At 43.0% G+C, this 144,179-nt stretch overlaps 1 protein-coding gene across 1 annotated transcript; it reads right to left on the bottom strand.

Annotated features, from left to right (window-relative positions):
- Positions 1-38,816: 38,816 nt before the first annotated feature.
- LOC126249669 (uncharacterized) lies at positions 38,817-106,112 on the bottom strand. The gene is made up of 3 exons (XM_049951351.1): positions 105,742-106,112; positions 105,575-105,660; positions 38,817-39,519 (listed from the first exon to the last, which is right to left on the bottom strand). Exons 1-3 carry the CDS (start codon positions 105,983-105,985, stop codon positions 39,073-39,075), a joined length of 777 nt encoding a protein of 258 aa, XP_049807308.1. The 5' UTR covers positions 105,986-106,112; the 3' UTR covers positions 38,817-39,072.
- Between the last annotated feature and the right edge of the window lie 38,067 nt (positions 106,113-144,179).

Raw genomic sequence — 144,179 nt, 5'->3', positions numbered from 1 at the left:
GGAATACATCAACATCAAGCAGAAGTTCGTAGATACATACAGGCCATGTGTGGGCGAGCATAGTCCTGCTGAATCATGGCACCTCCATAGTGACACATAACAGTATCACAAGAGGACGCAGTATGTCCTTGAAGTACAGTTGTGCCATCAGACTTTCCTCAGTCACAGCCAGCCGTGACCTAAAGTCGTACACGATGACTCCCTATACCATGACACCAGTAGTAGCACTGCTGTGTGTCCTTAAAACATTGGGAGAATGAGACGTCTCCCCAAGTCACTCCCATGCTTACCGACTACATAATTCAGGTTAGTGCAGAACCGAGATTCATCGCTAAACACGTAGTGACGCCATTCATCAGCAGCCCATGTTTTCCGATCATGGTACCACTCCAAAAGCAGCCTTGGCATGGGGCGCTAATTCCATAGTGAGGCTTCTGATCGTCTCCGGCCAATGGTGACGGAAGACACAGAAAGCTACCGGAGGTCCATTACTTGTTCTCGGTTGGGAGGCGCTGATGTGAAGGGGTTACGATCTGCTTGGTGCATATACGCCGATCCTGCTATGTAGTGGCCGCATGTGGTCGACTGGAACTTGAACGAGAAGTATGACTGACCTCACGTTTCCATGCAGTCCAACATTGACTACTATCACATCCGAATGCCCCACAAATCTGGATATTCCATGATTCCACCAGGTGACCAAATGGAGACACACAATGAAGTCCCTTTCAGACTCTGTCAGGTACTGATTACGATGTGTAAAATCTCCGTGTCCTTTAAATTGATAACATCTGACGCTGTTCACACCCTTACATACTCTACCGAGCTCGGTAACCACACTAAATACGATTAACACTGATGCACTGTGGAAGCAGTTGCACATGTCACATAGAATTGCCGGCCGCGGTGGTCTCGCGGTTCTAGGCGCGCAGTCCGGAACCGTGCGACTGCTACGGTCGCAGGTTCGAATCCTGCCTCGGGCATGGATGTGTGTGATGTCCTTCGGTTAGTTAGGTTTAAGTAGTTCTAAGTTCTAGGGGACTGATGACCACAGCAGTTGAGTCCCATAGTGCTCAGAGCCATTTGAACCATTTTTGAACATAGAATTGTAAATACAATCATACCTGCCGAGGGCATGTACATGTCTCAATTTTACATTGATATGCGTCCAAGTGTCCAGGGTGCTTAACATTTTGGCAGTCAGTGTACTCGGATATCTTACGCTACCGTTACTTACACTAAAATGGCAAGGCCACGAATTGTTCATGAATAGGAAGAAACGGACGTCAGTGGACCAAGATAAATGATACACAATACCTCATCAGTGTTATCCAGCACTATTGTCATGCATATATGCCAGCTTGCGAGTATTTCGGAAAAAGGCTGGGGCGTGTACCCAGGACGAAGTGCTTTCGCAAGCAGTATCATCTGCTGACTAGTTTGTCTAACAGACGTCTCGGCTAACCATTCAGTGACCGGTAGCGCTCTCCATGATAGTTCAGATTTTAATGTAATTTTTATAGTAACTGCACCTTAAAAAAGTAATTAACCTTTCCAGATAAATTGGTGGGAGACCGGCTCCATTTGCCTGGATGGTTTCAATTTAGGAAGCAGTTTTCGAGGGACAGTTCATAAACAGTGCGCAGGCAGGTACTACTGTGGGTTGCTTGACGCAACAACAATGAAAATTACGTCGGATGTAGTTGGGGGCTTGAGGAAGAAGCACGTGTTTCTCAAGAGGCTGAAATGGACCCTGCAGGGCTATTGTGACTGTTGAAGACCAGAGGTCATACATCAAGATCGAAACTTATGCGGCAAAAACTCGACATAAATCCACGGTGCGTTAAGTGAAGATTGTGGTGAATTTACAGCGGACCATAGGACAATTTCACTTTGCGTTAGTCGTTTTCATGGTGGTCATATAAGCATAGACGTAATCCAGGACTCGGAAGGCCAAAAACGTCAACAGATGTACCAAGTGTGAAAATTGTGATAGATGCTCTTGAAGAAGATTGCAGTGCGACTTTTGAGAAACTCTCTGAAGCCACAGGAATTCCCCCGACATCGGTATTCCGTATTCTGAAAAATTATTTGAAGAAGAGAAAAATTTTTGCGAGATGAGACCCACTCTGTTTGACTGCTGAACAGAAGCAGAAACCTCTGGACGTTGCAACCTTGCTTAAACGATTCCACCGTGTAGGTCAAGGATTCTTGTATCGAATTGTCGCTATTGATGAAATGTGGATTGGACACTTTGAACCGGAACTGAAATGAAGATCCAGTGAGTGGAGAGCTGCAGATTCCCTGCTTCGAAAAAATTTCGACCGTTCAATCACAGCTCAAGCAAATGATCATTTTTTCTGATGGTCAGCAAGGAATTATCATGACAGATAGAGTACCATGTGGAACAAGTATCACAGCAGTGTATTATCGTAACTTCATGCAAAACCTGCGCAGAAAAATGCACAAAACCCGTCCTCAGTTACTCAAGGCTGGGCCACTCATTTTCCACGACAACGCTCACCCGAATGTCGGCGATGTTGTAACCCAAAGACTGCCCGAATACGGATGGAAAGCGTTGCCGCAACCTCCCTATAGCAAGGACATGAGTCCACCAGACTTCGACTTGCTCTCGAAGTAGACAAAACCTCTGCATGGACGTCGTTATATTTTTCTGGAAGAACTTTCCACCACCGCTACCCGAGCCATTCGACAAGTGAAGAAAAGTGGAGTCCTGAATGACTTCCGAGACGTTGCGATTCAGTCATATAAAAGCAGGGACACTATGTTGAAGGACTGTAAAGAGATATTGAAAAGACTTTTTATGCGTTATTTATGAAACGTGCTTCGTAATATTTAATAGGACATGCATAATTTACATGTAGGGCTCTGACTCACTGATCCAGTTTCTGGTGGACTCTGATATTTTCTTAGGCGGAAAGGACTGTTGAGTTCCCACAATCATGCAATCAAAAGCTGAGTCTGGCGCCGCCTTGCCGGTAATTCCCCTCAGACCACGTTCCACCTGTCCCTTGAAAAAGAGCTGTTGCGACTCCGGAAAGCCTCGACCAGCCTGCCTGGCTAATACTATAGATTAGAATAGATGTACTTACCGTTCCATGGATCCACAGTGAAGAGATTCTTACTGATGTAGAACATAACATGAAACAAAAATACACAATACATATTTGAGAAGAAAACAAAGATGTGCTAATGTACTCTCCACAGATCCTCGCGAATGCAAATAACTTTAAACATATTCACGCCGACCTGCAGACGGAGAAACGATCATCATAATAAGGGAAATCAGAGCTCGCTCGGAAAGATATAGATTTTCCTCTTTTTCCGTGCGCTGTTCGAGAGCGGAGTAATAGAGAATTATTGTGAACGTTGTTCGATGAACCTTCCGCCAGGCACTTAAGTGTGATTTGCAGAGTATCTATGTAGATGTAAATGTAAATGTAGATGTTTGCATCATTTGCAAACCAAATAAACTCGACATCTGGTAATACAACTGGTCAAACTGATTTTCCACATTCACGACAAAGCTGTGAGATGAAGTTCTATATCCGTTCGTTCTATTACCCGTTGCCACTTTCCACCTCTCTTTGCTTTCCTCCCACCTTAAACTATCCATATCTTTCCTAGCCTTATCCAATCCAGCCTGAAGGGCAGTAATTTTTGCCTCCTTCTTGACTACTTTCCTGTCTCTTCTGCATATTCCACGAAACCACTGAAGAGCTTCATTTACTTCTCCAATTCTCTTCCCCTTTCAGTCACCTCAATGGAGAGAACTACAACATCCATTATACATTATCCACCATACATCATCCACCATCTATCAGTCGTCATACATGAGCATACATCACGTCATACAACTAATAACTCTACGGAAAGTCAGGCACTTTTCACTCGTGGTAAAATAATAATGTAGTAAAGAATAAGTCAGTTAAATTACTGATAAACTACTAAAAAGGTTTTTATAAAAGACAGGCCTATATGCAAGTGTATGTAAATAAACTACTTGTCCAAAGCTTTTGCAATTAATAATTTAAAATTTACAATATTTTCCGGAAATTTGAAATAAATAATAAAGGGACGCACTCTGCTTAAACTGATGAAAACAAAAAAATTCAACAAGATTCTCCAACTTCATTGCGCTAAAGCGTAAACAAAAATACGATTACAATCCACTTTACGATCTTTTCTCGTTACATGCAGTAATATGTAGATGAAAGTGAAACCTTTAATAGTAAGCTTAAAACACACACTAATGGACACAGTTATTGAGTAATCTGTACTGAACTAACCGTTATCACAATCTAAATAACTTATTTTTACAAGAGCACAAAACTCCTTACCCACTTTTGCATCCGTCTTTAACGTCATCCATGAGCCTAACCACACCACCAGGCAGAATTCTTGCTTCTTCCGTATTTGGAAGATAACTCGATGATCAACAAGGATCACAGACAACCGTCATCAGAGATACCCTTGGAAACACCACTTCCACTTCAGAGGGCGCAAGACAGGCCACGTGCAGCCAGCGAGGGCTGCCAGAAGAAAAAAATGGTTCAAATGGCTCTGAGCACTGTGGGACTTAACATCTGAGGTCATCAGTCCCCTAGAACTTAGAATTACTTAAACCTAACTAACCTAAGGACATCACACACATCCATGCCCGAGGCAGGATTCGAACCTGCGACCGTAGCAGTCTCGCGGTTCCGGACTGAAGCGCCTAGAACCGCAAGTCCACCGCGGCCGGCCGCTGCCAGAAGACGTTCGATTTCACGAGCTGCAAACTACTCTACGACATTATATGATAACCTGCCTTGAATCCAGTTAGACTTAGGACCAGAATGTCAGCAATGCCAATGGCCATTTCCCACTCACAATAACAACATTCCTCAGCAAGGAGCCGCTATCTGCCATGGCTTTACAAAGTTTATTTCCAACGGGGGCTGGAAACACCTGGGAACATCATTCTGCCTTGAGTCAGTATAGCAGACCCTGACCACAAACCATTTAGGAGGATTACCAAAATACCGCCCATCGTCTCTAGACAGAACAAAGCCTCTTTTACCTTGCTACCTAAAACGACTAGGTCCACAATAGGCGAAGAATGAACCCAAGTTGATAGCAGGAAATGCGATGATACTACCTTCATGATTGTTTAATATAAGAGATGTTAACAATTTCAGTAAATTTTGTCTGAAAGAAAGTATAATGTTAGTTAAGTCCACAGAACTTTAAAGCGGTTTCTGAAGACCACAAACATTCTTCAGACTAATGATGTTCAGAGTTGACTTTTAGACTAGGAGAAATACTGAGTCTTTTAAAATGTTAAATCCTCACATGTAACGTAATCCCCCTGGTACAAAAGAAGAGAAGATCTAGTAATTTCTGTTATCATCAGTTACAATTAAGGAACCGCAATTTTTTGCACCGAACTAGATACGTATATAACAGCGTTTATAGCATTATGAGCAGTGTCTGAACATGATTGCACCCTGATATTCTGGCTACAGCTTGTGCGACATAGTCAACAGAACTGACAAAGATAGTTTATCTATTACAGAACTGGGTTCTGTCTGCCTTTTTGCAAAATACAGAACGTAATTTTCACCTGCCTCCTTGAAACATCAATGTTGCTGCTAATGGCAAGCTACCAAATCAGTCCAGACGAAGGAAATATGAATCAAACAAACTATCAGGTACGGTTAGAAATGACAGGTTGCTACACCAGAAATAAAATACGTAATAATACAGAAAATATTCTGTCTTTCGAGACTATACATCTGACTTGGACAGACGCGTTTCGCTTTGTTTAAAGCATCTTCAATTATCCCTGTACAAATGCAAACTTTGTTTACGAAACGGTTTAACGATATAAACAGCTCTCAGGTATTAAATTACTTCTGATTGCTCATGTTTTTTGGCTCCGAAATTACTTCCACAAAAATTCAACGTACCTTCTTGTGTATATGACACGTAAAACATATTTGAATAGAGGAGTTAATGTCCGTCCGTCCCATGCATTTCCTCATTGCCTCTCATGACAGCGCTGCAGGGAGCCGGAGGACACGCACTAGTTGGGAGCTATGATTTAATCGCCGTTTACTCGAGTCCGCCAACTACATTATATGACCAAAGCATCCGGACACTTGTTAGTGGACGTTAATATTGGGCGTGTGTGCTCTTTGCCTTTATGTTGGCTTGAATCCTGCTGAAGACACTTTTACGAGAAGTCTGAATGTCTGTGCAGGAATGACAGGTCATTCCTCCTCAAGAGGTTAAGACGCACACATTAGTGACGGTGGGTGCTGGGATCTGGAACGAAGCTGACATTCTAAGTCATTCTCCATTGGGTTCAGGTCGGGTCGCTGGAGATGTTAGTCCATATCGTGGGTTTTATTGTCCACAAACCATTGCCTTTGTGATTCCAGTTTACGACAGGGTGCATTATCATGCTGATTAAGCTACCATCGTCTCCAAACTATACGCAATAAGAGACCACACATTCTAGCCACGAAAAACAGCCCCATACTGTAACACTATCAGCTCCGTACTTCACTGTTAGCACTACATACGCTGACAAGTAAAGTTCTCTAGGCATTCGGCAAACCCATATCCTTCCAGCGGATTTCCGCAGGGCATGATTCATAACTCCAAAACACTCGTTTCTAGTCATCCACTGTCCAGTAGAGTCACTCTTTGTACCACTTCAAGTGCCGCTCAGAACTGACTATAGAAATGTATGGCTTATGAGGAGCTACTCCACCACTGTACCCAGTATTTGCGCGCAGTCATTGTCTATTTGGACTGCTGGTAACACTTTGGAAATCACGAGTGATTCCTTCCCCAGATATCCTGAGATTTTGCACTACCATCCTCCGCATTACTCGACGTTCCTTGTTCGTCAGTACACGAGATTTGTCTGGTCTTGGTGAAGTTCGTTTCCACTCCAAAATCACTTCACCAACTACCCAACTGGACAGCTAAAAATGGAGTGAAATTTACCTGATGGATTTGTTACTCGGCTGACAAAAAGTGAGTACCTCACGTTCAAAGTCACTCAGCTCTCATGAACGACTCTTTCTGCTGTTACTACTACTGTACTGACAACACAATACTCTCGCATCTTTTTATATAGGCAGGTCCGCCTCTCGTGACATGTTGTTGTCAGTTCAGCATTACATAAGTGGGTACAGATACGTTATAGTGTTCATCAGGCTTGAAACATGATCGTATCTTGCTTGAACCTTCTTGTTCGTACCCCTCATTCTTATACATATTTGAGCTCTTATTTTTCGAAACTCGCTTTTTGCCATATCTGTGGATTTTTGGGAACAACTGTGATTTTAGTAACGGTAGCAAAACGTTTTTATACTCCAGTTCCACCGTGTGCATTGTCATATGAAGTCTCTACGAAATTTTACTTATACCTGACCCTATGAATCATTTGAATAGCGCAACAGAAATTAATACTGAGACTTCGGCGCTGCGATCCAGGGAAAGGGTTTTATTAAACATTTGTTATTGATTCCTCACGCACTGCTCTTTCCGTAAGTGATTTCACAGTGGATATAGGAAAATGGCGGAATGGACGGGGGAGGGGATGAAGATTGAGTTATATTCAGTGAAATAAACATTTATTAGCTAGACAGATCTTTCCTCTCGACTCACACATTCTATACCATTCTACACATTACACATTCTACACGTTAACGTTGTTCCTTAAGAGTGGGAGGTTTTCCCTTAAACTTTCTTTTCATTCAATACCAGCAAGTGATCGTTGCTCGATGATGATAGGATATGGATACTCTTGGGACTAATTAAGCTTTGAATATCGAGACAGTTAACACTCACACAAACCTGAAAAAACTACGCGTAGAGGTTGCACAGAATTTGCATACCAAGATGCATTTAATCATTAGAGATGTATCTCAAAGGAAACATGTAGCTAAATCCAGTATGCGAACTACAAATCTGTTATATGAATGCGTGCTGTCTGTTGTTTCAGACATGGCCGACAGAATAGACACCACGCATTCATATAACTGATTTTCCTCGATGGGCAATGAATCCACCTTCTTCAGTGTGGATACATAACTACGTCCTACCTCCTGCAGGAATCTCTGAGTAGCAAGCATGGTGGATACGGACAGGGACTGCAAATAGGGGGCGCTTAGTGGGAGTGTAGGTCCGCTGAGAGGCATGCTGTGCAGTCGCAATATACGCTGTGTTTGGGTGGGTAGCGTGGTTAATGCAACTACCTAGTAAGCAGTAGATACCGAGTTCCAATCCCAGTCTGATGGCGCTGATGGGAGTGTGGGTCGGCTGAGATAATTGCTGAGGTAGTCCTCGCAGTCGCGATATACAGTGTGTTCAGATGGCGCATTGATTAGCACAACTGCCTAATAATCAGGAAATCCTGGGTTCGAATCCCTATCTGCACGCATTTTCATTCATCGCCCCTGATTCTGTATAAAGTCTCAATGCCGTTAACATCGATAGTCCCTTCCCTTTCGTCCCCCTCCAGCTTCAATTTACAAAACGTCTATTAATATCAATAAATCTCAACATCTCAAAATATTCCATGGGGCATAAGTATTCTTTCTGATCAGGAAACTGAGTAGGATACGATCGTTTGATCCTACTGAGGGTGGGAGCTAACTTCAAAGTAAATTGTCAAAAATATAGTAAGACTGCTAAAATTCGCCACACGCAAGTTCGGATATACAGGGTGTTTGTTTTAACATAGAACAACTTAATTTCTCGAAAAATACGAAAAGTTTTAATAAAATGTTCCAAATGAGAAGTTAATATTTTCAAGGGGTACCAACCGAGCGAGGTGGCGCAGTGGTTAGCACACTGGACTCGCATTCGGGAGGACGACGGTTCAATCCCGTCTCCGGCCATCCTGATTTAGATTTTCCGTGATTTCCCTAAATCGTTTCAGGCAAATGCCGGGATGGTTCCTTTGAAAGGGCACGGCCGATTTCCTTCCCAATCCTTCCCTAACCCGAGCTTGCGCTCCGTCTCTTATGAACTCGTTGTCGACGGGACGTTAAACACTAACCACCACCACCACCACCATCAAGGGGTACATGCGTTTGTGTTAAAACTGACCATCCCCTAAACCTCACCCCATCACACGCTACCCCCACCATCAAGGAGAAGTAAATTTTTTTCCTATGGGAACCCCGCGCCCCCATTTATATTGCGGATTTTTATTCCAGGCCAAAAAATGATTGAGAGGATTTACAAAAAACATTTTTTTCCATTCATGGTAGATGGCGCTGTAACCGCCAAAATTCAATTTTCCCGGTTTTTTCTATTAAGCAACGGATCACATGATTCTACGTTACATTGTCGACAAAAATGTAAACTTATTTGTTCCAAACAGTTGATTTTAGTGTTAAAAATTTAATTTAGTTTTGTAGATTTGATTGTACAGTAAAACTTTTACGTTTAGACATTTAGAAGTCTGACAAATACGATACTTTTAATGTAACGTAATTTTCTGTTCCCTTCAGGACTGATTTCGGTGAGGTCCCACACCATCAGGATGCTTGATTTAGGAGAATCCCCTCGAATCTCACCATCAGATTGACTGATTTCTGTGTGTTATACCATCCAACCCCAGTACCTCTCCCGCAGATTACTGTGCCACCTACTTCGTATCGAGAAAAAACTGTTCCAGGCTAAAACCAGGTATTTTTTGGCGTAGAAACTTCATTCCACAATAAAAAGGGGGTTCCCATTTGTAAAAAAGTCAACCCCACATGGAGGGCAGGGGAAAATAAGCTTAGGCATATTCAGGAATGTGAGGAACTTAGTGGCTAAAAAAAGTAAGGAAAAAAGCTGTAAGTACGAAAAAAATTCGAGCCCTGATCAATTTTAGAGAGGGTTGTATGTTCCACGATTATTTCCTTGAAGAGTAAAATACACAAACATGAAAAAATTTAATTTGTAATGTTTATTTTTTAATTTAAACTGTCTTTATTAACAATGTTGTAGAAATGATCGCTAATTAAGAATTTATATTTGCAATCAGAACTGGTTTCTTGTGCATGATTTGCAATTAGAAGTAAAACACATACATTTTTCATGAAAATTACCGTTAGATATGTGTTAATTGGCATATGTTTAATGAATTTTATATTTAAATGATGTAAGTATTAGAAATGACCGGAAATAACGAAAAAATAATGACCGAAACAGGACTCGAATGTGCGAACCAATTGTTACCAGTCTCGAGGGCTCGCGATTTGTTTCTGTCTCTATGTATTTTACGTTTCACAGCAATGCTGATTGAATATGCACCTTCATTTAAAAATTGGGACCACCTGGGAATCGAACTTAAGTACTTTAGCTGCGAGGCTAGCACTCTACCACACAGCCAAGCTATACACGGTTGGTATATGTGTTATGAATTTCATGTGCCATAAATTCAAAAAATTACCAAAATCTGATTGCTGTGTAGTCTCACTGTCAGTGAGCAAAGCAGTTACTGTTTATTAGACTTATAATTTGCTGCAGAGGTCGTACTCATAATTTGTAAAAAGGAAACAAGTAAATATTCCCTTCAGACGATACTAAAGGGCGTTAATTCTCTCGGTTGTTAGTTTAAGTAAAAGGGTACTTGTTCATATCGAAGACTGAAATGTTTAATGGATCCCGACCATAATTGAAACTTACACTAGGCGTACTCTGAAGGACACGTTGCACTCATCACGCTGTCACCATGAGCAGAGTCTTTTTTTAAGATCTGCTTACTTCCCTCGTTAGTTGCCGCTGCCAGGCGATCTGTAAGGAGTGGGAGATGTCGAACAAATCGCATAAACGCTCTATTTGAGCCTGATTAACTACGTTTTCACGTGCAACGATGAAGTTCAGTATTTATCCGAAGAGAAGCCTTGATTGTTCCGAAATCGATAGCAAATAATGTAAAACAGTAAACGCGACTGAGTGGAAGTATAGCAGTAAGAGAGCTGGTTCTATTGTCCATAGCAAAACAAAGTGCAACAAGGGAACCCACAATTTCCCATAATTTCTTACTGTAGCCCACTAGCTCCCAACCTTTCTGAGACCATTACCCCTGAGTGCAGTGAGATATTAGCTAGTACCCCGACCCCTCTCTCCACCATCATCAGCACCTAACTAAACTTTACAACGCTAAAAGAGCTTTTTTGAACCATTTCTTTTTTAAGACGATGAAAGGTAGATAACATTTAGTTTTTGTTGGTGTTTTCTTAAAACACGAGCTAATGACTCAGTGAGGCAACTGATAGGGCTTATTAATAGACAAAATTATTTTGTAGAAGGATGAAGCAAATCTCAGGCCACTACACTACTTCTCAGAAAAGAAAACTAACTGTCCGTGTTGAGGGTAGACATCCGTTACAAAACATGCTTCCTTTGCATCCTAGTGACATTTGGTTCACTCACACCCTGATCATAATTCAGAATCAACCTAATTAAAATGTGTGCACTATACGGGATGTTTCAAGATGAATATACGGATTGTAAAGTTTTGTAGCATTTATTACATTCAATTTACAATCGTAAGTAATACTGCAAATGAAAGAGCAACTCGAACAGTTTTTTTTGTTTACTTGTGAGCAAGAGTGACTGAAGAACGTGTTGAACGAGTGAGTGTTTCACGTGTAGAACCAAGAAATAAGTTCGGAAGGCTAGTCGTGAACTAACAGTTCCAAGCTGTAAAGCCTGCAGACTACGGCTGGCGTGATAACTGTGCAAACGTAATGTTGCAAAATGAGGGCGAAGATTTTATGGGTCTTGTCGTCTTCCGTGATGAATCGACATTTCACCTAAGTAAAAACGTGACCAAAAAATAATGTGTGGATGTGGGGGTCAGCAAATTCCTATGAGATGGTACAGTTGCAAAGAGACTCCCGAAAGTTAAATGTTTTTTGTGCCATACTCTGATGGAAATTTTATGGGTCTTCATTTATTTTTCAGTTAAGCAACTGTAACTGGTTTTTCTTATCTTGAAGTGCAAAAACTATGGCTCTTTCCTCAGTTGGAAGAAGCTGAAACACAGAACTTTATTTGGCACAAAGATGGTGCGCTAGCTCATTGGCATAACTCAGTTACGTGATTGTACCTGACCGCTGGAGCCACAATAAGTCTGAGACGAAGCTCATTTTCTGTGTCCTCCATTTTCACACACGATCTGACGCCACGTGATTTTTACCTTTGTTGGTTCATAAAAGATTAAGTGTATGTGCCTCCACTATAAGCTGATCTTCCAGACTTTTTAAACAGAATTGGTGCAACAATTACTCGAGACACACTGATCAAGATTTCAGAAGAACTCGCCTATCGACTCGATGGGTGACGAATGGTACTGAGATCGAACAATTGTAAAAAAAAAATCATTTGAGCTGTTCTTTCGTTTGATTATGAGCTGAATGTAATAAATGATACAAAGCCTTAAAACCCATATGTTCATTTTGAAACACCCTGTACTTGGCATATTGGATCGCTTAATTGCTGGACTTCTTATTTTTGAACTGGCAGAAGCTGGAAGACTTCAGACTACCAACGGTTTGTGTCTGACCACTGTTACTACTACTAACTAATAATAACAATAATAATAATGATAATAATAATAATAATAATACAGTGTCGGCCTACAGCAGTGTAGTAGCCATTACACAGTAACTGTTGTGCTGTGAATCAGTTTGTTTATTATAGCGAATTAATTAATGAGGCAATTTCTATTCTGTAGTGCGAACTATCTACAATTCAGAGAACGCATTTTCACAGTACATTTAAGCATGTGTGATGTATGTGCTCAAACTTACTGTTGTAGATGCTTGTCAGCAACTATGTGTGTAGTTGGCGGACTATGTGAAGAAGATCTTCATACACCCATTTAAAAAGTTGCAAGCCACAATACTGTCATGAGTTGATGCTAGTATCAGACAAAAGGTAATTATTGGTAACATGTAATCAGCGGTGCAATCTTACGGAATAGTGATAATATACTAATGTTTTAAAAATAGTTTAGTTTCGTGACCAGAACACAATTGCACTCTTTTGTTTTTATCCCTCAGAATCATTACATTTTACTCTTGAGGGGGCAATTACTCCCAAGTTGGGAACCACTACGGTAGACACTAAAATAATGTCTTTTTTCTGGTTTTAACACCTGCAGGTAGGGCTTAATTTCGGTCGGAACAGCGTTCCGGCCCCTACCAGGGACTTTTTTTTAACTCACGGGATCACGTCGGCACCGGAGATTTAAAGCAGTACATGTGTGTTGAATCGCAACTTAACTACACTCCTGGAAATTGAAATAAGAACACCGTGAATTCATTGTCCCAGGAAGGGGAAACTTTATTGACACATTCCTGGGGTCAGATACATCACATGGTCACACTGACAGAACCACAGGCACATAGACACAGGCAACAGAGCATGCACAATGTCGGCACTAGTACAGTGTATATCCACCTTTCGCAGCAATGCAGGCTGCTATTCTCCCATGGAGACGATCGTAGAGATGCTGGATGTAGTCCTGTGGAACGGCTTGCCATGCCATTACCACCTGGCGCCTCAGTTGGACCAGCGTTCGTGCCGGACGTGCAGACCGCGTGAGACGACGCTTCATCCAGTCCCAAACATGCTCAATGGGGGACAGATCCGGAGATCTTGCTGGCCAGGGTAGTTGACTTACACCTTCTAGAGCACGTTGGGTGGCACGGGATACATGCGGACGTGCATTGTCCTGTTGGAACAGCAAGTTCCCTTGCCGGTCTAGGAATGGTAGAACGATGGGTTCGATGACGGTTTGGATGTACCGTGCACTATTCAGTGTCCCCTCGACGATCACCAGTGGTGTACGGCCAGTGTAGGAGATCGCTCCCCACACCATGATGCCGGGTGTTGGCCCTGTGTGCCTCGGTCGTATGCAGTCCTGATTGTGGCGCTCACCTGCACGGCGCCAAACACGCATACGACCATCATTGGCACCAAGGCAGAAGCGACTCTCATCACTGAAGACGACACGTCTCCATTCGTCCCTCCATTCACGCCTGTCGCGACACCACTGGAGGCGGGCTGCACGATGTTGGGGCGTGAGCGGAAGACGGCCTAACGGTGTGCGGGACCGTAGCCCAGCTTCATGGAGACGGTTGCGAATGGTCCTCGCCGATACCCCAGGAGCAACAGTGTCCCTAATTTGCTGGGAAGTGGCGGTGCGGTCCCCTACGGCACTGCGTAGGATCCTACGGTCTTGGCGTGCATCCGTGCGTCGTTGCGGTCCGGTCCCAGGTCGACGGGCACGTGCACCTTCCGCCGACCACTGGCGACAACATCGATGTACTGTGGAGACCTCACGCCCCACGTGTTGAGCAATTCGGCGGTACGTCCACCCGGCCTCCCGCATGCCCACTATACGCCCTCGCTCAAAGTCCGTCAACTGCACATACGGTTCACGTCCACGCTGTCGCGGCATGCTACCAGTGTTAAAGACTGCGATGGAGCTCCGTATGCCACGGCAAACTGGCTGACACTGACGGCGGCGGTGCACAAATGCTGCGCAGCTAGCGCCATTCGACGGCCAACACCGCGGTTCCTGGTGTGTCCGCTGTGCCGTGCGTGTGATCATTGCTTGTACAACCCTCTCGCAGTGTCCGGAGCAAGTATGGTGGGTCTGACACACCGGTGTCAATGTGTTCTTTGTTCCATTTCCAGGAGTGTATAATTTGCCGCTGCGCCGGCACCGTGATGGGCAGGGGCTTGGGGCAAAGCACTGTGAGTGTGTGTGTGTGTGTGTGTGTGTGTGTGTGTGAGTGTGTGTGTGTGAGTGTGGGAATTAGGAATTATACCTGACCCTGACAGGCCACAAATATCTTGATCGTCATTATAAGGCAACTGTTTGAACTTGCAGCTAGCAGCAGTTGAAAACACGACGTCATACCCACGAAGACTAACGATTTGTGCCGATATGTACCGAGTAGAACTAGGGAGCAAAGAGCAGGCTGTAGCTTCTGTTGTTTATATTAAATCCTGTTATTTTATTTTTTTATTATAACAAATTATGCTTACAAAACCTGAAATTATGAACAGTGTTTTGTAAAAAAGTGATTTATCATTGTAGTGTTATCACAAGTTTTCAAAACTCGAAACTTGTGATTTAGTGACTAGGGGCGGGGCGGTGGGTGAGGGTTGCATGGTTGAAGAGGTGCTTTTTCCGGCACCTAAAATTCTAGAAATTAAGCACTGCTTGTTTGAGTTCCCTGTATGGGACCTAACGTTGTAACCACGTCTTTGTCATATTCTTCAGCCCAGTGGGATCATTCGGCTCACATACCTACACATGGCAACTGAGAAGAATGCCTGCGAGGGGTGAGGCAGGAGCGGGCAATCAATCCATCCACTCGCTCTCTTCCGCCACGCGCCGCCACGTGAACTCTGCTACAGGACGTGCGAAAAATATTGCCGTAGACTTTATTAGCAGCACTGATGTGTATTATTGTTTGCCGGTAATGACCTCAGAGTTTAATTTTTTTATTAACAGCTCGACTGACAAAGGCGAAAATTCTAGCGAGAAGTGAATGCAGACGTCATATGCACAATGAAAGATAAAAAATGACGAGAAAATCAAACCACTGGCGCGGTTTTAGTTTTATAGTTGCATACACAGTTCCAGTATTAGTAAATTATTGATACAGCATTTACTGATACCGTGTCAACAAATGGAGAATCTGACCATTATTGTTTTCGGAAACATCAGTCCACTGAAGGCATGAGACGATTTAACACATTTAGGTAGCTCACATCTCTTCACATTAATCACAGTTATAATTCTCACGTAGCTGTACGCATGAAAATGTTTTTAGAAGAATGCAGATTATTCTGTCCAGATCACTTCATCCTTCACAGCTCCAGTACTGCCGCGCGCATTCTCTTCAGCTGCGGGCAGCAATGTATTCGTATTGTTATGGACAAGAAGTCGCTGCGTCTGTGGAGTGAATAAGTGGCGTTGGTAACAAAGCAGAGGTCACGGCAGTCGAGGTTCTTATTCATGCAGCACGTGCCGCCCTAATCTCCTCCTCTGCTGTGACCTAGAACAGCGTCGCACACTAGTAACGACCAACTCAGCACGTCGGTACAGCCATATTTGAACGGAATTTGTGGTTTCTTTCACTATCAATTCCACCTACGGTAGCTATTAGTACAACTAGGAACATCATGCATAAAGCTCTTACCGCGGTAAGAATCACACTAATTCTAAGATTTCTGGTGAAGAACACAAGGATTACATAAAGGTTTATAAATCAAGAAACTTACAAAAGAATAACGATAACTCGTTGAGTTATGAGCTGAATATTACGAAACATAGCCAAGGTGTAGAACACAAGATATGGCACAGATAAAACACAAAAATACAGTTACAGAAAAGGAATTTCTGTTTGACCTGTTAGATATGTACAAAACCAAGAACTACACTGCACCGCCTGACAAAAGAAAATGAAGCACTCAGAAGACACGGTCGGATTCCAGTGTAACTTCACACATGCACAAAACATTCGTGGGTTTGTAAATGATTAAAGTTGCAACTCTCTGTGTCAAATACACTACTGGCCATTAAAATTGCTACACCACGAAGATGAAGTGCTACAGACGTGAAATTTAACCGACAGGAAGAAGATACTGTGATATGCAAATGATTAGCTTTTCAGACCATTCACACAAGGTTGGCGCCGGTGGCGACACTTACAACGTGCTGATATGAGGAATGTTTCCAACCGATTTCTCATACACAAATAGCAGTTGACCGGCGTTACCTGGTGAAACGTTGTTGTGGTGCCTCGTGTAAAGAGGAGAAATGCGTACCATTACGTTTCCGACTTTGATAAAGGTCGGATTGTAGCCTATCGCGATTGCGGTTTATCGTATTGCGACATTGCTGCTCGCGTTGGTTGAGATCCAATGACTGTTAGCAGAATACGGAATCGGTGGGTTCAGGAGGGTAATACGGATACCAACGGCCTCGTATCACTAGCAGTCGAGATGACAGGCATTTTATCCGCATGGCTTTAACGGATCGTGCAGCCACGTCTCGATCCCTGAGCCAACAGATGGGGACGTTTGCAAGACAACAACCATCTGCACGAACAGTTCGACGACGTTTGCAGCAGCATGAACTATCAGCTCGGAGACCATGGCTACGGTTACCCTTGACGCTGCATCACAGACAGGAACGCCTGCGATGGTGTCCTCAACGACGAACCTGGGTGCACGAATGGCAAAACGTCATTTTCTCGGATAAATCCAGGTTCTGTGTACAGCATCTTGATGGTCACATCCGTGTTTGGCGACATCGCGGTGAACGCACATTGGAATCGTATATTCCTCATCTTCATACTGGCGTATCATCCGGCGTGATGGTATGGGGTGCCATCGGTTACACGTCTCGGTCACCTCTTGTTCGCACTGACGGCACTTTTAACAGTGGAAGTTACATTTCAGATGTGTTACGACCCGTGGCTCTACCCTTCATTCGATCCCTGTGAAACCATACATTTCAGCAGGATAATACACGGCCGCGTGTTGCAGGTCCCGTACGGTCCTTTCTGGATACAGAAAATGTTCGACTGCTGCTCTGGCCAGCACATTCTCCAGATCTCTCACCAACTGAAAACGTCTGGTCAATGGTGGCCGAGCAACTGGCTCGTCACAATACGCCAGTCACTACTCTTGATGAACTGTGGTGTCGTGTTGAAACTGCATGGGTAGCTGTACCTGTACACACCATCCAAGCTCTGTTTGACTCAATGTCCAGGCGTATCAATGCCGTTATTACGGCCAGAGGTGGTTGTTCTGGGTACTGATTTCTCAGGATGTATGCACCCAAATTGCGTGAAAATGTAATCACATGTCAGTTGTAGTATAATATATTTGTCCTACGAATACCCGTTTATCAACTGCATTTCTACTTGGTGTAGCAATTTTAATGGCCAGTAGGTTAGAAAGGGCACCATAGTGCGTTACTGTTGATCGTGTTGTTGCCAGACCGGATAGGGTATGTAAGTGGCACAGGCAGCGTCAGATCGTGAGTGATCATTTGTAAAGGATATGGAGTCGCTGCGAACACGTATGGGACATCATTATCAGCACCTGGCAGATTTTCAAAGGGGCATCATTGTGAATTTCCATTTGGCCAGGTGATCGAATGGTGTAGTATTCAGATTTTTGGGGCATTCATGTGTCACTGGCGTGAAGTAAGACTGCATGGGACCGTAATGGCAGACATGGCTTCGGTGGACAACTTCTGACTACCACAAGGGAGGATCGCCATATTGTGCACCAGGAACATCGTAAACCTCTCACATCTAAGCTTGGGATCGAAGAACGTGTGTTGGACTCCCTGCAACATCGTGCGTCGTCCCACACCAGTACCCTGAGAGTAGCAGGGTCAGGAATAGAGAATTAGCATCCCATGTGTAGGCTGCCATTAACACCACAAAACAAACAACTCCGTTTGGAATGGTGCCGTGATGGGGAGGCATGGACTGCTGATGAATGGGTTCGCATTGTGCTCAGCAATGAATCGTGATTCTGCACTACACCAGATGATCATCGTCGGCGAGTATAGAGACGAATTGGGAAAAGGTTCCATTCTTCCAGCGTTTTGGAGAGGTACAGTAGAGTTACTCCAAGCGTCATGGTATAGGGAGCCACTGCTGGTAATGATTAAGGGAACTCTGACTGCACAATGATACGTCACGGATGTGCATCATCCCCACGTCTTAGCTCTCATGCGACAGTATCTTAGGGCCATTTTTCAACAGGACGATGCTCGTCGACATGTGTCTCGCGTCTCTTCGAACTGTCTACTTGATGCTGATACACTCCTGTGACCAGCAAGATCCCCAGGTATGTCCCTGATAGAACATGTATGGGACCAGCTCAAAACTCAACTACGTACCAGTGCTAACATCGAGGATATTAAGGACCAGTTAAAACAGTTGTGGGCCAACTTGCCTCAGCAGTGAACACAACGGCTTTATGACTCTCTTCCCAACCAAATCAGTGAATGCATATTGGCCATAGCTAATGCAACGCCATACTGATAAGTGGGCTCAACTAGGATAGTAAGGAGAGTTCAAGCCAAGATAACGATCTTCTCACATCAGGTGTCAGTCTACAAACTGGGTCTCAGGCCACCCACTGGGGCTCCTTATATTCAAGGTCACCCCCCACCCCCATCTGCCCACTCCTCTCCCACCGGAGAACCACCAAGAATTGACTAAATTTCCTGAGTAGTTTTCCAATGAATCTCAATCTAGGATCAGTCTTCCCTGCAGTTAGTTTTACGTGTTTTTTCCACACTGAACGCTCCATATGTATACTTCTAAATGTTTTATGGAAGTAACAGCTTCCAACGATTGGTCTCCAATCGTGTCTATTTATACGCAATGCATTTAATCTATTTAAGTTGACGGTCAATCGCCACTCCCTGCACCAAGTGTTTATACAGACGAACTCACTTTTACGTCAGAAGTCTTCTTTCCATTTTACTTATTTAATCGTATGGCTAGGGCGCCCCGTCGGGCAGACCGTTCGCCGGGTGCCGGTCTTTCAATTTGACGCTACTTCGGCGACCTGCAGTCGATGAGGACGATAGGATGATGATGAGGACAACACAACACCCAGTCCCTGGGCGGAGAAAATTCCCCGACCCAGTCGGGAATCGAACCCGGGCCCAGAGGATTGACAATCCGTCACGCTGACCATTTAGCTACCGGGGGCGGATTTCTACTCTTTCCATTGTGAATGACATACTGTGTTCTGTCTGCTAGAAACTCTTCAGTTCAGTCACACAGTTCGTTTGATATTCCGTATTCTCGTATTTTGTTCACTAGACGGCAGTGCGGAACTGTACCGAATGCCTTACGGTAGTCAAAGGATCGTCTTTTGGGTCTCGTGGACGAACAGAGCGAGCTGGGTTTCGCACGATCGTTGTTTTCAGAACCCATATTGGTTGCCACACAGTAGATTACCGGTCTCCAGAAATGTCATAATACGCCAACATAATACATTGATCGACATCAGAGATACATGCCTATAGTTTTGTGCGTCTATTCGACGTCCCTTCTTGAAAACGGGAATATCTCTGCTTTTTGTAATCATCAGGAACACTTCGCTCCTTCAAAGACCTACGGAACACTGGTGCTAGAACAGGGGAAGTTCTTTCGCACTCTCTATGTAGGCCCAGTGGCCTTCTCTCTGTTGAGCGATTTCAGTTGCATTTCTATCCCATGGTCACTTATTTCGATATCAGCCATTTTGTCATTCGTGCGACGATTTAAAGAAAGCACTGCAGTGCTATTTTTCCTCCATGAGACAGTTTCGGAAAACGCCGTTTGGTATTTCGACTTTTTCTGTGTCGTCCTCCGTTTCGATGTCATTATGGTCATAGAGTGTCTGGACAGATGATTTCGATGCGTTTACTGATTTAACATTAGACTTAAACTTATTAGGATATTCTGTCAAGTCGGTAGACAGAATTTTACTTTCGAATTTGATGAACACTGCAAACATAGCTCTCCTTACGCCAATTTCCGCTTCGTTTAATTTTTGTTTGCCTGTGAGGCTTCGCTACGTTTGAATATGCAGTGAAGCTCTCATTGCCTTCTAACACAGCTGTCTAACCGCGGTGTTTTTTTTTTTCTTGAATTTAATTCTGTTACTTTCTGAAAATGTTGGTTATAATTCAGATAGTTAGTATATTACTGCTTTGTTTCTGAACTTGTATTATAAATAAAACGTACTGCATCTTGAAACAAAAACTTTGTTATTGGCATTTAGGATCAGTCAGTTTCCTGGTATAGATAGTAGAACGTTCTTGGTATATTATTTGTTTTGTGATTAGGGCCATTATTTAGCAGTGTTCAGGTGGGAAGCATAATTCTGTGGTATCATAAAACCTTCTGAGTTTTTTGATAGGAATATGTTATGTAAAAAAATAAATACATTGTTTTTTTACTATCCTGATGAATTTCAGATTAGGCACTTTGAACTTTTTGTATCTGCGCTCTTCTTTTGATAGCCGTCGTATGTACAGTACTGCTTCGCTTACACTTCAAACTTTGTTACAGCTGCTGTAGTGACTCATACTACTGTTATTACAATTATACTGAAAGACAGAGAAATCGTCTTGAATATACAGAACAGCGTCGACATGGCAAACTAAAGAAAGTGGAAATGCGGAAATGTATTCCAGAAAATAACGTGAAGAAATTACTTGTGGATGTGCAACAGGAATTCAGCCGGTTATATGATTCGAAGATTATTCAACACGTTGAAAATGGTGAGCCTGATTTTGCTTGATGACATTTCTAGCTCGAAACTGCCAACTGCTGCTGAGATTGGATGTCGTCGACAACTTGCTGCATTACTTAAACTATGTGAGTATGTTACTACGGAAATTCGGAAGAGAAATATGTAACAGCATCAAAAATGATTCCGATTGTGAACTGCTTGATGGCATATTTAAACAACTTCACATCGAACTTCTTTATTTTATTATTTGTTAAAATTAGATAAAGCTTACGAAAGCATAGTAAATATAGAATATTGTATAAGAACTGTTTGGTTGCTGAACTGTCTAATCGGTCTGCTTTGTAGAAAATCTTTCAGAATTCTCAATCCACGAATCAAGAAAATACCCAGTAGCTTGTGCCAGAACAGTTATCACATGGAGAAGTTTTTCGTTTGCAGAGAGCTCTTCTGATGATTAAAAAAAAATTGTTTGTTCAGAGACTCAGAAAGGACCTGCCTATGGTCATAAAATTGGTAGACACGCTAATTCATCAGAGGTATATTTTAACTTATCCAAATCAGTGAGCCCTTTGCAGTAAATGCGGGAGGATATGAAAGTTATTATCCTTCGATTGCACAGTGACCTTTCTCGAAACCTGGAGCCATAGTCAGCTGAGAGAGAAATCAGGTTTCTGACAAACAACTACGAGGGCGTGCTGAAAAGTAATGCCACCGAATTTATTATGGGAATTCTCTTAAATCAGTTTAAACAAAACAAATATTATTAATATTCTACATTTTTGTTCTGCATGTCTACATTTTTGTTTCTCAAAATAATCAACTTGGTGACGAATACATTTCTCCCAACAAGAGACCAATTTGTTGATACCGTCACTGTAGAATGTTTGACTTTGTTGATGGAGTCACAACCTCACCTTTGCTTGCACCACTTTACCTCTATCAAAATGACGTCCTCGAAGAGGTGTTCTTAAGGTTTTAAAAACCGATGAAAATCAGGTGGGGCCAAGTCTGGACTGTATGGAGGATGATCGAAAACAGTGAACTCAAGGCGTCGGATTGTTGCAGATGTCGCAGCACTCGTGCGTGATCTAGCATTGTCATGCTGAAGCAGAGTGTGCTCCATGTGCGCAAAAACTCTTCTGCGGTTAGAATCTCGAGTACAGCATGCAATTTGTCGCGCCCCGACGTAGTTGCATTACGCACCGCCATGCTACATGCTACAGTTCGGAGCTCTCTAGCGGCAGAGAGTTGCAACTTGTGTCATTGAAGCGGGAAAGTCCACAGAGTAATATGCATGACCCGTCATAACTCAACCTATATTGAGAACAAAATAAGAAATTCGGAGGCACTACGTTTCAGCACACCCTCCTAAAGATATTAATAAGCTGTCGGCCATTACAACTTCAACAGCGTGAAGATCTAATCCAACATACATCAAACTGGCATGACGAGCACTACTTGCTTTGATAGGCAAAACATCGAATTTCAACGCAACAGCAAAAAGGAGGTATGAGCAATGCAATTTAGGTCCTTCTAGGAGACTCGCTGGACAGAACTACACAGATTTCTTGCATACTGCATTGTCTTCGTACACAAGAGACATGTCACTCACATCCCGTGGACAACTGAATTTCATGCACGATGGTGCTCCCGCACATTTCAGTGTGTCTGCCAGGAGGCACCTGAATGCGCATTTTACTTAGCGCTGGATAGGTAGAGGTGGGCCGGTTGCTTGGTCAGTCCATTCGCCTGACATAAACCTCCTGTGGGTACACGTAATGTCTCTCGTCTATTCAGCTGCTGTTGTGGATGAACCTACTCTCCATACACGCATTGTGGCAGCCTTTCACACAGCACAAACAAGGCCTGGTATTTTTGATCGTGTGCGAAGTGAGGTGACAAACGGAGGCTTGTGTTAAGGCAAGAGTTGATCACCTCGAAAATTTCCTCTGATACGTAACCAAAGTGTACATGTTGTCGTTACAGACGTACAGTGCAGCTGGTAGGAACTGAAGGTCGAATAAACATGTAATTATGCATTTCCATGCCAATGTTGACATAGCCTTTTATTTTTCTTGATAGGGACGCTCTGTATAGATCAAGAAGCAACGAATGACGCACTTGTATCTCTCATCGAAGCTTCGTTCAGTTCGATGCCCAGCCGCGTGAGAGCCATTGTTGTTTCCAGAACTGACAACTCTGGGTACTATATTTCACCTCCAGTACATCCCTGCTATAATCTGTAAGCACAATAGTGATATTCTAGTATTTCCTAAATCGTTCCTAGAGTTTCAGGTTTCAAGACGAGCAGTATTCTTTCACACAGGGTATTAGAAAAGGAATTGCTAAATTAGACACGATTCTCTACGAAAACAGTTTTGCTTGAAATAATGGCACGCGTGTGTTGTATGTAATTCACGTTAGAATATATATTTTTGTTTCTGTCTGGAATATTTGTCTTTTACAGATTAGGTTTGTTTTTTCTTTAATAGACAAGCTGGTTCAGGGAAACGTAGAGACTTGACTTATATTCCAAATAAGTCCTTTAGCGTAAAAGAAATGCTTAAAAATACATTTAAAAAGTATTCATTACCTTGTGATTCTGTCGGTATCGATACTTTTCTTCAGATGTTGTAGCAGTAGCGACGGAATTTTAGGTACAAGTATCCATATCAAGAATCGTATCGAATCTGGAATCGAAACGTAGAGAGAAACTAGATACATTCCGATAGTAGCGAATTGTGTGCATCACTGACTACAGGGATGAGAAACAGTGATGCTACACAGGACAGTATGCTACTTAACAGTTCTCTGAGGGTCAGTATTCCTAACATTATAATAAGTAATTGTAGCAAAAGTTTTAGTATTAGTGCTATCGTTAGTAACATATGTTTCAGTAGCAGTAAATCCTGGAGAAAACAAGGCGGTAACAGTAGTAATAGAACCTTTTATACTGCTAATATTTGTATTGTTTCTTACTGTCGTAACAGTCCATCCCGCTGTAACAGCACTATCAGCAGGTGATAAAGATAATCGTAAAGTTAATCAAAATAGACAAATTGCGAAAATCTCGGTGGTGGTGTTAGTAGTGGTAATAGGCATTTTTACACCTGTAATAAATGTACTTTTTTTTTTTTTTTGAAGCAATAGTCTATGCTATTGTAGCCGTAGTAAGAGCAGTAGGTGATAAAGATAACTCTAAAACTAGTCAAAATAAGCGGAAATAACAAAAACCTTTGGATCTTTTTCTGCAATAATGAAGGAGAACCTGGCTGAGAGTGAATAAAGATGCCATAGGAAAACTACATGTGAATTAGCGGATAGATAGCCATCTAAATGTCAGAGCGATAGTAGAAGAAACAAACAAAGGTAAGTAAAATAGTGTGATAAATATTGTAAACTTAGTTCAGTGTACAGAATAGAAAAAGAAAATAAGTTGTCATAAAAAATCACATAAATGTAATTTTATATGTAAAGGTCCATTGTTATCAACAAGAGAGCGGATTATAAATAAATCTAGGAACGTCCCTATGCCCGGGAGCGGCCTGTTTACTAGCAGCGGAGATACACTGCAGTTGTGAAACAGGCCGCTGGAACAAACACACTGGCGTCGTGCCAGGAATTCTGACTAAAATAATTTGTTGACGAACTGCGATATAAATTTAGATATCTCGAAAGTCTTCTGAAGGCGCTGATCGCCATCCACTGTTACGCTGCAAATGATCCGACGACTACTTACATTTCGTTTTCCTTTAATAACTCTGGAATATGATGACACGGCGAGGGACAACACGCGCAGAAAGTGCTGTTAGCAGTCGACATTGTGTGCAGAGTGCACTCAGCGGCAGTAGTAACGACGTACAGGTTTTCTCGGCGAACTTTATGGTTTGCAAGTTCCTAGATGTACATCCACGTTCATGTCGTCATTTTCCTTCCACAGTATATAGACAGCTTCCGTAGCAAGTTCCATGTCCAACTTAGTCGCTCGACGCTTGGACTTCTACCAAACTGTACCCACGACACGCTGCGCGATTGTGTCCCGACACCGCCAAATTATGCAACAGTTCCACAGTTCCAGCTGTAAGCTTATGCCAAACAGTAAGAATGCTATAAGAAAGAAACTGTTGTAAAACGATACCCTGCACCAAACAAACATGAATATATAATTTTGTAGTTCTTCTTGCAGATCGTTTTCTTTACGTTATGTTACGTGTTATTTAAACTGCTTTTGGACTCCAAATGTAGAAATTAAAAAGCTGAATTGCAACAACTGCTAAGGTTTAAGTTTTTTCCTAAAATAAGTATTTCACGTGTATTGCAAGAAATTAACAAGCGACTTGGGTGGTATAGCGCTATGCACACACGCAGATGGCGGCAGTATCGCGTACACAAGGTATAAAAGGGCAGTACATTCGCGGAGCTATCATTTATACTCAGGTGACTCGTATGAAAAAGTTTCCGAATTGATTATGGCCACTCGACGGGAATTAACAGACTTTTAAAGCAGAATGATAGCTGGAGCTAGACGCATGGAACACTCTACTTCGGAAACCGTTAGGGAATTCATTTTTCCGAGTTACACAGTGTCAACAGTGTGCCGAGAATACCAAATTGCAGGTATTACCACACAGCATGCAGTGGCTAGAGTTATCAGCGTTAACATACACTAACCATATCTTGGGATGTTCAACATATGTATAAGTACACTACTGGCCATTAAAATTGCTACACCAAGAAAAAATGCAGATGATAAACGGGTATTCATTGGACAAATATATTATACTAGAACTGACATGTGATTACATTTTCACGCAATTTGGGTGCATACATCCTCAGAAATCGGTAACCAGAACAACCACCTCTGGCCGTAATAACGGCCTTGATACGCCTGGGCATTGAGTCAAACAGAGCTTGGATGGGGTGTACAAGTACAGCTACCCGTGCAGCTTCAACACGATACCACAGTTCATCAAGAGTAGTGACTGGCGTATTGTGACGAGCCACTTGCTCGGCCACCATTGATCAGACGTTTTCAATTCGTGAGAGATCTGGAGAACGTGCTGGCCGGGGCAGCTGTCGAACATTTTCTGTGTCCAGAAAGGCCGGTACAGGACCTGCAACATACGGTCGTGCATTATCCTGTTGAAATGTAGGGTTTCGCAGGGGTCGAATTAAGGGTAGAGCGACGGCTCGTAACACATCTGAAATGTAGCGTCCACTGTTCAAAGTGCCGTCAATGCGAACAAGAGATGACCGAGCCGTGTAACCAATGGCACCCCATACCATCACGCCGGGTGATACACCAGTATGCCGATGACGAATACACGCTTCCAATGTGCGTTCACCACGATGTCGCCAAACACCGATGCGACCATCATGTTGCTGTAAAAATAACCTGGATTCATCCGAAAAAATGACGTTTTGCCATTTGTGCACCCAGGTTCGTCGTTGAGCACACCATCGTAGACACTCCTGTCTGTGATGCAGCGTCAGGTGTAACCGCAGCCATGGTCTCTGAGCTGATAGTCCATCTTGCTGCAAACGTCGTCGAATTGTTCGTGTAGATGGTTGTTGTCTTGCAAACGTCCCCATCTGTTGACTCAGGGATCGAGACGTGGCTGCACGATCCGTCACAGCCATGCGGATAAGATGCCTGTCATCTAGGCTGCTAGTGATACGAGGCCCTTGGGATCCAGTACGGCGTTCCGTATTACCATCCTGAACCCACCGATTCCATATTCTGCTAACAGTCATTGGATCTCGACCAACGCGAGCAACAATCTCACGATACGATAAACCGCAATCACGATAGGCTACAATCCGACCTTTATCAAAGTCGGAAACGTGATGGTACGCATTTATCCTCCTTACACGAGGCATCACAACTACGTTTCACCAGGCAACGCCGGTCAACTGCTGTTTGTGTATGGTAAATCGGTTGGAAACTTTCCTCATGTCAGCACGTTGTAGGTGTCGCCACCGGCGCCAACCTTGTGTGAATGCTCTGAAAAGTTAATCATTTGCATATCGCAGCATCTTTTTACTGTCGGTCAAATTTCACGTCTGTAGCACGTCATCTTCGTGGTGTAGCAGAAATCATTGTGGAACGTACGACGAACGTATCCGTTAGGACAGTGCCGCGAAATCTGGCGTTCATGGGTTACATCAGCAGACGACCGACGGGATGCCTTGCTAACAGCACGACATCGCCTGCAGCGCCTGTACTGGGTTCGTGACCATATAGATTGGACCCTAGACGACTAGACAAACCGCGGTTTTGTCAGATGAGTCCCGATTTCAGTTGGCGAGAATTGATGGTAGAGTTCGAGTGTAGCGCAGATGCCAAGAAGCCATGGACCCAAGTTGTCAACACTGTGCAAGCTGGTGGTGGCTCCATAACGGCGTGGACTGTGTTTTCATGGAATGGAAAAGGTCTCTGGTTCTAGCAGCTGCATAGCAAAACTTATAAAGCACAAAGCAGAAAAACTCTGGCTGAAAACCGAAATAAGGCAGTTACACAAGAAGAAGGACTTACTAAACAGAAAGCTACTCAACATGCGGATAGAAGCAGGAAACAAAATGGAACCGAAAGATCCAAAAATACACAAAGATGGATATCCGATATGTCCCATGGTCAGCTCTCTAAATATCCCGGCAAACAAACTGTCACAAAATCTGAATAACATACTGATGAAAAATTATACATATAAAACAAGATATCCCATAAGAAACAGCTTGATACTAGCTAAAGAACTAAGAACCAGAAAGCTCCCCCAAGATGTGTAGTTCATATCACCTGACATGACCAACCTTCACTCAAACACACTCATACAAAAAGCTGTAACTGTAATACAAAAGAACCTTATGCAACACAAGAAACTTTCATACACAGAGATTGTCGAATTTATGAAACTCCTTCAGCTAACCCTAAGTTACAACTACTTTACCGTTAATGGCAACATTTAACGCAACCAAATGACCTAGCAACTGGATCATGTATATCTGATACCATAGCTGACATATACATAAGCACTTAGAACAAAAATTATTTAAGAGCCAAGAATCTTTTTTAAAGAAAATAGAATTTTATAGAAGATATGTAGATGACACACTACTGTTAGTGTAATGGGATACCAAAGACATCACAGGCATTCTAAATTATTTCAATAAGCTACATGAGAAAATCAAATTTACTGTGGAACATGAGCAAAATAAAAGCATCAACTTTCTGGACATAAATATTACAACGCACAACAACACATGCTCATTCAAAGTTTATAGGTAAAACACAATGACTGACACCAAAATCCTTGCAACCTAATGTCACCCAAATATCCATAAACAGGCATCATACAGGTCAATGCTTCATAGGGCAACAAAAATACCATTGAACCAAGAAAACATGCAACAAGAAATAAACTCAATGAAAAAGAATGCAGTTGCCAATGGTTACAATGTTTCCGTGGTTGACACAATCCTAGGCAAAGTGAAGAAAGACCCAGGTGCAAACTGCACCACAGAATAGAAAGACAAAAAAAATGTATATTTAGTATCCCATACATAGGCAATGTATCACAGAAGATTGCAAATATTTTCAAAAATAACAAAATTAAAAATTGGGTTTTCTACATCTAATAAACTACAACAAAAACTAATACATCACATAAAGTGTAATCATTATCCATATTCAGACTCTGGAATATACAGAGTAACATGCCAGAAATGCTCCATGCTCTATCTGTGACAAACAGGCCGAATTTGCAACACCAGGTACACAGAGCACATTAAAGCCTACACACACAATAAACACACTACGCCAGCAATATCAACACACATACATAATACAGGACACTCTTTGGATAAATAGAGCAAACTGTCAATTTACTCCACCGACTAAATAAAGGACATAAAATGGATTTGCTAGAAAAACTGGAGATATATTCACATTACAGAAAATGTGAAGATAGAGGATTAAACGAAAAACTTGAAAGTGAATCAGTGAATTTCTTCAGATGTTTCAATAGTATACTTAAATAAAAGTTGTAAAACATAGAAACAAGCACAATTTAATATCGATATAAGTAATTTATGATCCAAATTGTTAAGATAAATAACCTCTGTACAAAAGCATATCATATTGTGTAGAAGACCTATGATGTTATCTCTGTGGACTACTTGTAAGAAGATCTTTGTAACTGTTTTGTTTATATAAAATATTTTCGATGTTTAAAGTTTTCAGAAGTTGAGTGTGATGTTTAGTGTGTGTGAGACTCTGCACCAATGGACCATTAGAAAACTGTAAGTACAAATTCTTCTACATTTTACCACTAACTTCACCAAAAGAATCGATAACCAACTAAAAAATCGCGTTTCTTATATATTGCAGTAAAAGTCAACGAAATGAAGCAGACTCTTACACGTTGACAACATCAGTAGAAATGGCTTAATACACACTAAAAACGCTCTTGAAAATGGGTATCAATTCCCGAAACGCTTCGTGCGAAAAGTAAATAAAGAAAAATCGTGACTGGTAGCAGAAGATTTATCTATAAATAAACCTATCCAGGAAGACAGCACCGAAGTACACCCGAAGTTCCATGCCTTGTATAGAGTATTCTACCAGCCGTGGAAGCAGGTGGCAGTGGTGTGGCCACGACAGAAACCGAGCTGGTTATCTGGGAAGAGACCTTCCTTGTCAATGAGCCTCTGAAAACCTATCAGATGTAACCTCTAAAACAGTTCTGACAGCGCGGGAGGATGATTATTGGTTGATAATTCGCACATCCTTGCCAGGCTTAGGAATTGCGACGATCTCGGGGTGCTTCCAGGCTGTCGGGACTTTTACGATTAAAGGTTTACTTCCAGATGGTCCGCTGCTGCGAGTGGTAAGTGTCTTAGCAGGACATTAGTAAGTCTGGCCTCCAGCTTCTTGAGGTCAAAGAAACTTAACTGTGTCTTTATTTCTTGCGATGTTATTGGTTCTCTGATGCCGTCTTTGCTCGTTCCGCTAGAAATACTGATGATAGCTCAGCGGTAAGGTCGACGTATTGCAGATCCATTGCGTCAGCGATCGGTGTAAAATTACTGGTGAAGGCAACAGACACGGCGTTCTCTTTCACATCATATTCGCAGCTGGTGTTGTAGTCTACTAGAAATGGTGGGTTTTTGCGTGACTTTTTAGTGAACAGTCGCACCGTTTTCCATGGTGCCCCATCTTCAGACTACAGGTTGGCTTTGTCTGTCCATGAGTGAATTCTATGTTTTTCCACAGCAGCTTTAATTTCCCTCCTCATCCTACTGCACAGTCGCTTGTTGTCCTGATTCCGGATGAGATGCCATTCTCTGAAAACAGCACCCTATTCCTTGACAGCGTTCAGCAGGTGATGGGACGTTGGAGATGCCTTCTCTTTTTTCAGTCTACTGATCCTGAAGTGGTGTCTTTAACTGCTTGGAGCGTTTCTCGGGTTACGTGTCGAAGAGCTGCATATGCTCCTACTTCTTAAGGATCAGAAGCGTGTTGCAGACTGTCGTTCATTCATTATCGAATAGTTTCCCACGATATATCGTGGATACCAGGTCCTATACGTCTTGCTGACATGGCGTTCATCTGTAGGTCGAATATGGCTTTTGCATCGTCCGAAATTAATATGTACACTCCTGGAAATGGAAAAAAGAACACATTGACACCGGTGTGTCAGACCCACCATACTTGCTCCGCACACTGCGAGAGGGCTGCACAAGCAATGATCACACGCACGGCACAGCGAACACACCAGGACCCGCGGTGTTGGCCGTCGAATGGCGCTAGCTGCGCAGCATTTGTGCACCGCCGCCGTCAGTGTCAGCCAGTTTGCCGTGGCATACGGAGCTCCATCGCAGTCTTTAACACTGGTAGCATGCCGCGACAGCGTGGACGTGAACCGTATGTGCAGTTGACGGACTTTGAGCGAGGGCGTATAGTGGGCATGCGGGAGGCCGGGTGGACGTACCGCCGAATTGCTCAACACGTGGGGCGTGAGGTCTCCACAGTACATCGATGTTGTCGCCAGTGGTCGGCGGAAGGTGCACGTGCCCGTCGACCTGGGACCGGACCGCAGCGACGCACGGATGCACGCCAAGACCGTAGGATCCTACGCAGTGCCGTAGGGGACCGCACCGCCACTTCCCAGCAAATTAGGGACACTGTTGCTCCTGGGGTATCGGCGAGGACCATTCGCAACCGTCTCCATGAAGCTGGGCTACGGTCCCGCACACCGTTAGGCCGTCTTCCGCTCACGCCCCAACATCGTGCAGCCCGCCTCCAGTGGTGTCGCGACAGGCGTGAATGGAGGGACGAATGGAGACGTGTCGTCTTCAGCGATGAGAGTCGCTTCTGCCTTGGTGCCAATGATGGTCGTATGCGTGTTTGGCGCCGTGCAGGTGAGCGCCACAATCAGGACTGCATACGACCGAGGCACACAGGGCCAACACCCGGCATCATGGTGTGGGGAGCGATCTCCTACACTGGCCGTACACCACTGGTGATCGTCGAGGGGACACTGAATAGTGCACGGTACATCCAAACCGTCATCGAACCCATCGTTCTACCATTCCTAGACCGGCAAGGGAACTTGCTGTTCCAACAGGACAATGCACGTCCGCATGTATCCCGTGCCACCCAACGTGCTCTAGAAGGTGTAAGTCAACTACCCTGGCCAGCAAGATATCCGGTTCTGTCCCCCATTGAGCATGTTTGGGACTGGATGAAGCGTCGTCTCACGCGGTCTGCACGTCCAGCACGAACGCTGGTCCAACTGAGGCGCCAGGTGGAAATGGCATGGCAAGCCGTTCCACAGGACTACATCCAGCATCTCTACGATCGTCTCCATGGGAGAATAGCAGCCTGCATTGCTGCGAAAGGTGGATATACACTGTACTAGTGCCGACATTGTGCATGCTCTGTTGCCTGTGTCTATGTGCCTGTGGTTCTGTCAGTGTGATCATGTGATGTATCTGACCCCAGGAATGTGTCAATAAAGTTTCCCCTTCCTGGGACAATGAATTCACGGTGTTCTTATTTCAATTTCCAGGAGTGTATTTCACTCGCTGTGATGTCATATGGTAGTAGCATTATAATGACTATAAATAAGACATCTGGCCTTCCTCCTGTTATGGGATAGCACGTGGGATCGAGTGGGCCAATAGCGGTAGCGTTGTTTGCTTTCACGACACGTAGATGCCGGCGGCCGCTTGTGTTAGTCATTGTAGAATTCCAAGTGTTGTTTTTTGGATTAGAATCTCCACCGAGAAATGTTCTGCCGCGCACTGTTACTAAGGTCGTGATGTTGGTGGGATAAAGAATTCCTCTTGTGGGCCTGTAGGTAACTATAAGGGTAACTCTCCCTTCCACTGCGTTGACTTCTATTCCAGTTCCTTCTGTTTTTGCCAGTGTTGGTAGTTGCAGGAGATGGTGACCAAGCGATATATTTATGTAGGTAGCCGTTCCGCCACCTTTAATCGGAAGATCGTTTCTGTAACAGCACAATTTGCTACTGTAACGTTGATACCGACCTCTAAATGCGTCTCTGTGACGAAACACATGTCGACTGCGTCTTTTAAAAGAAATCGTCTGAATTCTCCTGCTTGATCCTAAATGTCATTTGTACTGCAGAAGACGACAGTTAACGTCCTTCGTTGGTGTTAATTTGTTGGTGTTGGAGGTTGAGCCCTCTCCCACAACAGTATGAACAGTGGTTGCTATGTGACGTGGAATGTCGCACACCACATCCTCTAAAAACTTCAACATGTCGGTTAGAGTGGTTAAGGTCTGCTGAAGTCCGGAGTTTTGCTTCGAAGATCTGTTCTCTTTAGGAGTGTTGCTTTCGTTGTATAAAGCCCCGGAGGCTTTGGTGACTGAAATGAGGATCGCGATGTTTGCTTTCTCTGTTGTTCGTTGTCCTTCAGTTCGGTAGTTTGTCGGCATTTTGTATCATTTGAGATAGCAGCTGCCTAGCTGACTCCTGTTTCTTCCAACGCTGATTTCTTTTTCTGAGATTGCTGCCTGACGAGTGCTCGCTTGTACGACTTGCAATCCTTCCAACTGACAAAATTATATCCCTCACAGTTGAACATTCCGGTTTTCCCTTGGAAACGTCTTGTGTGCATTTATTGCTGTTGTGGTTGCGCCCATTTCACACATTTTTCGGGAATTTATAACGCTGTGCTAGTCCTCTTGTAGATTTATGTTTCTCAATGGTGAAATTGTTACGAATACCCTCTTGACGTTGGAGAGACTTCTGTTCTTAACGGTGTCCAGGACAACGACGAAGTTCAGGGGTATGATCTTTTTCGTCTTTGGATATATCATTTGCACAACGGTGTGGATACTAAGACCGTGTAGGTCGAGAGTCCGTTTCAGATAATTAGAATCGACGTTTATCGGGAGCTTCCTCATCGTCAGCTTCTTGGAGCTCTCGTCGCGGTGAGAGTAGGTGTAATATCCAAGCTGCAGTTCTTTAACTAAGTTTAATGTTATGTTGTAGTCTTTGAGAGTGCACGCCATGATGTAGCTTCCAGTAAGGGGAACTTCCAGGTGTGTTCCCTCACCGATGATGGCACCAGGTGTTCGAATACGTCGGTGTATTTTCCCTTCATATTGTACAGCGATCACTATAGGTTTAGGCTCTCACTGTAGTTGAATCCTACCCAGACGCATGGATAACATCACAGCCCGGATCCTGTGACTCACGGTTTGAAAACTAACATGGTATACGGAGGTGACAGTAGAACTTTTGGTTTGGTCACCACGTTGGTGTGGGAGTGGAGGGCTTTTTTATTAGAGGTAGTTGAATCACTGTTTCTGAATGATGCCGTTCTTCTTCGTTTTGATGGTGCTTTTTTTTTTGGTTTGGCTTTAGGGCGCAAAACTGCTTGATGGTGCTGTGGATGTAGCATGCTTTGATTGTTTTTTGCTGATAGTCCAGGGGCGGCGTTGTCAACATAATTTCAGAGGTTCAGAAACATTTTTCCATATAAAAAACCAAACATACACATTAAGCAAATGAAAATTTAAATTCAATTATAAGTGAGAGTGATGTTAAATTATTTATAGATATTAAAGAAGATAGTATTGGAAATTTGTTAGGATTTAATAATCGAATTATTGAAGCAAAAAATATAGCTAATGACATTCCAATATTGTGCCATTTAAATTAATTAGTGTTAATTTAAACTTAGCTCATGGAATGTTTGCAAAAAATGATTAACTGCATTCTGAAACTAATGTTGTACCTTCTTTTAAACCCAATGTTGAATTTATGTAACGATAATTTATGAATCGAATTGTCCATTATTTGTTCGAAATCATGACAAATTCGGGATTTAGGTATAAATGTTACTGATGTAAAAGATAATATGAACAAGATTGAGAGCTATCAGTTTTATTGCATTTTGGTGAAGGAGAAAAGTAAAAATAATGAAGTATTTCTAATATAGATGTAGAAATTAACATAAATATAGGATTTGGTTGGCTACATCAAAATCATACTCAATTTTACATAAATTTTAGAACTGTTGCATCTGATGGAATGAGTTATCTAACATGTGACATAAAATCAAATAAAAACTTGATACCTATGTCGAAAACATATTTGATTATGCAAATATAAAGAAAGGAAATAACATTGTTTTATTTCAGCATCAGTTTTATTCCACTTAACTTAGTCTCTTAGTGATAAAATTTTTATGGAATGACATATAATTAATAATGGTGAAATAGTGACTAAGAAAACTGGTGTACTATTTTCACTTTAGGTTTTTGGTGGATTTTTGAAGATTATAAAGAAGTAATGTGGGAAGGAGATTTCACTGTAATATTTACTTATAGCTTGAGTTCGAATGATGTTATTTTCAGATGACCTGAATTCTGGAGTTGAAATTAAAGATACTTGTCCAAAAGAAGGAAGAATTATAGTTGAAGATGAAAATAATTATGAACTTGAAAAACGAAAACCTATGTTGAAAAATCCGAAGATACCGATCTTTTTACAAATTAATGATCACATAAATTGCAGGATTAAGCAGTATTAACAATTTGGAGGTAGATGTGACATGTTACTATAGTTCAATGTAGTTTGATATGACTTCTTTTATTTCTGTTGTGTTTCAAACTAATAGTGAAAATAATCAGTTGATTGATTCATTACTATATGATCATGTTAAATTATATATATTAAATTTAAATGTACAATTTAGAACCACCAGATAGTTTTTTGAAAGCTTATTATTCATTTCGTGATTTTTTTTTGCAATGAGATAGTGATATATATCTATATATTTTATTACAAATTATCCTATTCATATCATAAACATTTATCTAGAAAAAGGTATTTTAGTGACACAAAAAACGACAGTAAATGTATATCCAACTTTTAATAATAAAATACCAGCTGATACAATTTTTACATAATTATCTATAGAAAAAAGAATTTAACATATAATACTCAACATAGAATATTATCTGAGAAGTTTAATTTTTCTTAATATATTACTTTTTTTAAGTTATGACCTTCTTTTAATATTTTTCTATTGCAGTCTTCAACTTCATAAAAAAAAGATGGATTTTTTACATTCAGTTTTTTATCAATAGCCAAAGTATTAAACAGATCTATGATCTCTTCAACTGTAAAAATTTTTAGTTTTTGTTTTTCGTTGATCCAACAGCTAAAACACTCTTCAGACTGCATCTTGATTTTTTAGTCCATTTATTAAAAAATTTTATTAAGAAAAAATATTTTTATATACATTTTTACATTAAACATTTATTGCTTATTGAGTAAGAAACTTTTAAGAATAATGTATAAAGAAATAAATCTTTCAGCATTTTTGGTAACTTATTTTGTTGGTAAATTATGATGATAGTCTGATATTTGTTACTGTCATAAAAGAGAGAATTTCACTTTCTAATTTCTTCCCTAAATATATATGAAACTTTCATTACATCTAAAAGAATTTCAAAATCATATACATCATCTCCATAAGTATATTTAATATAGTCAGTGGCACTCATATCTTTTACACTTGTCAAATGTTCTGTAATTTAAGGAGGTTTAAAATAATATTTGCAATTATTACACTGAATTTGTTTCTCTATTTGTTTCTTACTTATCTCAACAAAAATATTTTTCGCAAATTTAAATTCCTCCTAAATATTAGTCATATTCAATGTCTTAGAAAGTTTCTCAATTTCCTGTCTTGATTTTTTTGAAGAAACTTTAATAAGATAAAATATTTTTTTATTTTTCCACTATGAAAAAACTTACATTTTTATATTAAACATTTTTCTATATTTCTATAATAAATATATTTCAATTCTCAAATTAAGTTTTTTGATATAAAAATAGAGTCTGTATCTAAAAACTAAATAATGTAAACAGTAATAAATTATTTAAGAATGTTAATGCGCTAGATAATGTTTTGTGTCACATTTCTGGATGCAATAATTTGTACATAAGCTATGGAGAAAAAATTTATATAGAACTAAATAATTAGTACGAAATTGTTTTACCAAAGAAATACTTGAGACTAATAGGTGAATGGGGTTTACAATTGTTTTAAGATAAAAATATTGAACTGATATACAAAGAAGGAAATAACAAGGACACTATCATGAATTTAATACTATAGAGTTTTTAGTTTGAAGTATTTTTAGTGTTTTATATTTCATCTCTTGTTAAGATATTAAAACAATGTTTTAATTTTTATTAAAATTTTGGAAATATAATCAACATATTCTAGGAAAAAGACATGAGAATGAGAAAATGATTTGAAACTTGTGTATCTATTTTTATTTGAAATTTTTAGAATATATTTGAAAAATCTTTGGAACATATTTGGACCAATGATGCGAATGTCTGAAGTACCTTCGAAGATAATTCTAAATTATTGGTAAATATTTTAAAATATGGTAAAAATGCTTCAAAAAATCATGGAAATGTTTGAAAAAACGTTAAAATGTTTGTAAAAGTTAAGATTATTTTTCGTACATTTCTATTAGACTTTCTTATTACTAAAATCAACTTTTTGACAAAATAGTGTTTTTTGCTTGATATTTCGCGATTTTTTTGTGGTTTCTCTTTGATTTTCAAAAAATTTATACGTTGGACTAAATAGCACTAAAAATGGTCTTTTATGTCTACTTATTGTCAGTCTATCTGAAGGCAAAGCTATTTGTTAAACACCTTATACTTTGGACACATGTGATTTCACTACTTGTAATAACTTGAAGCAAGTAACTACAGCTCCTAATGTAGGAATTTTTTTATATGAAGACAATGAGGACTAACAATTTACCTTTACACTGTGTTTCAATACATTTCTGAGAGCTGCACATTGAGTTATCATTAAAACTGAATAAGTCAACGTTAAGTAAATGAATATCATCACTTTCATACAAGTTACTGCAATGTGCCAGCAACATGAGCTAGACATTGAAGGCTTACATATGCTGCAGAGAGGCAGTAGCTTATCTCCCATCTTTGCCATAAGATGTCAGTCCAAATGACATTTAAATATCGAACAGGTAGTATTCATGCCTTATGAGAACTTGCCGACAGTGCCAGTCCAGTGCAAGTGTCAACACACTGCAGTAGTTGCTGAGAGCAGCCTTCACATACAGGCAGAAAGAGGGAGCAGGTGATGTTAATTCATAAGATGTATTGAAGGTGAATATACACTATGTATAATAAATGTATAGCTTGTGTTAATAATCATTTTATCTGGTTGAATAGCCTGGTGCAAGTCTTTCAAGTGGATGTCACTTTGGTGTCCTGTATGTCCCTACCCAGTTATCCACCCATTTTAATGTGGAATGCAAACAACGTTTTGTTTCTGACGAATCTCCACATCATTGAGAGGTGAATTCAATGTTAAAGAGCTGAGATAAACATCAGTGGTCAGCCCACAATTTGCTGCCATGACCTTTCACTTTCAAGGTACATACTATACCATGACATCACCAGGCCCAAAAGAGATTTTGGTCAGGCTACCCCGCTCTCTGGAATTGCAATACCTGTACCATTAGGTGGCAATAGCATCGTTTTAACAGCGGTGTGGAACAGTTATTTATAAATTATATACACAAACCCTCATTGTGAAACAGTCTATTAGTCAAAACCGGATCAAAATTCCTAAAGTAGTTTCTGAGCTTAGCTTTGACATACGGACAGTGTGGCGCGCGACAGTTTATATATGTATCGACAGAAGATAATAGAAAACAGAAGAAGAAGACAGCTGGTAGATAGCCCATGAATGTGTTTGCCTTACCAATTCGATTCACTTCCTCTCGAATATTTACAAACGTATTTCGTAGGTTTGATTCTGTTACATGTTACACAAATTTTCATAATAAGAATACCTCAGATTACACTCATACTAACACAAAAAACTTACATTCGTCACCTTTACTAAAAATACTGGGTAGTTACTGAAATATTCAACAATCAATGGGGAGTTTTAACACATTAGTGCAGACAAAATACACTTAAGGTACAAAATTATTTAAACAGCACGTAATAATTATGGATTCAGTTGTATCTAGTGGTTGCAATTGCTGAAGTGAATGAACAGATTTGGTTGTGATTGTTTGGCGACTTACAAATGATGTGATTTGGCATGACATTACTGACTATGAAAAACAGTAGATGAATGAGCTTGAGGATGAATAGGGTGAAGAGGTTGAATACTTAACTATGAATGACATGAAATCTGTTAGAACTGTGGTGGATCAGGACTACAATGAGGAGAGACAGTGAGAGAAAAAGATGCAGCATCTGATGTATGTTGCTGTGAGTACAGGCACATCTCTTCCTCGAAGATCAAATTATTTATCTTATGCATTAAAATTGTTCTTCGTCTCTCGTCAAATTTTCGAAGCTTTGTTGTAATATGTTCGCCAAAAGTAGAGCATTCATCGTGATGAACATTTCCCACGCTATCCAAAGTACTGTACGCTTGCATGGGCCTTGGTTCTTCTTTTTTCTTGCTTTTCATATTCTGTTGTTTAGCAGACTGGGAAACTTTTCGTTTGCGCGACCTTCCTTCTTCATTAGTGGCAGCACATGTGGCAAATTCCTCACGAGAAGTGTGATCTATACTTGATGCTTCTCCAAAAACATTTTGTGAAGAATCTTGGAGGTCTTCTTCATCATCAGAAATCTGAAATGGAAAATTAGGCTATTTTAATTATGGAAATTCATACACACAAGTATCTCACTTCACCATGATGTCTACTGTGTTATGCTGTATTTTGCTCACTTCGGCCTTTTACCATTTGGTCAAGATCTTAATGGATATACATGTGCCTCTCATGTGCCCCATCGCCCTGGTTATCAGCGACAGAACCACTCTTATTCAACACGGTATCACACTTATCAATGACATCATCATCACATGACATGTCATGCCTCTTTTCAATAACATCATCACGCTGCCACTCTCCTCCTATTCCTTTTCCGCTCCCTCCCTCCAGCCAATCTTAGCATAGCAAAATGGCTCTGAGCACTATGGGACTCAACTTCTGAGGTCATAAGTCCCCTAGAACTCAGAACTACTTAAACCTAACTAACCTAAGGACAACACACACATCCATGCCCGAGGCAGGATTCGAACCTGCGACCGTAGCGGTCGCGCGGTTCCAGACTGTAGCGCCAGAACCGCTCGGCCACCAGCGGCCGGCTTAGCATAGCAATTTAAAGGCATTAAAATGAAGCAGTCAATGAGAATGTAGTATTTTAGTGAGCATTAAAAACAGACAGTCAGCCACCTGAATTGCTTAAAAGTAGTGACATGTTGAAACATATTTTACTCTGAATTGCATAAAATGGCATCATGTTCAAAGATATATAGTATTTCCATATCGAAAAAAATATGTAAGCTTCACTAAAAGTGGCACCTTGTTCAAAGAAGTTTTGCCTCTGAATTGCTCACACATACATATGCACACACAAACACACACAGACACAGACACACACACACACATGCCTCAATATTTCGTCAATATTCCGGAAAAATGTATAAATACGCTAGCTTCGTCATTGGTAACACACACCGACTCACACCCACATACAGCTCAGAAACGTGTTATGCACTTCAGTGCAGGCACTTGCTGTATCGTAGAGAGAGAGAGAGAGGGGGGGAGGGGGGGGGGAGGGAGAGAGAATGAGGGAAGAGAGAGAGACCTTGAGCGCCAGTGTGGCGCAGAGAAAGTTCCTCATGTCTGTGGTGGACATGTCTCATTACAAGCCCAGTCAGCCACTAAGAGACGACACATGTCAACTGCAATATTGTTGAATTAAATCTATCTCTCCCGCATAAAGCACAAACAGTATTATATGTTACAGAGGGTATGGGTAGGAAAAAATCCAAAGAGAAATACTTTGATATCAAATTCATTTTAAAAAAGATTACATTCAGAAAGAAAAGCTAGATACACACTTGCTTGACAGTGCACATTTACATACACCATTCAGCATAGCCTATTACAACAAGCAATATTCAGAGATGAAATTGTTTAATGTTTTTACATTACATGTTTTTATATTTTTTCACATACTCACTGTCTGAGGAAGTATGATTGACAGTACTTGAGCACAACCATGAGTGGACAAACTAAATTATGTAAATTTCTGGTTCACAGAAAAGTATACATCATACTTGAATTCAGATAACGCAGGACAATGAGAACATACTTTTTTGTCGATTACAAATTTAATGTACTCAATCAGAAAGGAATGTTTTCGTATGAGTACATGGATTCACATACATTACAAGGCTGGTAGTGTGTTCAAGCTACAATTTACAATTACAGACACAATTTACAATTACTATTACAGTTAACATTGACAACTACAATCTACAGTTTAAATTTTTCACACACACACACACACACACATATTTAATTTTTTATATTTTCCACGTATTTACATTGTTTATCATAAAACCGTTCATCACCTTTTTCTTCTTCTTATCAGTGGAGTAGGGACCCCAAGCCAATATATTCACCTTATCTAGAAGAATAAAACATCTATCATCCTTGCTTGCTTTGCAGTTGTTTCAACTTTCAAATGAGGCATCCAGACTCAGTCTCAAATACATACATTTCTGCTCATAAATCGACAAATTCTGTAATAGGCCCAACAGTCAAATCGTTTTTCATTAATTAAACCTCTTTTTTTGTTTAATGTATAACCATAATAACATTCAATAAGAAGAATAGTCTAAATATCGAAAATAGCCATTCCCACTGCAATAGTTTTATCAAATACTACATGAAGCCTGTTCAGTTAAATGTCCAAAGGATTTTCTTCAAAAAATAACACTCCTTAGAAAATTTTATGTCTACCAGTGGCATATTATATCTGTTTTTTATGGGGAAACATGAAGTATCAACCCCAGTATGGACTTAATTCCTGATATCTGCATGTATATATTTGGAGTTTTAATGCAACAAATTAATCTATCAGTATATGTGTAGCACAGTTTTCCATGATTTTCCAGAAATTTGTTTAATGTATGACCATAATGACAGTGAATAAGAATAGTCAACATATCCAAAATAGCCATTCCTACTGCAATAGGTTTATCTAATACTACAAGAAGACTATTCAGTTAAATGTCCAACAAATTTTCTTCAAAAAATAATACCCCTTAGAAAATTAGGTTTGGTAATTAATGCAGGTCCTCCATATCAAACTTCCCAGGATGTCGCTAGTCTTATGTTCCACAGCTTTTGAACGTATTGCATGGGTTTTCCAAAGAAACTGTCATTTATCAGTTGGAAAAAATTCTCTCAAAACCATTGCTTGATCTCATATGTTTTTGTGCACTAATCTCAGTGTATGGCTCCATTCAAGAAGCTTGCCTGAATCATAAAATTTGATGAATCTCTTTTAAAACTAATTTATGATGTAAACATTATTTCAGATTCCTATAGTGAATAACAAAATTTTTCTTATTATACAAGATACAAAATAATTTCTTAGGTTACTTACTATCAAATAGTGATGACATTTTTTTCTGGACATAAGAGCAAATACGAATCGAGGGTAAGATACTGTAACATCGATCATATGTAAAGGCTATTCACATCCCGATGTACAATGTAAGATATGTTACTTTTGCTATCACAAATGGTCATGAATCTGTTGTAGGCTATGTATGTGTCAGGAAAAATAGACAGTATTGCCCCTAATGCTTCTTTCAACAAACTGGAATTGTTCAGTATTGGTAATAAGCTGCAATTGTGCTTAAGTAATTTTCAGCATCCCATGCCAAGCCATGTGAAGTAATGTAATGCACATAACACAGTTCATACATTTTAAGATATAGATTGTGAAATTTTTCGATAACATCAGCAACAAGTAGATCCGAAATTTTCAAATATAAATCGTAACAGTTTCCAAGTGTTTTACACTGAAATACATTACACATGTTTGTAAACTCTTTAGCAGTCGCCTTCCATTATTGTTTTCTCTTTCAATAAACTTTTAAACTTTTCTATTGATGGCAGGCGATCTTGCAGCAGAAATGATTCTTTGCTTGTATATTCTTATAGAAAAATACCTTTCTATTTAATGGAAATAAACTCATGTTCATTGGGAAAATATCTCCTTATTATCTTGAGTTCACAGTATTTCAGGTAAGATGCACACTTTTCATGGGGGTACTTTAAAAAATTTAGCGAATCAATAAATCTGAAATTTATATTGCATACCTTCTCTTGGTGCACTACTGAAATACAGTTCATAAATTATTAACTTTTTTCACATTAGATAGCAGAAGAGAAACACAATCTGGATTTAGTTTAACTTCTTCGTTTTCATCTTCTGTTATTTGTACCCACTAGGTATCCGGCGCTGTATCATGCATCATGTCTGTTGTAACTACTCAGATTACGGAATTTGAGGAGCACTGTATATTGAGACCTGCAGTGCACATCGCAACTGGGTGTACTGCACTTTGGTATGCACTGCTGAAATGACAGTGGTCCCTATATTTGACATCACCTTTCTCAAACAATTCCCTCCACATATGGCAAACTTCTATCAAGGCGAAATGCTAATTCTTTTCTCTGCTTATTATCATTTCTTTTATTCTGAAATTAAAGGTAATTTATGCTCTTACAACTGGGTACAGCTGTCCAATGAACCATTTCGTGCAGTCGCTGCCTTTGTACAATTTAAACTCGGAATATCCTTCGTCATAGGTTCAGCCAGGCTGAACAATGTGTACAGATGTATCTCTTCGGAATACCAGCCTGAGTCACTGCTAGAACCACAAGTAACAAGTGCTTCTAACATGCATTCCGTATTAGCATAAACTGCAAATGGCAGCTTCAGTTTTTTGCTAAACTTGATAAATTTTATAAATTCGTTCTTGTCACAAGGCATGACACTATTGGCTCGTTTACACTGTATACAGTCAACTAAATGAGCATCTAACTTATCACTGGAATGAAACTACCACAGACAGCGTTTACACACTACAACTGAATGCTAATGACCAGTAATGCTACTACTTGCTAGCCTGAAAAGGTTTTGTATGCAATATAATTTGTATGTATCTGTATTACTTATCTGCAACATTAATACATTTACAGGTTTCTCGGACTGTAATTTGTAATATGTAGCAAAATTCTTTCTCATCTCGCTTGTATTCTACAGTCATCCATTCATAATCTGAATATTGGATACCACAGATCTTTAGAGGGATGTTTTCATTCTGTTTATCGTATATCGGCACATGGCTGAGCTCTGTAGGAGACGGTATGTTGGCAAAGTTTAATTTGGTTACATATGGAATCTATTTATACGCATGTGTGTATGGTTGTTCAGAGGATATAAGCCTGTTAGAATTGACCACTTGAAGCAGGAAGTGTCGTTTATTACTGCCTGTTTATCTGCTACTTTTGGTAGTTTCGTGTGTAGTCCTGCATAAAATACTTTATTTTCATTGACATTAAGACAAAGTTTTACTGTTTCTTTCAGTACTCAGCTGGAATCTCAAGTTTTCTTAAACAGTTTATCAGTGACATTAGTCGACACCAATCATAACTCTTTTTGGATGGCAGTAAACTTGCACTCCTTGTATTGAGATTCATTTGTTTTTCTTCACCTGATTTGCGCAAGAGAAACTTACAGACTACCCAAAATTGATTATAAGAGGTTGGTTAACTATACGAGCTCCGTAATCAATACGAAAATACGCTCCTTAAACCCAACCCGATTAGCTACCAGACCTATTCATATTCGACACCTAACTGCAGAAAAACTTGAAACCATTCAAGATCATTGATTACATTTAATTTAATGTGTTTAGATGCCAGTTCACGCATTATTATGACGTAAATACTAATGCAATAATATCACTAGGTCAGTATCAACGTCAGCAGCAACAAGGTCCAAGATGTTCAGTCTGCTCTGAGACTTGTCAGACTGGGTGCTAGCCACTGCACTCCTTCAACTGCAGCTCAATCGGGGCACTAGATGGTGGCTGCTTGCAGTTCCTGCATGACTGAATGATAAGCATCCCTGAGTTATAGCAAGTATGTAAATTTGATTGAATTCTGAGATATGACGAAGAATGCAACGCAGAAACAGGTATAACAAATGCCTGAATGATAGAGTGAGCAAATGGCTCTGAGCACTATGGGACTCAACTGAAATGATAGAGTGTTTTAGGAAGAAGAAGCAAAAGAAGAACCAGTAGGTGAAAGATCCAATATCGATGTTGTCTTAGTCGAATACACATGGCGTGTCGAACGCCACTCAGCTCTGTGCAAAAGAGGCTTTAAAACTGGCCGCCGTGAGCTGCCACCATAGCCGGGCTCACCGTATGCCGCTGGTTGGCGCTACATATGCCATCAGAGGACACCTAATTCAAATCACCTCAATACTTGCGGTTGTCACTGGATCGCACATCTTATTAAACCGTCACACTCAGACCTCTACCTCAGATTATCCACAGACCACTCTCAGACAAAGCCGATCTTATGGAGCACAGTGCAGTGGGATCCTACGAACGTACCATACCGCTGTTGCTACTCTGAATGCTAGTTAATATTGTGATCCAGTAATACTGAAACGAGAGAGAGAGAGACTACAGAAAGACTCAAGGATACAGAGTTATACAGTATAATTAAAAAAAAATTTACAAACTTACATGGCATACCACAAGGATCAGTAATCACGTAGGAACCAGAATTCATAAAGGCCATCCGGGACTACTAAAAGGCGTTGTAGTTATTTAGCCACATACTACAAATGGATGCCCACTACAGGAGATGCTCAAAGTTCTGTCCAGGTGTATCAAGACCTGCCTGACACCGATGCTCCATTCAACGGCGCTCCCTATCAAATATATCTGGTGTATCTCGAAGATACCCTGCTGCCGCAACAATCCTGCCCACTAGGTATCCAGCGATGTATCATGTGTTTCATACACAAGGCCCTTCACATACCCTCTCAGGAAAGAATCGAATGGGGACAGATCGGGTGATCCTGGTGGGCATAGGACTCACCCACCGCGACCAATCCAATGGCTGGGAAAGCTTGCCTGCAGATGTGCCATCACCAGTCTGCTGATATGCACAGGGGCTCCGTTGTACTGAAATCGAATGTGGCGACAACTAGGATTTAGAACATCATTCAGCAGGTCCAGTAGAACATCTTGCAGGAATGCAAGATACGTGCGAAAATCGTGTCAGTCCAGGAGGATATTGTTGTTGTGGTCTACAGTCCAGAGACTGGTTTGATGCAGCTCTCCGTGCTACTCTATCACGTGCAAGCTTCATCATCTCCAAGTAAATATTGCGCCCTACATACTATTGAATCTGTTTAGTGCATCCACCTCTTGGTCTCACTCTGCCCTCCAGTACTAAATTGGTGATCGCTTGATGCCTCAGAACATGTCCTACCAATCGATCCCTTCTTCTGGTCAAGTTGTGCCACAAATTCCTCTACCCTCCGATTCTGTTCACTACCTCCTCATTAGTTACGTGATCTATCCATCTAATCTCCAGCATTCTTCTGTAGCACCACATTTCGAAAGCTTCTATTCTCTTCTTGTCTACACTGTTTATTGTCTGTTTTACATCCATAAATAGCTACACTCCATACAAATACTTTTAGAAAAGACTTCCTGACATTTAAATCTATACTCAATGTTAACAAATTTATCTTCTTCAGAAACGCTTTCCTTGCCATTTCCAGTCTACATTTTATATCCTCTCTACTTCGACCATCATCAGTTATTTGGCTCCCCAAATACGAAAACTCATCTACTACTTTAAGTGTCTCATTTCCTAATCTAATTCCCTCAGCATCACCTGATTTAATTCGACTACATTCCATTATACTCGTTTTGCTTTTGTTGATATTCATCTTATATCCTCCTTTCAAGACACTGTCCATTCTGTTCAACTGCTCTTCCAGATCCTTTGGTGTCTCTGACAGAATTACAATGTCATCGGCAAACCGCAAAGTTTTTATTTCTTCTCAATGGATTTTAATTCCTACTCTAAACTTCTCTTTTGTTTCCTTTACTGCTTGCTCAATATACAGATTGAATAACATCAGGGATAGGCTACAACCCCGTCTCACTCCCTACCCAACCACTGCCTCCATTTCATGCCCCTCGACTCGTATATTTGCCATCTGGTTTCTGTACAAATTGTAAATAGCCTTTCGCTCCCTGTATTTTACACCTGCTACCTTCAGAATGTGAAAGAGAGTATTCCAGTAAACATTGTCAAAGCCTTTCTCTAAGTCTACAAATGTTAGAAACGTAGGTTTACCTTTCGTTAATGTACCTTCTAAGATAAATCGTAGGGTTAGTATTGCCTCAAGTGTTCCCACATTTCTACGAAATCCGCACTAATCTTCCCCAAGGTAAGCTTCTACCAGCTTTTCCATTCGTCTGTAAAGAATTCGTGTCAGTATTTTGCAGCCGTGACTTATTAAGCTGATAGTTCGGTAATTTTCACACCTGTCAACACCTGCTTTCTTTGGGATTGGAATTATTTTATTCTTGTTGAAGTCTCAGGGTATTTTGCCTGTATCGTACATCTTGCTCATCAGATGGTAGAGTTTTGTCAGGCCTGGCTCTCCCAAGACTATCAGTAGTTGTAATGGAATGTTGTCTACTCCCGGGGCCTTGTTTCGACTTAGGTCTTTCAGTGCTCTGTCAAATACTTCACGCAGTATCATACCTCCCATTTCAGAACCTTCAACATCGCAGCGCCTCAGCAATCGTTGGTTAATATATTAAAAAACTAAAAACCCGCCTCGATTGCGAAATTGAGTTTATGGCGGGTCATGGCCCATCGAGCATAGGCCGGTGTGAGGTGGAGCGTACACCATTAAGTTAAGTAGTGGTTTTGACTTTGTACATATGTACTGTTTGAGTTTTCCTTTTTTTTTCGTTTATAAATGTGTAGCTATGGTGTTCTTTTAACCATTGACAAAGGTCTTCTTAGGCACTTGTGGGTTTAATTGTTGTTCTGAAAAAGGCGTAGTTATCTACGCCGAAACCTAGGTTAACACTAGGTGCTTTTTTCGCAATCGAGGCGGGTTTTTAGTTTTTTAATATCTCCCATTTCATCTTCACCTACGTCCTCTTCCATTTCCATAGTATTGCCCTCAAGTACATCGCCCTTGTATTGACCCTCTATATACCCCTTCCACCTTTCTGCTTTCCCTCCTTTGCTTAGAACAGGTTTTCCATCTGAGCTCTTGATATTCATACAAGTGAGTCTCTTTTCTCCATAGGTCTCTTTAATTTTCCTAACTATCTTACCCCTTGTGATATATGCCTCTACAGTCTTATATTTGTCCTCTAGCCATTCCTGCTTAGCCATTTTGCACTTCCTTCTATTGTTTAGACGTTTGTATTCCTTTTAGCCTGCTTCATTTACTGCATTCTTATATTTTCTCCGTTCATCAATTAAATTCAGTATTTCTTCTGTTACACAAGGATTTCTACTAAGTCTCGTCTTTTTACCTACTTGATCCTCTGCTGCCTTCCCTATTTCATCTCTCAAAGGTACTCATTGTTCTTCTACTATATTTCTTTCCCATGTTCCTGTCACGTTCCCTAATGCTCTCTCTGAAATTCTCTACAACCTCTGATTCTTTCAATTTATCCAGGTCCCATCTCCTTAAATTTTTACCTTTTCACAGTTTCGTCAGTTTTAATCTACAGTTCATAACCAGTAGGCTGTGGTCAGAGTCCACATTTGCACCTGGAAATGTCTTACACATTAAAACCTGGTTCCTAAATCTCTGTCTTACCATTATACCGGGTGATCAAAAAGTCAGCATAAATTTGAAAACTTAATAAACCACGGAATAATGTAGATAGAGAGGTAAAAATTTACACACATGCTTGGAATGACATGGGGTTGTATTAGAACCAAAATGCAGGATGGCGGTCCACCCCATTTTGCCAGACGCGTGAAAGATCTCTTGCGCGCGTCGTTTGGTGATGATCATGTGCTCAGCAGCTACTTTCGTCACGCTAGGCCTCCCAGGCCCCCAGACCTCAGTCCGTGCGATTATTGGCTTTGGGGCTACCTGAACTCGCAAGTGTATCGTGATCGACCGATATCTCTAGGGATGCTCAAAGACAACATCCGACGCCAATACCTCACCATAACTCCGGACATGCTTTACAGTGCTGTTCACAACATTATTCCTCGACTACAGTTATTTTTGAGCAATGATGGTGAACATATTGAGCATTTCCTGTAAAGAACATCATCTTTGCTTTGTCTTACTTTGTTAAGCTAATTAGTGCTATTCTGATCAGATGAAGCGCCATCTGTAGGACATTTTTTGAACTTTTGTATTTTTTGGTTCTAATAAAACCCCAGGTCATTCCAAGGATGTGTGTCAATTTGTACCTCTCTATCTACATTATTCCGTAATTTATTCAGTTTTCAAATTTATACTGACTTTTTGATCACCCAGTACAATCCATCTGAAACCTTCCAGCGTCTCCAGGCCTCTTCCACATATACAACGTACTTTTATGATTCTTAAACCAAGTGTTAGCTATGGTTAAGTTATGCTCTCTGCAAAATTCTACCAGGCGGCTTCCACTTTCATTCCTTAGCCCCATTCCATATTCACCTACTACTTTTCCTTCTCTTCCTTTTCCTACTATCGAATTCCAGTCCCCCACGACCATTAAATTTTCGTCGCCCTTCACTCTCTGAATGGCAACGGCCTTGCCGCAGTGGATACACCGGTATCCGTGAGATCACCGAAGTTAAGCGCTGTTGGGCGTGGTCGGCGCTTGGATGGGTGACCATCCAGGCCGAAATGCTCTGTTGCCATTTTTCGGGGTGCACTCAGCCTCGTGATGCCAATTGAGGAGCTACTCGACCGATTAGTAGCGGCTTCGGTCAAGAATACCATCATAACGACCGGGAGAGCGGTGTGCTGACCCCACGCCCCTCCTATCCTCATCCTCCCCTGAGGATGACACGGAGGTCGGATGGTCCCGGTAAGCCACTCGTGGCCTCAAGACGGAGTGCTTTTTTTTTCACTATCTGAATAATTTCTTTTATCTCATCATACATTTCTTCAACTTCTTCGTCATCTGTGGAGCTAGTTGGCATATAAACTTGTACTATTGTGGTAGGCATCTGCTTTGTGACTATCTTGACTACAATAATGCGTTCACTATGCTGTTCGTAGTAGCTGACCCGCGCTCCTATTTTGTTATTCATTATTAAACCTACTCTTGCTTTACCCTTATTTGATTTTGTATTTATAACCCTGTATTCAGCTGACCAGAAGTCTTGTTCCTCCTGCCACCAAACTTCACTAATTCCCACTATATCTAACTTTAACTCATCCATTTCCCTTTTTAAATTTTCTAACCTACCTGCCCGATTAAGCTATCTGACATTTCACGCTCCGATCCGTAGAACGCCAGTTTTCTTTCTCCTGATAACTACGTCCTCCTGAGTAGTCCCTGCCCGGAGATCCGAATGGGGGACTATTTTACCTCTGAAATATTTTACCCAAGAGGACGCCATCATCATTTAACCATACAGTAAAGCTGCATGCCCTCGCGTAAAGATGCGGCTGTAGTTTCCCCTTGCTTTCACAGCTGTTCGCAGTACCAGCACAGTAAGGCCGTTTTGGTTAATGTTACAAGGCCAGATCTGTCAATCATCCAGACTGTTGTTCCTGCAACTACTGAAAAGGCTGCTGCCCCTCTTCAGGAACCACAGGTTTGTCTGGCCTCTCAACAGATACCCCTCCGTTGCACCTACGGTACGGCTATCTGTATTCTGTATCGCTGAGGCACGCAAACGGCAAGGTCCATGGTTCATACGGCGGGGCTGGGGGGGTGGGGGGTGGGGGGGGGGGGGAGGAGGACGTTCGGCTCAATTAAACAATCTACCATGATACCACGATGCCAGCCCACTCTTTAAGGGTAAACTAGTGTTGCGAGGCATCTTTACTTGTAGAGTGTGGGTTTAAGTAAACCCACCTATGCAGGCTTTGAACGGTCATCACACCCTAGATTGAGAATGCAACCTCAGCGGTGAAGACACTTCCTGTGAAGCTTTGGTCTCATGAACGTAGCGCTTCTCGTGGCGTTTGCAACCCTCGGTTCCCTTGTAATTACTGATGCTTGCTGAATGTCTCATGTGCCATGTCAGTTTGTCAACGTTTTTTTGAATCACCCTGCATGTGCTTCCAAGGTTCTCAGGTGTGCTGCCAGGTCCAACTGACGAAGGGTTATGAATTACAGCGAATAACCGTTCCAGCATCATCAGGTGGCGCTGATGGAATTATATATCTGCTGCCTGCTGGAGGTTCTTATGCCTGCCAGTTCAGAGTTCGGGTCACTCCGACCCCGCACCGTGCTTCGTGATGGTGGGGGGAGTGGGGGGGGAGGGGAAGGGTAGGTTGATTTGTAGAAGGGGGCCAAACAGCGAGGTCATCAGTCCCATTGGATTAGGGAAGAATGGGGAAGGAAGTCGGCCGTGCCTTTTCAAAGGAACTGTCACAGCATTAGCCTGAAGCAATTAGGGAAATCATGGGAAACGTAAATCAGGATGGCTGGGCACAGGTTTGAACCATCGTCCCCCTGAATGTGAGTCCAGTGGGCTAACCACCACCACCACGCCACCTCACTCGGAATTGGTTGCCGAGGGGGGGGGGGGGGGGGAGGGATTGCGGCTGCAGTAGTGGGGGTAGATTCTCATTTGCCTTCCACCCACCGTCCCTGTCGCATCTCGCGTCCGGATGTCGCGTTCTGCTTTGATGGACATCAGTATTGGCTCCCATATCTTGCTCAGCTGGAAGCCCATGCACCTGTTGATTAAATTATCAGTCACACAGATTTCACTCACTTCAAAATTTATCGGTAGAATCCAGGACTTTCGTCTGCTGGTAATTTATTTTATGTCCATTTACAGTTCAGTGTTCTGTTATTGCAGACTTTTTGTGATGAAATAAGCGGGTGTGGCACTCATATTCTGAACATCGATTTCCGTGTAGTTCGTTCAGTATAAGTTTTCCTGCATTCACACGGAACTTGGTACAACCCCCCGCCCCCCTTTTTGAGACCTAGGTCGACTTTTACAGTCCCTAATAAAGCTCATACTTTGACTGTCGGGTGGCAAACTGGCGTTACGTTGTGTTTTCGCTGTAGTCTAACGATGAATTGCCAGCAAACTGTATGAAAGCGGCCATCTTGTCGTCTTACGCCATCATTTCGGCCTTCGGGGCTATTACGTCGCAGGGCCGTCCGAATTTGTCGGTTGCTGTATCCATTCTCGTGCAAGACGAATTCCACGCACCGCAGCTCTAGCGTCAGACTTCGTTCGTCTGAAGTGCGGTACGTCCTGTGTACAAGAGTGCTGAGCATGCTGTTCCTCTCCGACGGATGGTGGCTGCTGGAGGCAACGAAGATATAAATGCGTATGTGTTGACTTACACTATACACTATGGGCAAGTAATCCGTGAGATCTGTGCTGAATTAAGACATCGAGAAAAGGAAGTTTGACATCATTTTTTATTTCCATGGTAAAGTGGATGTTTGAATGGCTGGAACTCAGATGCTTTAAGAATTTCTGTAGTCATTCTGGGCCATATAGCCATAAGACAAAAGTGTCGTCGACATACCGAAAGAAACAAACAGGTTTTAGTTCGACGGTTTCCAGTATTCTGTCCTCAAAGTACTCCATGACTAGTTTTGCTGAAACTGGTGTGAGGGGGCTGTCTGCGGCTACGCCATCAGTCTGCTCATAGACGTCGGAACGTGTCTATAAAGCTGTGTCAGCTCAGGGGTGAAATTCTCGTTGATTATCCTCTATACTCTCTGCAGATTCGTGGGAATGGATCGACGGAATCACCTGGACCTAGTCGGATTGAACGTACAAGAAATCAAATGAGAGACAAATCGCCAAGTCTTCTCGATTTCCAGTTACGCTGTCGCAATAAGCTACAGCCAGCAGACGCGCCGTGATCAGTCTCACGGGAAAACAACTGCATGACGCTGATCTTTGCGCCGGCACCCCCATCTCTTCCAACAACTGCGATTGTAAGCCTGTGGAACAGGCTATCTGAGGAGTACCAAGCGATGCCACAGACGAAATTCTCTTCAACTCGGTTCCACCACAAAACAACATATTCAAAGCAGAAAGGACAGCTCTTCGCATTCTCAGCGAACACAAAGATTCGTTGCCCTTCCAGCCCAGGTACATCTACATCTGCATCTACAAAGATACTACGCAAGCCACCTTACGGTGCGTCGCGGGTGGTACCTTGTACCACTAATAATCATTTCCCACGCGCAATGAATGTTGACGCCAGTAGAATCGTTCGGCAGTCAGCTTCAGATGCCGCTTCTCTAAATTTTATCAATAAAGTTTCTGGAAAAGAACGTTGCCTTCTCTCCAGGGATTCCCATTTCAGTTCCACAAATATATCTATAACACTTACGTGTTGTTCGAACCTACCGGTAATGAATCAAGTACCCCACCTCTGGATTGCTTCGACGTCTTCCCCATCAATCAGACCTGGTACGGATCCCAAACACTCGAGCAGTACACAAGGATATGCCGCACCAACGTCCTATATGCGATCTTCTTTACAGGTGAACCACTGTTTCCTAAAATTCTCTCAGTAAACCGAAGTCGATCATTTGCCTTCCCTATCACAGTTCTCACATGCTCATTCCATCTCGTATCGCTTTGCAACGTTACGCCCAGGTATTTAAACGACTGTGTCAAGCAGGTTTGATCTTCCTACCTATCTGTATTAACTTATATTTTTCCACGTTTAGTTCAAATGGTTCAAATGACTCTGAGCATTATGGGACTCAACTGCTGTGGTTATGTCCCCTAGAACTTAGAACGACTTAAACCTAACTAACCTAAGGACATCACACACATCCATGCCCGAGGCAGGATTCGAACCTGCGACCGTAGTAGTCGCACGGTTCCGGACTGCGCGCCTAGAACCGCGAGACCACCGCGGCCGGCTCCACGTTTAGTGGTAGCTGCCATTCATCATACCAACTGGAGGAGGAGGAGGATATTGGTGTTTAACGTCCCGTCGACAACGAGGTCATTAGAGACGGAGCACAAGCTCGGATTAGGGAAGGATGGGGAAGGACGTCGGCCGTGCCCTTTCAAAGGAACCATCCCGACATTTGCCTGGAGTGATCTAGAAAAATCACGGAAAACCTAAATCAGGATGGCCGGACCCGGGATTGAATCGTCGTCCTCCCGAATGCGAGTCCAGTGTCCTACCACTGCGCCACCTCGCTCGGTATACCAACTGGAAATTTTGTCTAAGTCGGCTTCTATCTTCCCACAGTCGCTCAACTTTGACACTTTACCGTACACCACGGCATCATCAGCAAACAACCGCGGATTACTCCCCACCCTGTCCGTCAAATCATTTATGTATACAGAGAACAACAGCTGTCCTATCACACTTCCCTGGGGCACTCCTGACGATACCCTCGTCTCTGATGAACACTCGCCATCGAAGTATTCGAGCCATTCACATGTCTGTGAACTTATTCCATATGGTAGTACCTTCGTTAACAGCCTGCAGTGGGGAACCGTGTCAGATGCTTTCCAGAAATCTAGAAGTATGGAATCTGCCTGTTGCCCTTCGTCCATAGTTCTCAGTACATTATGTGAGAAAAGGGCAAGCTGAGTTTCGCAAGAGTGATGCTTTCTAAAACCATGCTGATTCATGAACATAAGCTTCTCACTCTCAAGGAAGTTTATTATATTCGAACTGAACATTCGTTCAAGGATGCTGCAGCAAACATAAGTTAGGAACATCGGTCAGTAATTTTACGTGTCCGTTCTTTTGCTCTTCTTATATACTGGAGTCACCTTCACTCTTTTTCGGTCACTTGGGACTTTGTGCTGGGCGAGAGATTCACGATAAATGCAAGCCAGGTAAGGGGCTAATGCCGTAGAGTACTCTTTCCATCTGGACCTGAAGAATTAGTTGCTTTCAAATCTTTCAGTTGCTTTTCTGCGCCATGGATGCTTATTACTATATCGTCTATGTGAGAGTCTGTCCGATAGCCAAATGACGGTATGTTCGTACGATTCTCCTGTATGAACGTGAAATTTAAAACTTCGGCTTTCGTTCTGCTGTCTTCAACTGCCACACCAGACTGCTCAACAAGGGACTGAATGGAAGCCGTAGACCCGTTTAGCGATTTTACGTACGACCAGAATTTTCTCTGGTTCTCTGCCAGATCTTTTGCTGAGGTGTGACGGTGGTAGTTACTGCATGGTTCGCGCATAGATCTTTGCACAGACGTACGGACCTCTATTAACCATCGCCTGTCGTCATTGTCCGTTCTCTTCTGAACCGAGAGTGCAACAGCATCTGCTTCGTCAGCATCCGCCGAATTTCGCTATTAAACCATGGTGGGTCTTTTCCATCCCTTATCCACTTACTAGGCACATAACTCTCCACTCCACGATTTACAATCTCCTTAAACTTTTCCCATAATTCCCCCAGATCCATCTTACTGAACTAAGTGATGCCAAATCACTGTCTAAGTAAGATGCCAATAACTACTTATCTGCTCTATCTAGCGGAAAGAATCTCCTTGCCTTCTTAACTGATTTATTAACTTTCGTAATCACAGTTGCTATAACGACATCATGATCGCTATTCCCCGTTTCTATACTGACATTGTCCATAAGGTCCGGCCCATTTTGTACCTACAAGGTCTAAGATATTTCCATTGTGTGCTGGCGGCTGAAGACAATTTTCAGAAAACGTGTTCAAAAGTATTTCGCATGACTGTCTGTCGGTACCTCCGGCAATGAATCTATAAACATTCCAGTCTATACTCGGCAGGTTAAAGTCGCCTCCAACTAGTATTTATGCGCTATTCACGGTAGACTTTCTTTGAATGACTCTGGAACTGTCACAGCAGAATCGGGTGTCCGGTAAAAACATTCAACAATTAAATTGGTTTCACCTACACCTGCTATACGTGACCAGATGACTTCACTGTCGCACTCAACTTCTATCTCAATAGAGACAATATTTTTGTCAACTTCAATGAACGCTCCCCCACCTATGGCCTCTGATTTGTCTTTCGCATATACGTTCCACGACTTGCTAAATGTCTCAGAGCTTTCAACTTCGGGTTTCAGCCAGCTCTTGGCCCAAAGAATAATCTGAGAGCGAGAACTTCGCTGGAGGGCAGAAAATTCGGAAACTTTATTACGAATACTTCGACGGTTTAGTGATACAATTTTGACAGTCGCATTGTCTTTATTCTGAACGCCGATAAGGCCAACGACATGGTTCTTCCTGAACACAATGCCTATAAGCGGAAAATGGTAAAGCTTCTGGACGATCCAGCATACCGGAAAACAGCAGCAGATCCAACCAAGTAAGTGCAGCGAAGCTCTTCTCCTCTGTGAAAAACGGGACACTCTATGACGACGTCGCCAAATCATTTCGCCAGTGTATTGCTGTGCTACCAAGATTGTTTGGCCTGCCAAAGACTCACAAAAAAGGCATTCGGCCAATAGCGAGCAACACTGGGGCACCAACACATTCCCCGCTGAAGCATCTGCCTTACCTGTGGGGCCGTCACGTCGGCAAGTGTACACATCATATACGAAACTCGGGTGATTTCATCGGTCACACAAGGAGCAAAGGCTGCAGGACTCTGACATTATGGTCGGCTTTGATGTCGTCTCACTTTCGCTCGAGTCAACTTGGAAGACTCCATAAAACTAATCAACGAGAAGTTCAGCCTTAAGCTGACACTGTTTTATAGACACATTCTGACATCATCCTATTTATTTCCAGTCGACAATACTATAAGAAAACTATGGCGTAGTCATGGGCAGTCGCCTCTCGCTAGCTGTAACAAATTTGTTCATGAAGTACTTAGAGAAATGAGTACTGGAAACCGCCAACTAAAAGCTGTTTGTTTCTTGTGATATGTCGACGACGCTTTTTTCTTCTGCGCCGGCCGAAGTGGCCGTGCGGTTAAAGGCGCTGCAGTCTGGAACCGCAAGACCGCTACGGTCGCAGGTTCGAATCCTGCCTCGGGCATGGATGTTTGTGATGTCCTTAGGTTTAACTAGTTCTAAGTTCTAGGGGACTAATAACCTCAGCAGTTGAGTCTCATAGTGCTCAGAGCCATTTGAACCATTTTTTTTCTTCTGCCTCATGGACCAGAAAAACTACAGCAATTCTTAGAACATCTGAATTCCATCCATACAAACATCCAATTTACCATGGAAATAAAGAAAGATGGCAAATTTCCTTTCCTCGACGTAATAGTTCGGCGTAGGCCCGATGGTTCGCTTGCCCACAGTGTATATCGTAAGACAACGCGTACAGATTTATATCTCCATGCTTTCAGCTGCCACCATCCCTCAGAGGAGAACAGCTTCCTCAGCACTCTAGTACACAAGGCGTACTCCATTTCAGATGAACAAAGTCTGACGGTAGAGCTGCGTTACCTGGAATCTGCCTTCCACGAGAATGGGCACCGCAACCGAAGATTCGGACGGCTCTGCGACGCAAGAGCTCCAAGAACGACACGGAGGCCGAAATCAGGGCATAAGACGATAAGATGACGGCTTTCATGCTGTTTGCTAGCAATGTATCTTCAAAAATTGGCAGAATACTGCGGAAACACAACATAACGCCCGTCTGCCGCCCGAGACTCAAAATACGAGCTTTATAAGGGTCTGTGAAAGACGACCTGGATCTCAAAAAAGCGAGGGTTTACCAAGTTCCGTGTGAATGCTGAAAAACTTGTACTGGCCAAATGATCTGCACAATCGAAGATCGATGTACGGAACAACAGCGCCACACCCGCTTATTGCAGCCCAGTAAGTCTGTACTAGCAGAACACCGCAATGAAAATGGACATAAAATGAATTATCAGCAAACAAAAATCCTGGCTATCACTGATAAATTTGGGGACTCCATTTTCAAAGGAGCGAATGAAATCCGTGTGAGCAATAATATAATCAACAGGGATATGGGCTTCCAACAGAGCAAGGCATGAGAGCCAATACTAATGTTCAAGCAAGACGCGGCATCCGGACGCGAGATGCGACAGGGACGGCAAGGCAAATGAGGCTCTACCCCCACCACCGCAGCCGCAACCCTCCCCCCCCCCCCTCTCCACGCTCCCAACATCACCGAGCAGGGCGTGGGGCCGGCGCCGACCTCTGGACAGGTAGGCATTAATACCATCTGCACACAGCACACACATAATTCCATCAGCACCTTATCATGATGGTGGAATGTCTATTCGCCGAAATATCGTGGACTTTCGACAACTGGATCCGGCAGTACACCCTAGAACCTTGGATGCAGCATTTACGCTGGCAAAGCCTCAGATCACGTAAAGTTATAAATGTATAATACTGTATATATTGTAGATAAATATATTTATGTTTTAATCATTCTATAGTATTTAATTGGTTCTAGAGTTTCATCCATCTTGTTACACCGATGGAACCAACAGACATTTCTGGTGATAAGGATGGGATTAGCGACCTCCTGGATCCATGGAAGAAGATTTCACGTCTGTGCATACTGAACTAATCAGTATTTCTTTCAGTGTTGGAGGAACTAATTGAAATTTTTCTTTTCTATAAACAGCCAGGAACGGAAAATGTCTAGAGTTCTTTATTTTTGCATTTTCAATAGTGTTCCTAAGATGTTACATCTTTTCATTGAATGATTTAAATTTTGTATGCAATGGCAATTTCTGGAGAGCAAACACTCATTGCACATATTTAGTTTCACAGCCAATAAATCGAAACTATGCTGGCAAGCATAACCAGACTGGTGAAAACACGAGAAGCCCAGAAACAAGCTGCAACCGAAGCACAGAATTCCGATGGCCAGGCCCCTTCTCCTCCGCACTGCTCTTTTGATGAAAACAAGAGGAATGGACGGAGCACCACATGCAGCTCGACAACCATTTTGCAGCTTACAAAATCACAGGCGACTCACGATGTTCTTTATTTTTTCTTGGGTAGGAATGTATATTATTCGTTTGTATAAGAAACTGTTCCCTCAAGTAGAGCCCCAAACCCTACCCATGAGTAAATAGTTTGGAAGTTAGATCAATTTTTTGAAGCTCAGATCGATGTAATTGCTTCTCGTTTCACATATTTTCGTATGTTTCGTCGCAGTAAACAGTTTTGCAAGGAATGCATCACTGAACTCAAGGGCATGACAAGGAACTGTAAATTTACCTGCACTTGTGGAGCTTCTTTTCAAGACGAAGTGCTTCGCAATGACATTATTCAGAACCTGACAACAGAATATGGGCTGCGATTCTCAAACATCACAATCCTTGCCTCAATGATGCACGTAAAGTAATCGATGACCAGGAAGTACAAGACTTCGCAGAACTTGACTTTAATGTTCCTGTTGTGGCAACACTCACCGCAACTAGTTCTAGGCAGGCTCTGCCCCGCACTGATCATGTACACAACAGCCGAAAGCTATGATGTAAGCTGAGCATTAGGTGCCCAGTCACTTATACGCAAATGCACCCGTCATAAAGTCATATATAACGCATGGTAGTAAACACTGCTTCTACCACCAAGCGGAATGCCGACACTGTCACAGGTCCGGGCACAAATAAATGTGCTTGAAAAACAAAAGGCAAAGCAAACTCTTCAATCTAAATTTGAGCAAATGGAGATTACTATGATCTCACATCCTGAATTTTTACTCGCTCTCCTGGCCATAATCACAGCAACCGTAGACGCAAGCAAACGAATCGCAAAGCGATGTGCACATCGCAAAACTTGGCTAAATCAAAGCAGCTTTCTTCATATCGACAAACAGCAAAACGCTCTGCTCCTGCAAACAGATAAAAGCACTCTTCGAAATGTCAGAGCCGATAGTTACATTCAGAGAACAAACCGCGTACTATTCACTTCTTTACAGATTTGGAATCAATCTGTACAATTTCAGTTAGATATTGGTGCTACAGTCGAACTGATTAATGAAACAACACCTTTAGCTTCAAAAGTCACGTGCCCACCTCACACACTACGATGGCGAAAGTATATCTGGTTTTGGGACCTGTACTTTTCCTAAATATGGAAATACGACTGCATCAGTGCCATTCACAGTAGTTCACTCATGCTTGAATCTCAATACTTTTGGCATGGATGCATTTGATTTCTTTGGATTAGATATTCAAAACAATGTGCATGCTGTTGACATGCAAGTTTCCCACACCAGCATTGATCAACTGAGTGAAAAATATTAACATTTGTTAGGTAGTACACCAACACACGCAAAGAATTTTTAAGCCCATGTTATGCTCAAAGGCAATGCTCAACCAAAGTTCTACTACGCACGTCCAGTGCCTCACGCATTCGCAGTGCATTTGCTTCTGAACTCAACAGATTAGATCAAACTGCTGTCTGCAAACCTGTTCCTGCTAGTCAACAAGCATCGCAAAATCGAACAGGAAAATTAGACTTTGTACCGACTTTAAAGCGACAGTTAACGCTCAAACGGTTCTTGATTCTTTCCCGTTTCGCCGGCCACAGTGGCCGAGCGGTTCTAGGCGCTTCAGTCTGGAACAGCACGACCGCTACGGTCGCAGGTTCGAATCCTGCCTCGGGCATGGATGTGTGTGATGTCCTTAGGTTAATTAGGTTTAAGTGGTTCTAAGGTCTAGGGGACTGATGACCTCAGATGTTAAGTCCCATAGTGCTCAGAGTCATTTGAACCATTTTGTTCCCATTTCCATGTGTTCAGGAGCTTCATATGGTTCAAATGGCTCTGAGCACTATGGGACTTAACATCTGTGGTCATCAGTCCCCTATAACTTAGAACTACTTAAACCTAACTAACCTAGGGACATCACACACATCTATGCCCGAGGCAGGATTCGAACCTGCGACCGTAGCAGTCGCGCGGTTCCGGACTGAGCGCCTAGAGCCGCGAGACCACCGCGGCCGGCGTTTAGGAGCTAACGGATCGCCAGTTTATTTAGCCAATGGTTTCCATCAACTTCCCCTGGATAAGGAAACGAAAAAAAAAGTGTGGTGGTCAATACACACGTCGGCTTATATCAATACCAGCGCCTTTCCTTCGGAAGCACGTCTGCTCCTGCGTTATTTCAACGTTTCTCTGAACAAGTGAAGTCGAAAGTTCCGTCATGATCAAATTATTTGGATGACATCGTTGTGTCTGAACAAACACCGGAACAGCAACCCAAAAATCTGGAATCTCTTCAAGCTTGAACCGACGCGGGCCTTAAGTGGAGCCGGCCGATGTGGCCGTGCGGTTCTAGGCGCTTCAGTCTGGAACCGCGTGACCGCTACGGTCGCATGTTCGAATCCTGCCTCGGGCATGAATGTGTGTGATGTCCTTAGGTTGGCTAGGTTTAAGTAGTTCTAAGTTCTAGGGGACTGATGACCACAGATATTAAGTCCCATAGTGCTCAGAGCCATTTGATCCATTTTGAACCTTAAGTGGAATTTGCAAAAGTGTTCATTTTTCAACGCTGAAATGGTGTGTTTGGGACATCTGACTGACGCTCATGGCGCTCGTCCCTCTACTAAGCATTTAGAGGGCATCCAGAGATTGCCTTCTCCTAAAAATGTACAGGAATTACGGACAGTTCTAAGCCGACTGACATCCTATATTAAATTTAGTCCGAATGCAGTGTAAATTGCTGCTCTTTTGCATCGCGTCCTGAATAAAAATGTTCCTTTCCAATGAAATGTAAAACACGAACGATCATTTAAAAAGTTAAAAAAATACATTGCTTAGTCGCCCATGCCTTATTAATTTCGATCCGCAAAAATGTGTATTGCTTGCAGTTGATGCATGTACGCCCCATAGCATTGGCGTTCACCACGACCCAAGTCTACTACAGTAGCTGGAAAAGGAAGCCTTAGCCATCATCTACGGAGTCACAAAATTTCGTTAGCATCTGCATGGTAGAGAACTTTTTGTCGTGAAGGATCATAATCCATTGACTGATGTTTTTCACCCAACGAAAGATGTGCCTGATTGCACAGCACTGAAGCTGCAATGACTGTCACTACTTCTTTCACATTACCGATATGAAAATTCTCTATTGCTCTCTTCCTGTCTTCAAATTGATGAATTTTATTCGCGGGAACTGCAAGTTTTTCCCACTAATTGTGGGGGGTCATACACGTTATTGAACAGGATCAGTCACTACGACTCTCTTCAAAGTGGTGTAATTTTCTTGCATACTTCTAATGAACGAACAGAGGTCATCATTCCCGCGTCACTGCAGCAACATGATTTGAAACCATTACACAGACAACATTGTGAATCGTTAGAACTAAGCAGCTAGCGCACCATCATTGTACGTGGCGTGAGTTTGACAAGCAGATAGAACACAGCACTGCCCGCTGCCACGCAGGCGCGAATAACTAGGCAGTGCCGCGCCAGGAATTATTCAATTGGCCTCTCCCTGACGGTCCTTGGCAACGCATCCACATTGATTTTGCTGGTCCCGTCTGGAACACACGGAGGCTGATTATCGTCGGCGCAGATAGTAGATATCCACTTATTATTTCAATGAATTCGAAAATTAGCGCTAGCACTATAAAAACAGTCACTTCCGTCTTTTGTTTAGGAAATTTGCCACGAACAGTGAAATTATTTCGGACAATGTTCCGCAGTTTTTTCATCGCAATTTCAATACTTTTTCCAACAAAACGGGATTCATCATATTCGCACGGTACCATTCTCTCTTTAATCGACTGAAGCCAAACGTTTCATTTGCACTTTCAAGGCTCTGATGTCCAAACTTCGTTCTTCGCACTCGAGGGAAAATGCTTTTTTCGTATTTATCAGCACTTATCGAACTCTCCCCTTATATGATGCTTTGCCGGTAGAATTATTACACGACCGGCCGCGGTGGCCGAGCGGTTCTAGGTGCTTCAGTCCGGAACCGCGCGACTGCTACGGTCGCAGGTTCCAATCCTGCCTCGGGCATGGATGTGTGTGATGTCCTTAGGTTAGTTAGGTTTAAGTAGTTCTAAGTTCTAGGGGACTGATGACCTTGGGTGTTAAGTCCGATAGTGCTCAGAACCATTTGAACCATTTGAATTATTCACGATTGTTGTCATCGCACTCTGCTGCACCTATCTCACCATCAGCAGCCTGCTACAGACGCAAACTACGCAATGGAGTTTCACGTCTTTAAGGAGCCTCACAACTGAGAATCTGGCATCATTATTCAGACGACTGGTCGAGCTCATTATAGTGTTCGCGGCAGAACAGGCACCCACCGGCGGCACCAAAATCAACTACGTTTTCGTGATTATTGTAAGCGTGTCATCGGTTTTCATATTTTAGAAACGCTGCCAGCGTCGCAGTCTACTCCCCCTGAGGAGCCCTTGCTGGTATCTGACGTTCGGGCACGCGGATTGCCAGATGATTTTGCTATGAAGTAGACCCTTATCCTCCTATGCCGCAGCCCCTGCCAACGCCACAGTATCGGTCGTTGTTCACAGTGACGTCAGTCACGAGTGGACCTCGCGAACATTGATCCTGCAGCAGCCATGCAGCCTACGGTCTCCACAACAGCGCCAATGCTAGATCCACCTGTGCTACTGGATGAGCGTCCTACCTCCGGTTTTGTGGCAGTGGTTCCCGTTGGTTCGCAAGGTGGGTGTTGGGACACTGATTGGCTGGCGCCATCTGCTATTGTACCATAGCCGACTCCATCAGCAGCACCATGGTGCAAACCTCCACCATGTCGTCATCCAAACCCATATTATGCAACACTGGTGCCCGATTTTGGGTGGAAATAAAGTGGTATTGGGGGTGTCGTGCCTACCACACACAGGGTATCTGCGCTGCTCACATCTCCACAGAAGAAACTTTGAAACCAGCCGCCGCAAGCCGCTGCTATATAGGGCTCATCATACGCAGCCGGATGGCGCTACATCTGACATCAGAGGACGCCGAATTCACATCACCTCACCGCCTGCAATTGTGACTGAGTCACTGCACGCAGAGCTTCACATCAGATCAGCCTCAGATTACTTTCCGATCACGCGAAGCCAACGGAAGACGTTATGAATCTAGTGCAACGCTGTTGCTACTCTGACTGCTAGTAAATATTGCAGCCCAGTACTATACCCCGATTAAAATTTCTTGATAGCTGACACTTCACGCGTTGTAGCTGGTTTCCTCCAATCAGAGCGCTTACTGTCACTCCCGAATCGTTCCCGTTGCCAAACTGCAACAACAAATAGTTCGCTTTAGTATTCGACGATGAGCTTCAAGGGGTGTCATCTGACTTTCGCCCAGACCAAACGATTTAGAACACAATGAAGAAAAAAAAAAAAAGATTCGAATTTCGTGAAATGCAGCAAATTGTTTTATTTTTCTAAATCTAATCAAAAGATTTTGATTATAATTTTTATTCAATCAACTGGTTTAAATGTATTTTTTTTATTTCTAATATCTTGCTGCATCATTTCCATCCTCGTATTGACTTTTTTATTTGCTCTTATTTTTCTTCCTACCATTCTTTTTCGTTTGGAACTTAGTTGTGTCGCCTATAATCTACAACCAAGTGCTAACCAGGACTGCTCATCGCTTGGTAACGCGGCATCCCGTGTAGACAGTGTGAGGATAGTTTCAGGTAACCACTGACAGCGAGAAACTGCAGTTTGCTTTGACCACTAAAACTGAATATTTTTTTGAGGAAGATGCAAACAAACATGAAATTTTTCTGTCTTGAGTTTGCTCGTGAGGTTAGCCTTAAACACCGTGAACGAAGCAATCGTGATTTTAGTTTTGCTCCAGATTGTTGATCACCGTTTTCTCGGATAGAATGCAAATCACGTGGTTGCGGTTAGGTTACGACATGAGTTTAAATTCAGGGCTACAAAACCCGTCGTCTACCGCAGTTTATTCACTGGTCACTTACGATCAGCTGTCGATAGAGTACCTCCCATTTCCGTCATACCTCGCGAAGGCCGCTTCCAACGTTGCCTCACGTTACTGATCTACAGCATTAGTGAAGTGATTTGCCAAGTTTGCATGTCGTCTGTAACCGAGTGGTAGCCGGCAGCGGATGTGGCAACACTTTAGCGGCAAGTGATAGACGTCAACCATCAAGAAAGTTTAATCGGACTATTAGTGACACACACACACACACACACGCGCGCGGCGGGGGGCTGCATATATTGTAAACAAATACATTTGTGTTTCAACCATTCTAGTATTTGATCTGTTGTAGAGTCCGCCTCGATAGCTGAATGATGCCGGCACGGTAGCTCAGCGTGTTCGGTCAGAGAGCTGGTTGGCCTCTGTAATAAAAAAAAAACTGAGTGAAAGGATCAACAACGAACTTTAATGGATGTTAGTGCGACGGAATGCCTTGCTAAGGCAGCAGGACTAGGTGTTGTTTTATCATCCCTATCGACGCGCAAGTCGCCGAAGTGGCGTCAACTCAAAAGACTTGCACCAGGCGACAGGTTTACCACACCGGAGGCCCTAGCCACGACATTTCATTTCATGTGTTGTAGAATGTTCATCCACTACTTTACACCGACGGACTCAACAAAAGATGTAACATTACATTTTTTGTAGTGAGTTGCTGCAAATGTCGAATTTTGTCATGGCCAGCTGCATTTTTCAGAAGAAACGAAACAATAACAATAAATGAGAAAAAAGAATGCATGAGTTACAGCAAGTAAACAGTACATAAAAGATATAAGATTTTTAATAGTAATATTTTTGTATCTTACTTACATTTCCTGTGCTGCACACGTGTCTTAAATGAAACGTATTGAACGACAACGACAGCTACGAATGGCACATCATCAATATCCTGCCTCGAGTCGAAATCCTGCTTTTACAATTCTCTCCCCTGCTGAGTAAGCTGAATAGTTACAAATACTTCTGAGTAGTTCTGACCCTTCTTGCTGAATCAGTAAGTGGTGGGAAGGGCAATTGTCTGCACATGCCCATGAACAGAAATTTCTTATCTCGTGTGAAATGCCTAGCCAACGAGTTCCCACCACTTGCAGGCATTTTCCAGTCTATTCTAACAGACAAAAATATGGTAAGTCCTGTCTTGTCACCATATGCATTATACACTGAAGAGCCAAAGAAACTGGTATACCTGCCTAATATCGTGCAGGGCCCCCGCAAGAACGCAGAAGTGCCGCAACAGGACGTGGCATGGACTCGACTAATGTCTGATGTAGTGCTAGACGGAACTGACACCATGAATCCTGCAGGGCTGTCAATAAATCCGTAAGAGTACGAGGGAGTGGAGATCTCCTCTGAACAGCACGTTGCAAGGCATCCCAGATATGCTCAATAATGTTCATGTCTGGGGAGTTTGGTGGCCAGCGGAAATGCTAAACTCAGAAGAGAGTTCCTGGAGCCACTCTGTAACAGTTCTAGACGTGCGGGCGTCCGTCGGAATGCACAGTGGACATGAATGGATGCATGTGGTCAGACAGGATGCTTACGTGCGTGTCGCCTGTTAGAGTCGTATCTAGACGTACCAGGGGTCCCATATCACTCCTATTGCACACGCCCCACACCATTACAGAGCCTCCACCAGCTCGAGCAGTCCCCTACTGACATGCAGGGTCCATGGATTCATGAGGTTGTCTCCATATGTGTACACGTCCATCCGCTCGATACAATCTGAAACGAGACTCGTCCGACCAGGCAATGTGTTTCCAGTCATCAAAAGTTCAAAGTCAGTGTTGACGGGCCCAGGCGAGGCGTAAGGTAAAGGCGCCAAATTTCGTCTCCCAGTCTGTTTTTGGCTCTGAATATCATATCTTTAAATAAATTATTCCCAAAACATTTATATAACACCAATAACTAAGCCTACACATGGTATTTAGCTCAAAATATATCAGAAACGATTTGTTATCTTTACAGAAAAAAACTTCAAAAACAATATATTTTACCAAACTTGAAAAAGTTGTGCTCTTTTCGTCCCCGACTAATACGTCTTGTAAAAGAGGTTTTAACAGTTTAAAAATAAGGTAATAATAATAAATGTATGTTACAATATTTATTTATATTAGATACAGGTTACAAACGTTCATGTTTGGTACAAAAAATATTGATTAGCAACTGTATCATTATTTTTTACCCTTCCAAACAAGAGTCGCAATTTTTTTTTTTTTTTTGTTCTTTGTTTCTGAGCATATTTCGTGTTGCCACATGGAACATTGAGTGCAACACACTCATTTTCCCCCATAATTGTCTTGAGAAAAACGTTTTAGGCAAATGAGGCAGTCCGCATCATCTTCATTATCGTCGCTTCCAGTTGAATCTTGTTATGGGACATCACAGTCGTCATCAGAGCCACTGGATGTTTCCAGTTTGGTTTTCTTTTTGAACAGTTTCCTTACCTCTCCTGGCAATGTCTTCGGAATTAGATCTAACCGTTTTCTCACATTACGATTGGTTTTCTCTTGAGATTTTTGTAGTTTCATCTTGTAAGGTGAGTCTGTAATAAGAGAAGCACTGCGTCGTCGCTTAGATGAAGATGAATGGATAACAGGCACCCCTACGATATCTCTTGGGCTAACTGCTGTTAATTGTGTCATCTGTGTGCTGCTTGAAGGTTGAGCGGCTGGAAAGGCCGGCTGTATAACTGTGCTTGTTGAGGGTGGATTTTTTTTAATGTGGGTCAGAAGCTGAGGAGGCGTCACCAATCGCCGAAAAGTCTTCTGGGCCACACACATTCGGGTTGTAAGGCAGAATCCCAATTTTCTTAAACCCATTCACAGCAGTTTTTACAATCGCTGCCTTTTCATAGGCTTCATTGAAGAGCTGAGCAAACTGAAGGTTACCAACAATCCTGCCAGGATGGTCAGACAGCCAATTTTCTATTGCCTGTGCATAAAATGTTTTAAAAGAAAACATGAACGACACATCGAGAGGCTGCAGTGTTGAAGTGGAGTGAGGAGGCAAGCAGACTATGGCAACACCATTATCACGAGCAATATTAAAAACATTCACATTGCGAGAATGTGAATACTGTCCTGCCGGCAGAACAGAGAACCTTAGGGGGACGAAATTAGGCACGGAGACGAAATTTGGTGCCTTTACCTTAAAGCTTTGTATCGTGCAGTCATGAAGAGTACACGGGTGGGCCTTCGGCTCCGAAAGCCCATATCGATGATGTTTCGTTGAATGGTTTGTACGCTGACACTTGTTGATGGCCTAGCACTGAAAGCTGGAGCAATTTGCGGAAGTGTTGCACTTCTATCATGTTGAACGAATGTCATCACTCGTCATTGGTCCCGTTCTTGAAGGATCTTTTTCCGGCCGTAGAGATGTCGGAGATCTGATGTTTTATCGGATTCCTGATATTCACGGTACACTCGTGAAATGGCCGTATGAGAAAATCCTCTCTTCATCGCTACCTCGGGAGATGCTGTGACCCATCGCTCGTGCGCCGACTATAACACCACGTTCAAACCCACTTATGTCTTGATAAACTACCACTGTAGCAGCAGTAATCGATCTAACAATTGCGCCAGACACTTATTATCGTACATAGGCATTGCCGATCGCAGCGCCGTATTCTGCCTGTTTACATATCTCTGTATCTGAATACGTATGCCTACACCAGTTTCTTTGGCGCTTCAGTGTATCTCCCTTTATTGCTTTTGCCAGCTTAACTTCTTCTAACATTTTAAATAAAAGTGTGTAAACTACACGTCTTTGTGTTTATAGACTGTCTCGTATACAACTCGCACAATTGCAGACACAACAGATAATTTCACACGTGTATACTGTATGGTTAACGCATTAGGTTGGTGCATAAGTCCGTAGCGTTTTTCCATAAGTTTAATGAACATAACAGATACGTCTAATAGAGACTTTAGTCATCAATAATATATCCTCCTTCACTATTCACAACAGTCTGCGAACGCTGGGTAACTTTTCGATTCCGCGACTGTAGAAATCACCTGGTTTTGAGGCGAAGAATTCGTCGAGCCATGTTCGAAGTGCATTTTCAATCGGAAAGGAAGTTCCTTGAAGGTTGTTTGGTAGACAACGTTATAGGTGAAAATCTGAAGGCGCAAGTTCAGGTGAATAAGGTGGATGCGTAATGATTTCCCAACCCAATTCCTGTTTTAGTGTTTTTCGTCAGTCTAGCAGAACGTGGGCGAGCTTTCTAGTGGAGTAGCATCACTTCACGCGGTCTTCTTGGTCGTCGTTCTTGGATTCTGTCCGCAAGATGTCTCATTTGTTGGCAAGAAATGTCAGCAATGTTGCTTACACCTCGGGGAAGCAATTCGCAGTATTCCACACCGTCGCTGTTCCACCCGACACATGATATTATCTCGCGTGGACGCTGCTTTGTCTGGGCTCAACCATCCCCTTCTTTTCCTTACGTTAACACAAAGACACTATAAGATGGCAAGAACTATGCCCCTTACATGAAGTCATTAAAGATCACCTAACTCACGTTGAGCGAGCAGTAGGGCTGAACAAAATGACTGACAAGGCACAATGCATCTTGTAGAGGGTATAGTATGGACGTAGTGGAACAATTAATGTCGGGTGATGGTTTTAAAGTAATTCACACGACATGAAAACTTTGTGGAAACGAGTCGATTTACTGGACGCTAGTTTACCCCAGGGAAGCATTTAGAGTTGAGCGTGGCCGGCCAGGGGCACGGTGAAGGGAAGCGACAATAGGCGGCTTAGGGTGGCTCAAGCTCTGAGAAAGCGGAAACGCGGCGCGGCCTCCAGCCGCCTTCAAAAATGGCTCTGAGCACTATGGGACTTAACATCTGTGGTCATCAGTCCCCTAGAACTTAGAACTACTTAAACCTAACTACCCTCAGGACATCACACATATCCATGCCCGAGGCAGGATTCGAACCTGCGACTTTAGCAGTCGCGCGGTTCCGGACTGAGCGCCTAGAACCGCTAGACCACCGCGGCCGGCTCCAGCCGCCCTAAGATGAGTGACAGTGAGTGGGTTGTTGACCCCGACTCCATGCTGGTGTACCGGGAAACAGACGGAGAACTTGTATGCCTGTTGATAAATGTCAGTCGTCCTGTTTTCTGTGAAACATGCGACAAAGCCGCGCAAGCTATGGTAGAACGGTCAACAGAGGTCAAAATATGTGTGTTCGTGACTATAGCAACTTCACGCTGAATTCACGGTCCGCAGAGCCTGAAGTAAATCAGGTGAAGAGCGACAGCATGAAATACGCCGGCCTCCGATGGGAATGTAGGACCAAGGAATTTGAAGCACTCTCCTGGGAGTCAGAATTCCGGAAAACTTGGTGTTTGTGCAGACGCTAACCTTGATGGGTGGCCTGGGAGGAGCTATATAGCAGAAGTTGAGAAGAAGGGAAATTTTGTAGGAATTTGTTCACTTCCCAGAGCAGGCATTGGTGGGCGCTGGGAAGCGACGCATAATTAACACAACTTGCGCTATAATTGGCGTAAGTGATTTTGCTGGAGGGGAAACCGAGGTGAAGAGCGGTCTGTGAGAAGTCTCCGTAGGAGTCTTCTGTTCCCAAATTCGCATTTCAACAGGAACAGGCGCCGGAGAAACGCCGACAAGCGTGAAAAAAATAACAACCGTCGCAATAATGGACCTCATTGGGATAGTAGGCCAGTGCCGAACTACAACGACCACAATCAAGATAAGAGTAATGGCAACTCGAAAAGAAGGTACACGGAAGATGAGCGACACTCTCCGGTGCAACATAATAAATTACAAAGGACTTGGGGCGGTAACCAGCAATCGGGAAGGAACAGGAATAATGGTTACCAAAATAACAACCAGGAAGAGGTCGAAGTCCGCCCTCCGAAGCCTGGTCCATCCCACCTTAACGGGCAAGATTACGAATGACTAGACCAGAGCGCGGATGTAGTAAATATAGGCTTAGAATAAGGATTTTTTCTAAAGTCTTGTTTGTTGTGTATGTACTGACTGATCTTAGTGGTAGAATGTCTCGTTTATATGTGCCTATATTTTGTATTTTTATTATTAATAATGATATCTCGCCTCTTGATGTTAAAAAAGTAAAGTTCACTAGAGTATTTTATAAAGACACATGATTAAAGAATGGAAAACAAGGATTTCTGGGTGTACCCCTAAAAAAAAAGATATATTAGGAACTCTGTAAATTACAGAAAAGTTTCCCGTAGTTGTATCTCCGTCATTGGAGAACATATTTAAGGTGGCCAGTCCCGTAGGTCGTTACGAGGACACACCGACGCATCTCGCATGCCCCTGAATACGTAAGAGGTGGACAACTGTGCGCAGTTGCGTGAATTAGCACACCCAGTGCATGTTAAAAAGAACCGGATGTAATCATCTACAGAATGAAAAGCAGCATTGATACGCCAGAAATACTTGTTGATACCAAGATAGTGTAACAACTGCGAGTGTGAGCAGTGAACTATATTTGTGTTGTGCCATTGTGACATTGCTAATCCGAAACATGTTCACAGGCCTTATAAAACCATTCGTGACAAAAGGACAAAACGGGAAGAAAATAGAGGAGAGAAGAAGTGTCGCAATAGCACATGATAAAGGACGCTATCCAAACTTCCAACAAAAATCTTGGTAAGACTGACACATGTCTAAGTTTGTTGTGTTTTATACATGTTCGCAGGCACAATAAGAGGTACGTCTGCCACATAGGGAATTCAGAAGAAAAAACAATATTAGAGATAAAACGTAGTAAATAGTAAATATGTAGTCGGGTTTGCCAACACCGTTTAAGTCATAGGAATTGGTAGTTAGAAATGGTGATGGGATCATGTGCAGATAATCTTGATTCCCTATCCCTTGATTGTGTGTGTGTGAATGACTGTGAAGCAAGTTGTCTTGTGCATTTTTTATGTTTATGTATTAAAAAAAAAGTATGTTACTGATGGTTAAACATCAGCACTTTCCATGTACTAAAATTAGTTATCTTAGTTTGTTAAGGTGGCGTAACTGAGCGAGAGGGAGTTGATGCGACGACACCTGGCACACCACACACGAGCTGACAAGGAACGAGGACGACAGCAATGAGGGGAGCACACAGCTGATGATGATGATGGCATGCAGACCACGCCCTGAATTGACGGGCCGGTGGTCAACTCAGCAGCCAAGGAGAGGTGAGATCCAGCACCTCTGTGTACGACAAAGAGGTCGGTCCTGGTCTCTGTACACAGTGCTGATCCGGGGCAGCAATGAAGAGGTCCAAGAAGGTTTCTATATTTGTTGCTCGCCAAATCAGGTGGAGCGACAGCCCAGCTGACCTTTTGTGCTTAATGACACCAACTTTGAGGGCCTGAGCAAAAAATAGGCTCTTGTCTTATCACGGTTCCTCCATTGCCCTAAAACGTCTATAGAACGAGCAATGACCTGTGGCTGAGCCGCGAGAGATCACCGATCATAGATGCACCAATGGGGTCTTGTGCCTGTCGGACAAGATGTCAACAACGAGCTCTTAGGTGAGAGCCATCCTGCCTCAAGAAGATGCGGGCGCCTGTGGCGCCATCTCCGTAATCGACGTTGCTCTCTTCTCAGCCGTTAGCCATCCCTCAACTTGCTAGTCAGAACTATTGTCACTTCCGTTCCTGCAAGAAATTTGTGCGGTGTGTGTGACTGTGTCAGTGTGGATTCAAATGAATAACATGTGGTTCAACGAACGTACTCATTTGCTCTGTTTATGAATTATGTTATAAGAAGGTTATGATTTTATAAATGTGCCATTTCTTAAAACGTCATACATTTGTCATGCCACTGGCCCGTCGATTCAGGGCGTGGTCTGCATGCCATCATCATCGTCAGCTGTGTGCTCCCCTCATTGCTGTCGTCCTCATTCCTTGTCAGCTCGTGTGTGGTGTGCCAGGTGTCGTCGCATCAACTCCCTCTCGCTCAGTTACGCCACCTTAACAAACTAAGATAACTAACTTTAGTACATGGAAAGTGCTGATGTTTAACCATCAGTAACATATATATATATATATATATATATATATATATATATATATATATATATAAACTCCTGGAAATTGAAATAAGAACACCGTGAATTCATTGTCCCAGGAAGGGGAAACTTTATTGACACATTCCTGGGGTCAGATACATCACATGATCACACTGACAGAACCACAGGCACATAGACACAGGCAACAGAGCATGCACAATGTCGGCACTAGTACAGTGTATATCCACCTTTCGCAGCAATGCAGGCTGCTATTCTCCCATGGAGACGATCGTAGAGATGCTGGATGTAGTCCTGTGGAACGGCTTGCCATGCCATTTCCACCTGGCGCCTCAGTTGGACCAGCGTTCGTGCCGGACGTGCAGACCGCGTGAGACGACGCTTCATCCAGTCCCAAACATGCTCAATGGGGGACAGATCCGGAGATCTTGCTGGCCAGGGTAGTTGACTTACACCTTCTAGAGCATGTTGGGTGGCACGGGATACATGCGGACGTGCATTGTCCTGTTGGAACAGCAAGTTCCCTTGCCGGTCTAGGAATGGTAGAACGATGGGTTCGATGACGGTTTGGATGTACCGTGCACTATTCAGTATCCCCTCGACGATCACCAGTGGTGTACGGCCAGTGTAGGAGATCGCTCCCCACACCATGATGCCGGGTGTTGGCCCTGTGTGCCTCGGTCGTATGCAGTCCTGATTGTGGCGCTCACCTGCACGGCGCCAAACACGCATACGACCATCATTGGCACCAAGGCAGAAGCGACTCTCATCGCTGAAGACGACACGTCTCCATTCGTCCCTCCATTCACGCCTGTCGCGACACCACTGGAGGCGGGCTGCACGATGTTGGGGCATGAGCGGAAGACGGCCTAACGGTGTGCGGGACCGTAGCCCAGCTTCATGGAGACGGTTGCGAATGGTCCTCGCCGATACCCCAGGAGCAATAGTGTCCCTAATTTGCTGGGAAGTGGCGGTGCGGTCCCCTACGGCACTGCGTAGGATCCTACGGTCTTGGCGTGCATCCGTGCGTCGCTGCGGTCCGGTCCCAGGTCGACGGGCACGTGCACCTTCCGCCGACCACTGGCGACAACATCGATGTACTGTGGAGACCTCACGCCCCACGTGTTGAGCAATTCGGCGGTACGTCCACCCGGCCTCCCGCATGCCCACTATACGCCCTCGCTCAAAGTCCGTCAACTGCACATACGGTTCACGTCCACGCTGTCGCGGCATGCTACCAGTGTTAAAGACTGCGATGGAGCTCCGTATGCCACGGCAAACTGGCTGACACTGACGGCGGCGGTGCACAAATGCTGCGCAGCTAGCGCCATTCGACGGCCAACACCGCGGTTCCTGGTGTGTCCGCTGTGCCGTGCGTGTGATCATTGCTTGTACAGCCTTCTCGCAGGGTCCGGAGCAAGTATGGTGGGTCTGACACACCGGTGTCAATGTGTTCTTTTTTCCATTTCCAGGAGTGTATATATACAGTGTATATATATATATATATATATATATATATATATATATATATATATATATATATATATATATACTCCTGGAAATGGCATATATACAGGGTGAGTCTCCTAATGTTACCGCTGGATATATTTTGTAAACCACATCAAATACTGATAAATCGATTCCACAGACCGAACGTGAGGAGAGGGGCTAGTGTAATTGGTTAACACAAACCATAAAGAAATGCACAGAAGTATGCACCATGCACAATATGAACATCCAGAGACAGACACAAAATAATATAATTTAATGAGAGCAACTACTATCAACTTCACAAAATGTTGCACGAATATTGTTCGTGTATGTTTTTAATAATTTAAGTCGAGTAGGAATGGATAACTGAGAGTGAATGGACATTAAGTTATAATTGCGGGTCTCGCCATTAAAATGACAAGCACAGAGGTGCTTAAAAATGTGTATTTGCCCTTTGCGACATGTGTCCTTGCAATATAATTGTAGTTTTCTTTTGACTACTCTCACCAAGAATTGTCTCAGGAATCGGCAGAAATTAAAGTAAAATTAGACTAAATAATGATCACATCTTTAACAGTAAATCCAGTCATTGAAGGCAGGTACCCTAGGAATGAGTGGGAGTTTGCATCAGAGAGGAGGCAGTGGTAATCAATCGCCTGTAACTACTCACACGAATGGATTAAAAATACCGGTATGGAGATATTAATTTTGTACCACAGGTGGTAACACCATAGGAGTCATCACCTGTACTACAAAATTGATTTGAAGAGAGGGGCTATGTAAGATGGCAAGAACTATGCCCCTTACATGAAGTCATTGAAGATCACCTAACTCACGTTGAGCGAGCAGTAGGGCTGAACAAAAGGACTGGCAAGGCACAATGCATCTTGTAGAAGGTATAGTATGGACGTAGTGGAATAATTAATGTCGGGTGATGGTTTTAAAGTAAGTCACACGACATGAAAACTTTGTGGAAACGAGTCGATTTACTGGACGCTAGTTTACCCCAGAGAAGCATTTAGAGTTGAGCGTGGCTAGCCCGGGGAACGGCGAAGGGAAGCGACAATAGGCAGCTTAGGGCGGCTCAAGCTCTGAGAAAGCAGTAACGCGGCGCGGCCTCCAGCCGCCTTAAGATGAGTGACAGTGAGTGGGTTGTTGACCACAACTCCATGCTGGTGTACCGGGAAACAGACGGAGAACTTGTACGCCTGTTGATAAACGTCCATCGTACTGTTTTCTGTGAAACATGCGACAAAGCCGCGCAAGCTATGGTGGAAAGGTCAACAGAGGTCAAAATATGTGTGTTTGTGACTATAGCAACTTCACGCTGAATTCATGGTCCGCAGAGCCTGAAGTAAATCAGGTGAAGAGCGACAGCATGAAATACGCTGGCCTCCGATGGGAACGTAGGACCAAGGAATTTGAAGTACTCTCCTGGGAGTCAGAATTCCGGAAAACTTGGTGTTTGTGCAGACGCTAACCTTGATGGGTGGCCTGGGAGGAGCTATATAGTAGAAGTTGAGAAGAAGGGAAATTTTGTGGGCATTTGTTCACTTCCCAGAACAGGCACTGGTCGGCGCTGGGAAGCGACGCATAATTAACGCGACTTGCGCTGCAATTGGCGTAAGTGATTTTGCTGGAGGGGAAACCGAGGCGCAGAGCGGACTGTGAGAAGTCTCTGTAGGAGTCTTCCATTCCCAGCCTGCCTTGAGTGCGTACATGGCATTCTTTACTCAGCTTGCCTGAGAAAGAGTGAGCATCTCTGCAGTTTAGGACTTAGCAAATGGAACGATTGAGTTTGGAGATAGAAAGTTTTGGTTCAGCTATATACTGAGCAAGATAGCTTGGAGTGAAATGACGAGTGCAGCCTTGCAGCACCATGAGGTCAGCCGACGTCCACACAATGACGCCACTCCGCCACACTGTATTCTGTGATATTGCGCCCGCTCCGGCCAATGATTAATTTGTTGGATCACGTCGGCAAAGTTTCCACGAGGGTTTCATGGGCCGTGTAATGTAGAATTCTTCTCGCACTTCGCATTATGCCTGGGTCAGTCGATAGGAATTACTTTTGAGTTATCGAGCTTTACTCCACGCAAACGCAATTTATTACCACTGCCTGGTAGGAGAGTCATGTAATGTGATGATTGAAGGTCGTGAGTTAAAATAAATTTGTGATAATCGACTCTATCTGTTTTCAATCAAGTAGTTGAAATCCCAAGTCATTTTCTTAATTAATTTTATGTTCATCATTTGCATCTGGTGTTCAATAGCTGCATATAACATCAATTTGCACGCCTTTTTAATTAAAAGTGATCAATTCTGAATCAATTAATGTCAACACTGCCACCGCAGTTCAATCAGGTGTCACAGGGCCTTATTACTTTCTTTGCGTTATCCGATATTGCGGCAGTTTTGCACTCTCTGTTGATCTGTTAGTCAATTGGCTGGGGCGAACACACGCCAAAACCAGATAAGTGACAGGTGGGGTGTTACAACACCATTTCTCGTCAACAATAACGATACGGGATAGGATCGGTCGGTGTTGTCATGAGCCAATTGATAATGACCAAGCAGACATGCACATAAGCCTATGGCGATACACTGATTTTTGTGATTTTAGCTTAGAGCATGCAATATGTGGTGTCACCGCCAGACACCACACTTGCTTGGTGGTAGCCTTTAAACCAGCCGCGGTCCGTTAGTATATGTCGGACACACGTGTCGCCACTATCAGTGATTGCAGACCGAGCGCCGCCACACGGCAGGTCTATTCTAGAGAGACTGACTAGCACTCGCCCCTGTTGTACAGCCGACTTTGCTAGCGATGGTTCACTGTCTACATACACTCTCATTTGCCAAGACAACAGTTTAGCATAGCCTTCAGCTACGTCAATTGCTATGACCTAGCAAGGCGCCATATTCAGTTACTATTCTGAACAGATAATATCGTGAATCATGTACCATCAAGAGCGACGTTCATCATTAATGAATTAAAGTTAAGTATCAAACTAACTATGTCCGCTTTCTGAATTCTAATTCCTTGTCATGTTCCAGACCTCACGTCAGTATAGTTCTTCCCTCCTCACGCCAGCCCGCGTGAGCTAAAACGCGTGCATTTCCACCTCCTCTAGTAACACGGTGTTGGCTCTTCTGCCAACACAACATTGGCGACGAGTGTAAAAACGGTGTTCTTATCTATACTGCCCTGATTTCATTATGTCATGGCTTCGCCACAGTCTCCAGATATACTGTTCGAATTTTATCGCTTACAGAATCAGCAGAGGCAAGCATTACTGGATGCTCTTGGACAGCTCGTCCAGGGTCAACGTGCAATGCAAAACGATGCGGCAGCCGCCACTCCACCGCTAACGCAGCCACGAAACGCAGTTGCACCAACCTTTAGACCTTTTGATGCTGCACTGGAAAGCTGGACTAAGTGGTAACGCCAATTTGGATTCCATCTCGCCGCTTACAGAATTCAAGGTAACGAGCGGCAGCCTTTTCTTTTGTCGTCTGTCGGTGTGCAAACCTACCATGTGATAGTCAAATTATTTCCCCGATGCGATGTAGAAACTCTGTCCTTCGACGAAATTTTGTCTGCATTAGATGCATATTTCAAAGAATCAGTCAATGTAGTTGCGGAACGGTATACCTTCTTTCGTACAAAATGTACGGCAGGTCAGACTAATCGGGAGTGGGTTGCAACCTTGCAAGGCATTACTAGGGATTGTGCTTTTATGTGACAATGTGGACTCCCATATTCAGATACTATGGTATGTGATGCAATTGCACAGACCGTTTCTGATGTTCGTATAAGGGAACAGATTTTGAAACTAGTCAATCCCTCCCTTCAACAAGTGATGGACATATTGGATCGGCAGGACACACTTGACTTTGCTCAGTAATCATTTGAAACTTCGCCAGCCGTGTGTCAGGTTCACAGGCCCGCCGGGCGAGCTGCACGGAGCAGTAAATAACCCTCTCGCCCGGCCGCGCAATGGCCGCCAGGCTCTCAGCCACGTGTGCCGCGCCGGCAAGCAAATGCAGTGCTCAAATCATGCCCGCAGTGCACTACTAAACATTCGCGTGAGAATTGCCCGTCACGTCCAGCTCTTTGCTTTTACTGTAATAAAGATGGACATGTGCAGAGTGTTTGCCAGAAAAAGCTCTGATTGGAAACTCCAAACCATTCCAGGCCCTTTGCTTCGCGCCGGAATCGGAATCGAACCAAGGATACTCAGGCTCGCGAAACTTCGTCCATGGAAATTCATGTCGTTCATTCCACTCCGCCCAGTGCCACTCTTTCTAACAGTGACTGTGTTCTTCGCACAAATAGTGTGCGTCGACATCGCCAGAACTCCCGTCAAGTCGCAAGTGATTTTGTACCAGTGTCAGTTGACGTTGCACGAGACAGTCGCTCTTGTTGTCAGCAGGACAACAAACTTTTTGTAGACTTGGACATTAACGACAAAGTGGCACAATTCCAGCTGCAGTTTCACTCATCAATCAAGACACTTACAAACTGCTGGGCACACCTCCGTTGCATGCCGCAAATGTTAAGATAATTAGCTATTCAGGTCAAGAGATCCCTGTGTTAGGACAGTGCAGCCTTCTTGCAACATACAAAGGACAAACAAAACTTGTGTCATTTTACGTCCTTCGTCCTTCTTCTGCGGTGAACTTGTTTGGTTTCGATTCATTTCAGTTGTTTAACTTGCCTATAGTAAATCAGGTCCTATCAATGAACCAGACTGTGCCTTCAGACAGTGTTTCTCGTCTATGTGAAGAATTTGCAGACATTTTTGCACCGGGCCTCGGTTGCGCTAAGAACTATAAAACACATTTGGAACTGAAAGTAAACGCGCAACCGAAATTTTTCAGAGGGCGCAATGTTCCCCACGCATTACACGATTTGGAATCACAAGGTGTAATTGAACGTGTGCAGGCTCCTCTCTGGGCATCACTCTTAGTAATTTTGCCAAAACCTTCATGAAAATTGAGACTTTGTGTGGACTTCAAGGCAACAGTGAATCCACAACTAGTGATTGCAACTTTTCCTTTACCCTGCCCAGAAGATCTTTTTGACAAACTGTGCCTGGGCAAATATTTTTCGAAGTTGGACCTAGCAGATGCGTACTTGCAAATACCGGTGGACGAAGAATCCCAGCGCATTTTGGTGGTTAACACGCATCTTGGTTTGTATCGATTCAAACGACTGCCATTCGGGTGTGCATCCGCCCCTGCATTGTTTCAGAAATATCTACAAACTGTTTGTGTGTCGGTCCCTACTGCAACAAACTATCTGGACGATATTGTGATCTCCGGAACGACGGAAGAAGAACATTTAGCCAATCTCAGAACATTATTTCAGGTCTTGCGACAATGGTCTTTGCTTACAGAAGGACAAACGTGTGTTTTTTGCTCGTTACTTGCCATACCTGAGCCATGTACTCAATGCCCAAGGCATACATCCCAGTCCCACGCACCTCCGTGCCATACAAGACTTGCCTTCGCCGCACAATTTGAAGCAGCTACAGAGTGTGCTGGGAAAAATCAACTATTATCACAGATATGTGCCGCATGCCTCTTCCATTTCAGCTCCGCTTCATCGCTTACGCCGTAAAGGTGTTCCGTTCGTCTAGACGACGGAATGCGAACATGCCTTTCGCCGGTTGAAATCGGCGTTTTTTTCCGATACTTGCCCTATGCCATTCGATCCCCAGAAGCCCCTTTTGTTGATGGTGCATGCATCGGATTTCTGGATCGGTGCTGTGCTTGCGCACAAAGATGGCTCGCACGATCGCCCTATTGCCTTTGCGTCCAAATTGCTCTCGTCTGCGCAAAGAAATTATTCACAGATCGAGAAAGAAGCATTGGCTCTCATATTTGGTGTTACAAAGTTTTCATGACTTCTTGTATGGTCGTCACTTTACCATAATCACAGACCACAAACCTTTGACATCGCTTTTTCATCCGAACAAGCCTGTACCTCCACGTACAGCGCAGAAATTCATTCGCTGGTCTATTTTCCTCTCAGAGTACCACTACGATATCTTGTATCGGTCCACTGCTAAGCACGGAAACGCCGATGCGTTGTCCCGTTTGCCTATTGCTGAGGATAGGGCATTCAATTCCTCCGAACTTGCTTGCATGTTCATTGATTCGGAAACCGATGACGTGGTCGATTCGTTTCCGATTGATTTTCGTCGTGTAGCTACAGCCACAACTGCCGACCCTGTCCTTGCTACCATTCTGCGTTTTGTTGCTACGCAATGGCCCTTGTCAAAGTCACGCATCGGGGACCCGTTGGTTCGCCGATTTTTTGCTCACAAGGAGAGAATTTTTGTTCGACATGGTGTTTTGCTGTTGCGTTCTGATAATGATCATTCCATGGTCGTGATACCACGTTCGTTACAGTCCTCTGTCTTCAAGCTTCTCCACCAAGGACATTGGGGTATAGTGAGAACGAAACAACTTGCTCGTCAGCACTGTACTTGGTTCAGAATCGATGCCGCAATTACGAATATGTGCTCTTCTTGCATGGTATGTGCCGAACAACAATCAGCACCGCCGCGGACATAATTTGCATGGCCAAAAGCCACTTTCCCTTGGCATCGCTTACACATCGATTTTGCTGGTCCATTCTGGAATGCTCGATTGTTGGTTGTGATAGATTCATTCAGTAATTTTCCTTTTGTTGTCCGGATGTCTTCCACGACATCATCTGCCACCATCCAAGCGTTATCTGCTATCTTTTGCATTGAAGATCTTCCACACACAATTGTTTCCGACAATGGCCCACAATTCATGTCCGCAGAATTTCAGTCATTCTGCAAGGCCAATGGTATTCAACATCTGACGTCCACGCCGTTTTCGGCACAGTCAAACGGTGCCACTGAACGATTGGTCAGGACTTTCAAGTCACAGATGTTGAAGTTGAAAGTGAGACTGCTACGGTCGCAGGTTCGAATCCTGCCTCGGGCATGGATGTGTGTGATGTCCTTAGGTTAGTTAGGTTTAAGTAGTTCTAAGTTCTAGGGGACTGATGACCACAGCAGTTGAGTCCCATAGTGCTCAGAGCCATTTGAACCATTTGAAGTTGAAAAGAGTCGCATTCTCGGGAGGACGCGTTATTGCTCTTTTCGTCCTCGTATCGCTCTCAGCCCCGAGATGGTCGCTCGCCGGCTGAATTGCTCCACGGTCGCCATCTCGAACCTTGATGTCTTTGCTCCATCCGCCGCATCAGGTTCCTGTGCAGCGGCAGACACCTGATTTTGCCCCGGGCGACGTTGTCTAATACCGCCAATATCGAGGTTCACGGCGTTGGCTCGAAGGGCGCATTCTTCGCTGCCTCGGACGCGCTATGTATCTGGTTTTGGGGGCCTCTGGTGAGGTGCGCTGGCATCTCAATCAGCTGCGCCTCTGTCGTCGCACGGGATCTGCCGCTCGGCGCCTGCTTTCAGCGACGGTGCCGTCCGGTCAGCGCCCCGGGGACCAATCTACTGGCTCGCCTCAGCCCCAGGTGTTACCGACGCTGCCTTCCATTTTACCCCATGGCGACGCGCCGCTGCCGCCGCCTGTTCTCCCGCTGGCGACGCCCGCAGTGGACGCGTCGCTGCAGCCGTCGGGGACCTCCCTGGGTCACGCGCCGCCGATCGCTCCCCGTGACCAGTTGTCCTCCGACATGGAACTCTTGCCGGCTCCGGACCATATGTCGTCTTCGCCCGTCGGGTGCCCCGGCCCGATGGAGGTCGACCCTTCGGCCCCTCCTGTCTCTCTACGGGCGCATACACCGCATGTTGGCGTGCACCCTGGAGTAGGTTTTCAGGCGTTCGCTAGCTCCTCGCGGTTCGAATGGCAGGGTGCGGGTGGCACACCCTCGCCTGTTGTTAGGCTCCCCACCTCGTCGCATACGTCAACATGGGGTCCTCCCCACGGCGGGCGGAAGCCTTATACCACATCCGTACGCCGATTTGCAGGGGAGGATTGTGGTGTCACCGCCATACACCACACTTGCTAGCCTTATATCGGCCGCGGTCCGTTAGTATACGTCGAACCCGCGTGTCGCCACTATCATTGATTGCAGACCGAGCGCCGCCACATGGCAGGTCTAGTCTAGAGTGACTCACTAGCACTAGCCCCAGTTGTACAGCCGACTTTGCTAGCGATGGTTCAAATGGTTCAAATGGCTCTGAGCACTATGGGACTCAACTGCTGAGGTCATTAGTCCCCTAGAACTTAGAACGAGTTAAACCTAACTAACCTAAGGACATCACAAACATCCATGCCCGAGGCAGGATTCGAACCTGCGACCGTAGCGGTCTTGCGGTTCCAGACTGCAGCGCCTTTAAGCGCACGGCCACTTCGGCTGGCCTAGCGATGGTTCACTGTCTACATACACACTCATTTGCCGAGACGACAGTTTAGCATAGCCTTCAGCTACGTCAATTGCTACGACCTAGCAAGGCGCCATATTCAGTTACAATTCTGAACAGATAATATTGTGAATCATGTACCGTCAAGAACGACGTTCATCATTAATGAATTAAAGTTAAGTATCAAACTAATTATGTCCGCTTTCTGAATTCTAATTCCTTGTCATGTTCCAGACCTCACGTCAGTATAGTTCTTCCCTCCTCACGCCAGCCTGCGTGAGCTAAAACGTGTGCATTTCGGCCTCCTCTAGTAACACGGTGTTGGCTCTTCTTCAACACAACACAATACCCATACCACTGACTATTTAACCTTCCTCATTGCATGCAAATGTGTCACGATGGTGGAATGACCAGAGTTCATCACATTTGTCAGTTCTAGAGTACACTGACGTCATCCACAATGACCTATCATTGTGGGTTAATGCGTTTACACGATCTTCGTCACACCCCGAAAGTCTTCCTGAACGTGGAGAGTCGCTTACGTCAACACGATCCTCCTTAAAACGAGAAAACCATTGTCTTGCCGTGCTCTGTCCAATGGCTTCATCACCATACATGGTGCAAATGTTTCTGACTGCCTCCGCTGCTGTCACCCCTCTATTAAACTCAAGAAGAGGGTTCTAATGGTTCAAATGGCTCTGAGCACTATGGGACTTTATATCTGCGGTCATCAGTCCCCTAGAACTTAGAACTACTTAAACCTAACTAACCTAAGGACATCACACACATCCACGCGTCCGCAGCTCGTGGTCGTGCGGTAGCGTCCTCGCTTCCCACGCCCGGGTTCCCGGGTTCGATTCCCGGCGGGGTCAGGGATTTTCTCTGTCTCGTGATGACTGGGTGTTGTGTGATGTCTTTAGGTTAATTTGGTTTAAGTAGTTCTAAGTTCTAGGGGACTGATGACCATAGATGTTAAGTCCCATAGTACTCAGAACCAGAACACATCCACGCCCGAGGCAGGATTCGAACCTGCGACCGTAGCAGTCGCGCGGTTCCGGACTGCAGCACCTAGAACCGCTAGGCCGCAGCGGCCGGCTCAAGAAGAAGAATACGTCGGAAATACTCCGATTTCTCCAACGGGCACTCAATTTTCTAACCTCCACAGCTCCACTCACTATTCTAAATGACAAAATGACAATATGTAACTCAGATAGCAACACTGTAGTACAAATAAAAAATGACAATCGTTAAATACACCCATAGCAAACGGAATACCAACATGCAAAACAAAGACATTACGAAGTTATGTGCTAACCTAATATATAAAAATCGATGAAAATTCTCCTGAATATTTCCGAGTGCGGACATGCAGTGGTAAGAAACTGGAGTTCTGTTCGTGAGAACTGCGGTTGAACCACCCGTCCCGACATACAGATTCAGTAGTGGCTAGTACTGACGATATAAGAACAGTACAATAGGAACACACAAGCCACTGAAAACTGATTACATATCATAACCTCCACACACTATCATAAAATACAAAGTTAAAGTCAAGAGTACTAAAGTATTCACAAATGTACAAGGAGCTTACATAATCATTCTTGTTTGCATAACGATAGCAGCGGACTGCATCATTAAACTGTTCAAGGTTGAAATCATGTTTAAAAATGGTCAACTTAAGGGCTAACGATAAGCATCTGCGCTATACAGGGTGTTACAAAAAGGTGCGGCCAAACTTTCAGGAAACATTCCTCACACACCAAGAAAGAAAATATGTTATGTGGGCATGTGTCCGGAAACGCTTACTTTCCATGTTAGAGCTCATTTTATTACTTCTCTTCAAATCACATTAATCATGGAATGGAAACACACAGCAACAGAACGTACCAGCGTGACTTCAAACACTTTGTTACAGGAAATGTTCAAAATGTCCTCCGTTAGCGAGGATACATGCATCCACCCTCCGTCGCATGGAATCCCTGATGCGCTGATGCAGCCCTGGAGAATGGCGTATTGTATCACACCCGTCCACAATACGAGCACGAAGAGTCTCTGCATTTGGTACCGGGGTTGCGTAGACAAGAGCTTTCAAATGCCCCCATAAATGAAAGTCAAGAGGGTTGAGGTCAGGAGAGCGTGGAGGCAATGGAATTGGTCCGCCTCTACCAATCCATTGGTCACCGAATCTGTTGTTGAGAAGCGTACGAACACTTCGACTGAAATGTGCAGGAGCTCCATCGTGCATGAACCACACGTTGTGTCGTACTTGTAAAGGCACATGTTCTAGCAGCACAGGTAGAGTATCCCGTATGAAATCATGGTGGTGAATCGAGGAAGTACAGTACATACTGACGAAACTAACATGGAAATTAAGCGTTTCCGGACACATGTCCACATAACATCTTTTCTTTATTTGTGTGTGAGGAATGTTTCCTGAAAGTTTGGCCGTACCTTTTTGTAACACACTGTATACAGGGTGGTCAGAAAATGTGTGAAATGCTTGTAGGGATGTTACAGGGCAGGTTGTACTGAGACATAAATGTTAAGAAAGAAATTCGATACGTTGCTCCGTTTCCGAGTTATTTAGCACAGAATTTAGCCAATCGGGGCGTCGCGCGCTCGCATTCAAGCGGCCTGCCAGGGGCGGTGTTGCCCAACGAGTGCTGTGTCTCGTTAGCTGAAACTTGCATTTTATTAATATGAGTATTCCTACTACGTTGTTTTTGTGTCATTACTAGCCACTAGCTGACAGACTTCAAACAAGACAGTCATTCCTCATACGCCAGTGTACAACTTTATAATGCTAACTTTGTACTCGCACCAACGGCTTTCCATGAAAGTTTTAATAAAACTGCTAATCATGGTTGGGGTGCTTAGTTTGTCAAAACACAACAAAGAAATCATTTTTATAAAATTAATTGTACGAGAAAGAATTTTTACAATTTTTTTTTCTTCAAATTTAGCTCTTGTTCGCTGTGATATCCACAATGACTGAGTTTATGTTGATACTGCTTGCTCTGAAGTAAAGCTTTTTCTACGGCATCCCTAAGTACATCACAGACAACGGATATTTATTTACATAAGTTGATAAATTTATTGGGTACATAGGTTCAGCGCAGATGCTACTGGCTATTACTCCATGTTATCCTCGGTTTTTAAGTTTACCAATTTTAAAGGTGATTTCCAGTTTGAAAATTTTGATGACTCAGTCATTAAGTAATAGCTGACCTCTCTTTTATTTCTTGTTTTATTTTTTCCAATGCTATTGTTATGTAAACAAAAACGATTATGTAAGATCCTTCTACATTCATGAATACTAGACTACTCTTGTCTTTAACTTCGTTATTTTATGGTGTTGTAAAGAGGTTATGACATATAATCACATTTCAGTGGCATATGTGTTCCTATTGTATGGTCTTATGTCCTCAGTATGAGGCAACAGCTGACGGACCTTACACAGTACGTTCTCCTCACGCGCCAGCGTACGTTTTACAATTTTAACTTTGTATGTTCTTCTTAGTTTGCAACACTGATTAATTTTGATCATATTTATATCTGTATATTCCTTAATATCTTTTGTACGAATATTACGTATGATCTGTAATTGCCTAAATTTAAAAAAACGCTATATTCAATGACAGTGTATAAATAGTTATACACCAGCGCCATCTAGTTTGTAGCATGTGCACCAAACTCCATACAGTTAGCATTAAGAAAAAAAAATGGACGTATATTATGGAGAAAAGCTGATACAAGGTCATTGTTTAATCAATACTCTTGTTATTCACAAAATACAAATTATTTTCGTAGCTCCAAAATATGATGCATCATAACCGTCATGCGTTAAGTCCCATGTGATGGTCTTCTCTTCTTAAGCGTTTTATTAGCGCGTTCTAGTGTGTTTGCACTTGCATGCCATGACATTAAGGTTGATCAGATACTGTTTATCTTTATTGGATAGACTCATTTTGCATGTTGTAATCTATAAAGCACTGTGTCACATTTTTAAGTAAGTGTTCAGTTTCTTTCGTCTGTCATGATGTACAAACTATTTTGGATATTATTACATGTTTCCCATGATACCCATTACATTGTTACACCTTTGAATACTGAGTAACGCAGAAACGCGTTAGGGGTAATAAAGTCACTGAAATATTGTGGTCAAGACAAATAGTCCTAATATACTGAAACTAAATCACCGCATTCACTCACTCACTCGACTTCAGGATATCTCTTGATCTCGTTTCTTTGTAGTTCTGGCACTGGTAGTTCCTCGCCTACTTAACTGCTTTATTCGCTTGGCTTTTTAATTCTTCTCTTTCTGCTGTGTCTGCTCAAGGTGTCATGTTTGTGTGATTAACCTATTTCTCTTATTGCGCGCTTTATTTGTAGTGTTGGCAGAAGAGCCAACACCGTGTTGCTAGAGGAGGCCGAAATGCACGCGTTTAATTACACGCAGACTGGCGTGAGGTCTGGAACAGGACAATGTCTTGAGAATTGCAAATAAAGTACGTAGATGATGTAATACTTAACTTTAATCCATAATTGGTGTACATCGCTCTTGACGGTACAGGTTTTATAATAAGCTCAATATAACTGGTAATGGCGCCTTGCTAGGTCGTAGCAAATGACGTAGCTGAAGGCTATGCTAACTATCGTCTCGGCAAATGAGAGCGTAATTTGTCAGTGAACCACTGCTATGAACGTCGGCTGTACAACTGGGGCGAGTGCTAGTAAGTCTCTCTAGACCTGCCGTGTGGCGGCGCTCGGTCTGCGATCACTGACAGTGGCGACACGCGGGTCCGACGTATACTAATGGACCGCGGCCGATTTAAAGGCTACCACCTAGCAAGTGTGGTGTCTGGCGGTGACACCACATTATTCACGCAATAGGTCCGGCCAGCTTGTGGTCGGACGCTAATGTATCTTGTTGCCCAGACTGGCTAAAAGGATTTTCAGACCACTGCGTTTCTTCCTAGAATCGGCGGGCCGTCTGTTTGATGCGGTCCTTTAACATTGGAACGCCAGCTTGCTCATGAAGCTGCCTAGTGGGGAAGCGTCTGGGTAGGTGCAGAGCAAAGTGTAGAGCTTTGTGCTGCACTTCCTGTAGTTTTTCAGTGTGGACGTTCGTAGCATCGCCCCATACCACAGAAGCGTTCTCTATAACTGGGCCTAATAAGTACCAGATATAGCGTTAATCAACACTGTGTGGATAGCGTCGTTGTTGTGTTTATGATTGGGCAAAGCGTGCGTAGGCGACACAATGCTTTTCCTCTTACTTCGCGGACGTGAGGTCCCCAGGTCATGTGCCGACCTAGTGTCACGTCGAGGTATTTCCCGGTTCGTGACGATGAGATGGGGCCTCCCATGACACGAAACAGCAGTAAATCTGTAGGAAGCTTCTTCCTCGTGATTACCAGGGATTGGCTTTTAGCCGAATTCTTCTCGAGTCGCCATTTGGCCGCCTCCCAAGATCCAAGATTGTCGCATGCATGTTGCAGACGACGCCTAGTTATGTGCGCGCTGAGACTGCGCACAAAGAGCTCAGTGTCGTCTGCGTAAATCCCAAGCTCGACTCTGGGAGTTTTCGCCATGTCAGACGTATATAGAGTGTTCAGTAGAGGACCGAGAACGACTCCTGCGGCACTCCCTCCCGGATTCGTCTTGGTGTGGATCTGAAAGCCTCTGCTCGAACGTGGAAATTGCGGTCACTCTGAGCAGGCGTACGTGTGACACCGATACTCTCAGTACAAGAAGCTTGTACAGGAGGCCGTTATGACACAGCTGCTGAACGTCCTGGGCACTTCGAGGAGTACCGCCCCAAGGTGCTCTCTACGGTTCAGCGCTCCCATTGGCTGCTCACTCAACGCAAGGACTGTCGTTGGGTTGAGTGCCTCCTCCGGAAACCGGACTACACTTCCGGAAGGAGGCGCTCATCCATTAGTGCCTGCACAGCCGTTTGGCGTAAAGCCTTTCACAAACCTTAGGAAGGGCTGGCAGTAGGCTTATCGGCCTTAATTGTGCGTGAGTCTTGTATCCTTATCAGGTTTAGGAATGGCAACAACCTCCGCGTGTTTCCACGCAGATGGGAAGCTGCCATTGTGTAAGACGTTATTGAAGATACCGGTCAGAAATGGACTGCGCCTTGCGACATTTGGCGGCATTTGGAGGAGGATGGTGTTTTCGATCTGATCAAAATCGCGTACTTTACGGGGGTTGAGGTGGGAGAGTGGTACCTGCACGTCTTCCTCAGTTACGGCGTCAATGACGTCGTCCTCGTCCCAATTTCCCAGGAAAACTGGTAAACGATCTTCCACTAATCTTAAGTTGTTGTCATCAGCTACGTCGTCGATAGGCATGAAATTTTCCGCGAACGAGTCTCCCAATGCATTTGCCTTGGCTTCCGGCTCGGAAACAATCTCACGCCTGACTTGTAGTGGTGAAATGCTATGTTTGTTCCACAGAAACTGTTTGGTGATACTCCATGCTCTGTTATCATAAATTCGGAGGGTGGCTATTTTGCCCTCCCAGTCCCGATTTCGGTGCTGGTCGACAAAAACTTTTATTTCATGGTGAAGGCGATTCAATCACCGTTTCGTCGCAGGTTGTCGTGTCAACTGCCATTCACGATATTTGCGAATTTTCTCCGTGATCAGTTTCCAGATGTTTGGCGGAAGTTGTTGGGAGAAAACTCGTTGCCGTAGAGGTCGCCTGGGAATGGCTATAAATCACCGCAACATCTCACAGAGTATTTATGCAACTTATATCTGAATTCCAGAACGAAGAAAGAATTTCATAAGAAGGCGAACTGAACATCTGACGAGTGGCAGTACCGTCGTGTTCAACGCCGACAAGCAGCGAGGGATGGGTGATCATCAAAATTTAATCAACATCTAGAAAAAATAAAGCCACGTAATTAATATTTTCTTTTTTTGCAGGTACATGTATGCAATCCTGATACAAATTTTGATAGCTACGCCGTAGTGCAGTAGCATTCCGCTAGAGAAACCAAAACAAAATGGCGCACTTCGTTGATAAAGTAGGGTACGTGCGATAATTCGTACTTTGGTTTTGAAGTTGAACGACTCTGTAACAATCGGTGCTCAGTTGGTGTATGGTAATAACACATCATCATACAGTAGTGGAAATCAGTATAAATGCTTGGATATTTGTAGGAAAATTAACATTGTCGGTTGGAATAGTTGTGCACAGTGTATAAGAAATACTATGAGATCGAGTATGCCAACAAATTCACTGAAATGGTATCGCATTTGATATCAGTATTACAGTGTACAACAAGACATCAAAATTATGGTGGTATGATTCTGTTGGTAGCGGGTGGAGTTCAGTATAAAGGCAGTCGGCTCTGTGGTGTGATAGTGTGTGCGTGCGTGCCTTTACTGCAGATAGGTAACAGACACTAGAGTGCTGCAACGCTCAATGTTTGACCGGTCACCGCTCGCCAGTTGACGGGGGGACCGAGCCGCTCGTGTCCGGCCCCACACCACTCGGCTCGGTCACGTACTCGCCCCATGTCTGTTGTCCGGATCCCGGGCACGCGGATAACCGAGCATGACCGGTCACCGCTGACGTTTCACCTCGCCCGCCCCGGCTCGCTGCACTGTACTGTACTAGTCCACCGTCTCTCTCTCTCTCTCTCTCTCTCTGTCACACACACACACACACACACACACACACACACACACTGTATTTATCTCTCTCTCTCTCTTTTAATACAAAAGTAACGTTTCCAAGAACGAGTACGTGACACAGCTAAATTCATAAAGCACTTGTAAAGTAATATGATATTTCAACGCAATCGCGGATAGGAGATTTAGCAATTTTATGTCTGGAAGTGATCACAGTCTTCTCACAAACGAAAGTCAAGGGTCGATATTTAATCCTTTGTACCTCCTCTTAAAAAAAATACATATCTGTTACTACAGTCCGCAGCTCGTGGTCTCGCGGTAGCGTTCTCGCTTCCCGAGCACGGGGTCCCGGGTTCGATTCCCGGCGGGGTCAGGGATTTTCTCTGCCTCGTGATGACTGGGTGTTGTGTGTTGCCCTTAGGTTAGTTAGGTTTAAGTAGTTCTAAGTTCTAGGGGACTGATGACCATAGCTGTTAAGTCCCATAGTGCTCAGAGCCATTTGAACCTTTTTTTTTTTTTTTTTTTGTTACTTAGTTAGGTTTAAGTAGTTCTAAGTTCTAGGGGACTGATGACCATAGCTGTTAAGTCCCATAGTGCTCAGAGCCATTTGAACCTTTTTTTTTTTTTTTTTTTGTTACTACACATCGCCGGCCGCGGTGGTCTAGCGGTTCTAGGCGCGCAGTCCGGAACCGCGCGACTGCTACGGTCGCAGGTTCGAATCGTGCCTCGGGCATGGATGTGTGTGATGATGTCCTTAGGTTAGTTAGGTTTAAGTAGTTCTAAGTTCTAGGGGACTGATGACCACAGATGTTAAGTCCCATAGTGCTCAGAGCCATATGAACCATTTTTTTGTTACTACACATCAATTACGCTAGTTAATTATAAATCTATCGCGTGTCATAATGAAACAGTGCTTTTAACTGCAGTAATTACTCACCTGCCAGTCAGTGTCATTGACACTGCAAATTTGTTGCAGTTTGTGAAACCGAAGAAGAACTAACTGGATTGTCGGTTCTTTTTCGCCTTCTAATTCATCTGTGGCCTCTTTAAATGGTCTCAGAAAATGCGCAATTTTTCCTCCAAGCTCACTATCATATTCTTGCAATCTGTAAGCGGAGTGCTTTTCCGTCAGCAAAGCAGCAACTTCGTTATACTGAGTGTGTAAGGATTCCAGCATAGTGTACAAGCTGGTCCAGCATGTGCAGACCTTTTGTTTCAACGATTATTTCAAAGACGAGCAGAGGCCATTTTTCTTAATGAACCTTACAATGCATTTTACAGTATATATTGTTGATGCGACGTTCGGGCATGATTTAACAAGAAGTTATCTTCATCGAAAGTATGGCTAAGTGCTGTGTTTATACAATGAGCAGCACAAGGAATCTTTTCTTGATTTTCCAAAGCCTTTATTACATTAGTAACCTGGTCGGAGACAAAAACAAAACTGTGCAACATGAGCGGCGAAATGTCCCAATCAGCCATCCTCTCTTCAATTGCTTTCATAATATTTACTCCCGTCTTCTTAACGTCAGGGAATTTTGTTGTAAATAAAACATTGTTCACAGGAGATCAATCTGTGTTAAAGTAATGTGTTGTAAGTGTCAAACAGTGCACCTGATTACACGAATCAGTCCACATATCAACTGTCGCAGCACTTGTTTTATTAATAACTTCCGCAATAACAGAAGGCATTATGCTGCTTCGCATTGCATCAGCTTGTTCTTTGACATGTCTGCTTATAGTAGAGGGATGTGGCATGATATCTGCCACGTTAACTTCTCCATAATGCGCTCCTAGATGTAGTAATTCTTGGCCTAATTCTCTGAAACCTTTTCCGGAAACAGCATTAAAAGGTCTCATATCTTTAGCACAGATTGCAACACATTTTGCTGTAATACTATTTTTTATTAGTGCTGGTATTCCTGAGGGAGCTGTATCTTTGTGACCGAGGTTTCCTGCAACTGTGTTCCTTTAAATGAGGGTTTCTCGACTGGAAACACAATAATGTGGAGCCGTTTATGCACGATACGAACCCAGTAGTCGCACTGTTTTCGTCTACAACCAACAGAAATGTACTCCATACTTGGCTTTTTAGACCTTCCCATTCCTTCAATGTGTAAACAATGGTTTCAACCTTAGGTCTTACTGCACTGGCTTCCTCGCGCTGCTTGATTACAGAGAGAGACACGCCACAAATGAGAAGCCCGTACTGGCTGCAGTCTCACACGGATAATGACACGTGTAATGTGTTTGAAGTTCCATGCTGCGTATTCGGTCACGGCTTCTATGTTCGGTCACTAGAACTAGTGCGGCAGCCTATCCAGTTAGGGTATGCTCGCCCCATCTCGTATTTCGTGCTCGCGTACTCGGTCATGCAGGACTCTAACAGACACCATTAGTGACACTGCCTGTTGTATACATACACCACGACTGTGACAAAGCCACGCGGAAAATAGTTATCACGTGATGAAAAATCAAAAATTGCTGCGTACAAGGAAATGGGGCTCTCTAATCGTCAAACCGCCAAGAAGTTGAACCGTTCAAGTACATGAGTGATAATTCCGTTAGATTGGGCCCACGATATGGACAGAACGGAAAGTATGGGCAAAGTAGAAAATTATCTGAGGAATGGAAACGATTACTTTTCCTAAAAGCAAGGGCCACAATCCGTTATTCTTCTCAGTTTGTTGCTGATTTACAGTTTCCAATAACTGCCAGACGTGTACGACCAATTCTGTTGAGTGAGAAACATCTTGCATACAAGAAAAGACTGTATAAACCTGCTGTAACACTGAGACCTAAACAAGATAGATTATAATTTGCTGAAAAACATATGTTATGGGCTTCAGAATGGAATTAAGTCATCTTCAATGATGAGAAGAAGTTTAATTTAAATGGGCCGGATGGATTTCAGTATTATTTGCATGATCTGATAACAGAGCAGCACGGAAGAATGAGCAGAAATTTTGGTGATGGGAGTGTTATGATTTGGGCAACCTTCCGCGCTAAAGGCAAATCACGCATTGCTTGGATGAACACTAGAACGAACTCCAGCATGTACACTGAGATGTTCGAGACAGAATTGATTGGAATGTATGAGGACCTAGGCGACGAAAGTCTAATGTTTCAACAAGATAATGCATCTGTGCACGTTTCTGCTACAACCAAAAAGTAGTTTAAAAATAAAGATACAGATTTCTTGCCCTGCCGTTAACGTAGCCGAATTTGAAACCACTGGGAAACCTTTGGGGAATACTTGGAAGGCGTGTTTATCGCAGTGCAAAGCAGTTTGAGGCCGTAAGTGAGCTGAAAAGAGCTGCACGAGAAGGGTGGCTGGCAGTTCCACTGCAAGACCTACAAACCGTAACAAAATCAATGCCGAAGAGAATCTTTGAGATAGTTAGCAAGAACAGGGATTGGAGAAAGTACTTACAATGCAATAACTCCTCCTGCATAGCGAGAATCTTTATACCAATTTCCACCCAGGAAATGCAAATGCCTTATTTTTTAGTCGTGTTATGAAAGAAATTATGTAACTTCGTCATGATTTTTTTAGGTCTTATATTTATCTACTGCTTTCATAATAAATTCTATATATGTATGCTTCAGACATTGTACTGTTACTTTCTTAGGAACCCTGCCGTTATACTGATTTCCACTATTGTATAATACAGCGGTTAGGTGGCACAGACGCCTCCACTGTGGCCAGACACGTCTGAATGACGAAGATGGAAGTGCCAAACCATGTCTCTGTGATGAACCGGGAATCGCAAGAGAAATCGAGGCCGTGGTGTTCGAAGCCCAGCGTATCACAATCGAGACAACAGTTGAAGGTGCCGACTGTAGAGTCTCTGGATTCGTTGTACGTGCTACAGACAGACAGTCTTGTGAAGTAGATATAATCACTTTCTCCGGAAATTGTCTTGAGCAACTAGTTCGACAACCCACACGCAGTGGGAATATTTTATATCTTGTAGCTAGAAACAGGCCTAACCTTAGCGGCTGTGTCAGAGTGCAGTATGGACGGAGCTATTTCTGAAAGAACCAGTTTTCGGTTACACCGGTTCTTTTCGTCTGCAGTTTAACGTCTCTGTTAAAATCGCTCAAAATAACCGGTTTCTGAGATAACCGATTTTCAGTTTTTTTTATTGCGATAACTTCCGGTAATAGACGCAGACTTCGAAAAAAGACTGGAAAATTTTAGTGAATGTAAAGGAGTAGGAGATCACGATCGATAAGAGGTTCAGGTTTCTGCAGAAATCGATCTTATTTTATCCAGCAAAGACTGCGAAGGTGAAGGAGACGCGAGCGGCGACAGCGAGAGAGAAAGGTCACATGTTGATGACTTCCTGCATCGTAGCTTTTGGATAGTATAAATTTTCACCCTGAAGCTGTCACAACATTAAGGGTTCAGTTATTATCCAAGTTTATAGCACCTCAATAAAGTTATAGGTATATCAATCAAATTTACCTGCTCCTCCAAGGAACATTGTCGATGTTTTCTCCTTATATGATGTTGCAAGTTTGTCATGCCATTTTTAATCTTTTAAAGCAAATGCGGAATTGTACTTCTCTATTACCACACTTTATGAAATATTTTCAAATTAGGGACAGTACCATTCTGCAACATAACTGAAGCCCGATGATGACAGTGAGGAACTACCATATAAACCAGAGAAGGGTAAGTCTTGCACACTGCATGTACACGCACACTTCCTAATACGCCACGCCACGCCGCAACAGATACAATATTGTCTTTGCTGTGCTGTACCGATTCTTATCTCATGTGCTTGTTGCTAGTCTCTAACTGTAGGCGTTGCTATTAAAATAGTGCTGATCGCTTTTTCCGAGTATCTATAATAATGTAATATTTCAAAGCAATAGAAATTTTAGGAACAGACATTACTCGTTTTGTAAAAAAAAAGTTTTATTTAAAAACAACAAATTTTAGAACTTCTGCCATCACAAATTGATATGGTTATATTTTTATCCAGTTATTAGTACAAATGGAAAGAAACACTTATAACCGACACCAAACAAGTACCGAAATGTACTGGTTATTCAGAACTAAACATACCGGCATCGGTTTTTGCTGCTCGGTTTTTCCTATTCTTAGTATGCAGAAAGGGATCGGCAATCAAAATGTCATAGCAACGATGGTTAGTAGTTAGTTCCATATTCCATACATAATTTGAAGGATTCTTTTATCGAAATGATGTGAAACGAGTCAGTTTGCTGGATATGTATACATGATTAGTGTTACCATTAACTAACATGTTATTTTTTTAATTTTATTCATGTAACTGCACTTAAAGAGGAGATTTCTTTTTCACATGCTACCAGTTTTTCAATAGATATTCGTCCATCGAATAGAAGGAGTTGCCCAGGAAAAATGATTTTAGGCTAGATTTAAAATTTGTTTTGCTACTTTTCAGATATTTTGTGTTATTGATCAAATGACCAAAACATTTTGTTGCTGCATATTACACTACTTCCTGAACCACTAGCAGTTTTTAATAATGGGTATTAAAAGTCATTCTTCCCTCTAGTTTCTAGCTATGGACTTCACTATTCTTCTTAAATTATAATGGCTTATTGTTGACGAATGTTAGTAGCGAATATAGTGATTCTCTCCTTCTCAGCCTCAGAAGCCCCGACGGCACCGACCGACCGCCGTGTCACCCTCTGCCGATTGACGGCACTGGATGTGGATATAGACGGGAATGTGGTTGGCACACTGCTCTCCCGGCCGTTGTCTGTCTTCGTAATCGGAGCCGCTACTTCTCAGTCATAGAGCTCCTCTGTTGGTCTCTCAAGGGTTTAGTGCACCCTTCTTGCCAGCAGCGCTTGGCAGGCCCAGACGGTGACCCATCCAAGTGCTAGCCAAGCCCGGCAACACTTAACTTCGGGGATCTGACGGCAACCAGTGTTAACACTGCAGCAAAGCCGTTGGCATATATTGTGATGATGCAGTTAAAATGCCTAACTCCTTGAGGAGGTACCTACATGGCGACCAAACGTGAACACCACGCGTTATTCTTACTGTTGGCTTTTGTGGAATCAATACTTTCTTTCTAAGTGATGAGTTATCCCAGAAAATTATTCCATGAGACATCGATTGGAAATCTATACTAGTAATAAAACTATAAAACGGGCGTGTCTGTCTGTTTGAACACGCTAATATCCAAAATTATTAAACGAATGTCGGGCCCGGTGGTTCCCTTCGTGAAGTGACATGGGCCGAGCAACAGACCTCGCACCACTGTCTGGGCATCTACACCGAACTAACAACTGGATGGACCTCGTCAGCCGCACCAAGGCCACACTGAATTTTCACTCCGATAGACGCATGAACCTCCTGCAACAGATGCAAACGATTCTTGTATTTGTCGTAAGCGAAATGCACTACATGGCCCAAGTACTTCCGCTCCCTGAGGCTTTGGCGGCGAATATTCAGCGGGCATTCAGCTGGTCTCTTCTCCGTGACAACATCTTTAAAGTGCAGTTCGCGGCACTCATCCTGCCTCCCTCACGGGGCGGCCTTGGGCCCATCAACGGCTGACACAAATGCGCGACGCTCCTCATCAACTGAATGAGAAAAGAAATGCAGAGTCAGAGCCCATGCCTTCTTTGCAGTCTCTTAACCAACATGAGACCAATGAGTCTAGCACCACCGATACACCTCGCGATGATGCCTCCCGAATACCTCCACATCCAAAAACATTTTCTTGAATTTAGTGAATGCACGCCAGTATCGAAACACCTCACAGCTCCTCAAGAAGACAATATACGCAATCATGACAGAGACCGCACCTGGAAATCCCATGGAAGAAAGGGAACCACAGGTTAACTGGACAGTATTGCAGTGAAATATTCACCAGCCGTTCTTGCCTTCACGGATTTTCTCACGGTGGCATCTGATTGTCAATGAAAAAATCCTTACGACCGACAAACTGCACCGAATCCGATTCAATACTATCTGAACGTTCGTGAACTGATGCGGCCTGACGCCATACGATACCCAATTACTAAACAAAATGCAACACTACTGATGATCGGACACACAGCCACCTATATTATTGAGAACCGAGATGCTACATTATCTGAATATTTGTCTTATATTGAAGGGAATATTTTCGGATTGTGCGGGATGGCAATCATTGGAAAACGTTTGGCAACATGCTGCATATCGTGATCAGGGAATACTCACAGGTCCTTTCAATTACGCCAGTTAGTGTATAATCGAAACAATAAGAAAGTAGAAATTATAGGGAGTCTGTTGCATTGCTATAGCTATTTCATGTAAGTGATATATGTGTGTGAGTAGCGATAGAAGTCGGAACCAAAGGAAAAAACAGGTACATGGATAAATATAAATTTCCTCAAAACCACGACTTAATTATTTGGTGGGGGACAAGGAAGGAGCCTCCACGCGTGCACTATCTGAGATAAGAGACCGAGAATCATCTGTCAGATAATGCCGGCGTCCCCCGGAAACGTTGCAATTAAAGACAACGGCCAATCCTTCCAACACCGGAAAAGCAAAAAGAATGGGCCCTTCTCAGAGCCAACTCTGACGATTGCAAGCCTAAACGTAGAGGGTATCACCAAAAACAAACAACAAATCATATCACAACTTTGCCGCACGCACAAATGGGACATACTGTGTATACAAGAAACACACAAGAAAGAAGGGGCAATAAGACCAGAAATAGAAGGAATGAAATTAGCCATAGAAAATTCACATCCTAAATATGGCAGCACTGTCTTCACAAAACCTGAGATGGCCATAATACATACAACTACATACAATAACATAGAATTACTGACTATCGAGTGTAGCACCTTCACCGTAACGTCAGTATACAAGCCGTCCGGAGAGAAGTTCAACTTGACTTTGCCGCCAAACTTCAACAACCAGAAAACACAGTTAATCTTAGGAGACTTCAACTGCCACAGCACATAATGGGGCTACAAACATACAGACGACAACGGACATAAATTAGAGCAGTGGGCGGAAATAAATAACTTATCCCTGATCCATGATCCCAAGCTATCATGCTCGTTCAGCGGCATAAACTGCAAGCGCGAATACAACCATCATATTTGTTTTGTAAGCGCAAACGTGGAAGACCGATGCTTAAAAACTGCATACGCACCTCTTCCTAAAACACAACACCGACCTATCGGAATCCAAATATACGCTGCTTTGATAACAACGAAAATACCATTCCGCAGACGCTTCAACTTTAAAAAAGCTAAATGGACAGAATATGCCGTGGAACTGGATGCAGAAATAAAAAATCTACACCCAATTCCAGAAAATTATCAAACTTTCGTAGAGACCCTCCAAAAGATTTCTCGAAGACACATACCCCGAGGCTGCAGAGAGCATATCATCCCAGGTCTCTCTGACGAATCAAAGAACATCCTGAGGGAGTACGAAATGCTTTACGAACAGGACCCCCTTAGTGAAGAATTAGTCCAATGTGGAGAAACACTAATGGAAATGATTAGTGAATCAAGACAAAGGAAATGGGTCGAAACTCTGGGAAGAATGGATATGACCCACAGTAGCAAAGTCGCTTGGAACTTAATAAATCAACTTAATTGTGACTTTGGGACAGCTAAACAATGCTCTTCAGTAACACCCAATCTAATTGCCCATCAGCTCCTACTAAATGGAAAACCCAACAAGAAATGTCAGAAAATAAAAATCAGCAGAATTTAGAGTCAAGAGACAAGCATGTTCGAAATACCATTTACCATGAAAGATCTTAATCATGGAATGAACTCAATGAAAAACGGGAAAGCAGCGGGAGTCGATGATATATGCGTGGAACAGATCAAACAGCTCAGACCTAGTGCCAAGCAATGGATCCTGCAGCTCTTTAATCATTGCTTAAAAACGTGCAAAATCCCAAAGATGTGGAGGAAATCAAAGGTAGTGGCGCTACTAAAACCTGGGAAAGACGCAGGTCGACCGAAGAACTACCGCCCAATAGCACTCCTGTGCCATTGTACAAACAGTACGAACGAATAATCCTAAACCGCATAGCAAATATCGCAGACCAAAAGCTCATTCCCAACAGGCTGGATTCAGACCCGGGAAATCATGCACCAGTCAAATCCTAGTACTCACAGAACACATAGAGGAAGGGTTTGAAAACAAACAAATAACAGGTGTAGCATTGGTGGACTTAAGTTCTGCATACGACACTGTCAACCACAGAAAGCTCATGGAAAAACTGTACTGTACATTTAAGGATCATCAGTTCATAAAAATTATTGAATCTCTGCTTCAAAACAGACAGTTCTTTGTAATGCTGGACGAAAAAAAAAAGCCGATGGCGTCGACAATAGAACGGTCTCGCCCAGGGCAGTGTGCTCTGGCCCCTCTACTACTTAACCTATACACCAATGATCAACCAACAGCGGAACGCACTACCCATTTCTTGTATGCCGATGATCTGGCCATTACAGCGCAAGGAAATAGCTTCGAGGAAGTAGAAGGGAAATTAGAAAACTTGCTAACGTAATGTCTGAATACTATGAAGAGAACTCCCTCAAACCAAATCCATCTAAGACACAGGTTAGCGCTTTCCACCTCCGCACAAAACAGGTAAACAGGAAGCTGAACGTCACCTGGAATGGCAACAAACTGGACCATACGGACAAACCAACATGCCTTGGTGTCGTGCTGGATAGATCATTGACGTACAGATATCACTGTGAAAAAACCTGCCAAAAAGTTGCTGCCAGGAACAATATTTTAAGAAAACTGACGAATAGTAAATGGGGAGATAGTCCTTTGCTTCTCCACGGCAGAATATGCATGCTCTGTATGGTCTCGATCCACACATGCCAAAAAAGTCACTACAGTCCTTAATGAAACATGCAGGCCAACAACAGGATGCATGAAACCCACTCCACTTGGGAAAATATACAAAGCAGCTGGATTCTCATCTCCTGAATCCCGAAGAATTGCGCACGAACATACAGAAAAATTTAAACAGATTTTCGACGAGCGCCACCCGCTGCATGGTTCTTCATGTGGACGTAGCAGACTTAAATCCCGCAAGAGATTTCTCACTAGTGAATTGAACGAGCCTCCGAAGGATTACCCTGCCTCACGAGAAATACCCAGCGGCAGTACATCAAGCTGGAAGATTTGGAGAACACTGAACCGCATCAGAACAGGCGTAGCACCAGTTAAAGCAAACCTAGTCAAATGGGGCTTCAAGGACGAAGGAGACAACAAATGCGACTGTGGTGAAGTTCAGGATATGGAACACCTTCTACAGTGTTCCATCTGCCCCACAAGGTGTACCCTTGACGAACTATGGCTTGAGAAGAGAGAGACATTGGACTTGGCCCGACATTGGGCTGAAAGGCTTTGAAACAAATCTCCGAACACGAAAAAGTAAAAGTAAGTAATTATTTGGAAGATGAACCATCAGCAACACAAGATTGCTTTAATTAAGTTACAAGAAACATCTCTTTTTACTGCAAATATAGCTACTTTCCTCTATAACGTCCACAACATAGGTTCATTTCTTGTCAAAAGAGAATAAATAAAGTTTATTCAACCAAAAGAAATGCGTGCCTAAATTAAGTTCACCCTTTACGTATACTAGGGGAATTGTTTTCCTTTCTGGAGTGGGACTTATGACAAAATTCTATTTATATATGAAGATCGTATCTGTTCTTTCGGACATGTCCGGAAGAACATATACCATCGGTGACCATACAGGTTATTGGAATGAAATTACAATGAAATGAATACCCCTAGCAGCATACAGGCGTTGATATAAGTCAACGACGACAGTTGAAATTGTGTGCCCCGACCGGAACTCGAACCCGGGATCTCCTGCTTTCATGGCAGACGCTCTATCCATCTGAGCCACCGGGGACACAGCGGATAGTGTGACTGCAGGGACTTATCTGGCACGCCTCCCATGAGACACGCATTCCCAACTTATTGTCCCGCACTATATTCATAGCGCCCCTGCCCATTATACTCATTACTCGCGGGTTTTTGCCGATTCCCGAAAGAGTTCGGGCACTGTATGTGCATCCGCACAGAACAAGATGGTCAAATGGTTGGTGAGCCTTAACTATATGTATATGTGAAGATGGTATCTGTTCTTTTGGACATGTCTTCATATATGTATTTATAGTTCATATCTACGTACAATAGTTAATATCTACAATATTTCCGAACCGGGGCAAAAACTTTATAGTGGAGCTTCCCCCCCTCCCCCCCCTCCAGCATGAGAGACAGAACGTCATAAATTTTAAAAAGTCAATTTTTTAAAAATATGTTCATTTTGTAGCGCACATCTTTCTGAGAGTTTGGTATATAAAACATATATGTTCGAGAAAATGTAAGTCATGTTATTCGGTCTTAAGTGTGCCAAAGTGCAGTAGTTCCAGGCTTGTTCACAAAGAATTCTTCTATCGCACGTCACTGTGTTTCGCTCTGTGGGATTCAAACGTGTATACTGTATTTTGTAACGGAAGTTATCAAACCTATATTCAGGACAGTGGAAATTAAAATGTCTTGTGGTGTCTCTTCTGCTCCCAGTCGGCCGGTCTGAAATCCTATCCTCTTAAAAAACTCACAATTAATACTGGGTGGGATTATAAAAAAAACTTGTAATTAATACTGGATGGGATTATCTGTGAACGAGAGAATAAGAACTCTTCAACAAATTTTCACTCTTTATTGCCTATTAGCTAATAACTTTCTTTATTGTGTGACGTAAAATTAAATATAGCAAACATAAAACCGGCAAAGACAAGAGACAAGGAAAGCAACTCAGTACACATTTCTTCAATACTTAGGTCCCAGCATTATTTTCTCTCTAATCTTGCTACAGCTTTACACGGCGTTCTTTCCTTTCGGTGAAAGAATCTATTACCTCACCAAAGTTCGTCAAACGTTTGGCTACATGAAAAATCAAAATATCGTTGTCTTATACTGAAAACGCTATTAATACAAGAGTACCCAAGAATGGTAAGGTTTCTCGTTTTGATTACGTCTATTTTGTCACTGTCTGCTAGATAAAACGAAATAGGCTTTTCTAATACTGCAGCAATTGTAACACGCGCTAAATAAGCGAGAATGTTTTGGTGCAAATTGTCATTTTATGTACCTCATTTAAATAAATAACACAACAGAAAGTAATTCACCAAGTATCAATATCAAATGCCTATTAGGCCTAGTACAAGCAAAAAGTTTTATGTGAGGAAATAGTTTCACATTTCATTCACACGCTACAGCTTCTCAAGCACGAGATTGAAAAGTAGTAGTACGAAATTTTTATATAAATTTGGAATCGTCGAATACCTCCATGTAATTTGTGTGATGTCCCTGTTTCATCTCCTTCCTCGTTTTAACAAACAATCTTGTCATCACTAATTCTGTAACTATTCCTGCCAATGTCACAACCTATTTTCCGAATTGTCTGCCAAAATTTCATTTTCTTGGATACACCAAGATAACATATAATCTTTTTTACCTGTTTTCCTGTTAGTCGTTTATTTCCACTCTGGTACTCTGAATCTATGGACTTCGCTAGTAATTATAAACCGCTGATCATTCGCACAGTCATTCAACCACATAAACAAACAGCGATTGGCATTCACCCATTCGAGTTTATTCCGTTCAGCTCTATAGCCGCGTCCCCTTTTGTCTGCGGGAAAGCTTTTTATTTCTGGATGCGATGGGGATTCTCCTGGCAGAGACATCACGTACAGGCACGCATTGAAAAACCTACATATGACTCGTTCAGAAATCAGCTTAGAATGTGTTCAGAAACCAAATGGGATGCATTTCAAAATCATATGAATAATCGATGGAAAAACATGCTCAGGATGCTAGGCGCTTTGTGAAACATGGTTCTTCATGAATATCAATTTGGTGCCACCTGAGATTTCCGCCTGGGGCAGACACCCCGGTTTGCCCCTTCTAGATCCGGACCTGCATAGAAGTCATTGATTTTTCTTCTTATGACTCCCTGTGTATACTCGTCCAATACAAACCTTTTACGCCTGCCAAACTTCATTTTTTGATGTTACAAGACATGAAATTTCTCTATATTCTCTCGAAATTCCCTCCACTGTGAAAGTAAGCAGGCGCATTGATCACCAAGGACTTTTCACAACTCTGTAAATGACGCATGGTTTAACTCGCATACAGGACAATTCTCACACGAGTACACAATGAATGGGAACACGATTGTTTCCTATTTGTCGGTAAGCCCCGATGTAAACACTGTAACAATGAACAACGAAGCGGAAATACTGTTCTGAGACCCGGCAACATAGCATACGCAAGCTGCATGAAGACGTAAAAGCAAATAAATTAAATACGTGCTATTAGCGCTTTATGTACATTTATGTGCTAAAAAACGTAACAGCTGTTAAAGGCCAGGGTTTGAATTTACGCCTTTCGTGTTGTTAATACGCATCACCACTAGGCGAACTGTAGAAATTCACGTCCACCATTATTAGGCCTAAACGGTTAATCGTAAAGCAACGAAAATCCACCTGCAAATAGAAAAAGGTTGCATCTTTAAACTGTGCAAATGAAATTTTCCTCTTAATTGAGGTCTAACTTCTGTGAGTCATGGAAGTTGAGCCCGCATCTCGTGGTCGTGCGGTAGCGTTCTCGCTTCCCACGCCCGGGTTCCCGGGTTCGATTCCCGGCGGGGTCAGGGATTTTCTCTGCCTCGTGATGGCTGGGTGTTGTGTGCTGTCCTTAGGTTAGTTAGGTTTAAGTAGTTCTAAGTTCTATGGGACTTATGACCACAGCAGTTGAGTCCCATAGTGCTCAGAGCCATTTGAACCATTTTGAACCATGGAAGTTGATATGTGCCAAAAAATGCTCGAAAAAACACGATTTCTGTTAAATATTGTGGCGTATTTCGCCCCCATTTACACTAAAATGTAGCACCCATACACTAAACAAAAGCAGATATTTCCACAAGTCCGCCAGGTACAGCTCATCGATGTTCTTCATGTAACCAGAAAAAGAGCTCTATGTCAGGGGTTGATCATTATGAAATGGATAATCATTTAGTTACAATATGATGGAGTTACATGAGTTGTGGGCGAAGTTTAAATTGCTTATGAGCTGCGCTCTTGGAAAGTATGTGCAGAGTAAGTGTATGACGAACGGAAAAGCCCCACCGTAGTTTAATGCAAAATTCAGATAATATTGAGCAAAGAAAGCTTGTTGCGTTCTCAGTCCAAAAAAGAACACAGAAAATTCGACAGGCAAAAGTTAGTGAAAATTCGTGCATCTGTAAGAAGATCTACACGCGAAGCATACAATAACTTCTGCAGTCATACGTTAACGAAATACCTCGTCGAGAATCCAAAAAAAATTCCGGTCCTACGTAAAATCACTAAGCTGGTCAAACGCTTCTTCCAGTCACTCGTGACATAGCCTGGTTTGGCGATAGAAGACAGCAAAAGGAAAGCTGAAACACTAAAGAAGATTATTCTGTCTGTGGTATTTGATTGTCAAAGGTGGCAGAATAAACGAGTCTTCATGTGTTCGAACAAGACGACTCAATTTCAAGATAACCATACCACACAAGTTTTTTACGGAAAAATTAAGCATCAGAATACGAGCGTCCAGCGGTATATTCAGGAGAAGCGCGGATTCGTACACATTACACTGAAACAACGTTGGCAAAAACTGTGAGGAATTTTTTTCAAATAAAAGCACCCATCAATGTTTAATTATTGTGCTGTGCGGGGCATAGGTGTATAGATGAGTAGCTTGCTACAAAACTCCACTTGTATGACTACTGAGTGTACTGTACCCGCGCCAGATAAGCCGAAGCTCGTTGTAGGCATGTCAGTCGATGCGAAGACTACAATCTGGACTACCAACAGTTTCCCACTTACAACACTACTACTAGTGACAATGAGACGGCTGAAACTTGTCGCAGGGGTTTTGCTGCTCGCGCTGGCCACGCTCACAGATCGCTTACCGTGCCCCGCCCCCTCCCGGCCCTCTGACATCGGAGTGCCCATAGTACCTCACTTCTCTGTTTCTTCCCCACTTCTCGAGCGTAAACATGATGGTGTTACCAGTCTGGGCAGGTCTTCAGTTCATTTTATGGCTAATACTAGATAGTTACATACAACACTATATTAGACACTAATGTTACATGACGACACATAAAAGCACTTACGATTTCTGTCTTCATGATACGTGTAGGTGCGTATTTTTCTTTCAGGAATGTGAAGTACTTGAAAGCAAACCAAGTGCTAGCCCGTCCTGAAAGTATAATGCAAATTAATAGTAACTGTAAATCTAATAATTAACATGGTTTTGAAAACAATAATTGAAAATAATTACCTTTTCCAGAGTACATAGACTTTTTCATTTTCATTCTTTCTCTTCTGTACGAAGACAATAAGGAGGCCATCTTCTTCTTCACTTCATCGACTTTGCAGCCCATACCATTCGCAATCCACAGCCAAGCGTCATTTTTCTTGTTTTTTGTATGATAATTATCATCTGCATGATCCCACAGTTCCCGCTTTTCTCTGTACAGGTCTACGACTTGCTGAATTTGTCTACGGTTCCACTCAATACTCATGTTTCCAGAAAGTTTGTTAACTCAATAACAACCCTGTCCAGGTAGAATGAAAATGTACGCACGTAGACTGGTGCGCGATAAAGACGCTTCAAACTCAGTCCGAATAAGAGGCACGAACGAACCGCTCCCTTTGATGTACCGACTGTTACTAGCTTGTGTTCACGGGTGCGCGGCGCAGCGCAGCGCATTGCGGCGCATTTAACCGTGCAACACCGCCTGCGCCGCTCCGCGCCGCGCCGCGCCGTGCGGCGCATTTGACTGGGCAACACCGCCTGCGCCGCGCTGCGCCGCGCTGCGCCGCGCTGTCTCTTCTGAGCCTTTCGCCGCGTCGGGTGTAGGCAAGTACTGAACGAGGGAGACGTCTTTTTCAGGTAACTATGCCAAAGAAGATTGTGTGGGTAGCCATGAGTGATGCTTGAAGAGAGTAAGTGTACATACGTAAGAATTACTCTTCCTTGTTTTCTAATATTTAATACATGTTAACCAAATACGAAGTTTTGTAAGGCTGCAGACAACTTCGCTGTTGAGCGCCCATAAACCACACACACACACACGCACACACACACAGAGGGTGATAGAGAGATAGAGAGAGAGAGAGAGAGAGAGAAAGAGAGAGGGGGGGAGGGAGAGAGAGAGAGGGGGAGAGGGGAGAAGTAGAAGAAGAAGAAGCAGTCATATCCCATTGACGATGTACATAAATATCTTATTAGACAGCAATGTCTACATTATTATAAACAATACAAATATCAACTTTGAGAAAACTTGACATCTTTTGTCACATAGAATTGAACCTGAACACTGTGAACGGAACTCGAAACAATTGTTCCCCACATGGTATCTGGTTCTGAAAAGGTGCCAGAATGAACGTGTAATGGAGTCCTGTACGAATAAGGCAACATAGTTTCGAAAAACATTTATTAAGTTTCTATGAAAAACAGGAAGCATCAGATTTAAATTGTCCAGTGTTTTATTTAAACGAAATATGAATTTATTCATATTACAGTGTCAATAAATATTGCTCTAATGTTAATGTACAAGAAGTATTGTTAAGAAAGCCCCAGACAACGTTTAATTGTTTGTGTTATACATGGAGTATAGATGGTAGCTTGTGACAAGGCTTCATTTGTAAGAATACTGGAGTGTTCGCTGTTACTGCCTCTTCTACATCCTTCTCCGGATTGAACAGGACGGTGCTACCACCCTTTGGCTTTGGCGGGTGATAGTTACTTCTTCAGGGCGCCGATGTTTCAAGAGACTTTTAGCCGCTGATGAAGTCATTAACACTGTCAACATCGGTACTGATATTAGTTGGACAATAACGTTAATGACAACCTTCAATGCTCATATTGTTGCTTTATTTGAAGATCAGTAATTTCGGTTTGTTGTCAGCCTGACGTTTAATTAGTTCATACTGTTTGCATATCAAAACGTAATACTCGGCCACTTACTTCAGAATTATGACGATAATCGACGATATCACCTGCAGGGATATCAGGAGAAAAACTGATAAATAAATGAGTTAAATCTGCCAACAGTTGCTTGAACGAGTTGCAGGTCAGAGAGATTGCAACTAAAGCGAAGTCCCCTATTTGGCTAACAAACGCTTACTGAGATGTAGTGACAGCGTAAAGTACGATCCACAGAAGACACGTGTCAACTTCATAAAGATTTTCATATAGTTAAAACGTCATCACATGAGCCCTTCCATTGATCTTGGAAAGCAGCCTTCCGGTTTGCTACAATTCTTAACCACTCAAATGTTCGGTATGACTATGCCTGCAGAGGAAAGTGGACGAGAGAGTGCTTGATATTACAGCGGCATTTCTCAGCGGCATTTCAACGTCAAAGGAGAATGTAATTTTCGATTTCTAATTCATAAATATATTCTGTATTTATCTGTGTAATCCATTATCATGTCATATCTTTCCTGTCCGCACTTTCGTCTGCAAATATGAATGTGTGGTTTGTCTGTAGCTGGCTCTTCAGATTTCTTTACTTGCCAGGAGGTTTCCTTGAATGTTATGGGCAGTTTAGTCAACCTTTATGTAGAGCTTTGAATACGGCTGCGTAGGGTCAGAGTGGCATTAGTGGCCACTGGTCAGCATTCACTGAGAGGTTGGCATGGGCAGAAACAGCATACGCTCTCTGAACCCTTCCAGGTTACTGTGTAGACCCCGGCGAAGGGGCAGGCTGGTTTCATTCTTCCCTAGGACGCCAGTGAGTAAGCATGCTCGGCTGGCATCTCTAGCTGCTAGGCTGAAGTGTGTAAGTGTTCGCTTTGTTTCAGTTTCCGGTAGTCACTCTGGACCGAGGCATTGATAATCACGTCGCACAGTCAGGAAAACGGTATTAATTTCATTAGTATTCAATTTATTCGATGAGATCTTTTGTGTAACTACAACTTGGCGTACCGGCACGTGATGTAAATTTTCAGTTAGTTTCGTGTATCATATATGAATCTGTCGTGTGCTTCGTGGAATGCTTGTGTTAAATTTTATTTAATTTATCTTCCAGTTTGTATTTCATCCCCACGGACATAGTAGCCCGTACTCTGCTGCTCCACGTGCGTTTCTTTGTGAACCAAGAGGCTCCAATTCCACGTAAACACATTTCGTGTTTGAATTGAAGCCTCCGTTTCATCGCGGATTAGATCTGCTCATGTTTGGTAAATTTATTTACAAAATTACTGAGCTGTGTGGAATTTCAGAAGCGGGCTTTGTTCTCTGAAACTGATCGCTAAAGCCAGTCGCGCTGTGACCCAGTGAGCTTACGAGTGGAGTAGGGAAACTTTCTTCTAAATGCTATCTTCTGTTGTGTGAGTAATCAGCGCGAACTTAGTGAGTGTGATTCACATGTGTCGGTCGAGTTGTTGCGTTGTATAATGTACCACGTGTCGAGAATCGCGCCAACATTCCAAATAACTGTGTTTTAACCTAACATCTGTGAGTGTGTTAGCTTTAATGAGGAAATACGGTAAATGTTAATTATTGCTAAATTCGTTGCTATTACATCTCACAGCGCCATTCCGTCCCATAGTCACGATCCTTAAAAATCAGTTAGTCTGCACCTGCCTGTAATAATGTTTCAATCAAATTTATCATGATTATTGTATATCGAATATATGAATTGGTATTTGGTAGTGATATGTGAGGTGGCGCCTTTTTATCAGGTTAATTAATTAATATTTAAATAAATTTTGCACATTGATCAAAAATTTTGTGTTTGATACTTGTTCGAGGCAAGTGAACGTAGGCTCTACTTACATTGTCATTCTTACGATTTAGGAAATCAGAAAACAGATTTCGCGAAGCTGATCCTATCAGTACCTTGCATTAGTAAAAGACGACAGGTATCTTTAATAGTCATGAACACCACTCTTTACGGTATCAGTTCTGACTAACACATGGTATGTACTTCTAAGGTTCATGTGGATGAAAGGAGTTTCTGTGGCCATGTGGTAGTAACCTACAGATTTCAGGTTTTCACCATTTTGTTCAGTTTGCTGAAGAAATTTGACAAGTCAGTGTCCATCATGATATGTGGTTCCTGGAAGAAGTCCTTGGGTAACTTCAGTCTAGTAAAATACAACATTTTCGCCACTGTAGAACTTCTTTCATTCCAGAAGAACAGTAGATAGAGTTCAAGTAGAATGATGGGTACTGTATTATTCAATTTTTTCTGTAAACAGCAGTTCGTCAGCTACACTTTATTGGTTTTCTTTTATTTATTTATCTTTCTTTCCTTGAAACTAGTTTCGGGGTCACAGGCCCAATATCAAGCACCCATCCTTGTAAAGCCACGCTATCAATCTGGAACCTGGCATCGTCACTGGGAAAGGGGGTAGTTTATCAACTACTGCTAATTTTCCTACAGGTGATTTAGTCTGCCTACATTCCCAAGTCATTGTTGCACGTCCTTCTCCTAAGTCATCGTTACGCATCCTGTCTTACGTTTGGCGGAACAGGTTTGGAAGATTTTAACTTTAGCGCATATCTCACACCGAGAGGCACCCGTAGAGGGGTGACAATAGGGATAGCTGCCCCCTGTGAGAATTCATTTAGGTTACGAATATGAAAATCTCTAAAGCGACCTGAAAATATTGATGTAATGGCGTAAAAAAACATAAAACATGTGTAAAATGAGTTACAAAAACAGCTAGAGCAATGAAAAACAATATAGGAGGCTGGTATTGAAATTACATAAAAGATAGATAATGTAATATCACTGTGTTTTTCCTTAAGAAATTTTATTGTTTGAAGATGTACTGAACTTGTTTTGTAATCATCTTAGAGTTATTGCAGTGTATGAAAATCAGCATGCAGATGTTCTCGAAAGTGAGAGAACATCTGTTGACGGATAACATGTGCTTGCAGTTAGAATATCCTTTAACATTTGCTGAAACAATTCGAGCGTGCACTTTGATATTTTCCTTTGTCATCAAAAAAAAAAAAAAAAACTAAAAAATCGGTACATGAATATCTATATATCACCAATGATCATTACGTTTGCAAAAATACCGTTACAAAGTATCGGTATTTTTGTTTCAATACTCACACCCGAGCCAAGTAACAACAGTAACTGACGCGACAATGACAGTAATCAGATGAACCATCAATTTATTTTCAACATGTAGGAATATATGCTTGACGAACATTTTTGCGTTTTTCCTATGGGCATAGATATTGTTCGTTCTTGTCAGCATTACGCGATTGGTTGATTTGGGGGGGAGGGGACCAAACAGCGAGGTCATCGGTCCCATCGGATTAGGAAAGGATGGGGAAGAAAGTCGGCCGTGCCCTTTAAAGGAACCACCCTGGCGTTTGCCTGAAGTGATTTAGGGTAACCACAACAATACACGAAGGAGCTATTGTGTCATAAATGGACGTTAAACATGATGACATAAAAATGAAGAAAAGCCTTATACACTGAAGAGCCAAAAAAACTGGTACACTTGCCTATCATCGTGTAGGGACCCGGTGAGCACGCAGAAGAGCCGCAACACGACGTGGCATGGACTCGACTAATGAGTTTTGTAGTGCTGAAGAGAATTGACACCATGAATCCTGCAGGACTGCCAATAAATCCGTAAGAGTACAAGGAGGTGGAGATCTCTTCTGAACAGCACGTTGAAAGACATCCCAGATATGCTCAATAATGTTCTTGTCTAGGGAGTTTGGTGACCAGCGGAAGTGTTTACACTCAGAAAAGTGTTCATGGAGCCACTCTGTTGCAACTCTGGACGTGTGGGGTGTCGCATTGTCCTGGTGGAATTGCCCCAGGTCCGTCGGAATATACAAAAAATGGTTGAAATGGCTCTGTGCACTATGGGACTCAACATCTTAGGTCATCAGTCCCCTAGAACTTAGAACTACTTAAACCTAACTAACCTAAGGACATCACACACATCCATGCCCGAGGCATGATTCGAACCTGCGGCCGTAGCAGTCCCGCGGTTCCGGACTGAAGCGCCTAGAACCGCACGGCCACCGCGGCCGGCAACATACAAAAGACATGAATGGATGCAGGTGATCAGACAGTACGTATCACCTGTCAGAATCGTATCTACACATATCAGGGGTTCCATATGACACCAACTGCATACGCCCCACATCATTACAGAGCATCCACCAGTTTGAACAGTCCCCTGCTGACATGCAGGATAAATGGATTCATGGGGTTGTCTCCATATCCGCTCGATACAATTTGAAACGAGACTCGTCCGACCAGGCAACATGTTTCCAGTCATCAACAGTCCAATGTCGGTGTTGACGCACCCATGGCGAGACGTAAAGCTTTGTGTCCTGCAGTCATCAAGGATACACGTGTGGGCCTTAGGCTCCCAAAGCTCATATCGTTTATGTTTCGTTGAATGGTTGGCACGCTGACACTAGTTGACGGCCCAGTGTTGAAAACTGCAGAAAGTTATGGAAGGGTTGCACTTCTTCACGTTGAAAGATTCTCTTCAGTCGTCGTTGGTCCCGCTCTTGCAGGATCTTTTTCCAGCCGCAGATTTGATGTTTTACCAGATTCCTGATATTGACGGTACACTCGTGAAATGGTCGTACGGGAAAATCCCCACTTCATCGCTACCTCGGAGATTCTGTATCCCCTCACTCGTGCGCTACTATAAAACCACGTTCAAACTCACTTAAATCGTAATAACCTGCCATTATAGCAGAAGTAACCGATCTGACAGCTGCGCCACACACTTATTATCTTAAATAGGCATTGCCGACTGCAGTGCCGTAACCTGCCCGTTTACATGTCTATTTGTATACACATGCATATACCAGCTTCTTTGGCGCTTCAGTGTAAAATGACATCATCCCTAAAAAATTACAGTACGATCCTTCCCCACCGAAACCAAAAATTATACGTTGGGAGAAAAAGATTTTTTCAACTGGTTTCATGAAAGATTTACTCGGTCCAGGACGATCACCATCACGACTGCCACGTGTGTGGGGATTGTAGCGTCTGTCAAGCGTTCGCCAAAAAAGGTTATTCGTAAGCTGTCATAGAAACTGGAAGTTCCATCCTCTACATTAAAGAAACATATGAAGAGCGATTTGAAGTTAAAGAGATTAAACCTTCATCTGTAAACGAAGTCACTGATACTGAAATGCAAAAACGTCATCAGGCCTGTGAGAGAATGCTCGATGTCTTCACAACTCTTCCTTGAAATGGGAAAGTGCTTTTCTCGGGCAAGTGTGCGATATATCGCAGTCCAAAAGCGAGAAACATTTATTTTTGTAGTAAAAGAAACGTACATTTGTACTAAGAGCCGGCCGTTGTGACCGAGCGGTTCTAGGGGCGTCAGTCCCTAACCGCGATGCTGCTACGGTCGCAGGTTCGAATCCTGCCTCGGGCATGGATGTATGTGATGTCCTTAGGTTAGTTAGGTTTAAGTAGTTCTAAGTCTAGGGGACTGATGACCTCAGATGTTAAGTCCCATAGTGCTCAGAGCCATTTGAACCATTTGTATTAAGAACGTAAACACAACTCACACATGTTATGATCTGGATGCAATGTCTGAAACCCACTTGGTAGGTCCATATTTCTTTGACGGTGCTGCGAATGACGTTGAGTATCTCACTATGTTACGTGTTCGATTTATTCAACATCTGCAAAATCGGGGATTGTTCGATTGTGTATGGTTCCAGCAGGATGGAGCACGAGTCCATTATGCTGTTGCCGTTAGAGAATATCTAAGTGAGACACTAACTGATAAATGGATTGGACGTGGTTCTGTCCATTAGCCTTCATCTTTCAAGTGGCTACCCCAAAGTCCTGATCTGTCATTTACGCTAGACCAACGCGGCCGGCCAGCAAAGGGCCTATAACGCTACCTTGGGGAACGCCTGAAATCACTTCTGTTTTACTCGATGACTTTCCGTCAATTACTACGAACTGTGACCTCTCTGATAGGAAATCACAGATCCAGTCACATAACAAAGACGATATTCCATAAGCACGCAATTTTACTACGAGCCGCTTGTGTGGTACAGTGTCAAAAGCCTTCCGGAAATCCAGAAATGCGGAATCGCTCTGAAATCCCTTGTCAATAGCACTCAACACTTCATGTGAATAAAGGGCTAGTTGTGTTTCACAAGAACGATGTTTTCTAAACCCATGTTGACTGTGTGTCAATAGACCGTTTTCTTCGAGGTAATTCATTATGTTCGAACACTATATATGTCCTAAAATCCTGCTGCATATCGACGTTAACGATATGGGCCTGTAATTTAGTGGATTACTTACTCCTACTACCTTTCTTGTATATTGGTGTGACCTGTGCAACCTTCCAGTCTTTGGGTACGGATCTTTCGTCGAGCGAACGGTTGTATATGATTGTTAAGTATGGAGCTAATGCATCAGCATACTCCGAAAGGGACCTAATTGGTATAGAGTCTGGACCAGAAGACTTGCTTTTATTAAGTGATTTAAGTTGCTTCACTACTCCGAGGATATTTATTTCTACGTTACTCATGTTGGCAGCTGTTCTCGATTCGAATTCTGGAATATTTACTTCATCTTCTTTTTTGAAGGTATTTCGGAAGGCTGTGTTTAGTAACTCCGCTTTGGCAGCACTGTCTTCGATAGTATCTCCATTGCTATCGTGCAGAGAAGCCATCTTGCGACAATGCATTATGGGTGTTCATTAAACAGAAAGTTGCTGCCGCACGTTACGAAACGGTGGACGAACTTAAGGATGCTGTTTGGTGTGCATTTACTACCATCACGCCATCAGTGTTAAGGAGAATTTCACATCGGACATCGAGGAGAATCATACTGTGTCATGAAAACGATGGTGCACACACAAGCTCTCTGGAATACATAATAACGAATAGTCACACTACATCAAAGTTATCTTCTACCATGATCCCCCATTAATGAAATACTACCACATATGAATAGATGAACAGGAAATAAGGGATAATGGAATTTTGTGATCGCTCTGGACATGTGTACGCGATCCCATGAGGACGGATATTGATGGTGAGTGTTCCGTCTCGGAAATTTTTCCTCAAAAAGTCACCCTCCAAGTTCCCACGGCACTAGATGCTCACACGTTCTTAAATCTCAAACGGCTGTTGGTGTAACAAAACAGCTGCATGTATCACAAGAAAAGGGTGAATCAAACTCAAGTACCTCTTAAAAATCCCAGTTATTGCACCAGAGAAAATATAGACCCTGCCAGTATTTCTGCTGGCTTCAAGAACCTTGATGAAAATGATAGTAATCTCCCAGTCAGTACTTCCGAAGACAGAAATTACGTTGAGGAGAAGAGGAAGAAAAAGAGATTGACGACCGCCTGAAGTATAAAATTTCATTGAATACATGGCAACCTGAAAAAATTGTAACTTCGACAATGACGTAGACAGCATAAAGAAAACATTTCAGCACAACTGGCTGCCATTACATCCAAAGTTAGTTTGTTATAAAGCAGTTAAATATGCGCTTTGTAAATTATGTGTGCTTTTCTGGCCTTGTATAAGGCATGGCAGTCACCGTGGCGCATTCATAAACAGTCAATTTACCGATTTCAAAGCGTTTCACGAATCTGCAAAAATGCTGTGGACTTCAAATGGCATAAAGATGCAATTGAAAAGTCAAGTAATAGTGTTGACGTTACGACAAACAACACTAACAGTATACAACAACTCGTCAATGAGAATCTTGCAAAATTAACACAAACCTATGGCGCCAAGTCGAAATCAGTTGTCTCTTGCGGATTGTTTTGCCCATTACATGTCTTGGCTTTAATAGCTAAAACTAAATAAAATTCTCTTTTTGATGATGTATTGTAATTTAAAGCCAGGTGACAACACACAGCGGAAACATTTTGAAAGTGCCCCTAAAATGCCACCTCTTCGTATATGTCTTTTCGTACCCAATATGATTTAGATTCTGAAACAGACTGTACAGTTTTATGTTATGCATTATCCTGGAGGTTAGCGAGAGAGGAAACAAAATTAATTTCTACATAAATCTGTTTGGAAATCGATGTTGAAGCTTGTAGTAGTGGTTCAAAAGCATAAAATGTGGGAACTGTTATCCACGCGAAATTTTTAATGGCAGGAAGACAGTTAGTTAGGAAAATTGGGCTAACGATAGGACCAATATAAAATAACGTAAATGGCGGGAAATTTGAATATAGATTTAACTATGATTATAATGTTAGCTTCTTTATGTTTATTACACTGACCAGGTACTAAAAGTGCACTGTAAAAGCCAACATGATAAAATTGTGAGCAGATAACAATGCCTTCAAAATTGCTAAATCACATGTATGGGGAAAATGCTTCGCCCCTAACGAAAATCCGTGGGCGCCCCTGTTCACAACCTAGTGAGCCATGCTGTAATAATGCTTAAAAAACTGGGATCCTAAATTGTTTGACTGCATCTGGACGAACGGTTTGACACGCCACGCCATAACAAACTGCTTACATTTAAGGTAATTTCTGCAGATTGACTAGAGATCATGATGTCATTAATCTTTTTCTTGGGTGACAGCCATTTAATCATAATCCATCATCTTTCCTACTTCCAGACTAGACACATGATCAGCCACTATATTTCCTGTGCCAGACCCTTGACGCAAATTAGCTTTGAACTTAGAAATTTACTGAAGGGAAAGGAGTTGCAAAGATGACACCTTCTCGTTTTCTTTCTGTGTACAAAAGATAATAGCTTAATACGGTGTGATATGTCTAGACATAAAATGCTCTTCCCTTTAGCTGATATACAAAATATTTTATCTCTAAATAAATACTGAGACACTCCCTGTTGTTCGTTGAGTAATTCCTCTAAGCAAAGGAAAAATTCTTTCTGTTTCTGTAGTTGGGCTGCTCCAGGAGCGGAGTCTGATGCATCCATAAGCAATGCAAGTTCGTACTTCACACATGAGAAAATAGTTATTGTACAGCTTGGAGTAGCAGGTTAAAACGGGCATCACCCCACTCTACATTGTTGCCAAATTTATTCAAGATGGAATGGCAGTATAACCCCACTCTGCATGGTTGCTAAATTTATAATCCTCTTAACGTATCGTTATCTTTTGATCGACCTATTGTTACATGCCACTTTATATGAAAATGATACCAAATTAATTAATTAACAGCCACCTCCCCACTGATGATGTCATAGCTATTCCCCGATTTCTGCGCCACTTTTTGGATTTGGCGTAATTTTGAATGGGGTTTCTGGGCCATTTTTTCTTTGTCAGCCGCGCCTCTGGGAAATCCCAAAAACCATGGGCCACTTTTGATATCAAATTAATTGACTAATGGATTAAACTGATCGAAAAAATTGGCGAGAAATGGCCTACTGTGCGACTTTCGGTATTCACGAGCTGCTTCAGGTTGTTCAAATAGCCCACCACCCACTCTGTCAAATTGATTAACTAATTTTCTTGCGCGTGCTCCGTCCGCCGGAGTAGTAGTCGCTGGATGGAGCCATGCACTGGGCTCAGTGCACGGGACACAGTCCAAAATGCGGCAGCTGCAGGGCTGCACTAGGCATTTCCTGTCGAGCGGGAAATACACCAGCCTTCCCCTGCAGGATACCGGCGCACATTAGAACTCCTTCGAAGGCAAATGCCTGATTAAGAATCGATCCAGAAATACTGCTGAGGTCAATAAATTGATAGAATAATTTATTTCCAGTCACATAATCATGATATAAGGCAGGTGCAGTAGCTCATCAGTCCCAGTCCCAGTTAGTCTCTGGAAGAAGAAGAACCATAAGTGCCGCCAGTAACAGTCGATATCCTCATCTGCCCCCCCCCCCCCCCCCCATCGCAGAAAAAGTGTACAAGTAAATACTCATTACGTGTCGTTGCTACTATTACCACACGTAGCGGTTTATCCTTCTCCTCTTCCTTGTCATGTCCCCTTTCTTTTTTCAACTCCATGTCATTGTCTGTGAATGCTTATTGTTTCTTCTTCTTCTTCTTCTTCTTTGTACAGCGCCTCTGGTGTGTCCAGACCGGCAGTGACATCCAGCGTATCTGGACCAGCAGCAGCCACCATCAGCTCATAATGACCTGCAGCAAACTCTGGCTTGTCAGGATCAGCAGCGGTAGCAGCTCTGTAGGATCCTGTAGCACACATAACCAGCGTGTTGGGTAGGACAATGACCTGCTATTATCCATCCCACTCATTGATTTAGACACCCATAAAGTGGCCATACATCACACGAAGCAGGTCAGTAGTGGTCTCGGACATATACACCATCCCAGAACATTCCAGCATTACTGCAGCGACAGAGTATGGATGTAATGGATAAGAAACTACTGATTCCTCCCAGTGCTCTAGTTCTTTTCACTTCAACTTATAATTTAACAGCTAGCAGTTCAAAGTGCTTAAGTATTGGTAGAGATGTCTCAGTGGACAATGACTGGCTTGTCGTGTTAGAGACTGAAAATGCATAGAAAAGTGCGACTTAAGGAGTTGGAATGGGATGAAATGTGTCGTGGAGAACGCTAAATCAACCAGCAGGTGACCTCTGAGTATTCTCCATCTCCAGATATTTACTATACTGGTGTGACACCATCTATAACATCACCGTACGACTCATGGTGAGACCTGGCGTCAGCGATAATCCTGTGGTTTGGCTGCTCACGTAGCTTGAAAAGCTTTCATGGGAATTTGATAACCTGCATAGCGACAACGTTTCCATGACAAAATCGGAGGAGAAAGTAGATTTGTACAGTAATGTGATTGACTTTCATATTTGTGGACTGCTGTTAAACTGGAAAAAAGAAACGCCTCGTAGGGACCACTGTCATCTTATGGGGAAATTCCTTGGCGCAGTTCACAATATGTGCAATTTGAAGTATCGGTCACCAAGCTACATACTCGGTTTTTTTTTTTTTAATAATTTAAGTGGGTATGACACGCAGTTTCTTGTTGACACATGGCTGATTTCAGCTGGGAGAAAAATCACTTGAATGTTCTACCTGAGAGTGTCGAGAAATATATTTCATTCTCCAAACGAATGATGCCGAGAATTACGCTCCACTTCCTTTACACGCTACGTTGTATGCAGGCATCTCTCTACAAACTTGCTGAAACTCTACTTTGGAGGGATGTGCATATCACTCAAACTGCATTTCCCGACGAGGAAAAGTTTGAACTTGTGACTAGGAAGGGATTTTTCCCATGCAAGGATATGGATAGTATGACAAAACTCAACTAAACCAGGCTACTCGAGATAACTGCAGTCTCCAACAACCATATGGGCGATGCCATAATGGATGCAGAGTGTGACCATGCCATGAATGTCTGGTGGGAATTTGACTTCACCACTTTAGGAGAGCCAGCTGCTTGCGGTCGCAGGTTCGAATCCTGCCTCGGGCATGGATGTGTGTGATGTCCTTAGGTTAGTTAGGTTTACATAGTTCTAAGTCTAGGGGACTGATGACCTCAGATGTTTAGTCCCATAATGCTTGGAGTCATTTTTGAACTTTAGGAGAGTACATACAGCTTTATGTGGACACAGTTGTGAGCTTGCTTGTGAACGTATATATATGCACACCATGTGTTAAAAAGTAAAAAATGTTAAAAATATAACAAAAATGTAAAGAAACAAAAAATAATTGTGTATTTATTTATTCATACCCATAGCATGTGTACTGTGTAAATATGTACATATCCACATATCATGTGAATAGAATAGTATTTCATGTTCACCTGCCACTAGCTGTCCAAGACGATGCGTTTCTAAGTGAGCACAGTCCATCAGAATTATTGGTGATCCTGTGCTATTGGGACTGTGGAATTTCGTCGTAGTAAAAAAAGTATCTCTGGATTAGTTTTTAGCGTAGGTTTATAAAAAAACTGTAAACATTCTCATTCATTGCTACTGGAAAAAACTGTAAAACGTATTCTTAACCAGTGTTGTTGTTGTAGCGTGTAAGTTAAAAGTATCTCTGCATTGAAAGATCAGAGTTAAATTGTATCTCAAGAACAACCTCAAGAACAGAACTGTATCTCAAGAACTGAACTGTATCTCAAAAATCAAAATGTATCTTTGAGAACTGAATAAATGAAAAATTTCGTTACCATACTTCTTTGTTGCTATTTACAGAAGGAACCTATTGCCTTTTGCATTGTGTATATAAAGGATATGCATGACACAAATGACATTAGTCGTTCTGAAGATAAGTGCTATTAAGGAGGTGAAGTTTAAGATGGAAGATAACAAAATATATAGAATGATTGCATGGGATTACGCCTGTCGTACACCACAAATTGACTTACGGGAACCGGAGGCACATGACTGTGTCTGCTTCCAAAGAGACATCGCAAACATGTCCAACATAATGTCTCCTGTACTTGAAGGAAACCACAGCCATAGTATCTGGGAAACACAGAACACTATCAAAGTGGAAACAGGGTGGAATGAGTAAAAAAATACACGCATATTATGAGGTAAATATTCATTTATTTCTCGTCCAAGTTAAAAGTGCTTTTACGTTTTCACAAGCGGACACAGCAACACTATTTTCACACATTTTCTTCTTGAGTCGACGGAGAGCAGGGCACATGTAGAATTCCAGGTCTTGAATAGCAGTAAACTTGAATATTCGACACGTCCATACAATCTTCTCCTTCTCCCTCACGTAGATGATGGTACCCAAGTGGTCGAATAATTGAAGCAACATCACCATGTCTTTATAGGGTATGCCAGGATTATCCCAGTGAATTCCATGGTAGAAAGCACTTTGCACTTTTCCGTGTTTTAGCACACTTCACATCCTTGAAAGACCTCGGTGATGCTCTGTTATTCCGCAATCTTCTGTGTACGCTACGAATGCAACATGTTTAAATATCAACTGTCTATGGTCGTCATTATAGAAACCCTGAGCATCTGCAGTGTTGTTCACACCTTGAGATGCCATTGTGGAATGCTCTAGGTATGGCGCAGCACCTGTTCATTTATATAGCTCGTTACACAACACTGGTGAGCAGGCAATAGATAATCGCATGGTCACGCAGAACTAGAGCATATGCTGCACTGTGTTCTGGGAAATTTACCGAAGATTCAAATTCAGTTCATACTTTTATAAGTCCAGGTTTAACTATTTCATTCTGTTTTGAGCAGTCTGTTAGGATGATTGGCGCCAGATACTTGAATTTCCGTGGATTGAGTAGACATCCCTCCTCTTCATAGTATGAAACATGGAACCTCGCATACATGTCATATACAAGACTATACATTTTCATCCCATTGCAGGTGTGAATTATCATACAGGTAGAATTCAGAGTTCAAGTAGACTCTCGCATTAGTTAACATGAAGTTTTGAAGTGTGATTTGGTTTTCTATCTTATGCCCATCATTTCTTTGTTGACAATACGGGACTGCTTGCGATCCCCTCACTAGTTGATGCTCGCTTCCGACGCTTCTGGTCTGGTAAGTCAAAGGTCGTTGATTCTGCCTCCAACAGGACCTGGCTGGTTGAAGGCCACCGGCGGTTCTGTGTCTCTGCATGTTCAAAGTCACCGCTGGTTCCGCCTTAGATGTAGCCATACAATGGTTTCCTCGCTGCGAAAACCGACAAGTCGATTATCTTGGTCCACAATACACAACTCCAGATAGTCCAAAACCTGAAGTGTTACGGGGAGGTAAATATCGTTGGTAGGGGTCTCAAAGATTTTATACCTTATTCCCACTGATGGGAAGAATCCGGAAATTGTATGAATCAATTGAGATAAGAGTTTGTTGAAATGTTACATTCGACATGGATTGTACTGACATGGAGTATATCCACTGACTGGTCGGATTTGTAGAATTTATTAGGATCCTTCTTCAAAACCCGTAATTTGTGAAACCCAGTAGCCATTCTATTGATCCTTTCATCTTAAAGTCAATAGTTCGACTCGTTGTCTTTATTTCAGATTTAAGTGTACTGATGTTTGTACATAGCGTGATCCCTATTTTCACTATGTCCTTTCCACCATTAATTTCTAGATGAAGTTTATTCTTAGCATCTGTGATATTCAGAATGCTGCTGTAAGTCGCCAGTCCAATCAGTGCAGTACTCCACTCCCCATTGCTTAATTCATTGGTCGGAAGTATTTCACGCATAATACTGACGATCGTTCTTTTAAAGTCAGAATATGCGACATTGCATCTCAACCTCAGTAGTGGACCAAAGAGAGAGCGAGTACATTTTGTTAGCGCAGGTTGCCTACATCAGAGGCAAGTATGCACTCAGGGGTAAACCTACTGTTCTCCTTTGATTGACAGGTCATTGACCTATTGTTCTTCTTTGATTGACAGGTCCTTAACCTCTTGTTCTGCTAAAATGATCGTTCCTATTGATTCACAGGCACTTAACCTATTGTTCTCCCACCCCCTCCCACTCCCTCACCTCAGGAAACCTCCCACCTCGCTGCTACAGGTACACTTTCAGGTCTGAGTTATTGGATAGCCCCTCTTGCTCTTATCAGTTTGATTGACTACTTAATTAAAGTGATCAGTTAATTAACCTCTCCTCCTCTGGTCAACCCCCTCCCCTTCCACCCTCCTTCCCAGAAATTGGTGGGGAAAGAACTCAGTTGATCGGTCATTTGTAGGGAATTCGATTGCAGTGTATAGAATATTACTCAATTATTTATAGCAGTGTATGGAATATAGCTTACTTATTTAGTTAAAGCATTTGTCCATAAATCGATTGCTGGGTGTAGAACATTGTTTAAACAATGTAGACAATGTGTGGAATATTGTTTATTTAAACAATTAAGGGGATTCAAGGCAGTTTATGAAATATATGGAAGTTGGTGGCTCTGTGGTGGAGAGGAAGGATCTCATAACAGGAAATTCAAAGGTATATTGTTTATTTATAAAAATTCAGTTTGTGGGGGTTGGATTCCTCTTGCTCATCATTCTCTGCTGTTTGGAAACATGTAGGTCTTGTAAGAAGTAATTACATAGGGCAAACATGTTGCATAACCTAATGCTCGGCACTGTACTCTGGGTGTCTTAACCTAACATTCGGCCCTTTGTCGGCACTTAACCTATTGTTCTGTTAAGTGGTTTTCCATGTCACCCCCATTTCCTTAAACTATTTTACCGCCTTCGATACCAAATTAAGTAATTAGATATGTCCTCCCATCATTTTCTGGTAGACTTTTCGAATTTCACATGCTTTTGAACGCCATTTCTGGCGCATTCTTCTTTGTCAACCACCCCCTTAAACTATTGTAGTGCGTATTTCATAAAAATTATGCAAATTAACCTAGTGTTCTACACCTAACCTACTGTTCTGCTCCATGTCACCCTCTCATGAACACCCTCCCCTTAACAGTTGTACCGCTAACACCACGCTGATATATAAAATTTATGCAAATTAATTAAATCGATATTGTTTTCTACAAGAAGTGGCTGGGAATCACAGTTTAGTCAATAATCAGCCGTCTTTAGTGAATTAGCAGTCTAGTTAAAAATTGATTAACTCTCTTCAGCAAATTGATTCCTTAGGATGGATAGGATGTGTGACTGCTGTGTACGGACGGAGGAGGAGCTGGCCACTGTTCACGAAGAGCTGAACGTGTTGATGGCCGCGGTCAGCCGTCTTCAGGCTGCTGCCTCGGAGTGTAGCGGCAGTGGGGAGTCTGGTGCGTCGCAAGGTACACCCCAGGTGTTACACGCTTCACCCACTGTCCCTGCTGTCGAGACATCTTCGCGGGTACTGGGCGCGGTTGGGCCACCCTCTCCCCAAGGGGAGTGGCGGGTTCAGCGGCGTTTGCGGCGCACGAGGCGGAGGGTAAATGTGGAGGCTGGCCGTGTGGCATCGCCCGCTCTACCTGTGAGTGGACATGTGGCTGCTCCTTCAGCAAGGTCCGAGCAGGCACACGGGGGGAGGGGTTTATTAGTTATTGGGAGCTCCAACGTTAGGCGGGTGATGAAGACCCTTAGGGAAATAGCGGAAAGGTCGGGAAAGAAGGCCAGTGTTCACTCTGTCTGCTTGCTGGGGGGTCTCATCTGAGATGTGGAGGAGGCCCTACCGGCGGCGATAGAGAGCACTGGGCGCACCCGACTGCAAACTGTTGCTCATGTCGGCACCAATGACTCCTGCTGTCTGGGTTCAGAGGTCATCCTCAGTTCGTACAGGCGGTTGGCGGAATTGGTGAAGGCGGAAAGCCTCGCACGCGGGGTGGAATCAGAGCTAACTATTTGTAGTATCGTTCCCAGAACCGATCGCGGTCCTCTGGTTTGGAGCCGAGTGGAAGGCTTAAACCAGAGGCTCAGACGATTCTGCGGAGATCTGGGGTACAAATTTCTCGACCTCCGCTATCGGGTGGAGAAATGTAGGGTCCCCCTGAATAGGTCAGGCGTGCACTACACGCCGGAAGCGGCTACAAGGGTGGCGGAGTACGTGTGGAGTGCACATGGGGGTTTTTTTAGGTTAGAGAATTCCCTCCCTAGGCCCGACAAGACGCCTCATGAGATGCGGCGAGGTAGGAGTAGGCAAAATGCAACACGGAATAACAATATTAATGTGCTAATAGTAAACTGCAGGAGCGTCTATAGAAAGGTCCCAGAACTGCTCTCATTAATAAACGGTCACAACGCCCATATAGTACTAGGGACAGAAAGTTGGCTGAAACCAGACGTAAACAGTAATGAAATCCTAAACTCAGATTGGAATGTATACCGCAGACAGGCTGGACAGTGAAGGGGGAGGCGTGTTTATAGCGATAAGAAGTGCAATAGTATCGAAGGAAATTGACGAAGATCCGAAATGTGAAATGATTTGGGTGAAGGTCACAGTTAAAGCAGGCTCAGACATGGTAATTGGATGTCTCTATAGGCCCCCTGGCTCAGCAGATGTGGCGGAGCACCTGAAGGATAATTTGGAAAATATTTCTAGTAGATTTCCCCACCATGTTATAGTTCTGGGTGGAGATTTTAATTTGCTGGATATAGACTGGAAGACTCAAACGTTCATAACAGGTGGCAGGGACAAAGAATCGAGTGAAATTTTTTAAAGTGCTTTATCTGAAAACTACCTTGAGCAGTTAAACAGAGAACCGACTCGTGGCGATAAGTCCGCAGCTCGTGGTCGTGCGGTAGCGTTCCCGCTTCCCACGCCCGGGTTCCCGAGTTCGATTCCCGACGGGGTCAGGGATTTTCTCTGCCTCGTGATGACTGGGTGTTGTGTGATGTCCTTAGGTTAGTTAGGTTTAAGTAGTTCTAAGTTCTAGGGGACTGATGACCATAGCTGTTAAGTCCCATAGTGCTCAGAGCCATTTGAACCATTTTTCGTGGCGATAACATATTAGACCTTCTGGTGACAAACAGACCCGAACTATTTGAAACAGTTAACGCAGAACAGGGAATCAGCGATCATAAAGCGGTTACAGGATCGATGATTTCAGCCGTAAATAGAAATATTAAAAAAGGTAGGAAGATTTTTCTGTTTAGCAAAAGTGACAAAAAGCAGATTTCAGAGTACCTGACGGCTCAACACAAAAGTTTTGTCTCAAGTACAGATAGTGTTGAGGATCAGTGGACAAAGTTCAAAACCATCGTACAGTATGCGTTAGATGAGTATGTGCCACGCAAGATCGTAAGAGGTGGAAAAGAGCCACCGTGGTACAACAACCGAGTTAGAAAACTGCTGCGGAAGCAAAGGGAACTTCACAGCAAACATAAACATAGCCAAAGCCTTGCAGACAAACAAAAATTACGCGAAGCGAAATGTAGTGTGAGGAGGGCTATGCGAGAGGCGTTCAATGAATTCGAAAGTAAAGTTCTATGTACTGACTTGGCAGAAAATCCTAAGAAATTTTGGTCTTACGTCAATGCGGTAGGTGGATCAAAACAAAATGTCCAGACACTCTGTGACCAAAATGGTACTGAAACAGAGGATGACAGACTAAAGGCCGAAATACTAAATGGCTTTTTCCATAGCTGTTTCACAGAGGAAGACTGCGCTGTAGTTCCTTCTCTAGATTGTCGCACAGATGACAAAAAGGTAGATATCGAAATAGACGACAGAGGGATAGAGAAACAAATAAAATCGCTCAAAAGAGGAAAGGCCGCTGGACCTGATGGGATACCAGTTCGATTTTACACAGAGTACGCGAAGGAACTTGCTCCCCCTTCTTGCAGCGGTGTACCGTAGGTCTCTAGAAGAGCGTAGCGTTCCAAAGGATTGGAAAAGGGCACAGGTCATCCCCGTTTTCAAGAAGGGACGTCGAACAGATGTGCAAAACTATAGACCTATATCTCTAACGTCGATCAGTTGTAGAATTTTGGAACACGTATTATGTTCGAGTATAATGACTTTTCTGGAGACTAGAAATCTACTCTGTAGCAATCAGCATGGGTTTCGAAAAAGACTGTCATGTGAAACCCAGCTCGCGCTATTCGTCCACGAGACTCAGAGGGCCATAGACACGGGTTCACAGGTAGATGCCGTGTTTCTTGACTTCCGCAAGGCGTTCGATACAGTTCCCCACAGTCGTTTAATGAACAAAGTAATAGCATATGGACTATCAGACCAATTGTGTGATTGGATTGAAGAGTTCCTAGATAACAGAACGCAGCATGTCATTCTCAATGGAGAGAAGTCTTCCGAAGTAAGAGTAATTTCAGGTGTGCCGCCGGGGAGTGTCGTAAGACCGTTGCTATTCACAATATACATAAATGACCTGGTGGATGACATCGGAAGTTCACTGAGGCTTTTTGCAGATGTTGCTGTGGTGTATCGAGAGGCTGTAACAATGGAAAATTGTACTGAAATGCAGGAGGATCTGCAGCGAATTGACGCATGGTGCAGGGAATGGCAATTGAATCTCAATGTAGACAAGTGTAATGTTCTGCGAATACATAGAAAAATAGCAGGTCAGTCACTGGAAGCAGTTAATTCCATAAATTATCTAGGAGTACGCATTAGGAGTGATTTAAAATGGAATGATCATATAAAGTTGATCGTTGATAAAGCAGATGCCAGACTGAGATTCAATGGAAGAATCCTAAGGAAATGCAATCCGAAAACAAAGGAAGTAGGGTACAGTACGCTTGTTCGCCCACTGCTTGAATACTGCTCAGCAGTGTGGGATCCGTACCAGATAGGGTTGATAGAAGAGATAGAGAAGATCCAACGGAGAGCAGCGCGCTTCGTTACAGGATCATTTAGTAATCGTGAAAGCGTTACGGAGATGATAGATAAACTCCAGTGGAAGACTCTGCAGGAGAGACGCTCAGTAGCTCGGTACGGGCTTTTGTTAAAGTTTCGAGAACATACATTCACCGAAGAATCAAGCAGAATATTGCTCCCTCCTACGTACATCTCGCGAAGAGACCACGAGGATAAAATCAGAGAGATTAGAGCCCACCCAGAAGCATACCGACAATCCTTCTTTCCACGAAGAATACGAGACTGGAATAGAAGGGAAAACCGATAGAGATACTCAGGGTACCCTCCGCCACACACCGTCAGGTGGCTTGCGGAGTATGGATGTAGATGTAGATGTAGATATTCTCCACAGGTATGGGGTAGATTTTTTTTTAATTCGCAGTGTCCTGTTGGTCGATGAAATCGATGGAATGTAGTTTAAACAAAAGATCACTAGTAAAAAACACATTCCACCACCCAATGCCTGACGCCAACACTGCTGACTCTGCACATGACCCCAGGAGTTGGGATGCACCTGCAGCCCCCGTGAAGTGATGACGCAGCGGTCAGCTGCCGAGTCGCAAACAGGTGTCCGTTTGGGTCCCGCAAGCATGAGGTGGCGGCATCCCTTTCATATTTGTCACCTGAGAAATTCCTGTCAGAAATACATGTTCACATAGGCACCATTGCTGGCGCAATGACGCATAGCTGCAGTGTGGGCCCAGTGCCGAGAGAGATGTTTGCATAGCAGCTAAAAGGTTCTCAGTTTTATACTGATGTCACATGTCCATGTAAATAACAGGCAAGTACCCCCCCCCCCCCCCCCTCTGGATGTGCTATAGGAATCCGTTCCAGAATAACATCAACTACTTTCTCCCTAGCAATCCTAATGGGACAGCCCATTCGTCACTGAATTTACCCATCAATCTGCTGCTGCTGCGGGAACACCATCCAAAATTGTTTTCTGCAGACGAGACTTTCGTGGCAGAACTATTTTGTACAGATCGCCATATTGCACTGACAGTTAAACCCTACAAAAGTAGCATACAGATCGTCAAATACAGATAGACTTTTATTCAATTACACTGCTCTGCCACTGAGGACGGAAGCTTGGATATTAGGGTGTGAAACTGATCTCCAGGCCGGCCGGTGTGGCCGAGCGGTTCTAGGCGCTACAGTCTGGAACCGCGCGACCACTATGGTCGCAGGTTCGAATCCTGCCTCGGGCATGGATGTGTGTGATGTCCTTAGGTTAGTTAGGTTTAAGTTATTCTAAGTTCTAGGGGACTGATGACCTCAGATGTTAAGTCCCATAATGCTCAGAGCCATTTTTGAACCGATCTCCAACCTGGCAATACAGGATGTCCCATTTATCTTGACTACCCTTAATAACTGTTTGCCCAGATGTAAATTACAAAATGTTTCAAGCAAATGTTCTTTAGCCATCAGGGGGACATCAATCAGCATGATGGCCCTCGTTGTAGCTTTGTTTTTTACAAACATAGGAACAGCAGTATGCCTTTTTTAAATTGCACCCTGTATTTTTTATTCGGTAATTCATTTTCTCTCCTAAAGACTTGTTCAGAAATGTATCACAGTGTACCAGTCTCTGAAACACAACGTTATTAATTATCTAACACAACAGTGACTTTGAGCCTAGGATCACAAATTCGTCCACTCGCTGGAGTTGTCAGAAAACAAATGAAAACCAAGTAAAAACATAACACAAAATTGACTTTGTCTCTCTTGCACCATTGCCCAGGAGTAGAACATTCAAAGGTGCTCAAAGTAGTGACCCTGGACACCGATACACTGGTGCACTCATTGAATGAAAGAATTATTTACTTCTTCCAGTGTTGCCTGCTGAATAGAATTACAAGCAAGCAAGATACGTTCCCACATGTGCTCTGGAGTTGTTGGAACATCGTGATAGACAACGTCTTTAATGCATCCCCAAAGAAAAAAGTCCAGGGGATTTAAATCAGGAGACCTAGCACGCCAAGTAACTGTTCCTCCTCAACCAATCCATCTGGCAGGGCCGGCCGCGGTGGCCGTGCGGTTCTGGCGCTGCAGTCCGGAACCACGGGACTGCTGCGGTCGCAGGTTCGAATCCTGCCTCGGGCATGGGTGTGTGTGATGTCCTTAGGTTAGTTAGGTTTAAGTAGTTCTAAGTTCTAGGGGACTTATGACCTAAGATGTTGAGTCCCATAGTGCTCAGAGCCATTTGAACCATTTGAACCATCTGGCAGGATACCTGCGGTTCAGAACACTACTTGCACGGAAGGCATATCCTGGAGCATCGCAAAAAGATGAGAAAACATCCATCGTGGAGGTGGGTTCTTGTCAGGATATCGCTCAACAGTTCCGCTGACTGCGTAGCATTTCGCCTACGTTCAACAACAACAATAAAAGAAACGTTATGTCGATGCAGTTTGCAGGAAGGACAGCTTTTACTGTATGCCTACTCTACCCAACAGTATTTGAAAGGACTAAACTACTGTACTAAATGCACCTGTACATAAGGAAACAGTATTTCAATTACTGTTCTGCTAACTTACATTCCCCATAGATGAGTAGCATATCTACCTTCTCTTAAATGGTGTACATTCTACTCACACAACACTTCAACTGACGATGGTTGACGGAATGACGGGTGTGCATTCTACTTATATTTACATTTGTCTTCTGTCAACGTCAGCATGTGGTGTTTTCCATTACCCCAAGTATCTGCACTAAGCGCTGGGCGCGTCAACGTCAGTGTTGTGTTATGCAATTAATAATGTTGTGTTTCAGTGAATGGCACACTGTGATACATTTTTGAATAGGTCTTTAGGAGAGGAAATGAGTTACTGACTAAAAAATACAGGGTGCCGTTTAAAAAAGTCATACCACTGTTCATATCTTTGTAAAAAACAAAGTTACAACGAAAGCAATCATGCTGATTGATGTCCCCCTGACGGCTAAAGAACATTTGCTTGAAACATTTTGTAATTTGCATCTGGACAAACAGTTATTTAGGATGGTCAAGATAAATGGGACGCTCCGTATATCACCGCGTACCGTGTCGATGTAGTAAACATACAATTCGTATTCTGCGCCATACAAAATCGCCCCTTTTGCACCATTCATATAGCTATCGACCGCCAGACACTCGTACATATACTACGAAGACAGACAGCATCATATATACTCCTCGCAGCACTAGATATTTTTCCGCAGCCGACGGTCACAAGTCATCCGCTTCCGACGCGTTACCAGACCGTCCTTGGCGAACTGAAGTCACTCTCCAAAGTGATGTACAAAGACGGGCTCGTTTCTACACCAATCTCCAGACTCTGGGGATTACATGAACACATGTATTTTCACACATGGTTTGCCAGAAGATTATACCATTTACGAGATACTTCTCCATATCAAGCACATGGCAATATCGTTTGCATAGCAGTATCGCTCGCGAAACATAATTCCGAAGATATAGACTGGAAATTATTTCCCTAGAAACCCGAAACTTTAGCTAAGTGTAGCATGCTGTAAACCACTGAGTAACTAGAAACGTATCCCGTCTGTGAAGACCTTTACGTGAAAACTCGAAAAAAATAGAGGAAACTTATTTCCACTCGCGAATATCGATGTCGGTAATGTAACAAATTTCAAATCATCTCTGTAATTTACAAAGCAAACTAAGATGTTTCTCATGTCTAGAGAACCAGAAAACATGTCTTCCACCTGTCTTTCACCTGCTAGATGCGCACACCGCAACTGATGTTCTCTCAACAAAATAAAAATGTGAAATGTGAAGAAGCAGTCGATCGGACAATTTACAGGGGAGGGAATAATTGTCCAGCACAAACACATGTCCATATTCAATCTTCTCAAATTTCCACGCGATCACGAAAGCTGTGCAATACATACTAAGTACTAGTTCTCAATATCAAGCACATAGCAATATCGCTTGCATAGCAGTATCGCTCGCGCAACGTAATTCCGAAGATATAGACTGGAAATTATTTCTCTAGAAACCCGAAACTTTAGCGAGGTGGAGCATGCTGTAAACCACTGAGTAACCATAAACTTATCCTGTCTGTGAAGACCTTTACGTGAATCTCGAAAAAAATAGAGGAAACTGATATTTCCACTCGCGAATACCGATGTCGGTGACGTAACAGATTCCAAATCATCCCTATAATCTACAAAGTCAACTAAGGTGTTTCTCATGTCTAGAGAACCAGGAAACGTGTCTTCCACCCGTCTTTCACCTGCTACATGCGCAAACCACAGTCGATGTTCTCTCAACTAAATAAAGGCGCGAAATGTGCAACCACACGTCAATAATGAATCTTCTCAAATTTCCACGCGATCACGAAAGCTGTCCAACACATACTAAGTATTAGTTTACTACATGTGTGAATGACTATGATTAATAATAATATTTGTAGTTAATTCAATTGCACTATTGAATTTACGGCACCATCACAAAAATGTAATAAATAATTTAAATGTCAATTTTCTTCTACACACTGGATTTTATTGCAACGGCCTTAATTAATTTAATCTTCCTTGCTACAAATAAGTGACGCATTTGAAGATGACCTTCTCTGTAATGCGTGTTCACGAATTCATATTCCTTCCGTGTCAAAATTTGTACGAATGTAGTTGATCGATACAAGTCGCGCACTCCCGTGAGTTGTTAGTACTGGAAGACAAACAATAAAACATTACTCCTCTCACATCCTCTAACCCCTCAGTGGCAGCGTTATTTATCCCTCTGCCCCTGAGGTAAGCAGTCAATTGTACTTAGCTGACGGCGGAAATCACCAACGTTAATTAAAATTAAGCCCATCTTAAAATATTACTCTCTCTGTAAGTACCTTTTGTTTGTTACTGAGCAGGAAAACTACGCTCCTAAGGAGCTCTTAACGTTAGTTGAGGGTTTTGGATTTGGCTGTTTGCTGCTATATACATATTATTAAGAAATTTGCACGAATAACTGATTCGGGCAGCATCGACCTATTCCGGCGTGGAACGGTCGATTGTTGTTTTATCAGGGGAAAGGTGGCGGACGAAAAGCGGCGTCTTTGTAACATATAAATAATAAAAGTTTCTCGCATTTGGAGGTTGGGGCCACACTACACATTTACTCCCCTCACTCTGAAGGAGTTCACCAGAGATGGATTCCACAATCTCAATAGCGCCTTAAATCTAGATTTAACAGTATTTTAACTTCATTTAACAATTCAATTTTCAAGTGATATGACCCTATAAGCGGAGACCTGGGCAGGACCCAAAGAACGGATGCTCGAACTCCAAAAACAAGCAGAAAAAGTCTCCATCGAAAAGACCAAGATAATGGCGAACATAAATCTCACTAAAATATTGTAAAGTGAGAGAACAAGAAATAGAGATCGACAAAGAATTCAAATACTTTGGAGGATGCGTCAGCTTGAATGCCATGGCAATGGAATCCAGAAGAAGTGAAGTTGAACTGGCTTTCCAACTCACCAAAAACTCATATAACACAAAATGTCCCTCTCATTGAATGTAAAAACAAGATATTATAACTCAGTAATCAAATGTAAAGCCTTTTATGCAGCTGAAACACTGGCTGTCACTAACCATGGCCCAGTTGAAAGACTGGAGGTCAAGAAATGGAAGTCATTAAGATAAATCCTTGGCCACAGATTCCACAGCAACAGTCTAATCCACAACAGAAATGAAACCATTTATCACAGCACCAAAAACTCTGAGACGTGGTGAGAAAAAGAAGAACTAATTTTTCGGACACATCCTCAGAATAAACCCAAATAGATTAACCAACAAACTCCAAATCATAGAAAATATGCTCACAGATAAAACTGAAGGCAAAAGTGACGAAAGACAAGACAGAGAGGTTCCAAGGCAAAGTCAAAACAAAACGAACAATCCAAATCTCAGAAGAAGAAAAGAAAGAAAGATCAGAAAGAATGAAACAATGCCGGGCTAAAAAACCAGCAGAGAACATTAAAAAGTGATTTATTTAACAGACCCCCACAGTCAGGTGAAACGAAACCAGAAGAATTCAATGTTTTAATTTCATGTAACAGTTCAGATCTTGGAATACGAGTGCACCTGTTACTTTACCGTGCGATGACTTCAGTTGGCGCCACAGGACTGTGGCGGCGGCGGCGTTACAATGGATGCCGACCTTGTTACAGAGAGAGTTTTAAGGAGTACAAGTAACTGAAACGCTTGGACGATAAGGATTAGAACATAACGTAAAAGTAATCAACGCACGATAAACGGAGTTTACAAAATACGCTGAACTGTGACGCAAGTGGAGACGCTAAATTGCGTCGCCAATGTCTACTTCGAGACCCCATCGCGTAGGGCGGCGCTGGGTTCCGCTTATTCAGCGGCGGTTTAACAAGAGGTGATTCGGTTTGGCGGAAACTGGGATCTTGTTTATGCAGATTCCTGTACGCTATAGCCTTCTCCGCGATATTACCTTGTGACCAGCGTCTTTGTAACGCAAGTTTTTAAATTTCGTTAACTCAGATTGAAAATGAAGAAGCTACAAAAAGGTAGAAATTTAAGAAGATCGGACCTGGATAAAATGAAAGAACCAGAAGTTGTAGAAAGTTTCTGAGAGAGCATTAGGGAACGGTTGACAAGAGCAGGGGAAAGATATACAGTAGAAGAAGAATGGATAGCTTTGAGAGATGAAATAGCGAAGGCAGCAGAGGATCAAGTAGGTAAAAAGATGAGGGCTAGTAGAGATCCTTGGGTAACAGCAGAGATATTGAATTTGTGCGACCCTGCCCACTTGTCTCGTAGAGGGCGCCTAAGGATGCTGCGTTCTCACAATGCTATACAGCAAGTCGAGCAAATAACATTAATAGTTTTTCTTACTAATAAGAAGGTTGACAATACTTCACTTGGAATTTACAATGGTGTCGCAAGCGATGGGCGACATGCAACATAAATGCGAGTGCTTTGCTGTACACAATGTTCAAGCAAATTTGACACACAGTGTAACTGCTGTCATAGCGTTCTCTGCTAGGCCTGTCCGTATACTGTCCGATTGCTGAGCGGCCGAGGCTGGCAGGAGCGGTGCTTATATTCTCTTCTTGTAGGGGTCGCTCTTGTGGTACGGTCCTAATGAGCGTACCATTGGCCTTCTCTTCTCTTGCGTTCTTCATCTTCGTTCCGGCGCTTGTGGTTACGCCAGAACAGAATTTAACTGATGAAAGAAGAAAATACAAAGATGAGGTAAATGAAGCAGGCGAGAAGGAATATAAACGTGTCAAAAATGAGATCAACAGGAAATGCAAAATGGCTGAGCAGGGATGGCTGGAGGACAAATGTAAGGACGTAAAAGCATATGTCACAAGGGTAAGATAGATACTGCCTACAGGAAAATTAAAGAGACCTTTGGAGAAAAGAGAACCGCCTGTATGAATATAAAGAGCTCAGATGGGAAACCAATTCTAAGCAAAGAAGGGAAAGCAGAAAGGTGGAAGGAGTACATAGAGGGTCTATATAAGGGCGATGTTTTTGAGGGCAATATTATGGAAATGGAAGAGGACATAGATGAAGATGAAATGGGAGATATGATACTGCGTGAAGAGTTTGACAGAGCACTGAAAGACCAAAGTCGAAAGAAGGCCCCGGGAGTAGACCACATTCCATTTGAACTACTGATAGCCTTGGGAGAGCCAGCCATGACAAAATTCTTTCTTCTGGTGAGCAAGATGTATGAGACAGGCGAAATACCTTCAGACTTCAAGAAGAATTTAATAATTCCAATCCCAAAGAAAGCATGTGTTGATAGGTGTGGAAATTACCGAACTATTGGTTTAATAAGACATGGCTGCAAAACAGTGACACGAATTCTTTACAAACGAATGGAAAAACTGGTAGAAGCCGATTTTGGGGAAGATCGGTTTGGATTATGTAGAAATGTTGGAACAGGTGGAGCAATACTGACCCTATGATATATCTTAGAAGGTAGGTTAAGGAAAGGCAAACCTACGTTTCTAGCATTTGTAGACTTAGAAGAAGCCTTTGACAATGTTGACTGGAATACTCTCTTTCAAATTCTGAAGGTGGCAGGGGTCAAATACAGGGATCGAGAGGCTATTTACAATTTGTACAGAAACCAGATGGCAGTTATAAGAGTCGAGGGGCATGAAAGGGAAGCAGTGATTCAGAAGGGAGTGAGAGAGGGTTGTTGTCTATCTCCGATGTTATTCAATCGGTATATTGAGCAAGCAGTATAGGAAACAAAAGAAAAATTTAGAGTAGGAATTAAAATCCATTGAGAAGAAATAAAAACTTTGCGGTTTGTCGATGACATTGTAATTCTGTCAGAGACAGCGAAGGACCTGGAAGAGCAGTTATCGGAATGGATAGTGTCTTGAAAGGAGGATATATGATGAACATCAACACAAGCAAAAGGAGGATAATGGAATGTAGTCGAATTAAATCAGGTGATGCTGAGGGTATTTGATTAGGAAATAAGAAAGTAGTAAACGAATTTTACTATTTGGAGAGCAAAATAACTGAGGATGGTCGAAGTAGAGAGGACATAAAATATAGATTCTCTATGGCAAGGAAAGCATTTATGAAGAAGAGAAATTTCTTAACATCGAGTATAGATTTAAGTGTCAGGAAGTCTTTTCTGAGAGTATTTGTATGGAGTGTAGCCATGTATGGAAGTGAAACAAAGACAATAAACAGTGTAGACAAGAAGAGAATAAAAGCTTTCGAAATTTGGTGGTACACAAGAATGCTGAAGATTAGATGGGTAGATCATGTAACTAATAAGGAGGTACTGAATAGAATGGGGGAGAAGAGGAATTTGTGGCACAACTTGACTAGAAGATGGGATCGGTTGATGGGACCCGTTCTGAGGTATCAAGGGATCACCAACCTAGTATTGGAGGGAAACGTGGAGGGTAAAAATCGAAGAGGGAAACCAAGAGATGAATACACTAAGCAGATTCAGAAGGATGTAAGTTGCAGTAGTTATTCGGAGGTGAAGAGGCTTGCACAGTATGGAATAGCATGGAGAGCTGCATCAAACCAGTCTCTGGACTGAAGATCACAACACCAACAACAAGAAATTCTGTAGTGATCGCAACTGTCTATCTGCGAGACAAGGACAAGATAATGTAATTCATATGTCTGATCTTTCGTTTCTCCCCTTTTGTTTACTGGTTTTCGCGTTCCCTGTGTAACCTGTCCGTTTTAAAAGGTGTTTTATTGGAAAATAAACGTGTGTTTTCTGGATCAGTGTGTATTTTAGCTAGGATTACCACTCGCATTCCTAGCTACCATAAGTTTCTGCACTGGTGCACCCACAAATAGCGAACACCATCTGAGCTGCTTCAATGGATATCTTCAACTGCCACTCCACAATTATGTCAGAAAATCCACAGCCGCCTCCCGCAACTACACAGCACGCAGAGGCAAGTTCTTCTCTTCCATTGACCGCCGAGAATTTAACCAAACACCACAAGCTTGGAACATCAGCTACATAAAGTTGCCGCCGTTCACGAGGACGAGGCCAAGTTTTGGAAAGTTGTTGTAAGGTCTTATGGGACCAAACTGCTGAGGTCATCGGTCCCTAAGCTTACACACTACTTTATGTAAATTAAACTAACTTACGCTACGGACATCACACACACCCATGGCCGAGGGAGGACTCGATCCTCCGACGGGTAGAGCAGCGCGAACCGCGTCGAGACGCCCTAGACAGTGCGGCTACCCCGCGCGGCGACGAGGCCAGATTTGTGGTTTAAGGCAGCCGAGAGCGTATTTTTGTGTTGCATGACGCCCGTGAATCTACACAACTTTTCATTGTGATGTGGGACATCACAACGAAATGCAGATAGTTCAGGCAGAGGCCGTGCTTCACATGCAATGTTATTACGAATTAAAAGTTATCTAATCAAACATTTTTCTCTCACACCGGAGCTACGACTCCAGAAATTGATCTATGACGAGTAGTTGGGGGACACATCGCCGAAACGACTTTTACAAGAACTCAAGCCCCTCTAGGGAAGTGAGTAATTACCGGGATATTCCTTACGCTTTTTGTGGCTAAAGCACTTTCCGCTCAATATTAGCACGATTTTAGCGGCTCACACGGATTTACCGCTCGACATTTTGGCTGGTAAGGCGGAAGCCATTGCAAATAGTTTACAATAAAACGTCTGCAGCGCTGTAGAGCGTGGCAGTAAGGCGTCTAGCCTCGGACCTAGCATGCACGGGATGGCAACACCCAGCGACACCGAACCGAGCACTTCATCCAACACACAGGAGGCAACTGCCGATCATCTGGCAGCCAGAGCGCAGGCTCTATACACCACGACAGCGGCTTTGCAACGCACCGAGACAACTTCGGAACATTTCGGAAACAGACCATCCATCATCTATCACTGAGCAGGAAGGCGAGAAGAGACGAGATTTTCGCTGATAGTGTTGGTATCACCAACGGTTTGTTAGTGAGGCCAGCAAAGGTGTCACACCGTGCAATCACCCAAATGCATTCGACGGCCCCTGAAAGGCTCAAGTGGCCATCCAAGATTTACTCACCACACACCGCCCCTCTTTTCCCCCTTCTGCGCTGATAATCAAAGAGATGAACGCTTCTGTTCTGACCCGCGGAATGCATCCGGATGCAATACGAGAGAAAATTTCCGCGGAATTACCGTCGCATATGTCCCCAGACAGCACAACAGAGAAAACGTTCACGAACATACAGGGTGACAATTACTGAACTACAGGGTGTTACAAAAAGGTACGGGCAAACTTTCATGAAACATTCCTCACACAAAAAGAAAGAAAATATGTTATGTGGACATGCGTCCGGAAACGCTTACTTTCCATGTTAGAGCTCATTTTATTACTTCTCTTCAAATCACATTAATCATGGAATGGAAACACACAGCAACAGAACGTACCAGCGTGACTTCAAACACTTTGTTACAGGAAATGTTCAAAATGTCCTCCGTTAGCGAGGATACATGCATCCACCCTCCGTCGCATGGAATCCCTGATGCGCTGATGCAGCCCTGAGAATGGCGTTTTGTATCACAGCCGTCCACAATACGAGCACGAAGAGTCTCTGCATTTGGTACCGGGGTTGCGTAGACAAGAGCTTTCAAATGCCCCCATAAATGAAAGTCAAGAGGGTTGAGGTCAGGAGAGCGTGGAGGCCATGGAATTGGTCCGCCTCTATCAATCCATCGGTCACCGAATCTGTTGTTCAGAAGCGTACGAACACTTCGACTGAAATGTGCAGGAGCTCCATCCTGCATGAACCACATGTTGTGTCGTACTTGTAAAGGCACATGTTCTAGTGGCACAGGTAGAGTATCCCGTATGAAATCATGGTGGTGAATCGAGGAAGTACAGTACATACTGACGAAACTAAAATGAGCTCTAACATGGAAATTAAGCGTTTCCGGACACATGTCCACATAACATCTTTTCCTTATTTGTGTGTGAGGAGTGTTTCCTGAAAGTTTGGCCGTACCTTTTTGTAACGCCCTGTATATGAAAAAAAACGTAAATTACATTCAAAGCACGGCGTGCACACACTTTATTCAACAGGAAAACGTAACTATAGAAATTCAGATTTAGGTTATGACACGTTCTGTATGTCTACCATCATTGGCGATGATGTGGCGCAGACGAATAGCGAAATTCTGCATGACCCGCAGAAGTGTCGGAACATTGATGTTGTCGATAACCTCCTGAATGGCTGTTTTCAGTTCAGCAGTGGTTTTGGGGTTATTGCTATACACCTTGTCGTTAATGTAGCAACACAAAAAGGAGTCGCATGTGTTCAAACCCGGAGAATATGGTGGCCAATCGAGACCCATGCTAGTGGCCTCTGGGTACTCCAGAGCCAGAATGCGGTCCCCAAAAATGCTCCTCCAGGACATCAAACACTTTCCTACTTCGAAGGGGTTGCATGAGCCACATATCGTCGAAATCAGGGTCATTTTGGATAATGGATATGAAATCATCTTCCAAAACCTTCACGTACCGTTCGGTTGTCACTGTGCTATCGAGGAATATCGTACCGATTATTCCGTGACTGGACATTGCACACCACACACTCACCCATTGAGGGTGAAAAGACTTCTTGACCGCGAAATGCGGATTCTCAGTCCCCCAAAAGCGCCAATTTTACTTATTGACGAACCCATGCAAGTGAAAGTGGGCTTCGTCGCTAAACCAAACCATACTGCGCATACTAATTCCCATCATGTCACGCGGCCAATCGTGCAGTTTGAACGTCCTAACGCAAACCGTTCAGGAGTTATGACGATTTCATTTCATATACGAGGGCTATTCCGAAAGTAAGGTCCGATAGGTCGCGAAATGGAAACCACGGTAAAAATCAAAAATGTTTTATTTGCAACTGTTAGATACACCTTGCAGCTACTTATCTCCATAGTCGCCGACCCGACTTAGACGTGTATCGTAGCGTTGTACCAACTTTCCCATACCCTCGCTATAGAAGGCAGCCGCCAGTGCTCTCCGCCAATTCTCTACGCTGGCCTACGGCTCGTTGTCTTGTGCCGAAATGTTGTTTTCATAACCAGCGGTTCATGTGACCTGAGCTGAAACTCAGACGGAGACAATTACGGGCTGTAGTGTGGGTAATCTCACATTTCCATTTGAAAACGATGCAGGAGCATCTTCATTGCCCCTGCAGAATGCGGCTGAGAATTGTCTTGAAGACGAAACAGCACGACAGTTATGTAATGTTAGCTGCATAGCTTCAGGGGAAATTTCTCACCAGGCCCCCGTACTTGGCGGCAGACACTATTTTCTAGACATCTTTACGCACTCACTGCGAGCTCAGAAATGAGAAGAGCGACGTGATGCTAACTGGGGTTATACTAGAGACACTACCCAACACATCTGTGCAAAGCTTTATCGGATTTTCATAGTCGTTTCCATTTCGTGACCGATCGGACCTTACATTCGGAATAGCCCTCGTAGTTCAATAATTGTCACCCTGTACCATCTGTTACTTAACAGGCTATGGAAGCAAATAACTATTGTTTGCTACTACATCACAGGCCTGAGCCATCATCAAGCGGAGTGTTCCTTAACAAATCTCATCACGCTGATATTTTGCAGGTCGAAAGGAAGCCGACACGGGCAGTACGCTCAATTCGGAGATCCCCATCGCGATTCGGGAACTTACCACGTCAAATTCTCACCAGTTCAGTGTTCCGTGGTTATGGTAACGGATTTATTACGTATAACAAGAAACACTGAACCCCGCTGCATCTCATTTACGGCGGATTTCAAGGATCACAAATTTGAAAAATTAAGATTAGCTGACACGGAGCAGTCAGCGAGTCATTCTTCGCAGGCAGACAGAGCACTGCGGATTGATTTAGCGCACACGAAAGGGACAATCTCGAGATCTGTGTTTGTGACTGGCAAACTTGTTTCTGGTAGACACAGAGTCCGACTGTACTGTACTCCCACGACATTGCTTCGTAGAAGGTAGCTCTCCTAGCACATAGGTGCTGACAGCCGTCAACAACCTCCACATTCAGACGTATGGAAAAAAAGTCTTCAATTGGACCTTGGTCTGAACAAGTTGTATTACTGGAATTTCATCGCGGCGGATGTGAGCGAATCTCTAATAGGAGCTGATTGCCTACACCATTTTCAGTTGGCTGCAGACCTCTAAGAGAGAAGGCTTCTGCCTCTATTGGAAGTTGACTCACGGCATATTAACTTTCATTTCGGGCGCATCATCCAAGAGTTTCCGGAGATAGCATCGGTGACACCGTCAGCAATGTAAACATGACACGATGCACCATATTCGGATCTCACCGGGCCAGTCGGTCGCTGCTAAACCAAGAAGACATAGAACCGAAATTTTTTGGTGGCAGAGGCAGACATTGAGAGGCAACTAAAAGAAAATGTAGTTGTACCCTCCGATAGCCAATGGGCTTCACTGATTCACATGGTATTAAAGAAGAATACACATGGAGCCCATGCGGCAACTGCAGAATATTTAATGCTCGTGCAGTGGTGGATAAACATCCAATTCCTCACGTGGCATGTTTTAATAATGCTCTCGCCCGAGCATCTGTCTATTTTGTCACTGATTCCAAAAAGGCATATTCACAAATAACAACGGTTCTGAAGAATCTAAAATCAATCCACAAATACTACTTCATTCGGTCTGTTTGAATACAACTACATGCCGCTCTCTTTATTTAATAAACGCGGCGCAGACATGGCAAAGGTTTATGCACCAAGTTCTCCGCGCTTTAGATGTCCTCGTCTGCTATATGAAAGACATTTTTATGTCTTCGGAGTTGCAAGACCAAAACAAAACGCACATCTGACTACTGTTCCAACATCTTAGGCGTTTTGTCATTATCATAAACCCAGAGAGAATAGCGTCTTACGCAGTGACAGCGTAAATTTCTTGGATTTCAGCGTGTCTGCTTCAGGTGTTGCACCAGCTTCGGAACGAATGGCCAACATAATCTCCTTCACAGAGCGATAGACGTACAAAGAATAGAGAAGATTCTTGGGAATGATCAGTTGCTACCGCAGACATATGCCAAAGGCGACTGAACTTCAAGCTCCGCTGATGGACCTATTGAAAGTGAAGTATACACAGGGCTGAAGACGAGTAAGATGGACACCACAACTAGATTAGATTAGATTGGATTAGAGACTTTCAAAAAGATAAAGGAATATGAGCCTCGTGCGGTTTTGCTCACCCATCCCAGACGTGACGCGCGGATGGTGTTAATGATGGACGCTTGCCAATTAGCTTCTGGCGCGGGCTACAACAGTTAGTCAATGCGAAAGTGGAGCCCTTGGTATTTTTTTTTTCGCAGTTACTGACACCGGCCCAGCAGAAATGGAGTGTCATTGATAGGGAACTTTATGCTGTTTACGCTGCCATTCATCTTTTCAGAGGTTCTGTGGAAGAGAATCATTTTACATTGTTCACTGACCATGCGCCGCTGACGACATTTCTTTCCAAGGTAACAGATCTCGGCTCACACTAGCAACGTAGACAAGCAGAGTATATATCACAATTCACAACTGAGGTACTGCATGTTAGTGGCAGCAGAAATGTGATTGCGATTTCAAACAGCTCCAGGAAGACGCTACATACAGCCTCAATCTGTCACCAGTATGTGAGAGAATTTAGAACATTACTATAATGACACATCACATAGCTTACAGCGGCCATTCATTTGACGCTTTTCACAAAATGGTGCATCCCCGGCTGTGGCTGCATGGCGCAGCGCGTGTTATACCGCAATCTCTGTAACAATGAATGATTGAATAAATGGTCTATAGCACGGAAACCATGCATTTCCGGATGTAAGTTCATTAGACCTTTTTTTCTTCGTATCCTGTCACCGATCAGTCCCTAGAGTTTGTACACGGTGGAAAAAATCACCTTGTATAAGCACCGAAATGCAGCCAAGGGATCCACATATCCTGTATTACATCTGCAACCTGTAAAATTTCAACCTTATATTTTATAATGAGAAGTGATACATTATGTGAAGCAATGGATTAGTTTCCAAAAATTCTTCCACCTATATTACGCAATGAGATCAATAGAATTTAAAAGCTGTTGACATAAATGCCTGTTTTAAACTGTCAGTCGTAGTCACTCTCAAAACTATCTCCCGATATCATAAAAAAACATTACCCGTATGGTGGTAGACTTCCATTAACTGGTAGGATAGTGGGGAAATGCAGTCAATCTAAAAAGGAGATTGCTTACAAAACACTCGTTTGATTCCTTCTAGAATATTACTCGACAGTGTAAAATCCATACCAAATAGGACTATTGGAGGAATCTGAAGGTATACGAAGATTGGCAGTGCTGGGGATCGTCGTGGAAATGCTGAAAAATCTGAAGTGGTGAAGTCTTGAGAACAGACGCCAACTATACCACGGGAGTCTACTTACAGAGTTTTAAAAACCAGTGTTAATTAAATGAGGAATCCAGGAATATACTACGCCACTCTGATAATCGCTGTTGTAGGAATCGTGAAGATATGATTAAATGAGTAATAGCCCAAACAGAGGTTCTTCCACGTTCCATACGCGAACTGAACGCGAAGAAACCATAATACACTGATCAGTCAGAACGTTATGATCACCGACCTGCTGCCAGTATAAACCAGTCCAGGCAATAGCATCGTCACCTGGTGAGGAATGACTGCTAGTCAGACACATGCATGGTGCAAGTAGTATCAGTGAGCGTGCTGTCCCTGTACAGAACAGGGCAGGCGGCGATATATCTGAGTTGGACTGAGAACAGATTTTGATGGTCCGGAGGCTCGCCACGGGCATTTCGGAAACTGCACGACTTATCGGGTGTTCGAGGAGTGCTGTGGCGACTGTCTTCATCACGTGGGTGAACTATTGTGAAACCACGTCCAGACATCGTGGGGATGGGCGGCCACCCCTCATTACAGATGTCGGACGTCGTAGGCTGGGCAGACTAGTAAAACATGACAGCCTTCGAAATGTGACGGAACTGACTTCAAACTCGAATGCTGGGCCCTTGCAGCTAACAACCCATCCATGTGCCATTGTTAACAGCATGATATTGGCAACTGCGACTGAAATGGGCATGTGGCTATCGGCTCTAGACGTTGGCGCAGTGGCAGAGCGTTGCATGGTCTGATGAATCCAGATACCTTCCTTATCATGCCAATGGGAGGGCGCGAATCCGTCATCTTCTAGGATAACAACACCTTGACACCTGTACTGCAGGATGGAGACAAGCTGGTGGCGGCTCCAGTATGCTCTGGTGACCATTCAAGTGGACATCCATGGGTCCAGTGGAGCTCGTGCAAGGCACCATGACGGCCAAGAAGTATTGTACACTGGTTGCAGACCACGTACACCTCTTCATGGCGATCATTTTTCCCGACGGCAGAGGCATTTTTCAACAAGATAATGCGCCATGTCACAAGGCCAGAAGTATGATGGAGTGGTTCGAGGAACACAGTTGCGAGTTCCAGTTGATGTGCTGGCCCCCACATCTAGAGATCTAAAACCGATCGAACACATCTGCGATGTGACTGAACGTGGCATCAGAGCTCATCGCCCCCTCCCCGGAATTTACGAGAATTAGGTGACGTGTGTGTGCAGATGTGGTGCCAACTCCTTCCAGCGAACTACCAAGGGCTCATTGCTTCCATGTTACGATGAGTCGCTGCTGTTATCCTTGCCAAAGGTGAAATATCGGTTGTTAGGTAGGTGGTCATAATGTTCCGGCTGACCAGTGTATAAGATACCGTCGAAAGTATCCTTTACCATGCACTTCACAGTGGGCTGCAGAGAATAGATGTAGCTGTATATGTGGATGTACGGTGCCCGAGAAACCACATAGACGAGGAGCAGTTCTCTTAACATTGGCATGGCCAGAATCACTTTGAATTCGCCAGTCACAGTTTAAGTCTCAGGGCGATCAGCTGTGGTCGCTGCACAAAATCAAAAACTAGCTAAGTATCTTTTTATTTGCGTGTTTTGGCTTTAGGCAACATT

This window comes from Schistocerca nitens, chromosome 3, assembly GCF_023898315.1.
Source record: "Schistocerca nitens isolate TAMUIC-IGC-003100 chromosome 3, iqSchNite1.1, whole genome shotgun sequence".
In the NCBI taxonomy this organism is placed as follows: domain Eukaryota; kingdom Metazoa; phylum Arthropoda; class Insecta; order Orthoptera; family Acrididae; genus Schistocerca; species Schistocerca nitens.
This window is presented reverse-complemented; position numbering and strand designations above follow the sequence as displayed.

Coding starts and splice junctions, on each gene's coding strand:
- LOC126249669 (XM_049951351.1), bottom strand. CDS start 105,985: ATGAGTATTGAGTGGAACCGTAGACAAATTCAGCAAGTCGTAGACCTG. Junction 105,661..105,741: donor GTCTATGTACTCTGGAAAAG/GTAATTATTTTC, acceptor TTATACTTTCAG/GACGGGCTAGCACTTGGTTT. Junction 39,520..105,574: donor GTATCATGAAGACAGAAATC/GTAAGTGCTTTT, acceptor TTTCCATTTCAG/ATTTCTGATGATGAAGAAGA.